We start from the raw sequence: 142,855 nt of genomic DNA, 5'->3' as shown, positions 1-142,855 counted from the left end.
AAACTTGCTGTTCCCGCTCTAGTCTAGATCTAGATCTACTGCTAGAGCATGTGCTGTCACACTAAGCACGGGCTGCAGTCTGAACATCCACATGGCATGTAAGAGTGGGAGAGGATCTTGACACACCTCAGCTGATTTCCAAGAGCAGCCTGAAGTCATAGAACTGTGACAGAGCAGAACCACATGCAGAAGGACTATAAACTTCTACCCCATCCCTGGTGGTGTTTAAGGCCAGTTTGGATAGGGCTTTGCATGACCTGGTCTAGTAAGGGTGTCCTTGCCCATGACAGTGGTTTGGAACTAGATGATCTTTAAGGTCTTTTCCAACCCAAACTAGTCTGTGATTCTCTTCCTGGGAAAACCAAACTACATAAACTCTCATAAAATAACAGCTTCACAGCTGGAACAGATGTGAAAGGAGAACTTCCAGTGATTACTTCTGGATCCCCCTACAATTGCAAGAAATAGGTAGGCATTAGGAAGCTTTTTTGTTCCCTTAATGGGTAATCTGTCAGAGGGTGTGTTTCTTTCCCAAGTTAAACCCGTGTGAGACCTGAGGATGAAGCCCGTGCCTTGCCTGGGTATCATCTTCTCAAGGGACAGCAATCCCCCATCTCCGCACGCTTTACTGCATACCATTCAAACACAGGGGGTCATGCCAGCTTTGAAAGATGCTGACTTTGTGTATCTTATGTTCATGGCACTGAAGTTTTATGGTGATCCTATTTTAGGACTGAAAGGTCCTACTCTGCACTTGTGATCTCGAGGTTTTGTATATGTGCAGATATCAAAATCAGCTGTGCACAGAAGATGCCTAACTGGAGTAAAAACATTATTTCAGTGTAATTTTACATTCTTGCCCCACAGAAAGGAATACAACCTAGTTGAAAGATCCTCCCCACCAGACCAAAGTAGATTTCCTGTCAGTAACTGTGGTGGTTTGACCCTGGCTGGAGGTCCCACGCCTGTCTGTCTCTCTCCACAGGATGCAGGTCCTGCCAGAAGCTTGCTCCAATGCAGGTCACAGTGTCTTCCATATGTCTTCACCTGCTCCACCATGGTCTTCACAGGCTGCAGGTGAACATCTCAGCACCTGGAGTGCCTCCTCCCCCCCTTCTTCACTGACTTCAGTGCCTGTAGAGTTTCTTACGTCTCACTCCCTTCTCTGGTGGCAAGAAACAGCTACTTGCATATTTTTCCTCTTAAATGTGATTCCCAGAGGCGCTATGACCATCGCTGATGGGCTCGGCCTTGGTCAGTGGTGGGTCCGGCCTTGAGCCCAGACAGTCTTTACTCTGTGGGGTTAGGGGAAACTTCTGGCTGCTTCTTGCACCAGAACCTTGCCATGCAAATCCACCACAGTAATACAGACAGAAAGCCAACGTAACTGCTGGCACAGCAGTCCACCAGCATTAGAAGTCCTCCAGTCTGAGCAGTGCTTACTTGGACACACCACCAGTTTAAAAAGGAGGGAAATGCCAGTGGGTGAGTGGGGTTCTGTTACAGGTGAAGAGCAAAGCTTATTAAGGCTGATGAGTACCCCCAAGAGCTTGGCTTTTCAATATGCTAAACTTCCAATAGCTGTTAATCAGCCTAAAAGTTTCAAATTCCATCAGACCCAATGTGAGTTTACATCTTTTATTCCCAGGGATACACTGCAATCAAGATGATACATCATAAGCATTTTGGCACATAACAACTGTAAAAAGAATGGTATTCACAGTATGTTTATTTTTAATGCTGCCTCTAACTCTGCTTAAAGGCAACCAAAAAAGTATTCACAGAGTACAGGTTTTCATATGTGCATTTCTGCAACTGAGACAGCTGAACAAATATCTCATCAGTTCTAGTTTATAGGACATTAAATTCCGGTCACTGCTGTGAAGTGTGAGCTTTGCTTGATGTTGCTTTTAGGCCCAACAGCTCCGTTCTCAGCTCTCCAGGCTTAGGAGGTATCTCAGGTATACTCTGTTAGAAACAGAGAGACGTCAGCCTTGTGGCAGAAGCAAAACTCAACTCACAAAACAGTCAACAGCATACCCTGTAAGGGGCGGCATTGTAGCTAAATCGTGACTATGCTGCCCTCTTTCTTCGAGCAAAGAGTAGCTCTTACATGCAAAACATCTGAAAAATCACCTATTGATTTGGCTTTTATTTCCAAGTAGCAAAATATGATTTGAAACAAAGGAGGAAAAGGAAGAATGGGCAGTTTGTTCAAAAGATAAAAGCTTCTCTTTGCCATTTAAGAAAGTTAAATTTCATCAAGATGTCCACTGTCGCTTTAAAGCTCCAGCTGAAGTTTCCATACCAGTTGAAATTCCTTTCTCTCAGGGACAGAATAAGTTTCACTGCTTCTACTCCTCCATTTTAGAAAGTAAGCACTGAAACTGGGGATGAAATTTAAAAAAGGAAAAGATACCAGATGGCATGATATTTTAGAAAGCACACCTCCTCAAAATTCATGCCAAAGACGTAGATCATATGATCATTCTGAATGAACATGCCCATTTGCCAGTAACAAAGGCTGCAGTACAGACTGAAAACATGTACACTCGTATGCATCTACCAATGATGAAAGCCTCCATCCTGGTTTTATCTAGAGTAGAGTTAATTTTATTACCAGCAGTTGGTGTAATGGTGTTTGGGAGTTAGGATGAGAGCAGTGGTTTTTAGTTGTTGCCAAGCAGTCAGGGACATTTTGGTTGTTCATATTGCCCTGCTAACAAGAAGGCAGGGGCACACAGGGAGTCAGGAGGGGACACAGCTGGGACAGGTGACCCAAACTGGCCAAAGAGGGTATTCCATACCAATTGCATCATGCTCAGCATAAAAGGGAGCTGGTGGGGGAAGGAGAGCATGGCTCCAGGACACACAGTTTTTGGGGATGGTCCAGCTTCAGGATGTCTCTGAGCTGTGTGGTCTGAGCTGTGCAGTTTGGTGAGAAACTGCATTGTGCATCACCAGTTTCATTTATTTCTGCTATAAGAGTCCTACTATCGTTATTTTTCTCTCTGCTGTCACAGTAAACTGACCCTATCCCAACCCATTTGGTTTCTTTTCCCTTCTCCCCCATGAGGAGCCAGCCGCTGCGTGGTGCTCAGCTCCCAGCTGGGACAGAACCACAACAGCCTCATCGCTTAAACACCGACATGACAGCTCGAGCACAGTGATTTCTTAACTTTTTCCCGAAGTAAATACAGCCGGGTGCCTCCGAAAAACCAGAAGCACACAAGAGCGGGATGAGGTAAGGCCCAGGGGTTGGGCGGCCCCCGAGAGACCCATCGGTATCCGCGGCAGGCGGCCTCGCTCGGAGCTGGGTTCTCTGCGGCTGTAGCTGGGGACAGTCTTGTCTCCCCGCCACCGTTCTCACGTGAACTTTCCGTCACCTTCCCTTCCGTTCCAGCGGAAGGGGGTATTTCGTGCCGCGCCCCCTCGCCGCTCCTTCCAAAAGCCCGCTTCCCGCTGCACAAATTCGCTCCCCCCGAACGAATCTCTTCCTCCTTGCGGCACCGCATCAGCGGCGCCCGCCCGGAGGCTGGCCTGGCTCCCTGACGCCGCCGCTCCTCCGGACGCCCGCCGCTTCCCTGCGGCCAGGCCGGCGGCCTTTCTACCGCGGCGCCGACAGGAGGCCGGCCGCTCCACCGACCCCCGCCGCGCAACCACCGCCCGGCACCCCGGAGCACTTACAAGGTCGGGCCTGTAGTACCTGTGCACCACCTCGGCGCCGGCGAACATGGCCAGCATGCTGGCCGCCAGCGCCTTCAGGTAGGTAGGCCAGGGCACGCCGGCGGGCATGGCTGGGCCCGGGACCGCCTCGCCTCCTCAGTGGAGCCCAGAGCCGGGTGAACCCAGCCAGGGCCGCTACTCCCGCGCCGTACAGTTTTTGGGGGTGAGGGACGAGCCGGCCACGCCCCCGGAACACGTCATGCGCCGGAGGTACGTCATCGCTTCCGGCATGGCTGCGGGGGAGACGGGGAGGGGAATCAGGGGGGAGGGTCGAGGCCCGCCCCTCACAGCGGCATCCCCCGCCGCAGATGACGAGGTGTAAATCGTGACGTAAGGCGCCGAAACCCTGCGACCGCGGGGGGCAAAGCGCGCGGCGGCAGCGGAGCCCCCGACCCCAACCCGCCCCGCCTGGTGCGGCCGCTCCCGGCGCCGGGCCGCCTCCAGCCGCCCGCCGCTGGCACCGCCCCCCCGCCAGCCCCGCCTTCTCCGGCCCGGCCGGCTGCGCGCTCCCATTGGCCGCCGCCGCTCACGTGACGGCGGGGCTGCCCGGCAGGTCGGTCGGGGCTCTGAGGAGCGGGGGGAGGGGGCGGCGGGGGGCTGCCGGTCCGGGCGGTGACAATAGCCCCGTCGGCGCCGGGACCCTTCGCGCCCGGGCATGGAGGCCGAGGAGTTGGGCAGGTACCGGTAGCGGCCCGGAGCCCCGCTCGGGCCTCGCGTTGGGGATCGCCGTTGTCCTCCTCCTCCTTCCTCCTCTGCTGGGGCCGGGGGAAGCCGGGGCCGGGCTGTGGCGCCCCCCTGCCCTTCCCTTCCCCGCCCCTCTTCCCCGAGGCCGCCCTAGGCACACAAAGGGGCGGGGGGGAGGCGCTCCCGGCTGGGGTGCGGGCGGCGGCCCAGCGAGATGGGCCCGGGGCTGCGGGGCGGCCCTGCGAGGCGCTGGGTGTGGGGCGCGATGCCGCGTTTGTGTGGCCCGGGTGGGCGGCGGGAGCCCTGCGTGGGCGGCCGTGCGTGGGGCTCCGCGGGCGCTGATGGTGGGTCAGAGGGGCTGAGGCGCGGTGGGTGTCTGCCGGCAGGGGTTGCGTGGGGGGCGGGTGCGCTTGGTAGGAGTGTGAGGGGGGTGGAAGTTGTTGTGTGCCGGTGGGCGGGGGGCTCGGCCTGCGGCGGGCGGGCGCTGCGTGGGAGCCGGGGCGGCGGGGTGCTGAGGCGGCCCTGTTGGGCACTGGGGGGTGCGGAGGTGGGGCGGGCAGCCCGGCTGAGAGGGGATCCGGGGTCCTGGGGCGGCAGCGGCCGCGCGTGCATACGGGGGGTACGAGGAGGGGGGTGCAGGGGTGGATTTGTAAACGAGTTACTGTTTGCTTTGGTCCGGTGAACGTATATTTTTCTCTTCTCCCGTGTTCTTTTATTTTTCAGTATGAACTGGGGGGGGGGGGGGAGGTTAAATCACTACTTTTTCCTTATGGAACTGAAAATATTTCCGTGTTCCATAATAACAAAATGCTGTTTTGTTATTATGCGTGTTCCATCGGTAACAAAATGCTGTTTCCAAACCCCAACAAGAAACATGAGCCACAAAAATGCGTGTGAAGGTTAGAGGCACAGGCAAAAGCTCTCTCTCATGTGATTAGAGGACTTTTCCACGATATGGTGCAAATGTTCTTCTGTCTAAAGGGAATTTTATTAAGGACTTTGGATATGCATAATATAAGAAGACATGTATTACAAAATGACTTCTTGTCAGGCACTGTGCTTGGGTTAGATGCTTTCTCATCTGTCTTGCTCTGTTCTGCTGTGTTTATGGCATGAACTGGATCCAACATGTCCCTAGTCCAAGGATCAGGTTTTATTCTGTTCAGTAGCTTCATGAGTATTTTCTATCAAATGGAACCCTTACAGCACAGGGACTGTGAGGTATTTACTGTGCTTTAAAAATCCTCCGTGACTTTGTTAGGCAACTTCCCCAGGAATCCAACTGACCTATGTGCAAGTTTATTGTGCTTGATTCAGAGCAGGTATTTGGTTCAAAGCCTAGAGGTCTGATCACAAGACTGTAGGCTGTTCTTGCATAAATCACATTTACAGTTGGATCCTTCAAATACCTCCTTGCATGATAGAAGACGGTATTTCTATAGATCTAGGGTTTTTGTGGGAGTTTTTATGAATAGCACTGACATGATAAAATCATTTCCAGAAAATTTTCTGTTTAGGAAATATTTTGTATGTATTTGTATGGCAGTGGAATCTATGGACAAAAAGGTGGCAGCGTAGGTAGATGGGAATGATGGTATGAAGCAGCAGTTTGTGTTGGGGTGTGAGGGCTGAATGTGACTAATAAATCTGTGGAGCAGGAGAGCTGTATATGGAAAAAAAAACCCCACATTTTAGGTCATGGAAGGAGACTGAATCTCCCTGTTTGAATGCTTTGTAAAGAATAAGTGCAATATTTGGACAACAAATAGGACAACATCTGCCAGGCTGGTTTAGAGCCGCCTAATAATCTGCGTAGTAGTTAATGCTGTGTGTATTTGCTATGTTTTGTAACCTAGAATGATTAATCCATTCTGTATCGTATCAGATGAAGTAACTGATGCAACATTAAGAAAATCTAAAAGTTGAGAAACTTAAAGTTCCAAGAGTTTTAACTCAGTTGTGTTGTAAATCGTTAGTATGTTTTGCAGACAGTTTGCCTGGGTAATGTGTGCTACAGTGGTTTGGCCATTTTTTCCAGAAAAAAAAAATAGGAAAAGCTCTATGTTTTACTTACAGATGTTGTGGTTCTGCCACATTGTAGTAATCACTAACTGTATTGTCAAGGTTTGGTCTAACATCCCCTGATACCAGCTAAGCACTTGGACTGCTTAGTGGCTTTGGATAATTTACTGCGTTGTTAATAGAGAATGAGTATGTGCCAGCCTTGGTAACGGTTGATCTTTACAGTCTATTTGCTACATCACTAGGTTTCTAAACCGCTGATGAGTTATGTCTCTCTGTTTCTCCCTAAGGTACTACGCGTATCTTCAGCAAGCTCAGGCTTTCTACACGTTTCCGTTCCATCAGATGATGACTGCAGCGCCTAACGTGGACATCATGAGCGAGCAGCCGACTCTAGAGGGCATTCCAGAGCCAAACATCGCTCAGGAGCCTCCGAAAGGTAGTTTGACCAGGCTGTTGGAAGTGATGTAAAACGTTAATAATCGATCAGGGGAAAAAAAGTTACTTCTCTTAAACTGCTTCTTTGGACCTATTGGATTTCTTCGTGTTCTTTGAGGAAATATTAATAATAGTGTTTGTTACCAGACAATTACAAAGATAAGGAGTGAAACCGTGGGATAGTATTCAGTCTCACCTCTCTTACCTTGTTCAGGTTTTTGTTGCAATAGATAAAAGTAATTTTTAGCTCATTTAATAGGTCTTAATATTATTTAGAAAGGTTTTCTTTCTTCAGTCTGAGTTAAATATTTTCTACATTTTTGCAAGAGAAGTTCAGTAGAATACTGTTTATTTGAAATATTTTTGTTTAAGTGGTGTTTTTGTGTGTTGTAGTAATTGCAAATAGTGAATTGCTTATATACGGCAAGGTTTGTTTGGTTTCAGCAAGGATTATTTAAGCAAATATTTCACTTATTTAAGCACAAACAGTGCTTAAAAGTTTCTTGTATGTGACACAGGTTTCAAAGTTTATGCACTTGTACATTGCCTTTCTTTTCCCCCACTTGTATTTTGTACATTTAGGCTTTATCCTGACCATGCCAAGGAAAGATACCTTGTTCTGTTACTCTTACACTTGCTCTTTACCACACAGAAAAGGCGGATATCTCTGCCACGCTTAAATTCTGACTCTACAGCAAATATTCACACTCTTGAGTTTTGTTTTGCTTTTAATTTAGAGATACAGGTCAGAGCTCTTGGTACCGAGGTTGTCTGTCAGCCAGTCCATGCAGTGGCACTGCTTGTTTAAATGCAGACTTTCATAAGCTTCAGTTTTTCTTTCACAGTAGTAATGCCTGGGAAAGTTAAACCATAGGAGGAAGACCTCAGTTTTGAAACAGTTGCAGCTGCGCTGTTCATTCACAGTGCTGTTCGCTGCAGTTATGGTGCATCTCAAGTGCTGTACAGTTAGACTTCTTTTGCAGCTGTAGTATTGTATGAGATGATGTCACCATGACCACAGTGTTTGACTGCACTTTCAAGTATTTTTAGACAACTGTAATCTTCTGTTTCAAGGCTGTTCCCTAGTAGTTTTGCAGGAACTCAGAGTAGAAAAAAGCTTTCAAAAGCAGGGCTTGATTCATGAAATGTGTGTGAAATCTGGAGGAAATTATATGAAGGGCAAAGATTTTGAGTCCAGCTCCTGCTGTGATGAAAAAAGTAACATTTTTAGGATTACTTCCTGAAAGGCTGCTGTGGCATCATTCATCTCTCATGATGGTGCCTCGTTGGTAGGTACCTGATCAGCATGAAAGTCAGGAGAACATTATCGTGCTTCATTTGAAACATCCAACTCTGACCACTCAGATTCCATCTGTGGCATTTTGCCACCACGTGAAAAGCCTCATAGTTTTTCAAGGAGTAGGACAGAAAAGACACGATGTGCCACACCAAGTCTGCACCCTTCTTGTCTCCCCATCATTGAAACTAGGCTACATATTTGAGTTCTGTTATGTACAGCTTTCCTAAGCGGTTGCTCTGTTGAGATGGTGGGAGTTTCATATGGCTTTTGTCCTTGTAAGAAAGCTGAATGAAAACAAAAGCAGCCCCCAAAAGTTTGCAGACTTAGGGCAGTGCCCTAGTAGCCACTATATTTGTTTCTTATGTGAGAGTTTAATCTAGGATTTTTGAAAATAACATGAAGTTTCAATTTTAAAGTAATAGATTACTTTGGCTCTTTGCTGATTGCTGCCAAATATGTTTTCATACTTTTCAAGTTGTGTTCTGCAACTCAACATTATTATTGAACAAGGACAGACAACAACCTCTGGGTGGTCATGTCACGACCAGTACCTGTGCTGATCGAATCTCTAAGCTTTAGGAGCCAGAAGATGTGGAAGTTTCAGATAAGGGAACAGTTATTACTCTGTGTTTGCATTTTAAAATAAAAATTAGTGTTTGGTGTCACTCATCCAAATTGAGATCCTAAAGCTCTCATACATTAACTTGCTGTATGATGGACCTGGAGAGTATGTGTTTTGAAAACAACAAATTATAAGTAGTTTATGTAGCCTTCAATCTATGGGTTTGTGTTCCTAACGAGCTTATACCTTGGGCTGTAGGTGATGCTGGAGACCTGTTGCTTTTGACAAGCTGTTCAGTTTCCTCAATATGTTAGGTAATCTATAACAATTAACTTTCATATACAGAAGTGAAGATACTAGACTAGAATTTACTGTCACATTCCTGAGAACCCAAACTTTGATATTCTGGCACAACCTCAAAAAGAAATTACACTGTTTTCAAAGGATTGTTGCATACGTCATCTAATCGACGTAACTTGGTGGAGTTATTCTTGGTTGTATGCTAAGTCAGCATAGAGTACTCAGTAGTCTATGTGTCTGTGGTGCAGACACCCAAGCTAGCTCTGTGTTAAGCCTGGAAAACTGAGACTCATCTGATATTTTTACCTTCAAAATTAATTAATTAACAATTTTCTGTTTGGGGTTTTTTATCCATACATTTAGCCCAGTCTTTTTGATTGTCCACACTGCAACACTAGAAATGTACACAAGGATTTTTGCTCTGTATTTCAGAAGTTAAAAAAGGAGGAAGGAAAAGAAAAGCCAAAGCAACTGAGCCAAAGCAACCCAAAAAGCCTGCTGCTAAGAAAGAAAAATCAGCCAAGTCAAAAGGCAAACAAGAAAAGATCACAGATACTTTTAAAGTCAAGCGAAAAGTGGACCGTTTTAATGGTGTATCTGAAGCGGAGCTTCTGACCAAGACTTTACCTGATATTTTGACCTTTGATCTGGACATTGTTATAGTAAGTACCTCACAGTTACAAGATCAGGTAGAGAAGTGGATACTCTGTACTCACTGGTTATGATACACCTTCTTTCTGGTTACTTATCTCTATTGCGTATGTGTCAAGATCTTGCAAGATAAAGCGTATAAACTGTTTCCTGTGTGCAGAGCTGCTTTGCATTTTGTGTTAAAAAATTATAGTTGTAACTTCTGAGAAGTCTAAGGCTTACATATAATAATACATAGTCAGGAGAGAGCGTTACCTCACACTATTTACTGCAAGTGCTACGCCAGTGGCTGTAGAACAGTGAGCTCTGCTTTTGACATTGCACTTCTAAATGGGACACTGATGTAACATTGTCTTTTTTAAAAAAAATAATGATGGAAGTTTTGTTTATTGACACTAACTTTAAGAGAATTGAGTAAGTATCCTTACTGTAACATGATTAAATTCCTGGCAGACCGTGTACTCATTGTTATAATGGTCTGGTATCTTTGTAGATTGGCATAAACCCTGGCTTGATGGCAGCTTACAAAGGACATCATTACCCTGGACCTGGAAACCATTTTTGTATGTTTTTGTTTTCCTTTCTTCATATAGAATTTGCAAAACTTTATTAGAACTTGCAGCATTTCAAACAAACTGCTGTGATTTGGGGTATTCATGTTGTGGGGTGGTTGGTTGGGTTTTTTTGGATGCAGGGAGAGATTTTGCTTCTAGCCATTTGACTTCTGTCAAATGCTGAACACAAAAGAGGAATAATCAGTGACTTTCTATGTGGGTGTAGAATTTGCATGTAAACACCGTTTATCAGATTGTATTACCAAATAACATCTTGGTGTGTTAATATGCAACCTAAGGAATAAAAAATTAATCTCTAGTACTTGAGCTACCAAGGGTAAGTCAGTACACATAAACTAAAACTACACTTTTTTTTTTTTTAGAAAAATGCATTTCAGCAAGCCATCTTCTGTTTGCAATTATTCATCTCTTCTAAACAAGATTTCTAACTGATGAAAAAGCAAACCATTGCCCTTTCCCAGCAGGCATACATGTGCAGCATACCTGATTCTCCAGGCAGCTATTTTTGTCCTAAGTTTTTTCCATTTTAAGTAACATTTTCTGCAGCATAGTCTCATAAAGAAAGATTGTACCCGAGCTCTGTTGAAATGCTCTGTTTTGTGTACTGGGAGCCACCCCAGCTGTGGCAGTAGGGAGCTCCACGTGGGCTCCTTCACAGCCCTGTGATACACTCCTGCCAAAATGCTTCTGGTGCCTGGAGACTCAGAAGTCAGGCTTGGGTATTTCTCCAGCTCCTCAGTCACCAAGAAACAGACCAGATAGGCATGCTCGGACAAATTTGGGTATTTGTAAGCTTCCCAGATCATTAGGAACTCGTTGCTTACTCTGTCCTTAAGAGATTGGCAGTGCAAATTACCCAAGCTATACTTCTCTGCCTAAATGTGAATGTAAGATACCAAGGGGTTCTGTCAGTGAGGCCCAGTGAGGCCGGCCCAGTGTGGAAGTGATGATAAGGTTGTAAAAGAAAACTAACACTTGTATTTGCTGTATTCATTCCTACAAAAATCCATGTTGATCAGTTTCCCTGCTGGAGTGAATCACAAAATCTAAAGTTCTTTCTGAATTTTTAGAGTACGTCTGGTTTCCATACACAGGGTCATGGTGAGGAGTTGCCGTTGTTTGCCAGGGATTTTCTCTCCTCTTGCAGTAGATAAAGTAATTTTGGCTATTTTAAACTTTCCTAGATAGGGCAGTAGCCTTCCCGAAGCAGACTATCGCCTCCAGTAGTCAAGGGGCTGGGGGGCCGGGGGGGGTCCAGTTTTGTTTTCTTTTCCTTAGAAGAAAGGCAAATGCATTTCTTCCTACTTCACAGGGAAGTGTCTGTTCATGTCTGGTCTAAGTAATGAACAGCTGAACCACATGGATGACCACACTTTGCCACATAAATATGGGATTGGATTTACCAACATGGTTGAAAGGACAACACCAGGAAGCAAAGACCTCTCCAGGTAGGGTAACAGGGGGGAGAGATATTGTGCTTGTTCATGAATTAATAGTTGTGATTATGGTTTTGACTATTTTCTTTTCTAGCAAAGAGTTTCGGGAAGGAGGGAGAATTCTGATGCAGAAGCTACAAAAGTACAAACCTCGTATAGCAGCTTTCAATGGAAAATGTGAGAACCTTGATTTTTAAATGATTTTTTTGTCAGTAGCTTTTTTTTTCCTTGGTCCACTAATCATCTTTACTTTTCATTTTAGGTATTTATGAAATTTTTAGTAAAGAAGTTTTTGGAATAAAAGTGAAGAACTTGGAATTTGGACTGCAGCCACACAAGGTGCCAGATACAGAAACAGTAAGTATTGATGCTGAGAAACAAAACCAGGGCGCTCTGTTCTGGTTATTTCAAAAGCAGCGAAGTCTCAGGACTTGCACACACTTACGGTAACGTTCAAGTCTGCTCAGCATACAAGGAATGTGAAAGGCTTTTAATTAAATAGAGAAAAGGGATAGTGCAGTTTTTAGACATGTCCTTAATGCAGCTGCTTCTTTTATTTGGGAAGTTGTGTATTATGGTTAGTAGGTTAATGCATTTTCTGAGGACTATGTAAAATATGAACAAAACATAAACCTTTTGCGATAGCCATCATCTGCTTTCACTGGATTCTCTGTGTCCAGTTCCCTGTATGCTTGTATTACCAGGTCTTGGTGTCAAACCACAACCATGGTGCTAGTGGTGCCGCAGTGCAGGAGAAAGAATAGCAAGTCCATTGTTGTGGTGTTCTACACTACAGCTGTGGCATCGCTGGGTCTGGGCATGCCCAAACCAGGCTAGGTCATCTTAGGCTGATTGGCAGCTTGAAATTAAATTGGACACTTCAGATAAAAGAAACTGTTTGATGAAGAGTGCGTTAGTCATAGACATCTAGTGCTGGAAGATACCTCAAGAGGTGGCTATGTATCATCACAAATGGCTTTAACCTGTTCCTGTAAACAGGTTAAGGCAAAGGCAATTACACTGCCTGCCAAGGTAGCTTGCTCCAAAGTGTTGTTACCTTGTTAGCTTAAAAGTTTGGGGTTTTATTTCTCTTCCAAATTACTAGTGCTGTGAGTTTCAACTGTCCTTGAAAGGTCAAGTGTTGCCATCAGAGCCTGAAGAGCCATTGGTGCTGAAGTGCTTGCTTCTTAAGTAGCTCTTAAACACTTCTGCAGTAGATCTATTTGTAAAAAAAAAAAGAAAAATAATCCTATTGACAAGTACTTGGTCATAAATACTGCACAGTAATGAGAGTGTTGGGTACAGTTCCTTTTGCTTCTTTTGGTTTTTTCTTTTTTTTTTTTTTTCCCCAAACTAACTTTATGTCTCTGGTTAGTGCTGTTGGGAGAGATAGAGACGCTTTAAGTTGGCTTCAACCACAGTAACCCCAGAGTTTCACACCCTGGGAAGCGTGATGCAGATGCACTTGGCCCAGAAGCCAGGCTGATTAGCCTGAGGTGGTTCCCTCCCTGATTTGGGAGTTCATGTGCTGTTGCGTACTCCTCTGGTGACTTTCTGGCTCAGAGCTCTGCTTGCTCAGGGAGCTGTGGAGTGTGTTCTGCTCTCTGGCACATGCTTACAGAGTGTACTTATTGCAACACATGCTGGTACTGCTCCTGCAGCATGTAAATAGCTGCCGAAAATGTCCTCGCTTCAGCAGCTGATAATCAGCCCCTCTTGTTAGGACAAGACACCTAGCTGGCTGAGGAGAAGGAAAGACTCATTTTTTCCACTCCCACAACCATTTATGGCATTAGTTGAAGTTTGTGCAAAGGGTTAAAAGAGTGAGTTTAACTGTTAACATCATTCTTGATGCACAAAGTGTTAACTCATAGTTCAGTAATGCTCTGTTTCTTGCTCTGTTTCAAGCTCTGCTATGTTATGCCATCATCCAGTGCAAGATGTGCCCAGTTTCCTCGTGCACAAGATAAAGTTCATTATTACATAAAGCTGAAAGACTTAAGGGATCAACTGAAAGGCATCGCACCCAACACAGACGTGCAGGAGGTGCAGTACACGTTTGACTTGCAGCTTGCACAAGGTATGGTGGTTATTTTGTTAGTCTTCTGTTAAAACATAGTGTGAGGCACAACACAACTAGCAGTTCCCCAAGCAAACAGAAATAAAGAATTTGAGAGATGAGCTCTCTCCTCTGTGTCATGTGGAACAGAATTACACATTCCACTCTCCTTTTAGTACAGCCTTAATTACCTAAGGAGCAGGCATTATCCTGTAACATGTGGCTGTGTTTTCAGGTGTTCTTTGATAAAAATGCTCTTTGATCCTTCTGAATATTAATACTTGAGGTCTTCTCTTTTGGCAGAGGATGCTAAGAAGATGGCTGTCAAAGAGGAAAAATATGATCCAGGTTATGAAGCGGCATATGGTGGAGCTTACTGTGATCGTGCACCCTATGAAAGTGACCACTGCAGCTTCTCTTCAAATGGAACTGGTAAAGAATGGTGCTTGGGGCACTTAGTCTGCAAACCAGTACTTATGAACACTTTATTTTCTACCCTTTCGGCAACTTGCACAATTCATACAGGTTTTTTGAGTTACAGCAGCAGTTAAACTCTTACATAACTGAGGGAACGTGTCATTTCTGTGAGAGGGAACTAAAGAGGAGACATTCACTTTATTTAAAATCAGCTGTCTGTAACTCAGATGGTTTTCCCAAATGCTGACTGGCTCAGGAGGTCTGACAGACACGCACAGAGCCACTGACTTCCACAGCAAACCTCCTGAACTACCCTGACCCCGTAAACGCATTGTGCTTTTCAGAGCTGGGGGAAGGCTTGTGCTTGTTTTCCTTTCAAAGGAAAGCACAGACAGTGGTGGGACAGATGAGAGAACAGCGCTGTTGGTGCTAGTGGGTGAGATGGAGGAGCAGTGTCCCATGTGACTCGTAATCAAGCTGTAATTATGAAGCTGGGAATTTTCTTTCACAAAATACCACCAACTGTAATTAAAAAAAAAAAAAACAGTGGCAAAAGCAGTAACTTTGGAGTAACTGCCTTTGGGCCTCATGACACTCATGTCATTGATTGACATTTGCATTCTGTACACCCTGCTTTCAGAAGAATTTGGCAATAAGGAACACTGAGGTGAGGTATTCTTTTAAACATTTGGACTCTTCATTTTCATATATATATATATGTATGTATGCAATCACCCCTCAAAGAAAATTTGAAGAAATTATAATTTGAGGAAATGATCTGGATCTACAGCAGTAAGTGCTCAGAAGAAACATGTCTGAACCCCAGCCTCGGTAGCTGGTTGAAAAATAGAGGCAAGGTGGAAGCCACAAATACCTTGACTTGTTTAGGGGTTATTTGGGGTTTTTGGGGTTTGTTTTGTGATTTTTAGGGTTGTTTGAGGTTTTGGTTTTTATTTTTTCCTAGTGGCACCATCTGTATTTTACTGGTTTAGTTTGAGTGGGTGGTATCAGCTACACTTTAAAACCTCTGTTTAATTTGTTTGTTTGTTTGTTTTAGCAGCAAGCAACCCGCAGTACTGTGAGGGGCCATCCTTCGGGGAAGTCCCTAATGGACAGTGGATGACACAGTCCTTTGCAGACCAGATCCCCGAGTTCGGTGCCGGTGGGGCACGGGAAGAAGAGGGAAGCAGTGCGTGAGGGCTGTGTCTTCTCAGCTATGCATACCTGCTGCAGTTTTAATGCAGTGAGCAAGATTCGTACCTCGGTTCTCCAACTGAAGCATTTTAATGGTATTTTATCCCCCCTAGTTATTTTATTTTAGTCAAAAGTAAGTGTGTGGTAGGCTCAAATCAATGAACTAGATAATTTTAAGGAACTGTCCAAACCTTTTAAAAAAAAAAAAGAAGTTAGCCCTTTTTTTGTATATGAGTTTTATATTTAATGTATACCATTTCCTGCAGGTTCTGACAAATCGCTTTCTCACTTGTGAAGATTTCTTTGGGGTGCTAATTTTATTCCATAAACAGTCATGGAGTAGTAGCAGCAGCAGGATACTTTTTACTGATGCCTCAGGATTTGGATATCTCATCATCCTTTTATATCCAGAGGGGAAAAGGGGAGGTATACTCTTACTGTGGTGTTTTTAATCCCGCACAGCAAAGCAAACTGTGCTTTTTAAGCCTGCCTTTTACCTTCTTAAAAAGTGCAGAAAGTTGTGTTCTGCAGCTGTGAGTGCCGAGTATTTCCTGGGTGGGAAGAGATCCCTCTGCCTGGTTAGTGCTTGGACTGTGTTCCAGCTCACGGGAGTGGAGACATCATCTTGGGTCACAGCACTGGGGAGCAAACTGCACGTCACACAGGACAGGGCCTAAGTATGCTGGCTGAGCTGTCCTATGTGTCCCTACTGCTCCATTTCCTCCTTAAATTCCAATGTCAGGAACTGGAATTCCTTTAAAGAAAACACAGCCAAACCCCCAATGTTGGTTACTGAATTCTGTGGCATTTAAACTCTGGATCATGTCTGTGTGATCTCTTCACCTGACCTCTAGCAGGAGACAGTCCCTTTGAGCAGCTGACATCGCAGGGAAACAAAAGACCTCATTCCCTTTAAAAATCACGTCCAGCTATGCTGTTGACAGCAGGTATAACTAGCACCAGGTGAAAGAGGTTTGTGGTTTAGCAGTCTGTAACCTTCAATTCCTTTCAGTCTTACAAGACCTTAGAGGGCATTCTCCTCCTGAAAGTAAAAAATACTAAGTTAAGGATGTAAGAAGTCAGCTGTAGAAACTACAGCTCTCTTCTGAGGAACTTGCCTAAATGATAGGCCAATATTAGTGACTGAGAAAGAAGTAAGTGAGAGTCTATGCTTGTGCCTAACCATCATCATCTTTCTCTCTTTTATCCTGTGAGGAAGAGATGAAGTAAAAACAGTAAGCTGATCAAAACATTAAAGTTTTGGTGATCTTATGACAGTAGGTGCTTCACATACTTGAAAAATAGATACACACGGTATCTCCGCAGCTCACACTGGTCAGAGGTTCCTGCACTGGTGTGTTTTTATCCTTTCCTCACAGCCAGGTACAGTTGTCATGCATCAAGTGTAAATAGTGTAGACTCTAATCCTGCTGCAACAGCTCTTGCTGAGATCACACACTGTCAACCTGTTGTGAGGCAGGCACAATGTTTACAGTTTCCTTCCCAAATTATGTGGCTTAATTCTGAGCGTCTTAAATCAAGAAAGTGTGCGTTACGATTCTGACTGTGGGTATTCGCTTCAGCATAAAGCTGTTCACTATGTTGTCAAAAAGGTATAGGGTTTGTCTTGTCTGTTATTTAAAGTGTACTGTATCATGTATTGCTGTTTACATGGACCTTTTCCTGCAGGTGCTCAAAGCATCTTGCATCAGGGATTTGTTACAATTCAGTTTTATTTTCCAGCAAAATTAGAAGCGTGTAGTTAGTATGGCTGAGTATGTAGCACAGTAGGACATAACTACTGTAAGGCTGTCCTGTTTGATGGGAAGGGAAAGGGCTCCTCTCAACGGAGCCACCTACTAGGCTACCTAGGTCTAAAATACAGCAAAGTGTACAATGACCTTGTCACTAAATATTGCAATTCTGTGTATACTCCTCAGAACTGGTGCTCTTTTCATTGCAGTAATGCAGAAGCTCTTAATCTGTCTGAAATCTATCAGTGTTCCTCAATAAAATCAGGAATTGTACCACAGTGTCTTTGAATGTGCTTGTGCAGCTTGCTAGCAGGGCCTGAGTCCTCGCCAGGACACGTACTCCATGGATGCAGAACGGAGTCACGGTGCAGCAGCACTGGGCTCATTAAAACACAGCCCAGTTTTCTTTTCAGGCCATTCACTGTGGGCTAGGCAGCTACAGCCACCTTGTATGTAATGCTGCAAGTATTTCCTGTGTGGATTTTTCTACCACCAGAGTTGGAGTCTTATTTGCAAAGACCTTCCATCAAGCCCCATGGTCTGGCACTGAACTTCACCTCTATGAACATTTAATTGAAGTCCTTCATGGTCAAGTAAACTTGTTTCCTCAGCTCCTGTGAAAGGTGAGATAGCCTGAGCTGTGTCCCTGTCACTCCAGCTTCCCCCCTCCAGGTATAAACACACAAAACTGACACTCATTTATTCATATATTTAACAAATACTTTGTTCTCTAAAATCTGTTAATTATACAACATTGCATCTCCAACTATGACATACTGCAAAGCAGAGTGTATCACTGCGTTTAACTGCTTTCAGTATCAGCTCTCAGGACGAGTTAATTTGAACTTCCCTGAAGGGTCAGGAATAAACCAGTTTTCCCAGAGATCAGTGTGAACACTGGGATAGTCCCAAGGTTTGTATCGCCCGTTCCAGTGAAGTAATTTAGCTTCTTGGAGAAAATGCTCCGAATAACGGGTATCGGGACTCCAGCCTGTAGGGATGGATTTCAGAAGAAAAAATTAATCCAGTTTTTAATAGTGGAACTATTTAGATATTTATAAGCGTTCATGAGATCCCCTCTCAGTCTTCTCCAGGCTGAACAGCCCCACATCTCTCTGCTTTTCCTCATAGAAGAGATCACAGAATCACAAGGTTGGAAGAGACCTTTGAAAATCATCAAGTCCAACCATTCCCATCCTATGCTAAACCATATCCCTAAGTACCTCATCAACCCTTTTTTTGAACACATCCAGGGAAGGTGACTCAACCACCTCCCTGGGCAGCCTGTTCCAGGCCCTGACAACTCTTTCAGTAAAAAGTTTTTTTCTAATACACAATCTGGCCCTGCCCTGGCACAGCTTCATGCCATTTCCCCTTGCTCTATCTCCTGTCACCTGGCTGAAGAGACCATCGCCCACCTCTCTACAACCTCCCTTCAGGTAGTTGTAGGTGGTGATAAGGTCTCCCCTCAGCCTCCTCCAAGCTAAACAGCCCCAGCTCCCTCAGCCATTCCTCATATGATTTACCCTCTGCAGACAGTAGGAAGTTAAACTTACCCAGATGCCTTATGTGCCACATTGGATTAATAGTGGAATACTTCCCGTGAAATACAATCAGCATTGGAGAGGTTGCCACGCCTCCACCAAGGGTGCTGCTGTAGAGGTTTTCCCTGAAAAAGGATAAAAATAAAAAAAAAAAAGGAAAAGGTTCAAAACCTTAATCAAAGAATCTTTAGTACAAAAGGCAGAAAATTAAAAAGTATTCTGGCAAAATTAAAATTTTCTTTAAACGGATGGATTTCCAACATGCTCCTTCCTAACGCTGTTAATTACTTGTATTTGCAACTCCAATTCCTGTTGAGTAAATTGTTACTGCCAAGGAAAATGGGAGTCAGACCCAACATGATGCCAATTACTTCTATACAACACTGATAGACTGCAAGGCTGACAAAGCTTCATGTAGGAAAAAACCTGTTAAAATAATCAAACCTATTTTAGCCTCTTAAGAATATGCACGTTTCCATGTGTTGCATTCCCTCCTTTTTCCCCTTTCCCCTCTCCTCCAGCTTCTAGATCCATGAACTAACTTCAAATCCCAGAAGGGCAGGAAGGGATTGGAAGGGATCTCTTGAGATCATCTCGTCCAACCCCCCTGCTAAAGCAGGATCACCTGCAGCAGGTTGCACAGAATCACGTCCAGGGGGGAGGGTTTGAATTTCTCTCAAGAAGGAAACTCCTCAGCCTCTCTGGGCAGCCTCTTCCAGTGCTCTGTCACCCTCACAGTGAAGACATTTTTCCCCACATTCAGATGGAACTTCCTGTGTTCCAGTCTGTGCTCATTGCCAGTTGTCATGTCACTGGGCTTCACTGACAAGTTTTGCCCCATCCTCCTGACATCCACCCCTTAGATATTTATAAACATTAATCAGATCCCCCCTTGGTGTTCTCCAGGCTGAACAGCCTCAGCTCTCTCAGTCATTCCTCATACAAGGAGCTCCATCTCCCTCATCATTCTCACAGCCCTCTGCTGGATTCTCTCCAGTGGCTCCTGTCTTCCTTGAACTGGGGAGCCCAGAACTGGACACAGAACTCCAGATGTGGCTGCACCAGGGCAGAGTAGAGGGGAAGGATGACCTCCTTCAACCTGCTGGCCACACTCCTCTTAATGTGCCCCAGGACACCACCGGCCTGGGCCACAGGGGCACATTGCTGGATCAGAGTCAGATTTTGTCAAAGTCCAGTCAGTATAAACTTAACATCTAACAGAGGCTTTGGGCAACCTGGGCTAGTGGAGGGTGTCCCTGCTCATGGCAGGGGTTTGAAACTAAATGATCTGTGAAGTCCCTTCCAACCCAGCAGTCTGTGATTCTATTGTATCAGTTTCCTAAGCATTGTAATTCCAGGACCAGGTAAACTTTACTGATAAAACTTTATCAATAGAACTTGCAGTAGTATTCATAGAGTCTTTTGCAAACTCAGAAAAAGCATAACAAGAGCCTGTCAAGACACATTACATAAGCGGCCTAAGAAAAGCGCCATTTGGCTTCTCATTTGTTCACATGCTTATTTGTGTCTCTCCTCCTCTGTTCCTTTCTAAAACTAACAAGTCATGGACACAGTCCAATAGCACAAGCTGCTGGGTTTCAGTTCAGCCTTACTACATTTAAATTTAACCCTTTGCAGGGAAAGAAAATAAACATGGAGTTTAGAAATAGATGTTAACAGTGAACCAATGGTAAAAAATGAACTGATTCTTTCACTGTGTCATGACCTACTTGTGATTGATGCCAAAAATGTATCTTTCAATTTTGTTCATCTATAGAAGTGTTTCCTACTAATATTTAAGAAATATGGTGTCCAGCTAAGAGTCTGACTGACATTGCAATAGGAGAGACCCCACACAAACAAGGGAAGATTCCTCCTCCTTGAAGCCAGCCTAAGGAAGGGAAGATCCTAAGTGGCTTGATCCCCAAAGCAAGGCTGTTCATCTAAAGCAAGACCCATGTGTTCTCAGTGTCCTTTGGGATGAAGTGTAGTTTGTGACTAAACACAAGACTAGAATTCCAGGTGACCATTTACAGTTGGACTCGATGATCCTGAAGGTCTTTTCCAACCAAAACCATTCTATGATTTCCTGGTATACAATTGGTCAGATTTAACCAGATGGAAATTCTGACCCACTTCATTTGGTGCAATCTCAAAGAAAGACTCTTTGAGTTAAACTTTTAGCAGCTCTTAAACAGAAAAATAAAACTCTGAACTGAGTATTAAAAGTATAAAGGGCAAAGCTCAATTTCCACACATACTCCACATTTCTTTGCATCCACTTTTCCAACTGCTTTGTAATCCGTTGATGTTTCCATTCCGTCATGTTAGCAACAATTACTCCAGGATTGAAGGAGCAGGTGCTGGGGCTGATGCCAAGATCTCTAATTCCTTGCTTTCTGTAGTCCAGGAATCCCATGTACGTGTTCTAAGAAATAAAAAGTATGTTTATCCCCTATGAGTCTCCACAACATAAAGCATTCTTTGCCACTCACACAGAGACTAGAGACACGCTCCCTAAGCCAAGTTCGTAGATGACATTACCTGTCTTCACTTCTATATGACAGGAGCCTGAAAGGCAGAATACTTCCAGCTACTAAATTGCCTTTTCCACAGTATTGTTCCCTAGGAGTTTAAGACTCTTCCCTCACCACATGTTTGTCTTTCTGCAGCTTACTCTCAATGATGTAACATCCTACCTGTGTGGCTGTAATGCTAGAGGGATTCACTGACATGTCTGGGGAACTCAGCTCAGGAATGAGCCTTTAAACTTGTTTCCCAATTTGACTAATACAACTATCATATTTTATATACATTAGATATTCTGTAAGTGCTCCTGATCTACTAATAGCAAAATACCAAACATAATTTAGTAGAATCCAAAGAGCAACAGAGATTTAAATTATTACAGGAAACAACTCTGCATAGCATTAAGTTACTACAAAAATTAGTCCTTGATTACCTGTAAAACTATTATAAAACTATATATAAAAAAAACCCAAAACTTTAATGTTTGGGGAAAATGTATAAATAATTTTACATCTGTGGGCAAATACATTCATTATTAGAAGTCCAAAACAGCCTCTTACCTGCATCCCTACACTTCTAACTATTTCATGTGTAGAAGGCAGATCACAATCATCTGAAAAAGCTGCAGCATGTCCAGGTGCTAACTTCGTGTCATAGAGTTCCTGGATGTCACCTGATTACAAAAAGGTCAAAAGCATAAAAGAAACCTACTCCATCACTACAGAGTCACTAGGGTCACTGGTCACTTCTGTTCTCATATATGCTGCTTAAGAACACACCGATTTCAGGGGCCGGCCCAGATACTGAAGGCATCTGACTTTCATAACACGGGATAGTTTACAAATTTGAGTGCGGTTCCTGGATGTCTAAGGTCTATCTTTAGACATCACCAGAATTCAATACATCCACATTCTGGGCTGAATTCCAAAATCAGCCACAGCACAGGCAGATGACACTGTTACAAAGCCAAGTTACAAAGTTCTGCATTCACAGAGTTTGCTTTTGGAGAGCGACAGCACAGGCAATTTTTCTGAGGCTCCTGAAGCCCCACAAACCACTACTTCAATCTCTTACACAGATGAGGTTTCTCCTGGTGTTAGTGTTTACACCTCCTAATAGGATACCAGTACTGACCAGTTGAAACATGCTTGTGACATCTGACTGTCCCTCATGGCTTCACAGACCACCCACCTCCTTCCTGTTGGAGGGAAATGACATAACACATGGCACCGTGCTCATCCACTGACTAGCAGGTACCCACGGTGTGCTAGAGTGGTGTCAGGGCAGGTGGGAAGCACAGTGGTGCGCAGCAGTTACGGGAGTCTGCATCCAACCCCCCCTGCAGCTACCAGCTTTGCTGGTGGGCACAGGTCAGTCACAGGGAAGATGAATTATCTTGGAAGGCCACATATGACCTGGCAGCCCGACATGAGCCCATCAAAAAACTAGTAACTGAAAACATTCCTCATACTGTACACAGTGGAACTACTAGTTCTGAAATAAGTATGGATGAAGGTTTTTTTTTTCTGAACTCATCAGCTAGTTGGAAAACTTGGTTTAAGATCCATGTCCCACCAAGAAATAGAATTTGAATTAATGGGACACTTGATTGTTCAAGATCAATGTGCCTTATTAAGTATTTTCTCCTGATTCTAAACAGCTTCAAGAGAAAAGTAGGAAAAGGGGAAAATAAAAATCTAACCAAACAATTCCAGGCTGACAGCCAAAGTTCAGTATGTTTCATTCTGACTGCTTTGCAGAAAGCAATAAGTGATCCCAAAACTGAACCCCAAAACCCCCATTCACTCCTTATACTGTCAGAAGACGCAATCACTCCCACTCCAGAAGCATCTAACAGCACAGTCTCACATTACAGCTAATGCATGGGGAGCAGCTGCCAGAATACGCTCCCTCCCTGCGCCTCACTCCCACATGTCCATCTTTATTCCCCTCTTCTGGGCCCTACGATTGCATGGCCCAAGGGTGAGGAAATGAGGCTGGCTGAAGCAGAGAAAGAAAAAAAAAAAGGGTGAGGGAGAAAACCAAGTTTGTGGTTTTTTTTGTACTGCTCATCTTCTGCCTGGCCAACCAGCTGCATCAGCTCGCTCAGCAGCTGCACAACTGTAGATATGACACAAGTAACCGGAGCTGCCTGGGGACAGGAGAGGCCACTTCCCTCAGCAGCAGCCTGCTATGAGCCATGACATGAAACTGCACCTTTATCCTGTGGCTCACATAAGCTGACACCCCTAATGAGACAGAAAGCCCTACCTCCCCTCATCTCCCAGCCGTGCTGCCTCAACTCCTACCAGGGAACTAATTCAGGCTGAAAGCAACACACTCCTGGTGAATGCCTGTGCAGGTGCAGTGAGGGATACAGGGGAGGTGCCCTGCTCAGCTTCAAGTGCTCATGGAACTGGAGCATAAATGAAGCCTTCACAAACCTTTCAAGAGTCAAATATTGACGCCCACCAACGACAGACAGAACAACAAAACCAAAAACCTGATGTAACTGCTGAAAACACACAGAGAACTGCCTACTGCAAATTAAAATGAGACAGGGCAGATTAATCCTATTTTATAAAGCAGCCAATAGCAGCCCCTTCAAGTGCAGACATTCTGAAATCTGATGCTGAAGAGACAAAACTACAGAAAGCTGCAGAGAAGCAGTGGAGAGTAAAATTATACTTCTGTCATGTGTAAGTTCACAGATCTTAATATTCTTATTGCAAAGGTTAATTTTGGCCAAAAGTTTATTATAGCTACACTCAGTCCTTTCCAAAGGAAAACTTCGAACAGCCCTTTAATGTTTAACAAGGATAGGTAAAATGGTTTTGCTGTTCCTGTGTACTGGGCCTGGCTAGGATGGAGTTAATTTTCTTCATAGCAGTTCATACAGGGCTATGGTTTAGGTCTGTGACCAAAGCAGTACTGATAGCACAGTAATGCTTTAGCTTTGCTGAAGGGTGTTTGCACAGCACCAAGGCCTCACCATTTCTCATTCTGCCTCACCCCACTGATCAGGGGGTGAGCAGACTGGGAAGGGACACGATTGGGCAGATGACCCAAACTGACCAAGAAATATTCCATGCTATATAACCTCATGCTCAGCTATAAAAGGGGAAAGGGGGGGTGGACCGTGAGGGAGCATTAGCCAGCTTCTGCTTTGAAACTGGCTGGGCATCAGTCTACCCACTGTTTATATCATATCACTTGTTTTGTTTTCCTCTCCTTCTACTTATCCTTCACTTATTAAACAATTGTGTGTTTGCTTTATCTTGACGCTGGGGAGGATGAGGAAGAAGTGAGTGAGTAGCTGTGGTGCTTAGCTGCCCACCAGGGTTAAACCACAACACTCTGATTAAAAAATGCTATTAAATAACAAGATAACAATATGATAAAACAAGGGAGGCAACTACTCTACAGAGGGGGAAAAATATACTGGGAAATGGAAGAGAAATAAAATGCAATCTTTAAATATACAGTTCTTGTTCCGATTCTTCTGATTAGATTTCTCTGAAAAAAAGACTTTTCAGAATTTGAATGTCTTCTAACAGCTCCCATTTGTCTAGGAACTTGTACATCTTTGATCATGATTCTGAAAATTGCTATGGATTCTGAGCAGAAGATGCTTAAAATGGTATTTTAAGTGTTTGGAATTTTAACTCTTGCTCTCAAAAACCTAAGTAGTGGATAAGAATCAGTAACATTCACAGGAATTCAAATATTCTAAAGAAATGCATGTCACATCCTTAACAGTGAGTATTGTAACATCTAAGTTAAATCCATGTATTTCACCAATCAACCAGATTCAATTAAAATGAAACCCTTATGTACAATTTTGATAAAAATCAACTATTAAAAAGATAGATGAAAGAAAGTTCATCTCCACTTTCCTTTAATTAAAGATTATTTGTAGTTTACACTCCTAGCAGCTGACTTAGTTTCCATTATCGCTCACATTTCTGAAAAACTGTAAAAGCTGCAATAATTTTAATTCTGCTAGAAATTGCTTTTTGGGTGACAACTTACCTTGAACAATGACATCATCATCCAAATATATTACTTTCTCATGTTTCTGGATAAGCAAAGGAAGATAAAATCGAACGAAGTTCAACTATTAAAGAGAAAAAAGGTAAAGACTAAATGGTAAAGCTGTTCAATGCCGTAGTCTCACACTTCCGTCTATTAACAAGTGTTTTAATTTCTCTCTTCACTGAGCACTAGCCAGTCATCACTTGCTTCCTCCCCCCAGCTTTACTAGCATCTTGAATCCATTATTATTATTCCCTATTTTATTTACTAAGCCCTAACCAAGCAGCCCAAAATTTGTTTCATCACAGAATCACTTAGGTTGGAAAGGGCCTTTTGAAATTATCTTGTCTAACTCCTCAAGTAGGGTCCACCCTAGCAGACTGCCAGGGACCGTGCCCAGTTGAGTTCCAAGTATCTCCACAGATGGAGCCTCTCCTTGTATAAAAGATACTCCAAATTCCTTAATCTTTTCTAATGTGTTTTTACAGCGTGCATCATACAAAGCACTAAAAGTTTAATAGTGCCATCATACTGCTCTATAGGAATGATTTGGCTGGTGGCAGAGACACAAGACAGCAGATGTCTACAACAGCAACAAAGAATGCAGCAGAGAGCAAGGGGACTGAGAATGTAAGAACCACCATACTGATTCAAACCATTTCCCCCAGCACCAGCCTTCAGAGCGGTCCTAAGCAGACGCTCAGTGAAAAATAAGAATAGAGCAAGCATACGGAAGAGTTGCTCCAAGTATTCTCCTAGCTTTCAGCTCAAGGGATTTCCTGAATCAGGTGTGGTCTGTCTAAACATAAACTTCAGTCCTCACTGAATCCTTGTAAATTTTTACCTCCATGAGACCGTTCAGGGAGGAATTTTAGAGATTTAGTACTAATTGCATGAAAAAACGTGCACATTTCTTGTTTGTTCTTACTGTGACTCCTACTAATTTAATCCAACAGTCATTAGGTCTTTCACTGGAAGAGACAGTGATCAAGCATCCCCCATCAAGTCCTCCATGCCACTTAGTTCTGTGGACCTCTACTATTTTCATGCTACAACTCATATTTCCAAGCTGAACAGTTCTAACCCCCTGAGCCCTTGCAGATCTTTTCCATACATTAGAAATGTCAAAGACTCAGAAGGGAGGCAAGGTGAAACATTCTTAATGGACCTGAACGTTTCCTGGTGGCGTTACACCTTTGTCAGCTAAGGGGACAAGGATGGCATATAGTATTTAGGGTAAGGGAGAGCTATGGATTTGTATTGTGGCATAACAGTGTTCTCCATTCTGATCTTTACTCTTCCCTAATAATTTCTAACATCTGATTTACCTTTTCTGACAGCTGATAATATTTAGACTAGTTGTTAGCCTCTAAATTAACGTGGACATGAGCAGAATGCAGCCAGCTCAGCATCATGGAGGCACAGAGAACACTATTAGATCTTCCCTCAACAAACTGTGAATATATAATTAAAAGATACCACACAAATTACCAAGTTTATGCCACCAAATAATGGGCTCCCAGGAAAACACACAAGTTGCAATGAGCTTGTTATAGTGCACTCTTCCTTCTTGAAGGAGAGAATAGTGGTTGGACCTGATGTGGCTTCTCTGGCTTATACCACCCTGTGCATTAGAACAGAGAGCTAGGACATTTTAAAGCCTGCAAGGAGTGTTAAAAGTGCTGGTAATCCGTGATTCATTTACTCACAGGCTGCAGTAGCTCAGGACGTGAAGCATCTTGTCTGATTTTTCCTTTCAGTACCATAGGGTTGAATTCCACAACCTTAAATTTTATTTCTTTCAGTTTAGAATTTTCAATCCATTTTCTGTGATAAAAATGAAGTGGTACAAGAAATAGAGTGTGTGACAAGTAATTCCACCAGTAACTGCACAGACTCATAGGAGAATAAGAGACCTGGAAAGCTCACTCACTCTGTTCTATCCCAAGACAGAATCACTTCTGTCTACAGCTATTGCACATGGACATTTGTTTAACCTGTTCTTAAAAAAAACCCAAACCCAACAAATAAAACAAAGAACCAACACACGAAAACCCCAACGAGACAAACACCACCTCCAAATACAGACTCCACAAGCTGGCCAAACAATTAATCTTTTGCCATCACTAGCATTAAATACTATTTTTCTAAGTTTTCTTGCTACAGTTAAAGACCCTTTTTTTCTTATCCTATCCAGTGCTTTTAAAGTAGAGTTTACTTTTCTCCCTTTTACAGTTTTATGTCCTTCAAGATGACTGCCACATCGTCTCCACATTAGATTTTCTTTAGACTAAACAAATTATTTCAATTATTTTGTCACATTTCTCGACACCATTGCTTATTTTCTCCTCTGACCTCTCTTCTAAATCCTTCATGAAGGCATCCAAAACTTCTTCTGATGCTTTAATAATTTCTGCAAGATCAGAAGTAATTTCCTCACATCTCCTGTAGTCATATGTGTCAACATGCTTATACAGTATGATGCATGCCTTCTTTCTTATCCTTTTTTTTTTAAATCAGTGTGGTCAGTTACATTCTGATTCTGTAGCTTCCCAAATGAGTGCTACGCAACTCCAGCTTTACCCTGAGCCAATACAATGAGCTGTTCCCACCTATATTTTCTTGTCATTCCCTCTACAGAATGCCATCATATTTTACAGTTCATTTTTCCAGTTCATCAGGATTACTTTTTTCAGCTCTTTTCCTCAATGCATCTGCTGTCTCCTTTCCAGCTTCATGCCAACTGCAGGTTCATAAGGAACATTCTCCACTATTACCTAGGTTATAGATTACTTTGGTGGGAAAAACTCCCTGTGGAACCCCACTCATCGTATTTCTCACTTTGACACCAATTGTGGGTACACAGGCTCCAGAATGGCAGCATCTAGAGGTGACAACTGCTAAGAAATCTTCTTTAATTCAGACCATCCTCTTCTTTTAGATGTTTGCAAATTTTTACACCCAAACATGCTTTCACTAGGAGCTTCTTCAGACCTCAGTTTATAACTTTAATACACCCTCTTAGCTGAAATTAGCTTTAAAGTTTTTCTACTCTGAAGCTTAAACTTTTGATTGGTGCTGTGTCTTAAGTGCAGTGTCACAAAGTGGGATTGCAACAAGTAAGCACGTATATACTTATTCATTACAGCCCCTTCTGCAGCCCATCTACAAAAGGCAGAGAGGCACAGGTATGGGCATGGTCTGGCTACTTCACAGCCCTCCAGGCCAGTTAGTGCCTCATGTAGGGCAAAGTGGTGCTTTTTCCTACACCTGGGGACTGCTACCAATAGCACTACTTAAATAAAAGTCTTCTAGAGTCTATGCCTGTGATAAGGAGAACAACAATAGGGGCCTAACTAGAGAATGAAACAAAATAAGGCTGGTGTATACCGAACATGCGGGATGGTATTCTTCAGTCCAACTATGTAGAACAAAACATTGGCCTCTGTGTTGCTGTAGATACTGCTGATTGCTGCTACAGTTGCACCTATTCTGCCCGCGGCAGCGCAGATTACAACTGGGATTTCTTCTTCCATTTCCTCAGGACTCTCCAAATCAACTACAAGAAACAAAACCACACATTAAAATAGAACATTAAGAATCTTTTTATATCAGATCTAGGTTATAGGAATGCCTATGGAGTTCCATAATCAGCTGAATTGTATCACAATCACCTCGTTTCTTTACCACATCCTATACACATCCGCACCTGGCAAGGCACACAGCACGAGCTGTCGCTAATCCAGAACTGCATGCAGGTTGACTGGACTGTTGGATGCCTCCAAACAGAATATATAAACACAGCTCTTGGCATCTTCTGCTCAGCAGGGGTACAATGCAGCCTGTCCTCCAAGTAGCTGCTTATTCACATGAAACCTGAAGAAGTTTGAATACCTTTGAGACTTCGACTTCTCAGTTACATTTAGTGCAAATTGGACAATAGGCTCCAAAATTATCTAGAGAAAGTGGTAAGCCAAAGAGTTGGTGTGATTCCATGAGCTTCGATTCTTTGGGAAGCAGGCTAGAAATGAGTAGTGCAACATTTCGTACCAGCAGGAAGTTACTAATGATAAAAAGGAAAAAAAATCTAAACAATACCAATTCAGTTTACATTGCTGCTAATGAAGATTTTTATCCCTAGCACTAACTTACTTATACCAGTTAAAACATAACCACTGAAGTCGTAAGAGCCCCCCAAACAACAGACTGAAAAAAATGGTTTATACCAGGACAGAGTTTGTTTATCTTGGGAACAGTGAATAAGCTATTAGCATAAACATTTAATACCAGTCCAAACACATCAATCCTAGCAGGTTTCCATCACTGAAAGAATTCCAGCAAAAACTTCTGCTGTAGGTTACATCAAAATTTGATGATCTATCTGAAATAAATAGGTAGGCCAAGGACATTTCCAAAGGGGCAAGCTGTGATCAAAGTTTATTATCACTTGACAACTCCAATGTTGTTCATCATAAATAAGGATACAGTCCAGCTTCCATCTACAACACTGACATCTAGATAAAAATCTCAATCAGAATGGCAACTCTTAGTCATTACTATTGATCTACTATTTTATTGAAGGAATTCAGAAACAAGAAATTCCACATCCATATGCAACAACGTGAGCAGCTCATCTACCGCAGGGCAAACAGGATTCAGTAAGATAAAAAGCACTTTTCAGATGAAGAGACAAGGCATATAAAACAAAACAGAAATGGAACAGAAGGGCAGGTCACTTACCTGTTTCGTTCTTTAACACTGATGGCGACTGGTGGACTTTGTTATACAGAATGGCACACACAGTTAAGACAAGAAGGAACAGTAAGATCTGATTAACTGAAACAAAAGGGAGAATTTGTTAACAAACAGTGGAATAGCTAATTCCCAATTGCATCTCTTAAAAAAAAAAATCTGATATGCAACCAGTACATATCATAACCTGTATTTGCTGTATTTACAAAATTGTCCTTTCTCCTGCTTTTTGATGAAGTTAAACACTTTATGTTAAAAACATAATAGTATCTCTCCCCCATTACAATAGTTTCCAACTATTTGATTTTCATGGATAATTTGCTCACTAAATCATTAAGCTCCCAATATATATGCGTTATCCATACCAGGAAATTCACGTTTCTGAATTTTACCAGGAGCCTGAAACTAGGCACAACCCACATGAAACCAGCAACTACCTGCTCTCAGTGGGAAATTCCAGACCCCCTCCCCATCTTGAACAAAAGCAGTGAGTAATTTTAAATTAAAAGGGATTTATTGTAATACTTATATGACTTAGTTAACATATAAAAGCTTATTTGTATACTTAAATGTAATTTAGCAACACTAGAACTATAAATTTGTACACAACAGTTGCATGAGAAACTTCATTTGATATCTCTATTCTCTTAAAAAATATACATTTCAAATGTTTTTAATCTTTCTTACTTTTCTTTAAAAGAGCCATCTGTCCTGTTGGATGAGAACTGTGATCTGTGGCAAAATTAAAAAAAAAAAATTAAAAAGACAGAAAAATTGTTAATACCAGTAGGGAATACTACTTAGCTATTTCAAGGACAAGGTATTGCATCATCAAACTTTACTGTTGACCTGGTTCAAATAAAACTGAAATCTATCTCTAACTTTTTTATAAGAAATAATTAATATTCTGGGCTAGAACTATTCCATACTTTAAGTTACTAAAAGGTTGAAAGGAACAGCATTTTAATAGATTCCACCCAATTACCTACATGAGTGATAACTAAAGTTTTTAAACACATTTGAATTAAAACACCCATTTCAATTTGTAAATACATTTACATTTGTCTCCAATTTAATCTAAAACAGAACAACAGCCAAATACTAATCTCTAGCTGGAGTATGTTCCCAAACACATGGGAATATTGTAATGGAGCAGCATCTTTTGGACTCTCAGAAAAATTCAGAGCAATAGTGGAAATATTTTCTAATAGCAGTATCCTTCCGTTAACAGGGAAGTTTGTGCAATGTGGCTTGTACTTAAGCATATTATTTGGGATGCTGAAGAAAATGAAGGAACCTTCTCTAACATTGTACTTCTAAACCAGGCCCAAGAGCAGCCATGACTTTACTCCAGAAAGGGCGGAATATACAGGATTATGGGAATTAAGACATTCACCTAAATTCTGGATCCCCAAGCTACTGTTTGTGACAAAAAAACCCACTCTAACAACAACAACAAAGCAACAGTAAAAACCATCACCAGAAGTTAGAGTAGGGGGGAGGGGAAAATTTAACTATGTGATCTAACCTTTATGCTATGGTAGCTGTATGTAGGACAGAAGTCAATTTTTCCTGTGTCCATCTGACCGCCTCCCATTGGTTAATACGCAAGTTTGGGCGGCATCCTGCATTAGCCTCTACTTTGACTAACAAGATAAACAATAATAAAAGCATTTTTTAACAGCTAAGATGTGGCTTTGTTTACAAACCACCTACATCCACATGTATTTAGATTCCAAATTTAGGACTAAACTGTAGTGAGAGAGGAGTATCTCTGAAGCCCTCTTGCATCCGCAGTACTTATCTACATTCCAGCAGCTCCCTCTCCTCATGTGGCATTAATTTACACAGAGAGGAAATCAAGCTTATCGGTAAAAAAACCCTGCTGCTGAGAAAGCCCTTCTCTCACGCACTGCGCACAAGCATTGTTTTATCACCCATTTTAAACGTTAACTCATTAAGGTAAGCAGAGAGGCAAGAGAACCCTCAGAGTCGCTTCCTAAACCCACTTTAGCTAATCACAATCTTCCACTGATTTCCACAGAGCTGACTACTATCTTTCAATTAACATTTGCAATGATAGTTGCAAACAATACTGATGATCGCTGCAAGATAAAAGCTGGAAAGCCACAGCTTCACAATATCTTCAGAAATTATTAAGTCAACATACATTGAACCACATTTTTAAATCCAAACTCAGACACTCACCCAAGCTTGAGTTCTAGAACTACAGCATTCCTAAGCCTCAGAAAGACAGATTGATTACCCACTGATTTTTAAGGAAAGAGAGAAATATTTGTTCTCCTGCAAATATTTATTCATTTTTTTTCTGACTGGAGACTTTAGTTCCTGGAACCTGGCAGTCCCTAACTCGGCTGCCAAATCCTGTAACAAAACGAGGGGCTGCAGAAGGGAAAACTCAGAAACAGTGACATTACTGCTCAGATATTTCCTGCTTAATTAGTCTTTTTACCTCTTCAAAGCAGCACAGTATTCAGGACTCCTCTCTTCTGAAGAGCTGTAGAGCTATTTACTTGGATCCTAGATAACTCACAGCTGTAAGCACTCTTGCCAAAGCTTCCTTGACCATCATCCTCCTTTGAAGTCCCCCGCACAAGGGCCTTACAGGGCACAGTAACAGTTTTAAGATTCAATTCCTTTTTCAAACTCTTCAAAGTTTACTTTGGAGTCGTGCTGGTTTTCTTTTCTTTCTCTGCTGCTGAGGAATAGCAGAGAGTCCAGACGCGGCACCGGAGGAATGAGAGCCCATAAACCACTTCCAGATGTTCAGAAAGACGATGCAGCCCCAGATCTGGCAAACTTGCCTCAGAGCTTCAGCAAGCAGATTGCAAATAAATCCCGTAGGACAAAAAGTCTTAAGGGGGTGGGGGAAAGAGAAGGAAACAAACCCTTCCAGAAGTTACTTCAACAGCCTAGTTGCAGGTTAGGTTTCTAGACTATTTATGGCAAATGTGAACAGGTAACTAATGTGCCCGAGCCAAACAACTACATGCCAAAGCCAAACTGAAAGCTGAAGTATTCCCAGTGCCTGTTTGCAGAGTTCTTGCAAGTCAAAAGCTAAGGGAAACTTGCAAAATTCAAGTCTGAACACATATTTCGACTTGAATCACCTTATTGCCACATCTTAGAGCAGTTAAAACAACGTGAATCCACGGGTATAGTTTGTATTCAGAGGGATTTTAGGTCAAGATAACCAGCCCGTGTTAACACTCTGCCTCCTAAGCACTCCTGGAATGCGTTTGCAGTTTCCTTTCTACATGACTTTTTTTTCAAATTCTCTCCCTCCCTTCTAAGACTCTGCTTTGTCACAAGACTTTCATGAGTACTAAAAGGAACAACATTCAATGCCAAATTATTCTTCATATTTTTAGCATGAGACAGTGCAAAACTGAGGAGATAAGGTTTCAGTAATTGTGTTTTAAATGAAGATTGTTGTTTCATTTGCAGGAACTGAAAACGTGGGTTTAAGTTGAATAAACATATGAGGCTGAAGGAAACAGAAGATGCTGCTGGGTTGCCAGTAATCTCAACCATGCCAGAACTGCGTTATATGTGTCTGATTTGGTACAGAAATCCCCATTTTGCAAAGCTGCTTGAAGGAAAAACAAATGAAGTTATACAGTTATGTGCTTTATGTAGATGGACAGAAAGATTACTATTTTTTAAGCTGCATTACACTCGTGTTCCTCAACATCCACCCATGTTTTGTTCATCTCCCTGCCACTGGTATGTGCATCCTTAACAGCCCAAAGATGCACTCAGATGTATGAGCTTGCAGCATTGGGACCATCTGCTTCACCTGGCAGTAACCCCGGAATTACTGGCAACCCAGTAGCACCTTCTCCGGATTTCCCTCTGCCTCACGTGTTTGTATTCTCACCAACACCCTTCTCACACAGGAAAGAGAGCAGCTTTTGTCCCGCAGAACGAGATCTTCGGGTTTACTCATATCATCCGCTCTTAACTGTAGAACTGAAACCTCGGTTTCTCATCTCAACCTTCTGGGTTTAAACCAGCGAGTCATTCTCTCAGATGTATCAGGCAGCACGGCTCGCTTAGCAGCAAGTTTTAAAAAAAAAAAAACCGAAAACACAACACAAAACCCCCCAAAAAGCCAACAAAGCCCGCCACGGACTTCTGAGGGTTTGCATGCGGAGCTGGGTGCCCGAGGCACACACCGCACCCGTGGTGACCCGAGCACCCCAGCTGCTCCCCGCAGGCAGGGCGGGAAGGCTTGGCCCTGACAGGACTCCTGCCGAAGCACGGCCGAGACCGGCGCCTCCCGAAGGGCGGAGGGAGCCGCGCCGAAAGGCCTGCGGCAAAGGCGGCAGCAGCAGCACGGCCGAAAAGGCGGCCTCCGAGACCCCGCCCTAGCCGAAGACAAGACGCGGCTCCCTCGCTGCGCCTCTCGGCCGGCCCCCTAAGCTGAGGAGCGGAGCAGGCCGGCACCCAGCGGGCGGGAGGTCGCCGCCTCCCCCCCACCGCCGACGCGAAGACAGCGGGGGCCGAGCTCCCCCTCAGGGACGAGGGTAACCGACGCCCGCCGCGCCGCCATCACGTGACCGACAGCGACTCCCGCCGCCACCTGCCGCTCCCCCCTTCCCCCCGTCCTGCCCCGGCCGCGCGGTGCATTGTGGGAGTGGCGGTAAGATGGCGGCTGCCGCCGCTGGACTGAGCTGGAGGCGGGTTTCTTCCTTCACGGGACCGGTGCCGCGTTCCCGCCACGGGCACCGCGCGGTCGCCATCCGCGAGCTGGTCATTATCTTCGGGGGCGGCAATGAGGGCATCGCGGATGAGCTGCACGTCTACAACACGGGTGCGCGGGGCGGGGCAGCGGGCGCGGCCCGCCGCGGGCGGGGGGCAGGGAGCGCGCGGGGCGGGGCCGGGCCGGGGCGCCCGGGGCTTCGGGGCGTTGCGGGGGGCGGTGGCGGGCTGTCATGTCTCTGAGCGCCGGTGGCACCGGCTAGCGCCGATCCCCTTACAGCGGGAGGGGTCGCTCCTCCCTCCCCAGTCCTCCTGCCCTCCCCGGGACTGCCCGCGGCGGGGCTCGGTGAGCCGCTGGCGCTGAGTGCGCGGCGGGCGGGCGCGAAATGCGCTCGGGCGAGGGAACCTCCGGGGGTTGGGCTGCGGCCCTGGCTGATGCTGTGCGGTTAACGCTCCTTTCTGAGGAAAAAGGAACATGGAAATCTCCTGGGCCTCGCGTCAGTCCTGCTTCCCCAGCCCCTCGTCCTGGGGGGCAGAGCGTCCCCTGGCAGGTCTCCGTTCCGTGAGTGCAGGCGGGGTTAGCCCCTCGCGTGTCCAGGTCCCCTTCTTCCCTCTGGTGGCAACTCCGGAGCGCTGAACGCGCTGAAATGGAAATCTTGGTTAGGAAAACGAACGTGTTGGCACTGGGAACCTTTCCCAACAGGCAGCTGCCCGAGATCGATTTTATGCGTGAAAAATTAGGTGCCTGAAGAGTTGCTGTGCAGGATGCTGTACGGAGCTGGAAAACTTTTGTGTCGTTTCGGAGCTTGGAGAGTTCAGTGGTTGATCTGAGGCTGCTCAGTCAGCTGGTGTGGGATGCTTCTGCAATATACCAAAGGCGTGAGAGCATGTTAACTCACATGTTAGCTTGCTGACTTTTAAGAATCATGAAAACATTATGCTTACCATACCCTGCTCCCCCTTCCCTTCTGCCCCCTCCCCCTCTGTATTTTTGCTGTGTGTTGTTGAGATAAAATCTGGGTGCACAAAAATGTTTCAGAAGCAGTCTGTTAAGAGGAAAATGCTTGTTTTAGAGTTCTTCCAAGCAGATTTTTTCCATGGTATCTTAAATATCTGCTGTACACAATCACATTTTTTATTGGAGAAAAACCAAACCATTTAACCTTTCCATTTTTCTGATAAGCAAGGTAAAGAAAGCTTTCAGATAGTTGTGCTGTCTCTCACACCAGAGGTTCTGAATGAGTTTTAATATCACTTTTTTTTTTAAATTATTTTTTTTCCCAGAGTTTTTTCTGAAGGTGTTTCCCCTTTGCAGCAGTGACAAAAAGGATCATGAGTCAGTTTTTCCAGTTCCAATGTTTGGCCCAAACTGACCTTTTTTTTTCTCTGGAGGCTAAGATACACTGGTCTGTCTGAGTTTGGGACATCATCCATTCCTCACTCTTGCTACAAGCTGGCACGAGGCAAAGTCACCTTAATCCCCTGCAGCAACATTCCCTGGAAACTTCTAATTTCATGCTTTTCCTCTTGGTGCTTAGGAGAAAGGAGACAGTATCTCCTGTAATTCTTTCATTCTGAAACAGTTTAAACACCAATACACTGCTGCTGGATCAGGCAGTCTCAGTTGCTCTGTGCTGTCCCTCTGCCTCTCCTCTCCCATGTATCAGTGCAATGCTCTGTAGATACCCAGGCTGGTCCCTGAACAGCGTAATTAGTTTTTCAATAGGGCTATTAAGTCCAGGCACACTGCCATGCTGCTGTCGCTCTACTAATTGTGTTTCTAGGGCTAGCTCCCTCCCAGTTAGTACAGCTATCTCTTTTGTGTGGATATGCACTTGTGTTTCTCATTAGCCTCTCCATTTTTTTAGCAAGTCTATTAATTGCGGGGTTACCCTTGGTAACTGACGTAGTTACAGTGACCCCGTGTGCTCATTCATATATCGAGTAACATTGGTTTGATAGAGGTGTTGGCTTTTCTTATTCAAAAAACATTTTAAATTCAGTTAAAACAGTGTTAAGCAAACAGTCCACTCACGGCTACCTACAGGTAAGAGGTAATTCTTTAGGAAGCAGAGCCATATAAAAATATGCTTATCAGTGTGTTTAATTTTATTTTATTCTTTTCTCTACTATAGTTACAAATCAGTGGTTCCTTCCTGCTGTAAGGGGAGATATTCCACCAGGCTGTGCAGCACATGGATTTGTTTGTGATGGTACCAGAATACTAGTTTTTGGAGGAATGGTTGAATATGGAAGATACAGTAATGATTTATATGAATTGCAGGTAGGAAGCGTATGAAGATGTTTCCGTTTCAAGGGCTCTTTTATTTATCTGTTTATGAACAAACACATTTTATTTTACCAACTGCAGAGGAAAGTTACATGACCTTTGCTCTCCTCCAAGAAGAACAAACTTTTAAAATAAATGCCAAAGATGGAAATCTCTTGTTTCAAAGTTATTTATATTTTCTCCATCTAGTCTAAAATACTCAATGTTTTATGCAAGTTAGCCCTTATGTGGCCCTTTTAATATATAGCCTAAGGAAATCCCAGGATTCCCTTAAAAATTATTTAGAAAATATGTGAGTGTTAATATTATCTGAATTCTTTTAACAATGAATGACTAAAAATGGAGATATTTCTGAATATATTTTTCTTGTCTTTAAGGCAAGTCGATGGCTCTGGAAAAAAGTAAAACCTCAAGCTCCTTCCACTGGATCACCACCTTGTCCTCGACTGGGCCACAGCTTTTCTTTATATGGTAACAAGTGCTATTTATTTGGTGGCCTAGCAAATGAAAGTGAGGATTCAAATAATAATGTTCCCAGGTATGCATCTTTGGTTTGAATTCAGTGTCTTTAAAAAGTACTTACTAGTTAAAACAAATTTGAAGAGAAGTGTTCTAGGGAAGCCGTCCCATGTATGAAGTACTCACAGTTGGGGTATTTGTGCAGTGGAGAGGTTATGTGCTAAGGTGCTTAAATATTCCTTCTGCTAATCCCACAGTATGTCTGACTGACTGGCAGCTCTGACACTTTTGGAGGGAACCTGGGTAGGCTTTGGTATTTTTTCCTAACATTTTGAGTGATATTTTAAAGAATGGCTTGTTTGCTAGAATTACTTAAATCAGAGAAGCCTCATGAGTCATTAGGGAGTTCACAATAGAAGTTTCCACTATAATGCTGTGGAAAACAGTTATGAATTCATCTGGAAAATTTTTAAAGAAACAGCTCATTGGCAAATAGGGCTGTAATGCTGAAGTGTTATACCCACGTGCACCTGCAGTTCAGCACACTCACATCCACTGGGCTACAGGCTAGCAATTAGTGTCGGTAAACAAGGTATCTGGTGTGAATGCCAAGATTCAAAGACTGTTACCTAAAAATAACTTGCTGATAGATTCAGCAACAAATGGGTAATTGTCTGTTGGCCAGGCTGAAGACAGAAGCAGTTTCTTTTCACCTTTGCCGCTTTAGAGGCGGCAGAAATCATCCCCGGTGTCCCACATCATCCTGTATTTCTCACCACTTTGCCGTTTGTTCCAGGCTTGCCCATATGTAGCAATTTCTGATAAGAATGTTGTGGACCAACATTGAATGTTTCTCTTGTGTAGTATGGTGTATCAGGTATGATATGAAAGCATGTTTCCTTAGAGGCAACAAGTTATAATAGTTCATTTTCAGTTTTAAATTGATTTAGTTTTGGCATAATGCCATGAATTGTTCTGAGAGTTTAAAATTCTATGCTGTCCCAAGAAAGAAGTCTGTAATATTTGCAAGTGGTCAAGGTTAAAAGCTGACTTTTAATCTTGCTTCGAAGTGAATGTTTCATACTTTGACAATAATGCCCTAGATATTTAAATGATTTCTATGAACTGGAGCTGCAGCACGGTTCTGGCGTTGTCGGCTGGAGTATTCCTGTGACCAAAGGGACCCTTCCGTCTCCCCGAGAATCCCACACAGCCATCATATACTGCAGAAAAGATTTGGGAAGTCCAAAGATGTATATTTTTGGCGGGATGTGTGGCTGTCGGCTTAATGATCTCTGGGAACTTGACATAGGTGAGTTGATCTGCCAGTAGAAGTCAGTGCAGGGGCCTTGCTAGCTAAGAGGAGAACTTCTAGTATGTAATGATTAATGGCACAATGTGGTGCAAACATCACTGGGACTTACACCGCAGTGTTAACCATCTGTAGTTTCTGGAATTACATGGGCGCAGCATTATTTGTGTTTATTACCCTCACTGATTCTAGTTACAGTGTGAGCTTGTTTCCCTAGAGTGCTTTAAGGACTGTCAGCATGATTGCCAAGTGGAATAACTGTAATGAAACCATAGTGTATAATTTTTGATAAACTGATAAACAATTAGTTTGTCAGTATTTCCTGTACATTTTAAAAGACTCTTTAAGTGCTTGTTATTGCACCACCTTTCTTAAAGTGGCCATCTGAAAAAGCTGAACTTCTGTTGAATGTTAGAGGTTTGATCCCTGGGAAAATCCAGGTAGTGAGATATACAGTAACAGTTTTTGTGAGAGTTTTTATTATTTTTCTTTTAGAAACCATGACCTGGTCAAGACCAGAAACTAAAGGGACAGTACCACTTCCTCGCAGTCTCCATACGGCCAATGTAATAGGAAACAAGTATGTCTGTTGTTAAAAGCTCAACTCTAGAAAGGTACACCTAGTAGGAGAATGATGATGCTTATCCACTACTGCTCAGTATAAACCATCAGACCTGTAGAGTGTTTTTCTGCTTCTATCTATTATCCTACCTCAGTGGAAATGAAAAAGTACTGTTGTTAATTTAAGGGCATCAGACTGCCAATGTTGCCAGAGACAAAATCTGCCCAACCCACAAGCAGCTTTCCAGGCTTCTTAATGCATCTTTGTGCATTCCAGGGCCGTCAGGGCTGAACCTGAGCTGGCTCTGTCAGGAGCCAACTTGAGTGCCTCTGTGTCTGTGGTACAACAAACTAGCCATGCAAAGAAACTGCCCAAAGAGTTGAACTGGCTCTAGGCAAAAACATTATACATTTCTGTGGGCCTGTTCCTCATAAGTCTGCTTCTTGTCAGTATGGTTTGTTTTGGCAGATAGCATTCATAAAATGGACTTTTAAACATGCCTTTCAGTCTATTTTATATGAGCTTACAAGCTGGCATGAGGAGGAAGAGGTAAGGGGGGAAAGAAGTGTGAAAGTTTTCTATCTTATGATCCAACAGCTTAGCTTTTTAGTATTTACTTAGAATGTTACTAGTTTGTAGCCTGCACTATGTTCTTAAATTTTGTTTTCTGACTTAGATACCGGTCTGGTAATTTTAGAATAGTTTATTGAGAGGTCTGTAGTAAGGGGTTGTAGAAATTCTGTGCAAATGTTATGGGGTTTTTTTTTTTGGAGAGCATTAGCAGTTTGGTGGTTTGTAAAAAGATACAGTGTTAACTTCTGTTTCTGGGAAGTTGTTTGAGCAGTTTTATGGGGGGTTTGTTTGGTTGCATTTTTTAATCAGTTAACTTAGTCAAAATTTTCAGAAGGCAGATGTCTGCAACAGTGCTCTCTAAAGAGTAGACACAATTAACATCTGCTGTAAACCAGAACTGTAAAGCACTGGAAATTTTCTGTTTTGTCCTAGTTTGAGAGAGCACATGCAGCAGATCTGAATGTTAATTGGCTTTTCTTTTCTTTTTCCCATTTCCCTCTCTTCCTATATTTCAGAATGTATGTTTTTGGTGGATGGGTTCCGCAGTCAGCAGGAGGTGAAATTTCTTCTCATGATGGTGAATGGAAATGTACCGGTTCATTTTCTTATCTTAATTTGGGTTAGTGTTTCTGTCTTCTTGGGAGCGGGCATTTTGAATTAATACTTTCTTAACAGAGTAGAATAAATACTTTAAAGACCCTGAGGAAAGTTGGAGGATACAGTAATAATCCTAGCTGACTAAAGAAGGTGCCAGTTTTTACATCTTTCTTAAGAGGTGATTTTTGTAATTATTTTTATTTGAACATTCAGCAGGTTTGCTGATGCAAATCTTTGTTAATGCAACTTCAATACTAAGTAATCCAAGTACTCTTTAATTCATAGAATTAAACACTACACAAGAGACAAATCACAACAGAACACAAGAGACAGATCCTGAAATGAGTTTTTTCTAGACATGATAGTAGTATCCCTGAATCCTCAACTTCTGATTTTGTATTTGCCTGAGAGCGACAACCAGAGGTCAGAAAATTCATCCTGTATTAATTGATTGTGTCTTGCAAACTAACTGGAAAGCAGCCTTCTCTTTGTAATGTGGCGAATTTAAATGCAATCGTCTATAAAAACAGGGCTGATGTATTTTAATTTTTTCTGACTGGTTAAGTGTATTAACATCTGTATTGTTTGTTTTGGAAAACATCTAGAAACTAAATTTTCTGAGTTTCATTTTACTAGATACCACAGAATGGATAGGTCTGATCTCAGATTGCCAGGAGGACAAAAGTAACTTGTCACCAGGGCCAAGAGCAGGACACTGTGCTGTAGCAGTCGGCACTCGTCTGTATATCTGGAGTGGTAGAGATGGTTACAGAAAAGCTTGGAACAATCAAGTTTGCTGCAAAGATCTTTGGTACCTTGATACTGGTGAGTCAGAAATAAATAAGAGACTTGTACTGTGTTCCATATTTTATTAACATATGGGAAGCTGGCATGGCTGATGATTAGAACGTCTAAAGCTGTAGCAAACTCACAGATTATTTGAATTTTAAAACTTACATAAATAAACCATGCTTCACTGTTGATTGTTTGAAGGCTACAGCTGTAACTTAAACTGAAAAGTTTAGAAAGGCTTGTTTAATGCCCCTGAAAGAACTCTGTGTCTAGATTCTGCATTGCATGCCACATTCAGTAGATAGAAGGCGCTCAAGGATGTTTTACATAATCTCAGGGTTCCCAGCCTCTCTGCTTAATGATCTTTGCTGCTGCTGCTTACTTTTTTTTTTTTTTTTTTTTCACCAAACCCCTCCTTCTCTTGGGATCATTGCTGCTGCTGCTGCTTCCTCATCTCTTGGACTGCAAAAAGATGCTGTCAAATCTGCAAAAGGACCAAATTGTTCTTGGGGCTGAAGGGAATTCTGGAGCACTTGCCACTCATTGGTAGCTGGCAGGACACTGGGATGACATTGGGAGAGAGCAAATTAGAATGGAACTTTTCAGAGAGTGTTGTTGCCTACTCATGCAGAAGCATGAGAATGGTTACTGGAGATTTTGAAACATTTTAGGAGATCGTGAGGGGTTTTATTCTTTTTTTCTTTTTTCGTTTCCTTTTGAAATTAATTTTCCTCCAGGAGGTGAGAAGATGAAAAACAGTAGGGGAGGTATGTGCTTTAGAGTGTAGCCTAGTCAGGTCACTGGCATTGAATTGTGCGTAGGGTTCATTCAACCTCTGCGGAAGTTTGAGGGAAAGCTAAGGAGAGCAAGCAAAGAGGAAGCACCATCTTCTGAGTCCTTTCCAGGAATATGTAAAGCTTTAAGAGTCAGGGAGCTGTGTAAAGCTTCTTAGGAAAGGATGAGGATCTCTTATCTGTAATCCCTACAGTGATGTATGTACACCCCTAAGATTTACTTGCAGCAGGAGAGCCATTATAAAACAAAGCATCACTATTTCAACATTTTTGAACACTCTACAATGGCACTTTATAAACCTCTGACTTGATTTGCAACCTTTGACAACTGTTTCTTGTTGAGTCTGGTATATATTGTATGTCAGTGAAAAAGGAGCTGTTGATTCTGCTTGCATTATATAGATACTTCTTAAACTGATAGAGGGCAACTTCACACACGCCATCTGTGTTTTACTGGTTTCTTGTAGAGAAACCTCCAGCACCATCACAGGTACAGCTGATTAGAGCTACAACCAACTCTTTTCAAGTGAAATGGGATGAAGTACCTACCGTGGAGGGATATCTTCTTCAGTTACATGCTGACTCATCAGTGACATCAGCGGCTGGAATACCTGGTACTGGTGTTCCTGAGACATCAGTGCTGAGTTCACAAGGTAGCAGTCAAATCACATTTTGTTAATGTTTGTGCAGAGAGAGTAGAGGATTGCATAAGTAATTAATATAAGCTTGTTTTTTTTAAAAAATAATTGGAGAGAGACACTATTTCATTGGTTATTCCCAAAATGCATGCATGGTAATTATGGAAAAATCAGCTTTAACTTGTCTCTGTCAGTTTTAACCAGCTCTCTGAATATGAAGATATTTATACAGTGCTGGGCACAATTTGAGAAAGGAAACAGTGAGAAAGGGATTTTATCTGACTCTTTCTTCATGCTGTTTCATTTCAGTCTTACAGCCAAGTCTTCCTTCAGGCAACTTCAGGTCTCCCTCTTGATTACTAGAACAGATTCCAACCAGAATAACATTAAGTTTCATGTAACTGATTAGAATTTGCTTTTGTTTACCTGAAAGGTGGCTCTGCTCTACATCAAAGTCCACAATCATTGCCTACTGTCCCTTATCCAGAAATGAAGGCGGATCATCCCAGCCAAACAAATAATGTCATTCCTAATAACGTAAGTGTAACTGAAAAATGCCTAAGTGGCCAAGTAACGTGGGAAGCAAAAGAACTGCCAAAACACTTTCTCAGTTTTAAAAGTCCCTGCATATGTTTTAGGCCTTAGGGGTAAAAAAAAAATCAAGCACACAAAAAAAGACACCTGCTGAAGTAGTTGTGTCTGTTTGCTTACATACTTTTTACTTTTATGATTGACAGGCAGTCTTTAAAGTCCTCTTTATGGTAATGCAGAAAAGAAACTGTAACTGTGTTGACTTCTAGAGTGCTAACTGGGAGCCTGATACTGGTGGAAATACTGTTCATCCTCAAAATATTGCTGCAATTAATGTGTGAGGCAAAAGGGATAAGGCATATTCCTTCTTTGTTAGAGTTTTTATGCTACTCAGCTTAGTTGTAGGTTCATGCTACAGTATGAATCTAATTATTATCTATTCTTGTTGTGCAGTTGAAGAGATAAAGGATTACATTTTTAGAATTTTAGACCTTTTCTTGTTGTGTAATGCCTCAGGTCTGTATGGGATCCATAATGTATTCCCGTAGCAAAAAACCCATGTGAAGTACTGTCGATTTTACTACAGTGGAAGTATCTAGGGTATGTGCCAGGAAAGCAAAGGTTGAAAGCCCTAGGAATTATGATTTGTAAATATTTTTCCTCCCATCCCCTCAAGTTCCCCAGTAGTGTAAATGTATGCATCACTGAACTTCCACTAATGACAGAAGAATGTGAGTTCACTCTCAGATAAAATTTGATATGTGTCAGGGACACTCACAAGTCAACGTAGAGTTTGAGTCTTTGCTTTATCATGGCTAAGATAAGGTGGATTGTGAGGGTGGTTTCTTGTTTAAATTTAAAGTGCTAGGGGGATTTGGTGGTGGATTTTTGTTGTTTTCAAGCAAGCATTTTCATGCCATGTTTGCAACTGACATTTCTGAACTTTGTGGTTAAACATTAATAAATGTGTTGTTTTGGTTAGGTCCAAGTTTCCTTTTCATCCAACTCATTACAAAAAGTAGAAGGAAGAGAAAAGGTTGCAGCACCTGAAAACAATACACAGGAGACTATGAGAAACCATGCAGATGCTACAGGATTCAAAGAAACAAATGCCCCTTCTCTTTTGCCTGGTTGTACTTCAAGTAAGATGACTTTAGAATAAAAAATAATGAAAAAGTGAGAGTTAAAATTCATCTCATAAACATAAGATTGTATTTCTTCCAATGGAAAATTATTTCAGAGGCCTTTGTAGTTAAAAGAAACCACTTGTGCTAGTTATTTCTGAACATATTTTCAGAAGATATGAGGAAAAATGAAATCTTGTTTGAAGTGTTGCAAGGGACATGAAATTCCAAATATATTAATTATCATAGTGGCAAATGTGTCTCTTTAAACATAAATAGCCGTTTTTAACATCAAAGAATTGACTGACAGGGCCAGATTCATTTACAACATTAAGGTGATAGTAACTCCAGGCTCTTTGATACTCCTCCTGTCTGTTAATAGTGAAAAGCTATTAGCCAATGTAAAATACTAGGCAGCGTAGAGAGGACCATGTTCCTGCCTGACTGCAGAGGAATTAGAAGACGACTAGGCACTGGTTTAGCCATTAGACTGAAGAGTCTTAAGTTCAGTGTGGTGATTCCAGGCTCCATCAGCTGATCTGTTTATATTTGATTTTCATGTAATGTATAGGTTGTTGGATTTTAATTTTCTTCACTGTGTAATTTAAGTATTGTGTGGGAATTTTGGATCTTAGCACCAAGTGAGAAAAACTTCCACAGTGGTAAACCCTGAGTTGATTATTACAAATCTGTCATACTGATTTGCATAGATTTTTTGTATTAGGATTTGTTCCCCAAAAAATCCTTTTGTAACAAAATAGATATACAATAACAAGCTTCAAACAAGTGAAATAACTTTACAGATATCTGTTGTGACTCTGCAGGCAGTCTGTTGTTAAATTACTGCCATGATTTAACTGGGTAGGCAGCTATGAGAAGTGCACAGCTGTTTGGCCCCAAGCCCCCCACCCCCTGCCTCAGTGGGATGGGGGAGAGAATTAGGGGAAAAAAAAGTAAAACTTGTGACTTGAGATAAAGACAGTTTAATAGGACAGGAAGGGAAGAGAATAATAATGATAAAAGAATACACAAAAGAAGTGATACACAGAACAGTTGCTCACCACCTGCAGACCACCAATGCCCGGTGTGTTCCCGAGTCACAGTCTAAACCTCCATACAGCTTCCCCCCCACATTATATACTGAATGTGATGTCATGTGGTATTGAATATCCCTTTGGCCAGTTGGGGCCAGCTGTCCTGGCCACCCCCTCCCAGCTTTTTGTGCATCCCCAGCCCCCTCACAGGTGAGGCAGTATGAGAAGCTGAAAAGTTCTTGACTTGGTGCAAACCATGCCTTGCAACAACCAGATCATCGGTGTGCTATTGAAGGTTTTCTATTCCCATCTTAAATCCAAACCACAGCACTACACTGGCTCATAGGAAGAAAATTAACTCTGTCCAAAACCAGGACAGTCAAATACCTGAAGGAAGCATTAGAAATTAATATAATCCGATCCATTCCAACCTAAATCTGAGCTAAACTCCAGTTTTATATGAAACTAAAGCCATTAGATCGAGCTGAGATTTTTTAGGTGTTACCAATATAGAATTCTGATTAATATTTTCTTTCTTTCTAAGGTCCTCAGCCTTCAGCAAATGTAGGTGAATTACATGACTTGGACAAACGAACTGTAAATCCTGATGCTTCTGTATCCAGTACTGTCTCCAGCACACAAACTATGGTAACCCAGCAGGCTGTTAAAACTGAATCATCAAGTACAAATGGGGCAGTTGTTAAAGATGAAACTTCACTAACAACATTCAATTCAAAATCTGAAGGTTTGAAATGTGTTTCACATACTGTATTTTGAGCCATATATATCTAAGGCCATCAGAGTTCCTCTAGTGTAGTGGGATTCCCATCTTGTGTAGTACTGGGGATTGCAATAGGGCTTTGGGCATTGAGGGTCTTAGGCAGCCCGGATAATCTCTGCTATGAGTTAAACATCTTTTAAAATCAGGATATTCCTTTTATGTGTCTGTAAACCACTTTGTTTCCTGTAAGTGAAGAGTCCTTCAAATCTACTTTTATGCAGATGCCCATTTTCTAAATAGGAGTAGCAGCTGGTTTTGGTGCCCATAGCACATTTGCTTTCACTCAGTGTTTGTCTGTTTATTTAGTCCTCAAAAGACTATAGTAGGAAGAGAGAGTTTCAATTTTGGACAGTTGACCTCTAACAGATACTGCTGGTGTATGTGGCTAGCTCACCACTGTTCAGATGTGGTGACCTCTTCACAATCTGCTTGAAATATCAGAAATAAGGAGCAGTGCAGAAGCTAAACATACCGGTCATTTTGCAAGAGGGTTTTTTGGGGGAATGTCACTAGTCTGTGCTTGCTGATATTTTGAGTGCTAACTATAGAGATGTATTTTCTTACTGATGCTGTGTGAGTAGTGAATTTTTACCACACTACTGTATTTTAAAAGTAAAGACCAGAAACACAAGTATAGAATACTAATATTCCATTGTGTTGCTTATGTGCTTTGATTTTTTTTTTTATTTTTAAGATTCCATTTTAAACTTAGTAAATGTTCTTTTTCCCATTTGTTAGGATTGTTTAAAGATTAACAGCTCATGTTCATAATTCAGACTGTACTGATGTCAGAAACAGTGCATTCAAATTCAGATTTCATGCTTAGATTGTTCATACAGTGTCATCAGTATGTACCTCAGTCTGGTATTTAGATTGATTGTTCGCAAATATTTCATACTGATTTCATAATTCTGTCACTTTTTAGTCCTGCTTCTGTTTGTAATATGTGTAGCAGCCTGCAGTGCCAGGCTCTTACAATGGCTCTGTGAATGTCACACAAGCCAATACTAGTTGTTTGTGTTATAAACAGAACTGCATGCAAAAGAAGTCCAGGATGTAGTTTTGCAACAAATTCTTGTGAATAGCTATTGAGGTCAACTTTCTTACTCTGTGGATTTTGTGTTCTGCTTTTCTTGTCACTTAAGCTTTTTAAATTTAATTTTTCATTCTAGCTGCTGAAACCACTTATATCATGCCTTCAACAAGGGTCAGTACTGGACAGACAAATGATTCACACTCCTCTGTAAGTCTGAAAATGTATAATCAAATCGTATTTATTGTTCTGTTGATTAGTTGTAAGGGCTCTTCTGTTTTCCTTTAATTATATCTGAAAGAGGAGAAATGTATATTTAGGGCTTGAAGTGAATAATACAGGGGTAAACATTTCTGTTACAAAACTAATTGCATTGTGTGGATTTGATTTGAGTCTTAAGTAGCAGTTGTGTAGTTGGGAGAAGATCCAAGTATGTGTTTCAGCTGTTGAATCATTTTTACTGACTGGCACAGAGGAATGGTCTCTGCTGCGTGATGTGCAAGTGTAACATGTTTTTCTGTATGCACAACTGAATTTAAAATGAAGTATGTATTAGATCAGACTAGTGTTAGCTGCTGATCAATAGGTTTGAAACATAACTAAACTGACATCTTGATGTTTTTCCCTAGAGGAGATGGGGACTGGCTATGCAAGCTGTAAATACTGCCTGAAAAAGTAAATGCTTCCTATTTCACCTGCTTACAACTTAATGCACAAACCCAGGGTGCCACTGTTGCCACCAAAAGGGAGGAGCTAAGGATGGGAAGAAGCAGCTGCTCCTAAAGGGTTGGGGTGATTTTGCCAAGAGCAGCTGCCACTGCTGCCCCGTTTCCATGCTAGCAGGATCGTGGCCTGCCCATGCTGGGCACGCTGACCATGCAAGCACCCTCCCTGGTGCCCAGAGACAAGCAGGAAAGACAGTTTGTCTTTCTGGGTCAGTCAGTAACAGTTCCCGTGCCCTCCATCACCATCTCCCCGTGCCACAGCAGAGGCCCTGATCTCAGCTGCAAGCGAGTTCAGCAGCAACTTGAAAGAGAGAGAGTATGTTTGGGGCCGAGGTATAGCTCAATCCCAGGTAGAGCTACTGATGTTGGAGCACGTTGTGGAAGTTCTTGACCTCTGTGTGAAGTTAACTCACAACTACATGCTGCTACAGACACCTAGTTCTACAGCTTTAAATTTCTTCCCCTCCTCCCTGTTTAAACTAGAATGTCAGAGGTGACATCCCAACTGTTTTTTGGGTTTTTTAAAGTGATGGACTGTGTCTAAATCAATGTATAAGAACCAGTTGGTCTTGAAGAGCATTTTAACAATACATGCATATTCATTTGAAGCATAAGAAAATAACACTGGTATAAAAAGGGGGTTGTCTCTTACATATACTAGAGTTTTAACATGATTTTACATTGTGTTGAAGTATGGGTATTCTTCATAACATGTTCTTCAAATACTAGAAAACTCCACAAAGACAGATGGCACCAGTGAAAGCAAGGGACAGGCAGTGGTATGATGTTGGAATTTTTAAGAACAACAGCGCTGTGGTGAGCCAATTCTACTTGCTGCCAGAGGAAACACTGAATATCTCAAACAAGGTAGCTGCTCTGACATAACTTGCACAGAAGTACTCTGGAATCTGTTGCTCATATGGTTGAAAACAAAATGTGGGATTTTCTGATACTGGAGCAGGACTTGGTGCTTCTAGGAGGTTTGCATTCTGTGACCAGTGCTTACCTATGTATTTTGCTTGCCTCTATTTTTTTTTTTCTTATTTCCTAAGATAGATGAGTTTTCGTGTGTTGTTTTTTTATGATAATGTGTAACATCTTATTTTACTATTGATAATTCTTTCCGTATTTCTATTTACAGCCTTAGGAAAGAATTTTAAACTTAGAGAACTTTCAAACCAGTAAAAATTCTTTAAAACTAAAGCACCCCACATTTTAAAATACGTTATTTCAGTACAACATTGAAATGTTTTGATCAAAGGGGTTTTTTTCACTGTTTCCAGAACCTCTGCTTACAAATTGTTGAAGAGTGTAGTAAGACATAGGCTAGGTTGTTCAAAAAGACTAGACATGAAACTATATACTGGGTTTTGCATCAGATTTCTCTAAGCTAATGTTGTTGGACATCTAAGTTTATATATGAAAATGCTGTACCTGTGAAACTTGCAAAAATGTTGCTGTTTTGATGCTGAAAATGTAAATTAATGATGTCCTACTGAACCAGAAACAAAGACAATGGGTGTATGTTCTCTTGAGACAGAAACAAAAGAATGGAACGCTTTTTTAGAGAGCACTTCACTATAAATGTTGCACATAGACTACAGTACATTTTACAGTGTTTACATTGATTGTGATTTCCTATACATTATTCGGGAGGAAAATAGTTCCATTGGAAGTTTCAAGGCTGCGTCAGTTCATGTTTTAAACATGGAAGCACAGTAGCACATAAATTTTCAGAAGCCTATTTGTTGCTAACTTACAGTGCTTTCCTTTAAAAACACTTTTATAACTTACACATCAGCCTGTTAACTCCTAGCTATAGGAATAACTGGTTTTGAAAGAAATATACTTTTTTGGACAGAAGAGTGTGCTAATTAAATTGTAAGCTATACAGTTGGAAACGCTGCTTTGCTTTGTAGTGACTAATAGCGGGGAGTTTTGGTTATAAATGTAGTCTCATATTACATCTTAGGTAAGCTGTTTTGAGGGGCACTAGTGCCTCAGTCAAAATCTTCTTGTAAATTCTGATTTAAGTACAAAGGCATTAGAGAAATTTTCTGATTGAATTAAACTTACAAATCTCAATTTTGTCACTATACACTTTATCAGGTTTTTTTAGACTATTTTAACAATTAACACAAATGCCGCTTTATTTTCAGATGGAAAGTGCAGATGTACCAGACTACAGATTACTTAAGAAGCAGGATCTTTTTCCAGGCACAGTGTACAGGTTCAGAGTTGCTGCAATTAATGGCTGTGGTGTTGGGCCTTTCAGTAAAATCAGTGAATTCAAGACTTGCATTCCAGGTTTTCCAGGAGCTCCCTCAACAGTCAAAATCTCCAAGGTGAAAAATATAGATAATTCTAGTTCTGATATATAACATTCTGGTCACAAGTTTAATTTCAGAATTCTTGGTTTTATTTGGCTTGTCTGTTGGGTTTTTTGGGGGATCCAAGTTAAAATTGCCACAGTGTCAAATGCCTACTTGGTTTATTCTGCTCAGTGTGGTTTTCTCAAAGGAATTAGCTCTAAAGAATTATTTTAAGACTTAATGATCATGTTACCAGGTACATACACATCTTAATCATCTGATAGTTTCCCTGTGATTTTCTGCATGCTTAAATCCATAGGGACTTTCCATGCTTTCCAAAGAAAACAGTCAAAAGACCCATCCTTACCTCTGAAGAGTCATGATGTTAGGTCAGAATTTTTAGATTACGTTTAGAGGTTTTATGTATTTAAAAAAAAAACCCAAACCAAATGCATATATGTTTGATTGGAATAGCAATTGGTTACCAACATCCTATCACATTTTGTCCCTTTTTTTTCCAGAGTGTAGACTGTATTCATCTTTCCTGGGAGCCTCCTGCTTCGCCCTCTGGAAATATTTTAGAATACTCTGCCTACTTAGCCATCCGTTCCACGCAAGTGCAGGAGAATCCGAGTCAGCTGGTGTTCATGCGGATATACTGTGGCCTTAAAACGTCCTGCATGGTGACTGCTGCCCAGCTTGCCAACGCCCACGTGGATTACACCTCCCGCCCCGCCATCGTGTTCAGGATCTCTGCGAAGAACGAGAGGGGATATGGCCCGGCCACCCAAGTTCGATGGCTTCAAGGTAAAGTCAGCGTCCGGTGCAGCACGTAGATGGGCTGTGGCTGCGGCGGAGAAAGCAGCACGACTGAGGCTTTTCTCAGCAGCGCATGTGGAGTTCTTGAAGTGGTGTTTTGTTCCTTACAGAAGCTTGAAGAAAATGCAGCTCTTGAATTTGGCGTAACTATTTTTTAAAATAAAGATATATTTTTGTTCACAAGCGAAGACAACTAAGTACTGAAATGTTGGTTGTTGAGTCTCAATACAAACAATAAAAGCCTAGGAAGCTGCTGGTTTCCCTGGGCTTCACTTCAGCTCAATACCTTTTTGTGCTAATAAGAAGCAATCCATGGCTTTAAAGCATGGGTTTAATTGGGTGTTTTTTTTCTAACTTTCCCCATTCCTTCATAGAAAACATTTTTCATAGGGTGACGTAAGGTGCATTTTTGTGACATAGATATGCTTTAAAGCCTGTGCTACAGCCACAGGAGGTTTTGTCATCTTGTCCCTGCATTTGAATTTGTACAGGTTCATGATGAGTTGGGGATGGGAGTGGCTCCACTGAAAATAAAGATTGGTCTTTTTAGCCTGCTTGGTTCTGGCTCACCTTTCAAGCGAGCCAATCCAGGGGCTCAAAACAAGTTTTGCTGGCTTCTCCTCTCATCCAACTCCTTCCCCTTTACAGCTTCACTTTCCACTAGTTGGGAGCTGCCTCTGCTCAGCAAGAGGCTGTGCGAGCATGGAGGAAGGTTAGGAAGGGTGGAGCGAGGGGAGTGTGTGCCCACATTCCCTCTGGAGCAGTGAATTGTTGTATGGATTTAGTGACCCCTCAGTTTGAGGGCTATGATCCCCAGGGTGTGGTTGAAAGCCAAACTGCGGAACACACCACTACTTGTTTTTTGTAACAGGTGTTTTCCTAAGGTGGAGAGGAACAATGCTGAAGTTGTTTTCCCTAAGGTGCAGTGTATCCCAGAACTCTGAAACAGTTGTTGTCTGAAAGCCTGTGTCCTCTTGCACGGTGTGAAATTACGAAACGTTTAACAATGTCTCCTTCTTTTTGCAGATATGAAAACGTCAAGCTCAAAATAGAGGCAATGTACTGAATCTCCAGTTTGGAATGTAGTGTTTAATGTAACTCTTGTACTATTTGTAAATGCTACAAATATTTTATTTTTGCATTGTTTGTATCTTAAAAAATATATAACCTTTTTTACGTTTGAAACATGAGCGTTACACAGCCTTGCTCAGGTATGAGTACCGTACAATAGCTATAGTGAAGGTGGTGGGGTGGAGGACCATACTCTATCCACTAGCTCTTTTTGGTAACAAGAGTTGAAATGTAAAAATACCCACACCATTTCAAATTATAAAGAGAAAAAGAAAGTGATTGGCACATGCAGTAGTATTTGAGGTAGAGTCCCCATGAGTGGTCCAGGTCTTGCCTAATTAATTCCTAAGATTTGGTATATGAGCAAATTCTGTTTGGTTTCAGTTCCTTATACCACATTCTTCGTTGTGGTGCCTGAGTACAAGGCAAAAATGTCCAGTTATTATATAGTAACTTAAAACGTATAAATATTTTAATATATACTTTTTTTGTAAAGAAATGATTTTTCTACTATTTGTAACAAATATCTTAATCTTGAAAGATATCCCCTGAAGATTTAAAAGGAAAAAAAGATAATCCTAGTCATTTCTCTTATTACAAAAAAAATTCGTAAATTCATTGTAAATGCACTACTAATATTTAGAATTATCCTTTTGTAGGTGTAAAAATCTTTAAACTTGTAAATACCAATGTTTACAAGAGACCTTTCTGGTCTTGTATTAAAACTTCCATGAGATTCATTCTCTTTATTTTAAATTCATATGCTTTGCTTTTAGCATATGCTTGCTTTTTGCACTAATAATAACTTACCTCATTCCTGTGTTTGTAATCACTTGTGTTGCTTCCATAATGTTTCTGTAAAACTTCAATCTGAAAATTTTAACCAAAGTTTAGAATACATGGTAAGCAATTTTGCACATACTATATGGCAACCTTCAACATATTTATTCCAGTTATTCTTCTTCAGTGCTTGTTTGCTTTACCAGTATATTCTACCAATCGAGTTCAGTATCTCCCTTTTACTATGCATCATTTTACATTAACTAGCTAGCTGATAAATTCAACAAGCATTACTTCTAGGAATAGGTTGATCCATTCCTGTGCTAAAAGGAAAAAAAATTGTTCACAGTAGTAAAATAAAGGTAAACATTTTAAATGCTATTTATGTATCTATATATAAACCTTGTTTACCAAAGTGTAGAGGAAGATGGCTGAGTCAGACAAGGTCACTAGGTGAGTAGATTGAGGCACCTAAATAAGATTTATTTTAAAATAAAATCTAAATTATTTACTGTGCAATGAAGTTTATACTTTGCACTTTAATTTTGCCCCGAATGCCAAAAGACTGTATGTACATCAAGGTAGAATTTCTTGCCTCTGCCAGTTAAATTTGTCTTAAGAGCGTTTGTAAATATATAAACTAAAATAAATGACGTGCCTGGTTTGGTGGGAGAAGCATCACTGAAGCGCTAGAGATTGAACAGCTCGAGTATCCCAGAGCAGATTTAATAGCCAAGTTTTAGCTACCCTGAAAATCAGGGTTGTAGTGAAAGTGCTGATACAGCCTTAATTATCGCAACGCATCATGTGCTATAATAGCATATAGAAAGTGCTGGGGACCATAACTTCCTGTACTGGTGTGAGTTGTGGTGCAGGAGGAGTACGGGTGGTCTTACTCCAGAGGAAGAGCTCGTGGTTCTGACGATGACAGATGTCCCAGATTCACTTTAAGCAGTGTTTATAGTATGAATGTATAGGACTTTTCCTGAAGTTACCTGGCTTTAAAATATTTGTGTTTAATGGTCCATTTCATCAGGTATGATCTCACTACCAATACGGTCTGATAACTAAAACACCGTACGCATCAACTGTTAACTAGGAGAATAGGACTTGGATTTTCTTATTAGTACTGTGAAAGAAGCCTTTAGAGAAAACACTTGTGGCTTTGATTTTGTTGGTTGATAGCTGTGATTGTAGAGTTGTTATTTAAGAATAAAATCTGTTGGGTATGTCTGGGTGGAGTTTTTTTTTGCACTTGGTTTCACATGCTTTGCACAATTTCTTTTTCAGTGGGTATGTCACAACTACCAAAGGGTAAAACTGTGGCGTTTTCAATGAAAGTATAATTTCCTTGTAAGTGTGCTTTCTTCAGCTGACTTGACATAGGATGTCACTTTCTCCTCTTTGTCCGAGTCGGGTGACGTTGAATAGTGATCATACGCAGATCTTCAGTTCCTCACGGTTTTACTTTGAAATGAAATTGTGGTACACGCTGTAAAATACACTTTGTGGTCTGTTTTTAGAGCTGTATTTATAACGTCTGGATCCCACCTGTTTGCCTATCGACTAGCTATCAGACAAATACTGACTGTTTGATTACTCTGAATTTGTTTGGAAGACTGTCGGCATCGGCTCTTTGCGCATCTGTGTTACCTGTTTATTTCACATGTGGCGAAGGGACACGGAGCAGAAGCTGGAATCTATCAGATGACAGTGTCCTTCTTGTAGAAATGTCTAGGTTTACTCAACTCCTTAGGGCAGTTGTCACTGTAAGTATAGGACAGCCGAGCCAGCTACGGCAGACGCTGCTACAGCTTCACCTTCAGAATGTTCTCGTGAAAGTGGAAATGAACAATAACCTACACTTTGTGTTTTCAAAGTAATTATAGCAATATCTTTTTTGAATGTAGTTTGGAGTAGAGCACACAGTCATGCCATAGACTCTTGAAGATATAATAAGTATTACTGTTATCTGACATTTCAGGATAGCGAATTTGACGTGAACTTAGTCTTACAGCCTGTTACTTAATGACCTCTACAAGGAAACTGACATTTTGTACAATTCAAGTTGATCGGTCTTATTTCAAAGCATTGTTTGTTCTTTGTAATAAAGTGATTGTCCTATCAAACGCGTTGTAGCCACTGAGATGCCTGTGTCTCTTTTTTTCCAAACTTCACTTTTCTGCCCTTCTTTAGAAAAGGGGCTAATGCAGAGAAGGGAGTGAGTATATTGGCAGGGTGGGGGAGCTAACAAGCATTGCAATACTCAGTCTTACTTGTTAATAAAAAATGATTTCCTGAGTTACCTCTTGGTTATGCCCAATGGGATTTATTTTTTTCCTTCACTGAGGTTTCCTAGTTCCCGTGCCCCCCCAGCCTTCTGTAGTTGCTGTGCTTTCACCATTGCTCTGCCCCCTTCTGTGCCTTCACAGCACACAGCTTGCTGGCTGTGGCTGCAGGTCAGACTCTGAAACCACTTCTGTTCAAAACGAATGACAAAGAGCTGCTTTGTCAGGGGTGGTTAAAAGGACGGGCTGGGGGTGAGCACTCGGTGTGATCAGAAAGGCTTTGGGCAAGGGTAGGAAGTGTGTGTGTGCCCAACTTGGGACAAGTTGCTGAACTTTTATGGCAGTTGGCTATAGGGACCTTATCTAAAGTGACATGTTTTTCTAGATGTGGGAGCAGAGAGGAGTGCATGAACCAAAAGCTCTCTACAGAAGTGTTTCTGTACCTCTTCAGAAGGCTTCTTCACATCAGAAACTGGTGAAAGCTGTCTGCTCCAAATGGATTCCTTCCCTGTGTTCCCATCTATTATAATACAGTAACTCTTATTTTCAAGTATTTGTGATCCCTGGATTAGTGGAAAACAGATGGGAAAACTTCATCAGGGGAGAATTCCCTCACTGTGCTTTTTTCTTTCTGTCAGTGAGATTCTCAGAGTAGGAGCTCTTTGTGCTCTAAGGCAGATTTCAGTTTACTGTGTGAATTTATCTTAAAAACAACTCTTTTTTTTCTTTATAGCATCAGCTGGCTCCTGGTGTAATTTTTATAACTTTTCCAGCAAGCTTTTATTCTGTGCCTTCGAGTTCTGACTCTGGAGCATTTCCAGATTCCCAAGGCAGGGTGGAGCATAAAGTGCTGGCATTGTCTTAGCAGTTAATGTGTTGATTCTCCTCTTAGTAGATGTGAAAAACTTCATTTTCATGTGTTTTCCATTGAACTGGAGCTAAGTGGAGATCCCTTTTATTAGAATTTCCAGAAGTTAGTTGAAAGTAGCAGGAAAATGAGCTTAAACTGGATCCTCATGCTCCCTGAATGAGTTTTGAGGATCCTGCACCTCAGGTGCTTCCTCTAGAGAGAGGAAATCCCCTGGGCGTGCTGTGGAGCCCGCGGGTGCAGCTCCATCCCAGCATCAATGAGCCCTGTCAGGTCTCAGAGAAGTTTTCTCCTGTGCCCAGAGCAGCCCCCACTGTACCCGTGTGCAGGTCTGGTTTGGGGGACGCCGCTGCTGCAACAGCCATAGCTCAGGCCCAGGGCTGTTGCCTGGCCCAAGGCCAAGCCATAGGCCAGGCTGATTTCTCCTGCCTTCCCCAAACTAAGTGGCATTGGTTGAATTCACAAAGAAACAGCCCCTTGCAAACGCCGGCCCCTAGTCTGGGCCTGGGGGTGGCCCCAGCTGCAGAGAGTGTGGGTGTCCGTGGGTTTGGGCCTTGGTGCTGGAGACACGGCCCCTCTGCCACCTTCTGCCCTTCCTTGCCCACACCTCCCCCCAGTCAAGTGCAAAAGCCGTCCTTCGGCCCAGCCACTGCTAACGCTGGTGGGAGTTGCTGTGTGGAGAAAAGGAACAGCTAAGGGGAGACTCATGCCTAGAAGGCGTGAGGCAGCGGGATGCAGATGTGTTTTAGGCAGTTGGTTTAATTTCAGACTGTGTGAGTTTGCTCTGCTGGGCTGATGAGCCCTGTAAAGGCAGAAGCAGGGGAGCAAAAGAAGGGAGGGCTGGGCTGCACGGGTGGGAGAGCGGGATGGAAGAGGCGGGCTGGGATGGTAGGGAGGCCCAGGGGATCTCTGTGAGCTAGTGGGCCCGTTTGTCTAACTCCATCCATATGTGCCTAACGTTAGGTCTTGAAAATCTGGCGTCTGAAAAGGTGGTAAGTGACTGTCTTGGTCTGTTCCCAAAATCCTTCAAAGCCCGAAGTACTTCATGTTACTTGTTGAACGTACAGCCCTGCCATGAACAACAACAAAAATCTACACAGTTGGGGCTGGGCTTAGTTTGCTGTCATCATTTTATTGAGGGGGTTCTTGCCTCTCACAAGCATCTGCTTTTAATATATGACATCATTGCTAAGTTGGTACAGCAGCTCCTTAAAATGAAAATTAAGGCGTGGATATGGTATCTTCAAAGAGAAAAAGAGACAAAGTGTTTCAGTGTGTCCCCACTGGTATGCAGAGTCCAGAGCACTATTTCTGTATCTGGTGGAATTACAAAATCCTGTTGGAGACACATGGAAGTTATCAATATGTAATTATTTCCAAGTGATTCTTGAAAGAGGCACACTGGGTACATGCTATCTTCTGAGGTTTGAAGTCAGCAGCTCTTCGGTTTTTTGTTTGCATCCTCTTTTTTTTGTTTGCATTCTCTTGTTTAAATGGAGGGGGAGAGGGGGCGGGGATTGACAGGGACTCTAAACTGCCTTTTAGGTTAAGCGCCTCTCTCTTCCATGCAGTGCCTGTAATTCTCCTTTAACAGAAAATTATTTGCTACAAGTAGTAGCTTAAAACTTTGAGCAGCATTAAGAAGTACCCCCAACTTTTTCTTTTTAGCAGCTGCATTGTAATTATTTATTTATTGCATTTTGCCCGAATAGGGAGGAGACTTTTACATGTTGATTTTCTATGCTGTCCGCTCCGGAAGGAGAAAGTTGAGAGCCTGGGAGAAACTCTCTGAAATGACTGTCTTGGAAAAGACTTGAAACTTCAATCTAACAGTCTGAGGTTTCACCTACTCATGTTACAAATGGTTACCATTTGTAAACAAACAGTTTAGTATAAATACAGAGTATGTACATAGTTACTATTCAAAGATTAGTTACTGAAATCCATTTCAAAGAATCACAGAATCATTAAAATTGGAAAAGACCTCCAAGATCATCTTGTCCAACCATCTCACTACCACCTATATTACTAACTAAACCATGTTGCTAAGTACCTCATCCAATCTTTCCTTGAGCACCTTGAGGGATGGTGACTCCACCACCTCCCTGGGCAATCCGTTCCAATGCCTGACCACTTTTTCTGAGAAGAAATCTCTCCCCATTTCTAACCTGAACCTCCCCGGCACAACTTGCAGCCATTCCCTCTTGTCCTGTTGCTACTTATCTGCAAGAAGAGGCTGACTCCCAGCTCACCACAACCTCCTGTCAGGCAGTTGTAGAGAGCAGTAAGGACTTGCCTCAGCCTCCTCTTCTCCAGGCTAAACAGTCTCAGTTCCCTCAGCCGCCCCTCCTAAGCCTTGTGTTCTAGTCCCTTCACCAGCTTCCTTGCCCTTTCTCTGGACATGCTCCAAGAACTCAATGTTTTTCTTGTAGTTTGTCATATTTGTGCCACTGTTGGAAGGTTAGGAAGATGAAGCTGCAGTAGAAAGGTGCTGCTGAGCCACCTGAAGCAATGCGGAGCTGTCAAGCCAGACAACACAGAATTGCTGCTTATTGTCAGTTTTTCTGTTTCTGGAAGGTGCAGACCTTGATCCCACTGCACCCACTCAAGAGCCCCTTTGAATGAGTTTCAGCTGCCCAGCTTGCTAAATTTGGCTATTATTCTCAGGTTTGAATGCAGTAAGAGCAGACTCGTCCTCCAACACAGCACTCCCCAGGCCCTGCAGTCTCCTCATTCCCATCCCAAAATGACAGGGCCTCTTTCCCTGTACCAGAAATGCTTTCCAGCTGGGTAGAGGTGAGATTTCAGAGCCTTTCACTTCTTCCCTGGTGCTTTGCTTCTCCTACCGCCTGCCTCCAGGCAGCTTCCTGCTCACCAGGTCACTCTTCCCAGTGTGTTACGTTACACGGGGAACTTGGGCATCTGGGTGGGTTTGGATTTCATGGCCAGGGCATCAGATGCTGCGGAAACAAACCTGTGCGACCCAGAGTCCTTTCTGAGGGAAGAGCGTGCGACCCACGCTCTTCTCTCCAGAGATGGGAGATAAGCTCTGATGGGCTCTACTGCTTGTCTTCTGTCTGGGAGCAGACAGAACTGGTATGTACTCCTCTTAATTTGCTGTTGCGTAAAGCAGTGACCACATTTGAGCTGCATTTTTGAGCAACACAGCATTTATAGCTGGACTGTCAGTCTCATGGGTCCTGCTGGAAGTTGCTTTTATTTATTTGCTGTTACTGTGTCCTTTTGGGTCAGAGATGCTCTCATCATCGCAGCCACGTCATTTCAGACAGAGACCCTGCCCTTATTTACTCAATTATTTTGCTGATTTAAAAATGGGGCTTCTGTAGTTTCACCTCTTGTTTCTGCCATGCTAAAGACACAGCTAAAGCAAATACATCTAAGAAATCAGGTTTCTGCTGTAGTTGTCACTGGACAAGCTACAGCCTGTGGCTACGCCCGTGCCCTGCCCTCAGTCTGGGGAGAGCTGGGTACCAAGGCAGGGCAGGGAACTGCTCGGAGTTACAAACAACCCGGACTTGTCCTTGTCTTGTGCACAGTGAAGATGCACAGTGACACAGTTCAGGAGCAGCAGGAAAGTGCTTTAGTCACCATTACCCCAAGAGCAGGGGAGGACTCACACTGTGCCCAGTAATTTCTGGACAAAAGCAATCTGACCCTGAACAGAACCAAAAGCCTGGGCTGATTCTCCCAGGAGTGAAGTGCTGCTAAAACTTTGCAACACACTGTTGCTTGTTAGCCAAAACCTGTGGTTTGTTAGCCAGAAGCCAAACCCTTTCAGGCAGCTCCATCCTAAACATCAGCAGTTGTCCCTGGCACTGTATGGGCTGGGCCACATTAAATATTAGCTGCAGGCAGATCAGGTCAGCAGCCTGGGGGATGCTTCTCTGCCCAGCAGATTTAAACCTTGCTGGTTTTCTTTCATGCGAAACTAAGTCAGGTGCCATTTCCCCTGAAAAATGGATGCTCTGGCCCATTATGCTCCCAGAGGATATTCCAGGAAATGACGCTGGCACTTTGCCTGGAAGATTTCCTCAACCAGGGCAGCTGACTCCCTGCCCATCCCTCTCTCTCCCCCTGCCTCCCCAGCCCCCATCAGAGACTCCAGTTTCATAAACACAGCACAGCTGGCACCAGTTTGCAAACTACAGCACATAGGAGCACACTGCTCTCCCTCCCAAGAGCATTTGGCTTTGCATGTCAGCACAAGCTGAACTGACACTGAGCTTCTGGAGAGCTTGCCATTACGTTTTTACATACTGAGGGTCAGAGGTGACGCCCCAGTCCATTATCATGACGATTTCACAGATCAATAGGTAAACAGATCAATATTCAGTTAAGTGTAATTTCTTTCAGCCTTTTACAGGGCAGAAATGTGAATGACTATACCAACAACATCTCTTACTGGTTCATGTTTTCAACTAGGTACCGGTCTTAAACTGTACCACAGCCAAAAGTCATCTTTCTGCCACTGCTCTTTCCACCAAGATAATTTGAAAGGGGAATGTAAGCATAACCCATTGTCCGTATTATCAATATTTACCTTCTTCCTACAGGACTGCTCGGGCCCTATATAAAATATAGTTTCGCTATAGCATTATTCATCTTAGAATCTACATGCAAAAACTTATTTTTTCAATCTATAAACATAAGAAAAATTCACTTCAAATTTAAGTGAAAAACTTCCTTCTGTGTTCCTTGGCACATACCAAAACCAAAGCAAGCTGGCCCTGCACCATTTGGGAACATAGTACTGTAAGAGCAAGTTGTCTTACCACTGTAAATACAACTTAAGCATCAAGTCTATGTGGCTTAACTAGAATGTTAATCACATGCAAAGCTCTGCAAAATGAATAATTTTATAGCTAGAAGCAAGGCTGCTGCCAGCTCTTATCATGACAGCAAAGTGCTGGGGAGAACACTGGTCCTTGGCTCTCCACTTGGCTCTGGTGTTGCTTTGTATTGAGGACCCTCCTGCGCCTGTGCAGCTGCCCATACACTTCCACTCCTGCCAAAGGGAAGAGAAATCACCTAAATGTGTTCACAGCATGTTAATGAGCATCATCTTGAAGCTCTGCAATGGGGCCCAGCTCTGATCTGACCTACCCACAGCGTATCCAGGGTGTGGTTCAAAGGAAAGGGCTGTTTAAAGTGCAGCCTATGTAATTCCATGGGATTTCTGGCTGCAGGCAGAGCAGCACAGGTCAGTGGGTACTGAGGATATACAGCCCCACGCCAAAGCTCCCTCTGGGTTCTAGTTACACCATCCAACCACATACTTTAGCGTTCAGCAGAGATCACAATGGATGACTAAATAAACCAGTAAAAATACAAACACCAGTGAGGCTGGTAAAGGCAGAGCCTCGGCTCCCATCAGGCCTGTAATGAAAAGCAGGATGCAGAAGGCAGGCACCTAAATTAGCTCTTCTAGCAGTGTTCCTGTGCTATTAAAGACACAACAAGCACCCTAGTAAGAAAGGGCAGAAAGATCAAGTCATACAAATTCACTGTAAAAAAATTAATCAGTAAAATTTGCTTGTGTCAGGGAAAGATACCTAAAAAAAAAGTATCACACTGCTTGGAAAAGTACCTTCAAGCATCGCTGCTGTCTGAACCAGCCTTTCTCCAAGGTTTAGCACAGGCTCCCACAGCTGACTGGAGCTCAGTTTAGGGTATGTTAGCCTAAAAAAAAAAATTCAGAGAAGCAAAGGCAGCAGGCTTGTAGAAGCAGGATGTGAGACAAGAGAAATGGTCACTCTTGGTTGAAGCTTCTTAAAAACTTGTGGGTACTTACAGAGAGAAAGGTGAGAACACATTGTCAGTGGTTTAAAAATAAAGACTCGGTGGTGGTTGTGCTACTACTAATATAAATTAACAACTATTTCCTCAGGTCACTTTTGTTTTACCAGTACAACAAAGTTTGCAGGGTGTTGTAAGGTAAGCCATGTCAGAGAGAGATGGAACAAAATGTGGTACAATTACTGCTGCGTGTTTATTTTCAGGATGTGAATGAACAAGCTTTGCTGGCCCTCAGGGGAAAACAGAAGATAAAACCAAAGCAGTATCAAGCTCCTTTGCTCCTATGACAGCGTATAAACCACAGACTCCAAACACTTCAACCTAAATTCACAGAAGAGGGGGCAGAATGAAAAATGTAGCCAGAATCAAGTGAGACACAACTTCAGCCCCCTTTCTGTACATCCAACTCCCAGACCTCTCCTAGCTCCTCCTTAGGTGCCATCACAGCTTTTCCCATTGCAAATCAGGGCTCATCAAGAACAGGGTATGACAGCCTGAAAGAAACAGAATACAAACAGAAGGGGCTGGTGGAGTGGTTGTGTTATCCATTGGTACATTTAATGAAAAACTCCATTTGTTCAGTCATAGCTGCTGAAGATTGACAGACCTCCACAAAACCCAGAACATCCGCCCAGATCGACACAAAATACACTGGATGCCCTCCAGAGGCTCTGCCAGCATCGTGCTGAGTTGTAGGAAACACTGTTCAAATCTGCACATACATAAATTTTTGTTTAGCAAAGAACTGGCTATTTCAGCCTTTCAGGATGTCTCAAAACTATTTGCCCAGTATTAAACTGTAACTTTAAAAAAAAAGAAAAAAATCATGACATTATATGGCAACAGATTCAAGGTGTGGTTTGCTTAAATTAATGACAGCATGAGGAAAGATAATTACTATATTACATTTTAGTCCACTGCAAACAGTAAAAATATCAAAGGTCCCAAAATTCAGTCTGAAGAAGATATTACTAAAACCACCCCCCACCCTCCTAACAGGCTAAGACATTGCATCTAACAAAATTACCCACCTGTTTTTTAAAGGAACAGCAATGTTACTAAGAACAGCTCACTAAACATACAGAACTACATTATCTAGGAAGAGTTTATTGCAAAACCAGGAAAGAGACACCAAAACTAGGAGTCTGTCTTGCATTTCAGATTTGTACCACTTGTTCCAGTTTCGGCCACTCGCACACACACTCACAGGGTCGCTAACACAGGAGTGCCCACAGTCTCACAAGAAACCTTAAAACATCTCAGTAAAAAGTTAAAATGAGATCTTTTACCACAAGGACTATAAAATCCACCCCTCCCACCCCCACTACCCTTGAATTGCTAAGTTTTGGATTCTAAAAACCATACATAAAAAGGAAGAGTTATTTCAGTAGCACAAAGACTACTGCAAATATATCAATGTCAATCTAAGGAGAGTTACTGCAACAGAAAAAAATAATTAAAAACTGAAATGAAGACCTGTATCACACACAGTCAGTGTTTTCATCAACACTGTTGATAAGCTCTAAGTCTCTAAATGTAGTAGAGCACTGGTTGGTTTTGATTTAACTTTTAATTCTGGAGTTACATCAAAAAAAACCCCCAAAACAAAACAGTTGTAGCGATTCTTTTGAGCTGCTAGTTTCATGAGCAAAAGTCCCTTTCAAAATTTCAATAAATATGCTGACACGTAATGTTAGTTGAGGTTGTCATGCAAGACAAGTTACATAACCAAGACCAACTCAATCTTTATAATAAAGGCAACTTGCATTCAAAAATGAACTTTACCCTTACAATTTTATTCAAAGGGTAAACATGAAATAACCCAGCTGTTTACCTGAATTACAAAAGTAACATGATTTAATATGAAAATAAGAAACTGTCTACAAATCTCTGACAGTAATAAATTGCAATATACAATGCATACAGGAGTTATACAGAGCAACAAACTCTTGTACAAAACAAAAATACTTTAATACCTTTAAAATCCAATTTTTTCCTTTTAAAATCATCATGAAAAAAGATTTGAGTCAGAATTCACACCTCAATTAGTCAAGCTTCTGGTAGCTACATTACAGCTATTTAATATACAAAGAGATAAGTCTCTTCACCAGTCATTAAAACTGCCTCTTTGTTAGAGTCGCACAGCTTTTCCGTCTCGCGTTCCCAGATCCAAAGTCTTCTTCAAGTCATGAGAACTGGATTTGTTGAACACCGGAGATCTGGAGAGAGACAAAGCAAGATCGCATTCAAACGCGCCTTTTCCGAACCTGCACCACGGCTGCCAGCCTGGAATCATCACAGGGCTGGAACGTCCTGACAGCCACCACCAAAGGACTAAGTCAAATCCATTCTCAGCTTTCACAACAGGGCAGTGGAATTAGTGTTTAAATTTTAGCAGCTGAAGGGAGAGTAGGGGACGGGATACAGTACCTGTTGGTACGATGTTGTGTAGACCATGACATTCTGCTGTTGGCCGTCTGTAGTTATTAAGCCTGCTGGCAACTGGTTAGCTGAAAGAAAGAGCGTTTTAATAGTCAGAGAGGGACTGCAGGATGCACAGAGCCTTGGTGGAGATGTCTGTCACCACTAAATAACATTTAGTTGTGGCCCACTCAGAGACTACGGAGCAGTTCCCCTCCAGAGAGCTACCGTCCCACACTGCCTAGGGTCACACTCATTATTGTTACAAGTAAACAACTTTATTCCCATTAGTACTTAAAAAAAAAGTGAAATTAACTTTATATCAGATAATCTAAAAGGCAGGCTGCACCTTGGTCTTCCCCTGTACGTATCTGAAGCAGGACCATACACAGCCCTGCGCAGGTGCCTGGCGGGGTGTTTGCCACCCTGACCACTGAGAAAGCAGTCTCCAGCATTCAACATCCCCAGAAACCCAGGGAAGTCAGAGCTTGCTTTGCTTCAACATCAGGTAGCACTTGAGCACACATGTACATGAGGAGTCAATGGAAACACTGTGCTGCTTTATTAACAGGACCCTTCGGGGACTCAGTAACACAGAAGCCCCAAGGAAGGTGGCAGAGGTGAACAGAGCCAGGCAATGGGGAAAAAAAATCCCCAAACCCCAACCCGCAGACCTGACATTACGCTGGATGACTTCAGCATGCCCTTCAGGGTACACACAAGAGCTCTGAGTTCCACAAAGGAGAGAGGTGGCCAAGGAATGCAGTAAAAAAGTACTTTGGAGATTTGGAGAGAACTCACAAGGCGTAATGCCTTTACAGAAACATGTATGTTGAGCACTGTGACAGTCAGAGTCCATGTGTGACAACTGCTACTCGGAAGCAAAGCAGGAAAGCTCCTGGGCTGTAAGTTAAGTCATCATAGCACAACGCTCTCTGCTAGAAGACTCATTCCTTTTGGAAATATGGCTGTTACTATGTACATATAAACCATTAAAATATTCTGAAAACACAGTATAATCCTAACAACTTTAATCTGAAAACTGATGCTTGGGAGTTTTCTAACTGGGGTTTTAGTTGGTTTTTTTCTTGTCTGTGGTTTTTTTTTTGGTTGGTTGGTTTGGGTTTTTTTCCTTCCTTCCTTGCAATAACTTCCAAATCCTTAAGTTGCAAGTGATGCAGTAAGATCATAGTGACAAGTGACCCTGGCAGGTCCAAAGTTTTACTGCCCTTCAATGTGCATGTTCCACATCCAACAGTTTCATGCCAAGCTTCCAACCAGCCTTGGCATTAGGGTAAGACAAAGCTGAGCAACTGTCACAGTGAGACCATCGTTCTGAAGTAATCCATAGCTGCCCTGATGGAGAGAAACACCGGCAGCACTCAACTGCAACATCTCCTTTGCATCCTGCCAAGACTTAATACTTGCCTCCAAAATTGCTCCTTTCAAATCACAGCAAATTAAGGCTTATTTCATGGAGCACACAGACTCCCAGGCTTGAGATACTTAAACAAGTGCTTAGGAACAGATCTTCAGCCTTCTGCCATTTAACAGGGACCATATCAAATTTGCTGAGGGGGCAAAGAACCCACAGGGGTGAGAGGATTCCATTGGCATTGTACTTCGGCTGAGTGGAGCATGAGCATCCAGAGGAGAAACTTTGTGATTTCTCCTCTTTGCTCATACAAAACAAGATACCAGATGCAGACAGGATCAGAAGCCTCCACCTCTGTATTCTTCAACTCTTCAGTGGCAGATTATGACATGCTTCAAGTGCAAATCACAACATATATACAAAATAAAGCTTTTAGAAGCATTTCAATATATAGATCTGGCAGGCTGCCAAGCTGGACAGACTCCCACCAGCTGCAATCCAGAAACCATCAGCATTATACTCAAGGTAAGTAACTGAGATCAATAGCTATGCTAGTGTCTTACTCTTTCTGAACAAAAGCTATTACATATAAGTAACTGCAGACAGGAGTTTACTATTTGCATGCCCTAATCTTTAATTAGAAAATTAAAAGAGTCACATAAAAAACCCAAACCCACCAACTTTCTATAAGTCTTCTGCAATGTTCAGGCTTAGATTCTTACTTTCCAGCCAGTTTCATGAGCCTATCTTCCAGGCTAGGGGAGCCCCAGAGTCTGTATTGATTTATATAGCCAAAGTTATCATACTGGGAACAAAGTGTGCTTCAGACCCTGAGTATGTCATTTCAGTCCTCCAGCTTTGAATTTTTGCTCATTAAGTAGATGACCAGTGATTTTAAACAGAAGATTTATCAGGCATTTGAAAAACTAGATCTTGTCAGTAGGAATGGCTAGAGCTGTGCCTCCTAATTCTTCTTGTATCACCTTCAAGACTACCAGCCTGGAACATTCAAAAGCTGAGGTGAAGGCTCTATGCAAAAATCCCGCAGCAACAAAACCAACAAAGCCCCAACAACTTTAATTCACAGTATAAGGAAGAAAAACAACGATGAATGCTGCCAATAATACTCCTTGCCCTACAAATTTTATTTGCCAATCTGTAAACTGAGTGTTTTAGAATTATACAAAGATGGTGACATTGTCTGGCTCGTTTCTCAGAGACAAGCTCCTCAAGCCATCAAGTGGAGTTTGTTTTACTTTTTCCTCCATGAGTCTTCCCAGTAGAACAAATGAGGCCTAAATACGTAGCTACTGGGGAGGGAAGGAAGAAAAATACAAAATGAAAAAAAAAGTTTGCATCTTTCCTTACAGAGGAAAAAAAAATCAGCATTAATGTATGCATTTAAATAACTTCCACAGTTGACATTACCTATTACCACAGTGTCATAATTTACTGCTGAATCACTTCATTCTGGCCATAAATTCTACTGACAGGGGGTTTATCTGAGCACAGGTTACCCTCCAGGTATCTGAAATGAAAGTCTCAGTGATCACAGGTGTAACATGTGACCAGTCCAGGACGTATTATTCCTCAAGTAAGAATTCTGATGTCTAATAAGTGATGCTTTTAGAAGAGCCTTAGTTTTAATACAGTATATTAAAAAGTATTACTTACTAAATGCTTCCTCTGTGAGCTCCTCACTTAGACCGTCTGCAGTTGTAACTGTTCCCGCGATTCCCTTTTCTCCTTTCATTGCCTGGAGGAATGGGGCAGGGGGGAAGGTGGGGAAGGAAAGAATACATACATACATTAGAGCACAGTTGGCTGGAGATAGTTCCAAGACCCCAGGAGCTCTAGCTAAGGTTTGGAACTTGCAGAAAAGTCACTGTACAGCAGATGGAGTTTGAAATCCAAGACCTCTAAAACTATTGGATTTAAAACACACATAGTACAAGAATACGTGAAAGGTGTTTTTCCATCTTAGCCATATACTCCTCTGAAACAAAACCTGCAAACTAGGACTGTGTAGTTCTAAGCAAAACTTTCACCTTCTGCCTGAAGTCAAAGATCTGCAGCAATCCAGAAGGAGCAGTTAAGAGCATTTACATGAAGCCACAGACTCAGAACGTGCAACATTTGCTTACCAACCACACACAAGTGCCATCACCATACAACTAAGAGCCAACATTTCAAACCAAGGTAGTTGATTTATTTTCCCACATCAAGGACTGCAGCCAGAAAGGATACCAGCACAGAAAGCCAAGGCTCCCAGTCATTTGCATGCAGCTTTACAAGTGTGAAGTTTGGTGCTCTATGCTATGACATAATAAGATCTGAGATGTTAATATGGGTATAGAAAGTACTCTCTGCAACTGTTTGATGTAGACTAAATACTAAGATACAAAACATAAATATTTCACTATATAGAGCACCCTAAAGACAGAATTAGCTGGAATGGAAGTTTTCAAACTGATGAGTAAAACCATCCAATCCCCCTACTCAGCTACCACAGCATACAGAGCTGCAAAAAATGGCCACTTCAGAAGGAAAGTAACATAGAATCACTTCAGGCTTCGAGAAGTACTGAAACTAGTTAAGCACTACTTACACTTTAAACTGAAGCACAGATGCACTTCAACAGCACGTGCAACTGCTATACAGAAGCCAAAGACAGCACACAGCAGTACCTCAACTTTCAGAATACACCTCCTGTTACTCAGTTATCACAGCAAACGACCTCCTGGGAAGGGGAAGCTTCAAGTACTACCAGCAAATTAATCACTAGCCAGTCTGACCCCATTAATTAAAAACACCTTTGGTTTACTGAACAAAATGTCTGAAGAGCGTCTCTAGCTATAGGACTGTCAATTTAGACATACCTGCTTCCCTCATACCAGTAAAACCATGCCAACACAGGGATCCACATTTGAAAAAGAATACATAAAAAATTAAGTTGCTTTCAGTTTTTATTTTCATGGGATTATTTTAACCCTCACTCAGGACTATGAGGAAGAGAGGTCACTAGATAAAAATACCTTTGATTTTTTTAGTTAACTCTGGAATTCTAAGGTAAAAGAATCCCAAAGTAAAGAAGCAAACAAGTCACTCCCTGCTAGAGAAGGAATTAATCAAAACTGCTTAGATCACATACATAGTATGTACTATGTATCAAAAGCAAGTTGAGGGACAGGCTAAAAACAGATTTTAAAAGCCTGACATTGAAGCAGAGAGCTTTCCATGTGAATCATTATTCCAACATGAGAAAAACAACTTTTTCCTGTGCAGATCTGAAGCCCAGATGAACAGCAGGCATTAGCCTAGTTCCTTAGAGGATGCAGTCTAGTACAGTTTTATTGACTGAATCCAAAGATTGAATTAAGTATTCTTAATAGGCACCGTTAAAGAACAAGAGTGATTTACTACCAGCAATATATTAGAGAATTTATTCAATTGAAAGCTTTAACTACTTTGAATCAGCAAGTCTAATCAAAATGCTTACTTACTCCTTTTTCTCTTGATAGCCTCTGGAAAGCTTTTAAAGATTACATTAGTCCCTGACAATAGCTGTGAGATACTGTGCAAGTTATCAGTATACAATTACAATGACAGGGAGCTAAGGATAAACACAACCACGTTAAATAAATGAGGAAATATATACCAACCTCTCTGAATTTTTGGAGGTATAACTTCAAAGGTTCAACATAGCTATCAAACCCCAAGGTAGACATGGCAAAGAGAATATCCTCTCCATTGATGGTCTTTCTTTTCTCTTGGTGACACCTTTCACTTGCTTCTGACGTTATAAAGCTGATGAATTCACTTACACACTCTTGTACGCATTCCTTTGCGTCCTTAGCAATCTAGTAAGGAAAAAGTATCATAAAATGATTAATCAAGATGCAAGAATATTAAAAAAATTATAATACACTAGACAAAGCCCCCCCCCCAACCTGATGAGAACACCCATTGAGGCAATACCTGTACGTGAGGGAACCACCCGATGTCATCACTGCTCTATGTAGACACAGCTGCAATACAATTGTAACCTAAGTTTTACTATTTCAAGCAGCACAGCCAACTGCCAGCATCTCCTGATGTCATGGCTATGTTCTGTACAAGCTTTTACAAATAATTGCATCTCAGATGCTTACATCTCATACAGATGCTTACTTACACCTCCTCTTTAAACCTCCTCATTAGAGTGTCCTAGCCCACTTCCATTCTCTATTTAACAGACCAGCAGTTCCAACCCTGCTCCAGTACATTCCCCCAGATTCCACAACAACAGGTATTTTTATCCTGACCAGATTCAAGGACTAGAGTATATGCCTAGTAGCAAGGAATTCTAATGCTTTAATACTCTGGTATAAGTTTACAAAACGAGAATTCAATTTACCTGACTTAAAATAACAGCAAGCAGTACTCATGATTATCTGGGAAGCTGTCAGGAGCCAGCTCAAAGATTGCAATTATAAAGATTCTTATTCTTCACATGAGAATAACCTGCTTGATTTTTTTCTTAAAAATGAAGCCATAACCATATGTACAATCTTCAGTAGTTCCTCTGGTATTTTCAGACACATAAGGCAAGATTTTCAATACTCATCAGCCAGCAGCTTCCCTTGCAGATTTTCACAAAAACCTCACTGATTTTTCAAGATAGCTCGACATCCCATATGCTAAAGTCTTTAAAAAAAAAATCTCATCTTGATCACTAGAAATTTATGCCAATATGGACTAGTGAAGAGATTTTCACAGCAAAGATATAAATGTAACACCCAGATCTTCAGGAAGCCCTGAACACTATGAAAGTACAAGCAGATGCAAGTAAATTATGTCTTGCTTCTATTTAGAGTGATCTCAAAAAAATCATCTTTAGCTAGAGGAAATGTTAACTGGGGCATGAATTGTACTGGAATACAATGAAGAAACAGCAAATAACAGGAACCCTGCAAAGGTTTAAGATAAACAGGTGAAACAGTCAAATGTTTATGCAATCACAAGCTCAGAAAACAGATTAAAAAGTCTATTCTTAGAAGAAATAAAATGAGTCTTTCAATATCTGGCCTTATCTACAAGAAGATAGAAGGAAGACTTCTTTGGTCATTTTGATAGGTAAAGATTTGGGTGATGGAAGACTAACCATTCTCTTTCCTTCAAGATGAGGACTGGACTTTATTTCATCCAAAATGGTTCACTTATTCCAAATTTTATGCACCTCAATAAAAGCAGATTAAGTTTTCTAAGAGAGAATTGCACAGAAAATATTCTTACTGCCACAGGACTGTCACCAAGTCTGACCTGTTATAATGATTTCAGAGAACACATTTTAGAAAAAGCAAGCTCTTGAAAGCCTGATGAAGAGAACTGTTTTCTGGATGCTGTAATTACAGCAGTTACTAAAATCTTTCAGAAACCTAAGCAAAATGGGTTTAGTCTCAATCACCGCCTGATGAGATTTTTTTTCCCCCCATAAAACTTTTCACCAACAAACCAAGAGCATTTGTAAAAAAATTACATTGTTCTACCAGCTCAAGTTCACTCAGAGGAAGGAAAAAAACCTTATTAACACTTTTTTACTAGACAAGGGTATTACCTTTCCTGTTTGGGGTATGGCATTTTTCATTATCCTTGCCACATTTGCAATTGGAAGATATATATCTTGTTCTCTAAAACTCTCTTTTGAGCCATTTGTATCTTCGTGATCATTCATGCTGTCCTCCGTGTCTAATGAAATAAAGAAAAGTTAACAGAAATTGTACTTGATAGACAGTAGGCAATAATTAAGTCAGTTTAAAATCTTACACTGAAGGATGAAGACCTTTAAAGGCACAGCATATTAACCTTACAGGAAGAATTTTAAGAACAGATCTATCACCAGGCTACCTTTATGGGTGTTCGATATCATCATTCTCAAACTGCGCACAGAAACGTAGGTGGCTGCTGAATACCAGCCACTCTTAATGTCACATCAAAATAAAAATTGTCTCCTAGAACATAATTTCATCACCCCAAAGGACTCAAGTGTCAGCACTGAAAAAACCAACCTCCACTTTCAGTCTGCAGGAAAAAATGCTTTATACAGGGAGACATGAATACAAACAACTGCAAATTCTTAGCTTGACATATGATAGCAGAAGACTATACATAAATATGCTTCTTTCCAGTTCTTATATATACATACAGAGATACAGCAGTATTTACATTTCTTACCATCGTGAGGCTGTATCACATAGTGACTGCCACCAATGTAGTCTCCTGCAATTCCTAACTGAGAAGCATCCGTTGTGGAGCTATCGCCGTCCATCTACAACAAGAGGAATGGAACTTTTCAGGTACGTGTCTGACATTCTAAGTGCAGCTATTGCTGAAAAACAGCACTTCAATCAACTCATAATCTGGTCTCATACAAAGTAGAAATACTCTGCCACTTGAGAAGAGTATCGACTCTCTTGTTACTGAGCTTTACTGACAGTGAAAACTATTTTGTGAAGCTTCCCCAGAACTTCAACCAGAGGTACAGAAGCATTTGGTTCACACAGCATATGTAACAGCCTTGTGTCACCCCCAGGAGAGCATGGCTTGAGAAGGTCAAGGCATCTGTTTATCTTGAACAACCCACAGAACACCTAACGCCAGCCTACTGTTCACTGAATGCTTTACCTACAACTATCACACTCACTATTACCCTCTACCCAAACAGCTTTTATCAAGCCCACTAACAAACTTTTCCTACCCAGAACTCAGGACCACCTCTGTATCTTCATTCTCCTTGAGGCATCAGTTACTCCTACATGTCTTCCAAGTCATGTTTTCCTTTGCTTTCTCTGCTTCTATCTCACCTCACTTCTCTGGGCATCACTTCTTCAGTGTTCCTCAGAACATTCTTATGTGTCGGTCAACAAAAAGCCTTCTCCTCAAGGCTTTAGAGACTGGGCCACAGTTCAACAGGTAATTTGACTGCCAGGAAGAAGAGAGAAGCCAAAAGACACAGCACTTTTCTCATTCCTTCTAGGGACCTATGTCCAAGGAGGGACTAACCAGCTGCAGAAGCCTGGGAGAAACCTACCCTTACTGCCTTCCCACTTACAATGGGGCAAAACCACTGACAGCATCAACAGCAAGTCTCAACATTTGCTATAAAAATCTATCTTGTGAGCAAGTAAAGAGGTCTCACAGCACTGCTCTGAACTAAGAGGCTCCTCACAGCACTTTACTGCCTCAGCACTCAGGGATTCTGACATATCGTGCTTCCCAGTTCTGCGGAGGCAAAGCAGGTGAGGGTGTCTCCCAACCTCCCTTGAAGGTTCCCACTTCTTCAGCAGAGACGTGCCACGGGCAAAGAGCAATCCAACGGGTCACTGCTGCTGCATCCAGGTTTTGCCACACTGCACAACTCAGATACAGGTGCGTTCTTATAATAGCAAACCAGGCCGTGCAACTGCTTATCGTATTACATTTCACCTTTTTACAGGAGTAATAAATTCCCTTAAACATTTTCATCAGGTGCTCAGTGGAAAGTTTAGACTTATATAGAAACATGGCAGACAACAGTTTCACTTTCAAAGGGGCTATTTTAGCAGTGCCAAATCTAAGTCTGAATTCAAGTTTCACCATCTTGACTATTTTTGCATTTCCAAGTGTCTTGAAAATTAGTATAGTAAGAATAAACTTCTGCAGAACATTTAGCTCTTGTGCTTCCAAAAACATTGGGGCTTTTTTCCCCCAAGCAATGTTGTATTTTTGCAGTCACATGCTTTAATAATACTTCTTTTGGAGAGATGCAATAAAGCAAAGCTTGGAGCGAAAGGGACTCCCAGCACATGCAAACTCTTTCAACACTGCTGCACAAATCCAAAGGTATTTTTTAACACATTTAGATGCACACTGCCAGATTCACCTTTGCCCCAAATTTTCTTGGCTATGTTCAACATCAAACAGCTCTGTTAGCATTTGCATATTGACCTGTCTGCTAAAACATTAGCTCTTCCATTTCCAAAGAATGCTTCACACAGTTCCTTCTCTGGACCACCACTTCTCATCCTTCCCCCTTTCCCACCCCAACTGTTTCCACCTTGAGCAGCCCACCTTACTGGCGAGATAAGACACACAACCCAAGGAGGAACAACCCAGCTCAACTCACTCACTGACCTACACCAGCTGTACAGATACCCAGGTGACTCTGGAAAACAACTTCTACCCCAAAGTATCGCATGGTCATTGCTGGCGAGACCATGCAGCTCCCTTCATTCCACAACCATGAGCCAGGAGAGGGAGGCAGAAGCAGTCGTGTGCTATTTTTATATCTACCCAGAAATATGAGCAATTTAACCTCTCACTAATCTGCACTTTGCCTGCGGCCACAGGGTTGGGTTTTGTTTTCAAACTTCCACACAGCACCTGGTGCTACACTGGGCTACAGACGCACACGTAACGAATCGCATTCAAGGCGATGCTGCAACAGCTGGATGTAGCCTGAGGAACTGTTCAAAAAAGAGACACCACTTCTAACTCTTCTTCACTGTACAGAATATTACGCACATTCCTTCTTTTAAAGCACTGCAGGTCCCTTTTCACGGGCTTTGGTAAAGCAGTTTCAGTTTCTACACAGCAGCCCTGCTCAAAGGAAGGGTAGTGTTTTAAGCATTAGCTTTCCACGTGCCAACTTTCGCATAAATTTGCTTTGTCTGCACTTTGCAGACTCTTTGTTGGGAGATTCAACTTTGCTTTTCAATTTTCCAAAGGGTCTGCAGTTTGCTTACTCAGCTCGCTGTAATGACAATGCAAGGATATCATAATCCTGCACGTCAAGATCACCAGACTTGACATTGCTCATCATTAAGAGAGCTGTGCCTCTCTTCCTTCTGCAATTTGAAGCAATTAACGTTCTCCAGGCTGGCCCATCTGCATCTTTATTGCCAAGACCCAGCAGTATTATTTAAGAAAACATCTTGCTTTCATTAGCCCAGCTCACCTTCAAAATACAATTCCTGCTTCAATCTCTTAAATCTTTGCTGCATCTGTAGACAGTTTTGGACATATTAGACTAATAGATCCTTGAGGGACTCTGTGCTTTTGTTCTTTTCTGTGTATACATTTCCATATCTACTTACAGTATGTATTATTCCACAATTAGTAAGAATTCAAGTAGGAGCTTATCAACATTATGAATCTAAAACAGCGATTAGCAAAACTGACAGGAAAAGGCTTGCAAGAGAAAAAAGCAGATCTGCCACAGATAAAGAAAAGTGGCACTGACAGCTTAGCATCAACTGAAATTACTTCTGTGGGTATTTCTTTAAGAAAGATGTTTAGCTGTCACTACAACCTTGGGACAGGGGATTACAGACAGCAGAACACCCTTTTGCATACCGCTTAGCATAATGAGGTCTTAATCCAGGCTCATCAGATAATTCAGGTTAGATGGCCTCAAGAGGTCTCTATTCCAACCCCTGCTCAAAGGCGGGTCAGCTGCAAACTCAGCACAGGTTGCCTGGGGCTTTATACTGCCAGGTCTTGGAAGACGTCCGCAGACGGAGCCTGTCCAGCGGCCCCGGAGCCGCTTCCACTGCTTGGCTGGCCTCACGGTGAACAAAGGAGCAGCATCTCTCTACACGCTGCTTCACTCCAAGTAAGCACGATGGAAGAATTTCAGTCAGGTTTAATTTTGTCATTGAAATTTAGTTCTAGGCATCTGACTATAGCAACTGTTATACCATTTAGTCACTCTACCAGTATTTCTTTGAACCTGGTAGATGACACAAACATAACCCTGCTGAAAAACATGGCCACTGCTGCCCGAGCCATCTCAAAGAACAGTTACACATCACAGTTTTTATTTCAGATGTTCAAAACTCAAGTCAATCACCACATACCTGACTGCCATCTCAGCACCAGGTCTGTAACACACACAACACAGCACCCCAAAAACGAGAAAACACCACTTTCACCTCACTCTTGTTAATCCCTCCTTTAAACAAAAAATCCCCAACCAAAACCATGAAACAAACTAAACTTTCAGCATCCCTGAAGTTATTCTCATAAGGCAGCAGTCCAAGGTAGCACGGGACACCCTGCCAGAAGCAGTTAGCTGCATGTTTTACACTACCCTTACACTTTAGTGCCACACTAAAGCCCCTCCACACACACACACACACAAACTGACAAAACCAAGACTAATTTAAGCATATCAGAAGCAACATGGCAGTCTCCAAAGTGACAACACCATCACCTGATTTTTATCAATGCAGGAGAGAAAACAAGTACCAGACCCTCAAACCAAATACTCAGCGATACAAAGCAAAAAGCATCTGAATACAGAGGAGCAGCAGCACTAAGTTTCCTGGTGGTGGCTCTCTGTTTGGATTTATCCTCTCTAATAAAGAACAACATTACAAGGACTACACAAATTAATGGATCTAGGGAAACTAACCTAAGAAATACGTTAAAAGAGAAACACTCCTCATCAAGGGCATCAAAGAAAATTCAGTGATAAGATGCAAGCAGATGAACAGGTTTACAGTGACATGTGGTAGAAAATGTTCTGGAGGATGCTTTAAAATAAAAATTCTTCTATCAGCTGCCCAAAACTCAGACTATTCCTAGAATACATTGATACTGAATTAATAAAAACTCACTATCTCAAAGTAGATCTTATGTGCTATTTACTCTTAAGCAAGCAGTATCAGTGGCTCAGCTAAACCACAGTTAAAGAAAGTAGGATGCAAGCCCAGACCTGCTAGCACTGAGGAGAGGAAGGGTCCAAGACAAAAATAGAATCAAAGAAAATAATTTTGTCTTCAAATGAGGAAGTTATCTGGCAATGATTTGCAAAACTGCTCTCTTGAGGGAACCCAAAGGCCTCTTATGATTTAAGCACTTTACCAGGTATTTATCTACGCTCTCTCCCAAAACTACTGCCTCTACAAGAGGGAGAGCAGAAAATGAGGTCACAAACTGAAGCTCTTGGTACACTTTCCACACAGCTGTCCCTGCCACAGAAGCAGGATGTAAGCTAAAGCTGTAGGTAGCAGTCACTTCAGCCATTGTAGATTCATTCTGCGCCACACCTTAGTACAAGAGATGTAAAGCTGTAGAGCAGTACATAACAGCAACAGTTTCATTTGAGCTCTCTGCACCCTCACTTGCTGGTCCTACACAGAAATATTTTTTAAACTGAAAATACAATTTCCTTTTATTTTTCAATGACTTCTGGAGAAAATAATCTCCCACTGAATTCTCACCTGGCAGTAAACCAGTGTTTCCTGCAGCAAGAAACACCGACTGCTAAATACATCCACAGGACATAGTTACAGCAGATCCACAAAACGTTAAAGCTAAAACCCCTTAGTATGTGCCTAGAACATAAACAGATGCTGCACTGTCTCTCTTCATCTCAGGCTCCTCTCATCTCCCACACTCAGTGTTTTCCCCCACAGTGGAATAACATTAGGAGAAGCAGAGTGATGCTGAGAGGACCCGACAGCGTCACTAAGGCTTGTTAGCATCTAGGCTGTACCAGGCTCCATCCCCCTGGACCCCAGGGACAAAACCTTTCCCTAACAAAATCCACACAGGGCCTTTTCACCTCTCCATCTTCCCCCTGCATGTACCAGCATTATCAACTTTATGGCTCATCCCACAAGCCCTGATGTCACCAGCCACAGGTCCTCTCTGCATGGATCCAGCTGCATCCTCACTAGGATGGGTAACTGGTTAACTGCCATGTGTATGGGCAGACTATCAATGGATACATTTTTACACCAAGTAGGAGCACATCAGTGACACAGAACAAGCAGGAGAAACTGTTTCCATGCCCTCTCTTTTTGGCAGTAAAAGAGAGAGAAGTCAGAGGGCAAAAATCAGATGAACAGAGGCAGTTTTGGTGCTTTTGTAGCAGCTGGAAGAGGGGAGCAGTGGTGAACAGACTACACCAGCACCTCCTTCCTGCTCCAACACTTACTAAAAACCCCACATTACCTTTCCATATTAACCTTTTGATGCTTTTCTAGCATTTTTTTGTTAACAAAAAGCCCTAAGCTTACCTGTTTATTAAATCCTACCTTTTCCTTCTGTAAGTTTGATAATGTTTGTAGGTTGATTATGTTTTTCCTTCACTGTGGTAGTATAGCAAGTGTGCCAAGAAGCTTACTTGCCCTGTGGCTTGTGAAGAATAAGAGATTTCCAAAGCTAGGTCAGGATAGGCTAGTTATTTTCAGTCAAAATAATAAAGTTTGCTGCTGCTTCCTTTTCTTCTACCAATGTTTTCTTACACATGGTGCTTAGCATGCATATACATAGTCATATTTCACACTTTTTTACAAGCAACCTGCCACTAAACCATAAATTTCCAAATACCATGAATCTCTAAAATACTGTTACAAACCAGAGTACTGAAAAGTCAAGTTTCTTTCTAATCTAAATTTTAATGGTGAGTGATGTTAGATTTGCACTCCAAAGCACTAAAGAGCCTTGAAAGCTTTTTTAGTGTGGACAAAATGAGACAATCCACCTTTAAAAGTTTTGTAGTATTTCACATCTTTGCAGTATCTTGAACACTCTTTTCCACTCAATTTCTGTACACTGCCTCTCTTCAAGTAAGAGGTTACCTATTAAATTAAGAGCTGCTGTATTTGCCAGTTATTAAAGTCTTTAGAGTAGCATCCAGCATTCTTTCAAATATAATTTCATAGCTGTAAGCACCAGCAGCCAAGACCATATATAATCACCCGCTCAATGTGGAGCACAAGGGACTCACGCAGACCTCATAAATAATGATTCAGATTAAACCATCTCGGGTCTTCCAGACAATTACAGATGGATCCTCCCTTAATGTTGTAGCTGTCATGCCATAGGCCACATAAGCAAAGGGGGGTGGGAAAAAAAAAAGTAATCACTACGCTTATTGTTCAGGAATGCTATGCTAATGATTATGCATAAACACCATTTCTCCATTCCTGCAAGCCAATTAAAACCAGACTAAGTAATGCCTAAAGCAGCTCTTTCCATTTTGCTTTTTGCTAATATTTTGCCTGATCTTGAGAAAGCTCAGACAAAAAAAAAGGTGTTTTTTTTTTTAAATTGACTGTAACTTCCATCTATCAGCATGACACGCAAAGGTTACAATTTACAAGAGAGCCCATTCAAGGGTCGAAATCCAGATTTCTATGTTCCTCACCACCTAGAAATGCAGTAATGTTGTTATCAATCATTTTGCCCTCCCAAACACAATCCAAGGACACTAGGCAGCTTTTACTAGACAGTTAATTACAGAACATCTTTTTGGCTAAGCCTCAAAGAAACTGGTAAACCTGGAAGTTGACTCATTTTCTATTGCTGCCATGGTACAGCAGGTTTCTTTAACCGGTGTATCTGAAGAGCCACAAAAACATTACTAGAACATGATTAGCACTTTTTTTTTAATCAAAGATGATAGTGAATAACCTACACAATGCTCCTCACCAACTATGGAGTCTCTGGATGGAGCAGTGGCTGGCACACACAAGTACGCCCAAGAACAGCTGCTGAACACACAAGAGTTGTGCAGACACAGGGAAGGGCCGAGTCCCATCTCTCTCCTACCTGCCATGTGTGTTACGGGATAAGGCGTCGATGCTGCTTGGCTGTGCCAGCTGATCGATCTCACTTCCTGATTTCATGTCCTTCAATGATGCAAGAGCAGGCAGCGCAGGGCAGGAGGGGGAAACCTTCCTATTTACACAAATAGGCTCTAAGTCTTCCTTGCACCTAGCTCGCATCTGCTCGATAGACACCTCACCTACAGCCATCCCTCGCTTTCAAACCGAGCAACACAACGCATCCCCAGTCATTGAGCAACTTTATTGACAATAACCTTGGCTGCGATTTCCACGCTGAAGGCAGCAGGCTCCCACACCTGTGGGGAGGAGAGGCCGCACACCTGGACCTGCCCGCTGGCTGGGAGCTTTTAGCTAACCCCCCGCCTCCCATCCCCCCCACAGACCCCTGCCTTATTCTCTCCCCGAAGCGCCGAGCTCGTATCGGGCTGCCCGCAAAATCACCCGGGGTACTCTCACCACAACCCGGGGCCTCAGCCCTACACGCCTTATCCATGACAAAACACCGGCAGACCTTCAAGGAAATTTCGGTCTCGACAGCAACAGCGGCGGAGGGGCCGCTCGCACCCCACCACCCAGCTCCCGGCCCGGAGAGGGGCCGTGGGCGTGGTGGGGGCCGCGCCAGATGCGCGGCGGGGCCCCGGCCCCTCGGCTCCCGCGGCGAGGGGAGGGGGCTCAGCGGACCGCGGCGCTGGCCGGGCAAAAACAAAAGGGAGCGGAGCCCCCTCCACCGGTGCACGGCGAGGCGCGGCCGGCACAAAGCCGCCCTCCCCCCGCCCCGACTCCGCACGCCATGCCGCCGCCGGGAAGGGGGCCTGAGACAGCCCGGCTGGCCGGGAGAGAAATCGCGGCCGAGGGGTCGCGGCGGCCGGCAGACCCGTCCGGCGGGAGGCCGTGCGCCCCGCCGCCAACTCAGCGGCCGGGGGGAGGCGGTTACCGGGAGCCCCGACCGCTCGCGCACCGGCGGCCGCGGGACAACCGTTCCCTCGTCTCCGCCTCGTACCTCCCCCTCCCCGCTACGCCACAAAATGGAGCCGGAGCGGGGGGACGGACAGACGGACACACACCGCACCACCTCGCGCCCAGCCCCGCAAAAAGAAGGGGACACCGGCAGGGGCAGCTACCCCGCCGCCCCTGCCAAGAACCCCCCGTCACCGCCGCCGCCACCATCACCACCGCCGCCCGCCCCACTCGCGCGGCCCCCGCGCCTCCCGTCGCACAAAGAGGCGAGCGGCCGGTAGCGGGGCCCGGGGGCTGCCGCCCCCCACTTCCTGGTCCCCGCGGCGGCGGCGCGGCGGCAGCGCCGGGGCCCGGGGAGGGAGACGGACATTTCATTCGAGCCTGCAGTGGAACCGGTTACCAATCATTGGCCGGAGCCAGGCACAAACCTCCAGTGCGGCCCTGGTTGGCTCCCTCCGCAAATCGGCTGTTTGGTTGGACAGAAAATGGCTGCGAAGGAACCAGTCCCAGCGCGGAGCCCCGCTTCCCGCAGCCGGGCTGCCCTCCCTCCGCGCCGCCTCCCCGCCACGCGCGCCGGCTCTTCCCCTCAGTACACTCCCTCCCGCCGCTGCGCCGGCCCTGCCCGCCTCCTTTATGCGGCCGGAGGCGCCCGGCCTGGGAGCGCGGCGGGGCCCGCCTCCCCCGCGCCCAGGGGCGAAGGGGTCCGCCGCGGCTGGGCTGAGGTAAAACTGGCTGTCGGGATGTCGTCTGATGGCTCCTTTGCCTGCCCCGGCAAACGGGGCTTCTCCCGCGGGGTGCGGGGCTGCCGTTTGCGCGGTGGGGTCGCTGACCAAGGGCAGCTCCTCTTTCCCCGGGGCCGTGGTTAAGGAAACCCTGGGAAGTGGGAACGGGCGGAAGAGCGGCGTCCCCGGCTGCGTCCCGCTGGCCTCGTCCCTGTCTTCTCCCCCCGTTATTTCAGCGGCAGGGGTCTGCTGTCAGCAGGGTGGGCGCCATTTTTCGGAAGGTGCTTAAGCTGTATTCAGGGCTGTCCTACGCCTGCCCCGTGGTACATCTGTGAAGAGAAAAAGTGACTTCCTAAGGTCTCTCACAGGGTGAGAAAGAAGGGGCTGCTGGAGAAGCGAGGGTCGATGAAGGTGGAGGCATGCATGGCCCATGAGGCCTGGGTCCCAACCAGCCATTTTGTGGAACAAAACACATCTGCCGTTGGTGTGAAATGTGGTAATTCACACAACAGCCAGGGCCCAGTGTAACCATTAAGCAGGTATCCTTTATTGCAGCGCTGGGTGCTTAGGGATTGCTCCTCCAGAGGCACACCGAGCTATAGGTGTAGCGTGTTTATATGTGAACATTGCATACACACTCAACAAACTTCTGGGAAATCTAATACATTTTCATAGCTATTCTGGGAATTGGGGATTCCACCTTCTTTCTTCTTTTTGTGGTATTTCTGCCTCTCAACTAATTTGAGTTGAGGGGTGCTCTCCCTCATCCTCTAGGGTCGCAGCTTCATCCCATCACACGCTTTGGTTCATTAAAGTTCATGGTCTGATCTCTGCATCCTTTCACAGCAGCAATTCCTCTTCTGCTTATCTACAAAGTTTCCTCCTCAAAGTGCTGCTTATTATCTACAAAGTTTTCCTCCTTAGGGCCCTTCCTTGGCTAAACTAAATCTCCTTATCCATAGTTTTCTTGTTAGTAAGTTAACCTAATGACATAATGCAATCAATTTAAGCCACCTCATTCTCAAGGATGTGCTGCTTACTCAGGGCTATTGTTATGTTCTAGGTACAGTTGGTTTCACAAAGGTCTTTTTATCAACCCTTTGCATCCCTTCATATGTTGCCCCTTCCTTCTACAGAAATAAAATCTCACCACAAATCTGAAAGGACCGTTTCCCCCTGGTGATACGGGGCTCAAAGAGCACGTTTTCCTTCCACTTTAGAAATACGGGCTGCTGGGTGAAGATGAAAGTTGTACTGACTTCTCCACTGAGATTTATAAACCTCTCTTATGAAGCATTTATATGAAACACTTCATAACCCACCAATCCTGCCATTCACTAGAACTGGAAAGAGGGATTTTTGTTCTAGGTGAAGGCAGCCAAAGACATTCTACCCATCTGCCATCAACATTTGCATGTGCAATCTCCTCAGAGGAAGTAATAAGGATAATTTTAATTTGTGCAGTTCTTAATAACTTATAGTCATTCTTCATTACTTTAGGGTATTAAGTATTTTACCTAAACTGGAATGAAACTCATGTTTCACAATGGTCTTTGCTGGCTTTCTTCTCCTAGTTAATACCTGATAAATGCAGTACATTCCTCTCCTAGCTTTCTTCTGGCATTTGGATTTAAACAAAGCCAAACTCAATAAACCTTATGCATTTCCACTTGATTCCACGTGACAATATTAGTTTCATATGTTTCAATATAAAGATTCAGATTCACTCAAAATGTCCCTGTATTTGGATTGTTTTCAGTTTAAACTGAAACATCAAATGAGATAAATTTTACATGGCCTTGGGTTTTTATTGCAAATGTTGTATGCAGCTTGATTCTGCCTCCTGGGTACTTGGAGCAGTAATTAGTTATTTTTTTGAAAATGCCCGGAAGATGTAAGTGATGCAAGAACATTCACTAGCTTTGGGACCTCAGAGAATGCATTTTCCCCTTTATTTTGTAGCTTGTGTTCACTAAATGTAATACCATAACAATACACTATTCATCTTGCTGTGCAGTTTTAAGATCTTTGGATGGATCCTCTCATCTCTGCCCAGAATTTCACAAGCAGTGAAAGCAGAAAGACGAAGGCTGAGGGATGTGCAGGTTCTTCACAGCACAGAGCAGACAATGCTGTTCTTTGAGCTACTTTGAATCTTTCCTTGAAAGCACAGCCTTCAAGTCTTTCTGCTGCATATTTTTAAGACTCTAAAATACTGTTTTTCATTTGGCATTCTTGCTGGCATTTGTCAATGTTGTATTGATGGAAAAACTAGTTCTTCACTTGTTTTACTCAACTGTTTTCTTTAGGATATTGGAACAAGCGTTCACCGTTAATGGTGACAGAACAGTGCTTGCTGGTAAAACTTGTCAGCCAACTCCCCTGTACATACCTTTTAATCTTGTGTTTCGCCATTAGTACCAATTTCTGTTGCACATTTATCATGCAGACTTTAATCAGTTTATTATTTTGTCCCTATACTAAATAAATTCTCAACCTCCCTGTATTTGCTGCACAATGTGTTCTATTCATGCCGTGGATCCTGGAAAGGTGTATTTCAACATGTCTGAGCTGCATCTCTCCTCTGTACCATATCAGCAGTATCCTGTGTGTACCTTGATAAGACATCTAGTATAACCCTTGTTGCTTTGTTATCTAGCTGCTTATCAGTTACAGTCTCAAATTCCCATTCACATCATTTAGATGTTATATTTTCTAGGTTTGCATGCAGTTTCTCCAGTCTGCAGTGTGTTACTCATACTCTGTACCAAATCCACCCCTCTTTTTAGATCAGCCCAAATTCTGTCTATACAAAAAGAAGGGAAGAATTTTCATGAGCAGGTGGAGTTAATGGCTGTAAGATGTAAGAGAGTTTCGTGAGGTCATGATCTGTTTGGTGAGGTTGTCATTTTGTGTCTGGAATTTTCAGTAAGGAAATCAAAATCTTCAGATACCTTCTGTTCCACTTAGTAGGTGTTAGCTAAGAAAGCTGTGAAAGGTGAACAAGTGTGCTGCTTTAAACTAGAACAAATATCTCAGCAAGCTCCAGAATGTGCCTTACTTGTGGTCTGGACTCTGTCATTTGGAAAAATACGTGTTTGAAATAAGAAATTAAAATCTTTATAGAAATACTGGATGGTAGCAGGGGGTTCATCTAACATTCTCCAGGGTTCTCAGTACTGGGAAATTATGAGTGTAACAGACTGTAAATAGGTCTGTTGTCAAACTACAAACTCCATGGGATTTATTTACATTCTTCACAGTGGTATTTCTAATGCTCATTATCTTTTCTTTTTTTTTTTTTTTTTTTTTTTAGATTACAGCATTCTTACTTGTATTGGACAATCCTAATTAAAGGATACTTGGAAGGTACTACAGAGCCAGCTATGTGAAAAGACTGAATACAGAAATCCAGAAGTTATCTACAGGTAATTAACCAACTCACAGTAGGATGAGATCAGCTGAAATTAATTGAAGTTCAGGACATTTTTCATCATTCTAAGGATCTCTATCTCTCATTTGTGTTGAGAAAGTCTTTAGCAACCTACCTTGCTTTTAGATAGTACTGCCCCTTTAACAGTAAAAGTTTTGCTTGGAAGGAACTAGGTGCTCAGGTGGCCTTTGTGTTGTGGCCCCACAGCTCTGAAGGGGAGTCATATATCTGGTCTGTGTTGTGACAGTGACACAGCCTGAGGCAGAGCTAGAACAGCCAGCTTTGACATCCACACCATGAGGACCAAAGGATGTGTTTATGCGCAGCAGACTGGTATCCAGCCAAGGAGGGGGTTGGGCAGAGTGCAATTCTGAAATTACTACAGCTCATTTGGGATGTGTAGTCCAAAGAGCAAGGTGCAAGCTTGGATTCAATTCACAGGTCTGCTGCACGCTTCTTGTGTGACCTTGGGCAAATGACTGTAAATCCAGGATACCAGATTACAACTGAGAGGTGCACAAATACCTTTGAAAGTCTGAATTGTAATTGTATTGTGTCTCAATTCCCCATCTGCTGGATCTGTAGCAATATTACTTTCCTACTTTGAGCTGAACTGCAAATGGTTTACATACTAGGAGAACAGGAGAAGTAAGAGTACTACAGGTAGCAAATGACAAACAAAGCCATTTCCTGAGGGCTTCTTGAGACTGAGCTCGTGTGTGTTATCTCTAGTAAAAGCTGAACTCATTTTTGAGTCACTGCTCAACTGCCTTTCTTTCACAAGACGTACGGAAGTGTAGTATGTCGAGACACATTCCACTAAGTAAATTTGATGAAAATTGGCTGACGTTTTGCAAGTTATTGGGGGACCTAAGACAGATAGGCAGTACACAAATGCCTAAGTCTTGTTCCTTTAGATAAAAGAAAAATGAACTTACTGTTTTCACTAGTGGAACATGTAGTCAAGCAAGTAGATCCAAAGATACTGCTTGAAGGTTGGATGTGCTAGTTAATCTCAGCCAGGTGGGGTTAAACGTGGCTAGCAGCAATCTCTTTGAAATGTACCTGGAGCAGAACTGACTTGTAATCAGGTGATTTAGATGTTAAAACATGTCTAAAATATCAAGTATAAACATTCCTCAAGAGCAACAAAGAGCTTCAAAGTACACATGCAAGAATAATGGTCCAGACAGAACCATTTGAAGGATTAGAAGAGATCTTGGCAAAAGCCTCTAATGTGTCTGTGAATAGCCTGGTAACAGTTGGAGGTGAGACTATAACAATATCTTCTCTGCTTTGTTTTCAACAAAGCAATGCTATGGTTTCGAGATACAGGCTGACAGGAGCCTTGCTTTGCAAATGTGCCACTATAGCCTCCTGCATAAAGCCATTTGCATTGGTTTTGGGCCTTCCATACAAACTCCCTTCACATGGGTTATGAACACTAGACTTCTGGATCTGTGTGTAACTGCACATCATCTGGGTCACAGTAGACCAGCTTCCACACAGCTGATACTCTCGAGCACTGGATACCTCCCTCCATGGTGGTCCACTTGCCTGAACAACATGCAACATCTTCACTTCCCTCACACTGGAAAGAAATCACCTCTAGAGGAGGAAGGCTTGTGTCTTTTTCCCAATTGCCTTGTCAGTGCTCCTTTCTCTAGACAGGGGTCCCAGCTGCTTGGCCTCCCTGCTCTCTAATCCCAGGCTACTGGCCCTGTTACCCTGGTGTCTGAGCAGCCAGGTGATAATGTGCTCGCCTGGATGATGACTGAAATCCTTTTGTATATCTCACATTTTACTCAGGGAGAGGGATTGGATTAGCTCTTGATCTGCCTCTTCCTCCTGTTCTTCTGAGGGCCCTGTTTTGTCATCATACTTTACTAAACAAGATGATTTTAATGTCCATTTTTTTTAATGTGTAGGGGCAATTGATACTAGTATTGGTTGTTTCTCTGGTTCAGCTGCAGTGCTTACCACCAGGGTTTGAGTAACCACAGTGCATGTAGTGGGGTGAGTAACTGCAGCGCCTGTTGCAGGGGCTGCAGTGGCTGCAGTGCCTGTCACAGGGGTTGGAAGGGCTGCAGTGCCTGCCAGTGGGGTTTGAGTGGCTGTGGTGCCTGTCACTGGGGTTGGAGTGGCTGCGGTGCTTATGGCACAAGTTGATCTCCGGATGGTATTCTTAAGTAGCTGCTTATTCTTAAAAAAACCCTGAACCACATTCAGAAGACCTAGTAATAGAAACATGCTGGTCTGAGTGTCCCAAAGATACTCAAAATTCTTGAGAACTGTTGTAGAAGCTGCTGTAACTAGCCCAAAGGAGAAAGGGACGGTGAAGGTATTCCCTTCTGTGTCCCCCATAGGTTGCTTCTCTGCAGAAAAAAGGTAGGGAATGTAATTCCCAGTACATTCCCAGAGATAGCACCTGAGGTATGGAGGAGGCAGCAGTGCTGAATACACTAACCAAAATACTCTCACGCCAATAATGCCGTCTTACGGTAAGTGAGTAGAACACCATGCAGCAAAAGGAACATTCTCATCCAGCTCCCAGAAAAGACAAACAGCACTGTAGTAAATACATAATACCAGTAAGAACCTGCATAACACAACCATGTGAACAAAGAACACCACATTGTGTCCTGCAACTATTAATATAATGTAATGAATGCTTGCAACTAATTTAACATGCTCTGGTCAGATTTGTCATTATCTCAACCCTTTGAGCTCCACGTTAGGCACCTAAAAAGGAATGCTCCTTTAAAGTGCTCATTTTAAATTGAAAAGGATGAAATCATTTACCTTTCCTAAACTTTATGACAATACAAAGTATAAAAAGAAAAACCTAATTAGCTCTAGTAAAATGGTCACTTATTTTTTTGTAGCTAAATTTATGAGACGTTTGCAGGTATCATTCATGGGGGGTTGTTGTCATCTGCATTCAGCTGCAATCTCTGGTTGTTTTGGATTTTCTCCTGTCATCGGCTACACAGGGGATTGAAATTTCTCGGCAGCCTAAGTGCAGCAAGAGATGTCCTATTTAATTGTATTGTGCAAGAGGACAAGCAGCTGCTTAATGGCTATGCAGTGAAACCCTACATCTCCCACGGGTGGGGAACTAGGGTTCCATTACAGCTCAGTGTTGGGTACTGCAGAGGGAACACAGAAGGAAGACAGATGAAGATGGGAAGTGAGAAAATGTGGATGATTGTCCACTTTGGTTGTAATTACAGGGTTATGAAAACCCTGAGACTCTCAGTGCTGATATACTGGATTTATGGACTAGGGGCTCTAGAGGACTACAGAACTAGGCTTTGCTCTGTATCACGACAATTCCTTTTCATAAAGTGTATGTTCTCACATCTTGTCCATGTGGTTGAATTGCACAGTGGAAACAGATTTGATCACTTAGCTTTGCTTGCGTGACTGGAGGAATTCAGGACTTTCCTGGGAGCATCAGAGGTTTCCAGAGGCTGTGGCACTTGTCAGTCTTTGTGGTTTCCTTCCTGTAGAGGCGATGATATGGGATTCCAAACTGCAGTGATTGAAAGTTCTATGTTCATTATCACTGTGTCAGTGTCATCACTAAACCAAAATTGTTCTCTTAGAATCTGTTGAACTGGGTAAATCTTAACAGTGTCCTTTAACTGTCACTAAGAGACTGATTGACACTGTCACATTTGCAGTGTAGGCAGACAGAGATTTCTTTCTGTCAATTTAAACATGAAAGCTGGAATTCTTCTCCCTTGAATTTGTCCAAACTAAGGGCTAGGGATAGGCTCACTCTTCAGAAGTGCCTGTCCGTGGAAGGATAAGTTACCATCTGGACATGCCTGTCTTTTGCTGTTGGCTGTTTAGATCAAGAGCTTGTATGAGAGGCCAAACTTTTGAGTGGCTGATGTAAGATAAGATGAATCTAAGCTTGCAAAAATGACTGGTGGTATTTCTGTGACAATAATATTCTGAAAATGCAAGGACTGTGTCAGCTTTAATAATGCTAATATTCAGGTGATTTTGTGTTCAGCACCAAGAATTCTGTGCTTCATAAGAAGTTGGCATTCTAGGCTGTTCCTTTACAAAGACAGCCTTCCCCTCAGTATGTATATAAAGGGATATATAAAAATCTTTGTAGCAACAGACATTCTAATATTATTTTAATGATCACACTTATTATAGCCACAGGGAGCTGGGAATCAGTTTTCTCAGAAACAGCTGAGGGACTAGTCCCACTGACGTAGCATTCAGATTATCACAGCTCTGGTACAGGATCCTGCAGCAGCAGTCATGCACCGGATGGGTTTGCTATAAAATACCCTTATCAGGATGTCAAGACAGAATAAAACACCTTACATTTAATCTTCATAAAGAACATTACCAGTTAATATCTTAATGTAATTACTATTTTTACTAGTCATTCAAGTATTTTATAGACCATTTTATACATTAATTGAACTTATCACAGCTGATCTCTTAATCCCAACACTGGTAGCTTATGCAGTCTGTGCCTTCCAATAGCCTAGTATTGAAAACAGGACACAGTGTGATGGATTTTAAAGACATGCCTTTTTTTTTTCCTGCATATATTTCTAATGAGACAGTCTTTGCTGTCTCCTGCTTAAGAGAGCAGTTCTGAAGATTTGCACTAGATTTTCATGTAGATAGAACTAACAGACAAACCCAAAGCATACTTATCCTGCCCAAAGACCTGGGCAAGCAAGAGTTGGATGGAAAGGAGCCTAATGAAATTCAGTAAAGGCAAGTGCAGGGTCCTGCACCTCTGGAGGAATAACTTCAGGCAGCAGTACAGGTTAGGAGTTGACCTGCTGTGAAGCAGCTCTGCAGGGAAGGACCTGGGAGTTCTGGTGGATGATACAAGCTCTCCGTGAGCCAGCAATGTGCCCCTGTGGCTCAGAAGGCCGATATGGTGTCCCGCGGTGCATTAAGAAGAGTGTAGCCCCTCTACTCTGCCCTGATGAAGCCACATCTGGAGTTCTGTGTCCAGTTCTGGGCTCCCCAGTTCAAGAAAACTGGGCTGACTCTGGTATGAGGAAAAGCTGAGAGAGCTGAGGCTGTACAGCCTGGAGAAGACTGAGAGGGGATCTCATCAACACTTATAAATATCTAAAGGGAGGATGTCAGGAGGATGGGGCCAGACTCTTGTCAGTGAAGTCCAGTGACAGGAGACAAGAGGGAATGGGCACAAACTGGAACACAGGAAGTTCTATCTGAATGTGAGGAAAAATGTCTTCACTGTGGGGGTGACAGAGCACTGGAAGAGGGTGCCCAGAGAGGTTATGGAATGTCCTCTGGAGAGATTCAAAACCCATCTGAACATGACCCTGTGCAACCTGCTGTAGGTGATCCTGCTTTAGGGGGGGGTTGGACTAGATGATCTCCAGAGGTCTCTTCCAAACCCTACCCTTCTGGGATTCTGTGATATTTAAATCAGTGCATTGGAATGAAACTGAAATATGCTTTCAGTCTTGCAGTGACTTCATTATGCAGACTTAGACTTCAACATGGGTTTAAGTTGGTGTCTGCATCAAGGAGATAATGCAGGATCCAGGTTGTCCTTCAACTTTATGATCCTGAAGACTGCTCTCCTATGTGTGACCTTATTACTGGAAAAGGACAGTGTGAACATTATTTATGAGGAGGACAACAGTAGAAATTGAAATGTCAAGTGTTTCCTAAACCCAGAGGAAAAGTCTCTCCCAAAGTGTCTAAACAGGGAGAGAAAGACAAAGACCGACAAAAATAAGGTAAGATCAGGAGATCACATTGGTAATAACTGGAATGTACTGCATTTTTCTTCCATCCTTTTTCCACTTTCCATTCTTCTTGTCATCATACTCTGCTTACACTTCAGCAGTCCAACACTAGACCTTAGTTATATGTGCAGTTCAGTCACCTAGGAATAATTTGTAGGATAAATTGATGTACCTGGCTTTTCATAAGCCTCATAAAAAGTGTAATTTCTAGGCAAAATTTGAGTAAAGAAAGGGTAGATAGATACTTTTTGGATCAGCCCAGAACAGAGATTTAAGCTAGGGGACACTGGAAGAGCAAACAAAAGAGCTCTGTGGAGAAGCACACAGGCACAGTAAACAAGTATGTAAAACTGGAGAGAGAGTGATCTGGCAAGGTAATAGATCATATGGAAGGAGAGTTTTTGTAGGACCTTGAAGTTGATGACAGCCTGTGAGTCAGGAGAAAGCATGGAGCCTGTGGAAAAACAGGGAAAGAGTTAGCTTTTAAATGGCCAAGATCAGGAGTGACCCGATTAAATTGGAAATGAAGGAGCACAAGTTCTGCTCTACTTTGAACGGCCTGAAAGTAGCATTCGTGAGGAGTCGTAGTAACAAACGTCAGCGGTGATGTGGGCTGCTAAAACTGTAGGGAGAAGAGTGGGGTGAAGAAAGAGAAAATGAATGCCAGCCTTGGGGTGCTGCATCAAGATTCCATTCTGCAGTGACAGACCCCTTGGTTACCATTAAAGGTGTTTTTAGGATAAATCTGTTTTTTGGATGTGCTGGCTTTCAAACTCAGGAATGTAGAACTTAATTTTTCCTTAGCTTGAATGGATCTTCACTACAGCAAAGCAAGACTTTTTTTTTAATGAAAGGAAATGTGCTTAGAACATAATTGCAGAATAAGCAAAATGAAACATTATGAATGATTTCAAGGACAGTAACTGCACTCCAAGGTGGTTTTTTTAAACCTCATTTTTCTCAAATTGACTGAGTTGCCAGCTGGTAGTCCACATTTAATGAAAATACTGAGATGAGGTTTGGTGGAATAGCGTTCCTTCCCTACCCTTGTTCAGCAAATTATTTTAATAACTTTATTTCTGAAGCTATAATAATCCCTGAATGCCTGTAACAATTATTATCCTCATTATTGAAATAATTTTTGCTATTATATATCTGTATTGAAGACATCATTTCTAAAATCTCAGTCATCATTCCCACAGGGAGTTCAGGGGCCTTTTTTTCCCTTACAGCCTTACGTTTAGTTGGGTTTGGTTTTTTTTGTATTAGAAACTCCAGCTGACCTTGGAGATACCGCTGCAGAGTGGAAGAGTAATGCAGGACCAGAAACAGGAGCTACTGAAGTCTGCCGTGCAAAATTCCTGAGGACGGGGAGGTAATGCCCCTTAAACCTCAAGACTCAAAGTTTTCTTGAGACTCAAAGTCTTGAGACTCACGTTCTCTTTCTTCCCTTTCTTTTGGTCCTTTGCTGTCACTCCTTATTATGGTTGCAGCAAGGGAGCTGACATGGTTGGGGTCCTGTACCAAAAGTGTTGGTAAGGTGATCATGACTCTGAAGGCGTTGTAGGATAAACAGACATGACATTTACATTTTACACTGGGGTCACTTAGCACAAGTGGCTTAACGCTAGGAATTGGACTGAGAGCTCCTGAGTCTACGGCATGCATTTCGTTGCAGGGCTTTAGCATCGCAGCAGCCTTTGCACTGGCTCAGCGTACAGCCCAGCTGTAAAACTACAATCTGTGCAACCGAAACGAAGATCCATCCACCAAAGACATTAACGGTTGGTTCAGTGTCTTCTTAAAGCCTTTCAAACAAATGTCAGTATTTACCCTAAGCGAGAACACCGATCAGATAAATTGGTTTATCAGGCCACACACTCCCACATGAAGAGTGAAGGAGACGATGGGAAGAGCAGACGTTTGTTTGTGGGTGGTTATAGGGTCACGCCTTTCACCTCACCCTGTCTTCTCACTTTTATGTCAGAAGTCAGTCTTGGCAGGCACTCCTCTTGCCATGTATTCATGTGAAAGCCACCACAGTGGGGTCATGACCTGGGCAGCACTGCCAGATAACGGTGAGAACATCCAGAGCTCGGAAGGAGCAGTGTGATAAGCCTCATCGGACTTTCTTCCTCACACAGTTACCTATCAGCTAACGCATCTCCCCTGTACAGAGAGATTTCTGAGAATGATCCATTAATCGTGAGGAAATACATTTCGGAAACACCTCTGGACGCTCTCCTGACGCCCACGTCCCTCAGACCGTAGCAGGCCAGGCCGCTGGGCGGTGGGAGTCGGCAGTGGCCTTTGCCCGGCCATCCCGCGGCTCGGCCGGGACAGTCAGCCCCTCGCCTCGGCCACGCTGCCGAAAGCGCTCCCTTCACGCAGCATTTAAGTGCCAGGAGCCTCCGGGGCTCGGCCGGCATCGCCCCGCCGGCTGCCCGCCTCACGGCAGAGACGACAAAAACAGGGAGAAGCACCTCGCCCTGCGGTTGCGGCTCAGCATCGCCTCAGGCCTCCCAGCCCGCTGCCGACGGCCGCTCCCGCCCGGACCCAGCGCGGCGCCGGGAGCCGCAAGGGGTCGCGCCAGCCCCGGCGCTGGGTTTGCGTCCGCGTCTGTCGCCGTCGCGACGGAGCCTGCGCACGGGGCCCCGCGGGGCTGCGCGGGGAGCGGAGGAAGGAGCGGCCTTGGCCGACAGGGGGCGCCTCCGGGGGTGGGGTGGCTGCGCGGCCGCGGAGCTGCGCGCTGAGCCGTGGGATGGGCAGCGCCCTGCGGAGGAGTAAAGCCGTGCGGCAGGCGCCCGGCGGCGGCCCGGAGCGGCGCCCGGCAGGTAGGCAGCGGGCGGCTGCCGGCGGGCACCTGCGCGGCAGCACTTCGCGCCGGGGCGGTGGGCTCCGGGCGCGGGAGGGCAGTGGAGGAAGGTCACTTAGGTTTCCCTGCCGCTGGCCGGGCAGCCACAGGTGCGTCGTCTGGGTTACAGGAGTACAGAGCAACTTCAACGTGACTCCAGCCGGTGGGAGCGTAGGTCCCGCCGCTTGCGCTCACTGCGTGTTAGCAGACACAACCTCTGACGCTCGTTTGCTCTCCTGACTTAACTTTATTTGAGGCCAGTGTAGGTGGCGGTGGAGGGGAGGCGTACGGAGGGAGGGGAGATGCTTCACGGCCTGAGACCGGGACGGGGCCCTGGCCGCGGGCATGTGCAGGGAGCGGGTTCCCAGGGCTCCTGGAAGGGAGACCACGGCTTGCGGTAGCGGAGCGGGGAGAAGGGTTTGGAGTTAGATGGAAGCTGTATGGCACTCTGCTCTGTGGAGGTGACTTCTGCCAGCGTGAGGCATGTTGCCACAACAGCAACGGGGAGGTTTGTGTTCCGGCTGCCTGCGTTGTAGTTCCGAGGAGTCAGGGCGTCAGTCTCTGGTGCTCGCTGAATAGCCTATTAACTGTGCTCTCACTGGCTCTATAAAACCTGGCAGAAAAAGAAATTAGGAGCTTGGAGTAAAGAATGTCTAAAAATTAGCCTATGCTCACATCTGGCACTGTACAGCAGTTCTGCAGAAATGAAAAAGCACTCTTAGGATGTCGCATTTCATTGAGCACCTGCTGCTGGAGGAGTGGTTTTAGCGCTACTAAACCCTTGGGAATGGGATCTGGTTTTAAAGGTATTTCTAGACATGCACTGATTGGAGAGCACCGAGTCTAAAATGCCTTGGTAGCTTTAAGATAATACGTACTTGCAAAGAGAGAATAAACATATCCTTGCAGTAAGAATTTGTGTAAGGCAGGAGCTGGCAAACATAATGATGATGTTTATAACCATTAAAACTCACGAAATAGGCTTCTTGTTATACTCGGTATTTTTCAGTTATACCAACATAAACCTCTCTGCTCTGAGTTAAAGGCCTGCCTTTTCCTTGAACCTAAGAGGAAGCACTAGAAAACAAGAAAACCCTCAAACTGCGGTGAAGGGAGACCAGTTGTCTTTGTACTTTCAGGGCAGTGTCGTGCCCCCAAACCAGTTCGGGTTAACCAACAACAGGCCCCTTGCCTGATGCCGTCACTACCACGCTGTGGGTCTAGGAATACCTGATTCAGCTTTAAATCAGATAAGGAAAGCAAGGTGAGTATTTGGGGCCGAGTAAACTGCTATGAAGTGTTACACTCAGACCCAGTTCCTCTGCATGATGATGTGTCTGCTGACACAAACTCAGAAATGAAACCTGCACCTTAACGAGCATTTTTTTTCAGCCTTGTGAAGCTGACTCATTTAGGCTAAATGACTTAAAAGAGCATACAGTTTGGGCTTTGGTTTATATGCTCTGCTGTATCTTTGGTTTTTCAATTGAAGACGCTGCTACTCCCTGCTGCCTGTTCTGCAGCTCTGGCAGCACCTTAAAGTAAGTCTCCAGAAAAGTTGGTCTGATCTGTGGCGTTAAGGTTTATATTGTAGCATCTTGGTGGCTTTGTCTCTGGGATAGTCACATACCAGTGGATTATTATTGCCAACCTAACGTCTGTTTCCTGAAGGAACATACAGAATATTTTAATATCCATCAAGGACAAGAGATGAGGAGAATTGTGGGTGCTGTTGAAGAGGTTAAACAGGAAGATTAAAACCCAATAATTACAGAATTACTAATAAATTCACATAATTTACTTTAAAACTTCAACATAATTCAAGTAAGCTAATTACTTGTTATGTAACTGACTCTAAAACATGAATTATTTAAAATTAACTTCTTCCTGTAGTTAGTCATGGCAGACGGTAGGGTTTTTTTCTTTATATTTACATCTATCTCTTGGACAAAGCATATTTAAACTGCTGTGTGTAGTAGAAGGAAGAAATTGAGCCATTCCTAGCTATAATAATTTCTTAATTACTCTCTTGATCTATTCCCACCCTTCCATCATATTGTCAATGGGAATAATAAATTCAGAGTTACTAATTCACTGTAAGATCAGAAAGGATGTTTAAAAAAGCAAAGAGTAGCAAGCTGGTAACAAGCAAAACTGGCAAGGAAAATGATGACTAGCACAGGAAAAAGTAAAAATGTTAAGATAAAGTGCTTATATCTATTTTGCATAACATAACTACTAATAACATGCTCTTGTCCTTCGTGCGTGCTTTCAAAAAGGTTATCCTACAGTCTCCAAATAGCATTCAGTTTACTTCACCAATTGCATTTTGCATATGCAATACTTACGACGTTTTGTGGTTATAAAGGTATGAAAATTGGAAATAACTCAGAAAATAATGCTTTTCTTGACTTTTTGTTAGTTTATTTGTGTACTACTTCAGTTTTCTGTATTTAAGCATGAATTTTACTGCCAAAAAAAATTGATGAGAAAAATCAAAGCTATACAATAAAGGATGAAATCTTAAATCTCAGAATTAAGATAATGCAGGTTCCATCTTTTTCTTTATAAAACATATTGCTTGTTTCTGTGGAACTCTGCCTTGGTATCACCTCAGGTGCTTAGCCCTGGTCCTCAAGCCAGATGAATTTTATCAGCAGCTATGTTCTCAGTTCAGTTTCTCTTTTATGCAAGTGGAAGTTGCTCAGCTGCTTGCAGGACAGGGCTCTTGGGATATGGCACATGCTCACTGATGGACCTGCAGAGTTACAACAGGCAGGGGAGGAAATCTGGGTTGGATTCAACAAAGTAGAGTTAAAATCCTTGCTCCTCATTTTTAGTGCCAATGTGAGAGCCTCTGAATGCAGAGTAACTGAGAGAGTTAACAGGGGATCCACTTTGGTCCTAGTTCTGTGCTGGAGTACAAACCCTGACGGTGATTAAACCCTGTTGAGCTTGGTGAGTAATGAGGCCCCAAATATTTTTATTTTTGCAGTATTTCCTGCAGATGTTTTAACCATATAATTTACATGTGAACTGTTCAGGTATAACAACAACAGATGCATCATAGGACTCTTTGTGGAGAAGAGCAAAGTGGACTTAATTCCTCAAGGTGTGTCATGGTTGCCCATGGTTTTCCTCTACCCTTGTTTACAGTTATGCCACCCCCTTGGTTTCTGCTATGAACAGGAAGAGTCCTTACCCTTATGATGTATAGTATTGGTCCTCTTTTTTTCCAGCCCAGTATGATTCATTTTCAGGACTTCCTTGGAGATAAACCCTCAGTGTTTGTTTCTGTTTGAAGGTTGTTCCTCCATTAAGCCCATCTTGGATATCCTTTGGTAGAGTGTCTTGCTATCTTTTTGGCTGTGCTTGCAGAGAACAAAACAAATGCTGGATGAAACAATGCCCTTTGGTTTACTTGGTGTGTTAAATTGGTAACTTACTCTCCTTTTTCTGATAGTTTCAAGTGATTGTACTTCACCACTGTTATCTCCTGAGAAAGTTTTGTCTTTGATATTTCCTCTGTTTTTGATATCTGTTTTTTGGTATCTGCCTGTTGTAATGCAGGTGCCTTACAGCCTGTAGCATCTCCTGTGAAATTATTTTTCAGTGCTTGTTCAGGTTTTTCCTCGTTCATACTTTTCAATAACTTCCTTTTTTTGAATGTGGCATCACGTTGTAGGTCTTCCTCACAGAGCCATCCTCTAACTTGCCAAACTAGATCTGATGTAGTCTCTCTTTTTTTCTTCCTCTTCAGCTTGGTTTTGCCTTCCGTTGTTCTTCCAGAAAGGTCACAGCTGTTGCTTTCCTTAACTCTCTGTGGCTTGCACTTTTGATGATGCAGGTGGACTCCTCTGTGGCAAATGCTGTGGAACTGTGTGACCCCCCCCTGTAAGTTTTGGCTGTTCTAACACCACCTGACCTAGTACTTCTATTTGCATAAAAAAGATACAAATGCAGAGGGAGGAAAGAAGACAAGTATGCAAGCACTCCTGTTTCCTTGAACAGTAAGAGTAGCCTGGTCTAGTCTAGTCCTAAACTTTTCTTAGGAATCTGCTAATGAAGTCGTTTTACATGGTGAACTATGATTATCATCTCATTTCATCTTCTAGCAAACTTGCCTGTTGTACTTGTTGAGTCACCTGCTCAGAGAAGAAAGTGTTGTTTCACATGGTCACCTGGCCCATGTCCTGATGTTTCATCCCCAGTGCTGCAGGAAGGAAACTCTTACCTTCCTGAACTCCTCCACTGTTTGCACAGCCTGACACAAAGAAAGCACGCCTCTGTAATTCTAGCTCACAGAAGTGTAATGTATTTACTGTTTTCCATCCATCTTTCACAACTGTTTCCAGCCAGACCTTTGCCAGAACCTGTATGCATCAGGTTGGTTTGTCATATCACTTGGATGGAAAGATGGTTTGGGGGGCAATGCCCTGTAAGGTTACTTGGCTACTCTCACCCCGTAGAAATGCTAAGGTCATTGTTTGCTGGGCTTCTACAAGTGGGATTAATTTGTTCCACCCAAATCCCTTTGTTTTTCAAAGACAAGAAGCTTTGTTCTGAACTAAAATAAGTGGTTCTCCTGCTTCTCCTTAAAAAAGACCTGCTTGGGGTAAAAAAAGTAATCACAGGCTTCTGAGCCAAGTGCCTTCTGCAGTGCAGAACCTGCCTTAGACTTCATGCCCATTCTGGGAAATCGCCTGCAAAAAGCCTGTTTTCCTTTAACCATGTTCATATTTAATACGTCTTGTTTGACCAAAAAAACCCCAACCAACAAATCCTGATTGCATGTGAGCTGTTTCCCACCTGGTTTTTATGTTCTCTGTGACTCAAATGCAACCTTGATTACAGAGAGACATGTGGGAATGAATAAATGGCTTTAGTTGTGGTAGAGACAATAAAGGCATGGCTGATGTTGGTGGGGACTAATGAGTGGCACCAGCACCAGGAGATCCTGTTCCAGTCCTGCTGAGTTCTGTTTCACCTCTTTCTGCTTTAGGTACTGCACTTGTTTGAGTGTGGCTGGTGATACCTCCTCTTCTTGTCAGAGAGTTGTTTGTTTAGTGATCAGAAAATTAAAAGTAGCATAAGAGTATTAATCACAGTTCATGGGAGCCACAGGTTTGTGTTGGCCACAGGAATTTCTAGAAAAAAAATCGGGAAGCTCAGCTTTTTCAGGTCACCCCAAATGAAGGGTGAGCCAGTATGGATGGTACTGTGAGCATGATATACCTAAGGTAGTCATGCCAGAAATCAGCTTCCCTGGTTTTGAGTTGGATTAAACAAAGCATTATATGGGTAGTAGTATGGGTGCTATACTGGTATAGTACTGCTATGGGTGGTGATTTTTGAAGGGAATAAACAAATATCCATGTTAAAATTGTATTGTAAGATGATGTTTTCCATAAAGATTGCACATAAATCTTTATAGGAGATGTTTCAGCTTTTACTGCAATTCCAGAGGCAGAGAAGGTTTCTATTAAGTTTCTCATAACCTACAAGAACAGGCTGGTTTACTCCCAGGACAGTTGGCACCGTTCACTGTGGCTCAGTTAAGACTGTCATAACCCAGTTAATTTAGTTCACAATGAAATAAAATGTAAGGTAGAGGTTGTCAATTTATTGAGCATTGCCTGCCTTTTTGCTGTGGAAGAGAGAATCTGAAGTTCGCCTCTGTTTAACGTATGCAGCTTGTTCCATTTAAGCCAATAGTTGTTTTTGGAGATGATCTAGAAATATTTGAGGTCAGCATGTGATGTTATGCTCACAGAAAACATCCCTGTTAGCACTAATTGGAGCAACCTGGCTAATTCCTGTATGATTTACTGTAAACGATTACGTAAGAAAACAGTAAAGGCTGAAGACTTTGTAGGGCAACTATCAATAGTCTGAGAGCGCTGCGGCCTTTGGTGGTGCCAGCACTGCTAGGGAAGTCTGTGGGAAAGCCGGGATCTTTTTGGAGTGTGGTTTCAAGCTCCATAATTACTATGGCAGAAACATATCTTGTAGGACTTCTCATAACAAGCAACAACTTCTCTGTTGAAATCGGTGAACTCGGTCCTATCATGGTTGGACTTCTGTGGTAGCTGTGTGGATCTTCAGACAAGCAAGAGGAAACGAAATGACTGGCATTATTTGTTGTGCTGGGAATTAGGATCTGGGGCCAATTTCAGAACCCCTTTTGGAGGCTGCCAGGCTGTGACAGTTTATGAGCTTGAGTGTCTGGTTGTGTAGAGGCTGAGAAGGAGGTATTTTAACACTGAGTTTCTTGCCTTACATTAGCAAATTTTCTTATCCTTCTTGGATGCGAAGGTGGTGGATTTCATCCCTCAAAACACAGTGCTTGAGTGAAAAGCAGATTGGAAGATGTTGTTGAGTCAGTCCCCAGGCATTCATTTGAAAATTGGAACTGAAAGAGGTGAATTTTGTCACTTACAGCCTTTGTTTGGGTGGGAACTTTTCCATGTGGGTATAGAGACCTTTGAATCATGCCCTCAGATGTCACTTGAAAGTTTGTCTTTCATTTGATCTGGCATTCTTCCATCAGTGTTTCTTGTTTTGTAATTTCTGCCTGGCTATGAAGAGGTTAGATTAAAAATTCTCAATAGATTTTTATTATCCTTTGAGAAAACAGTACTGTGAAGCCTTCTGGCATTTTCTGCCTCTTTCCTATGTTAACTGCATTTCATCTGCTGAGAATGATCAGGTTTTCCTCCTCTGGCTTAAAGAATCATAGAATCACGGGGGTTGGAAGGAACCTCGAGAGATCATTGGGTCCAACCTCCCTGCCAAAGAAAGTTCCCTAGGACAGATCACACAGGTAGGTGTCCAGAGGGGTCTTGAATATCTCCAGAGATGGAGACTCCACCACCTCCCTGGGCAGCCTGTCCCAGGGCTCTGTCACCCTCACTGTGAAAAGTTCTTCCACATGTTGGTGCGGAACTTCCTGTGCTGCAACTTGCAGCCATTGCCCCTTGTCCTGTCCCCACAGACCACTGACAAGGGGCCGGCCATTTCCCCCTGCAGCTCATACTTAAGATACTTCTAAACATTAATAAGGTCCCCCCTTAGTCTTCTCTAGGCTGAACAGTCCCAACTTACTCAGCCTTTGCTCATAGGGGAGATGCTCCAGGCCCTTAATCATCTTCGTAGCCCTTCTCTGGACTCTCTCCAGGAGATCCCTGTCTTTTTTATACCAGGGAGCCCAGAACTGGACACAATACTCCAGGTGGGGCCTGACCAGGGCAGAGTAGAGGGGGAGGATCACCTCCTTCGACTTGCTGGCCACACTCCTCTTGATGCACCCCAGGATCCCATTGACTCTCTTAGCCACCAGGGCACACTGCTGGCTCAAACTTAATACCTAGGTTGAAAAGTTCCCAGAAAAAAAATTGTATCTACATATATTGCCACTTGTGAAAATGCCTTGAAACGTCTTTTATACTCAGATAGTTGTTGTAAAAAAGAATTTGTGTTTTTATGAAGAAGAGAGGTGTTTTGGAGTAACTGCAGTCCAGGATTCTACTAACAGAAGTCTGTGCCAAAGTCTAGCCACCCAGTTCTGTTTTTGTGTACCCTGTTTCAGTGAACTGCAAAGTGAAGTTATTTTACCTTGTATCTTGATGTTTATCCTAACAACGCTATGCTTTATTTCAATGGAAGAAGTCTTAAGCTCTTAGTATGTAAAGGGGATTAATGAGAATACAATGAAAACTAAAGCACTCTGCAGAGATACTGAATAAATGTGATAAAATGGTTTGTAAAACTTCAGATTTCTTATGAAAAATGCACTTCGCTCTTTTCAGTCTTGAAACTTGATGGTTTTTGAATTTGAGAATGAGTCAGAATCAAACTTTGTATGAAATAACTCAGGGAAGGATCTCGTGAGCATCACAGCCAGTGAATCGTGTTTGTTCATGGGTTTGGTAGGCTTGGGGCCATAAGTGTAAAGAAGGACATCAGGTTAGACAACCAGTCTCTTAGTGAAGTTAGGGCTGGTTTGGGTCTGCTCTCATTTCTATCAGCAGTCAGGGATTGCTGTGAAAAATGTGATAACTTAATGAAGTAACTCCTACCAATGGTTTTAAGGACTTCTTGGTCAGACATAGAGCATAAAGCCAAGAAAACCTGTGCATCTACTTTCTGATGGCGTGCTTCCAGTCACAGTGATTTCAAACCCTTGATACACCTTGTGGACACTGCAGCAATACGTCAGGCAAGTTCCTGGCAGAATGAGAGGAGCTTCAAGGCTATTTTTTGGGAATATGCATATGGTGCTTTCATTGGGCTACATGGAGACGGCATGTATGGGTAGGCAATTCAACAGACCTGTCATCTGGGGAGAAAAAGGTGAAAGTCATTTCACTGTTCAGTCTCTTCTGTTAATGTTTGTGCACTCTGCAGGTGAAGGAGCAATTCTAAAGCTCTTAAGTTCTTTTTCAACTGAACTGCACCAAACAGATAAGCAATCATTCTTAAGGACAGAGTGCATATAGCTCAGTCTTTCGTAACTTCTCCTTGCTCGGTGCTTCCATATGCAGATAGCGAGATTCTGTAGGAAAAAACAGCCTTTAACCTTGGGAAAGATGCATATTTTGGTGGTATAGGTGAGGTGGTTTTGTTTGTTGCATTTGCCATGGAACTTTTCCTTGCAGGCTAGAATTGTGGACCATATGGAGTGTATACAACTATTGCAAGCTTTTGCTTACATATGTAGGTGCAAAGATGCTCTGAGGTAGGGTTTTCCACCTTCTGGGTTTTGTTTTATTAATAATTGACACGTCGGAGGGTAGATAAAAAGTTTTACTCCGGCTGTATAATTTCTGTGCAGTGATCATATGTGGTGCTTTACACATAGGTGAAGATGAGTAGGTAATTTCAGAGAGAAGGCTAGAGGAACTGCTAACTGGGTATAACATATATCTTGATCCTGTGTGTAGACAGCGGGATTGAAGGCTCACACATACCAGCCTTCAGAAGCAGCATTCATGCAACATCAATGGTTCGCTCTCAATTAACAGTAGTCATCAGTGAGCACTGAATTCTGCATGTGTAAGTAATGTTGAGTTGGCCTATCTTAACGTTACTGACTTGTTAGAGGTTCAGACTTTGGCTGAGGCCAGGTGAGGAGGCAAATATACCTCTAAGCTGTCTTTATACTTCCTCTGACAGGGCAGCCAAGCAGTTGAATAAGCCCTTGGAAAGAAAGAGGATAGCCACAGGGCTGTGCTGGTTTATCCTGTCTGAGGTACCACTGGTTCTTTGCCAGGATCACTAGAGCACAGCACAGACAGCCCTTATCTAAGCAAGCCCTGACACATCTTCTACGGTAGCCAACTCCGTTGCTTCTCTTGATTAGCCATAAGGCTACAGTGTGTGTCACAGTAAAAAAAGTGTGAAGTAGGTTGACAGTTTAACTTAGACTGAAGTAGAGCTTCTAAGTGTTATTTTTGAATTTTCACTCACTGATCCTGGCCCACAGGGAAGTGCAAGTATGTTGTGATTCCCAGAGAGGCAAAGGCAGTTGAAGAGGTTTTCATCATTCCCTGTATTCTGCTCCAGGTTTCCATTTTGTCACAGTTTTCCCAGCACAGGTGATTGTAAAGCAGCCTCTCAGTGTGGATCTGTGATTTGATTCAGGCTGGAGGTGTGTAGTTTAAAGGCTTGAGTTTTTCCCTTGTAAGCCAATGGCTCTGTTACCATCACTTCCAACTGTTTGAGTTTATGCATGGAGCAGGTAGTGACCTGTGGTGAAAGGGCAGAAATGAGCAAGTCTAGGAGAAGGAAAAGCTGAAAGTTTCTCCACCTAAAATGCTCACTTTGAGCATAAGGTAAATGTTCATCATTGTATGAAATAACCTGTGCTTCTCATATGCCTGGCTGGAAAGCAAGTTACATGCTTGTTCATAAGAATTACAAAATTAGAGGCATCTTCTGAATTACTAGAGCAGGTGCAACTATTTTTTAATTACATTGTTTGCCAGAAACATGAAGTTCATTCTTACTGATAACGTCCTCCTGTGTGTTAAAGAAAACCTGAGGTAAATCAGTGAAGACCTTTGCCTTGAAGCACCACTTGCAGACTTCATGGCGAGTGGTTGAAGAGCAGGTGCTTTCCGTGGGGCCCTATGTCCTACTTAGGTGTCTCGTGGGTGGACGCTTTTGCAGAGTAAGGTGATTCTTATCCTGGAGCAGAACACTGTTGGGCTTTGGGCTGATTGTGTTCCTGCCTGGTCAAGGTCTTTTCAAACAAATTGTTCGGTTTTTTTTTTTGTTTTTTTTTTTTACTTCAGTCAGAAGTTACGCAACCACGAGTCAAAAGTTCAGAGGCCTTCATACCAGGGAGAACTTTGGCTTGTGAGGAAGCTCACTTTCAATAAGGAAGGATATGGATTAAAAATACAATAGTTGTTTCACTGTGATGTTTTTTTTTTTCTCTCTCCTCTCAAGAAGTAGATTCAGGCAAATGCTAGAAAGGTGGATGTTTCTCTTTGCTGGTTTAACAAACTGCTGAGCAAAACTGCCAGTATTGCTACTACCAGCAAGAGAAATGTTGCTGCCTCCTCTCTGTCCCTGCTTGTCTGTATGGGTATGCTGTCCACCTGGTACTGGCTGTGTTGCTCACAGGATCCTTCCTTTGGCTGGCTGAGCTTGTTAGGCTGGTAGGAAACTACCTACATCTGTTTTTCTCCTGAGTTAGTTTTGTCCTAGGTTAGTGAGTTGATTTAGCTCACCTAAGGGTCTGTTGGCTCCCAGAGCTGATGCCAACTAAGCAGACAGCAAAAAGAAGAAAAAAAAAACCCAAAACCCCACTGTGGTGGAAGAGAGTAGACTTGTCCCCTTTTGATAGTAGTGATTTGTTAGATTGGTTCACCCTATGTCAAGGTGCACTTTACAGGTTGTAGGGGAGGTAGCACTCAATAGGCATCATCTTCTATATTGGGACTAATTAAAAACAGAGAAGGTGGTAGCCCAGGAGGAGAGCCTTACTGGATCTGCTTGTGCTGTGAGTTGCTACAAGTTTGCTGAAGTAATGCTGATGCTTACCAGCACAGAGAGTTGTCCTCACCATTACACCTCTAAAGGATTATCCAGAGAGTCTCTGTGGTCCGGTTTCTTCATAGCAGTCTCTCTCAGCAAGAAGGTATTGATTTCTGGAAGGTATCAGTTCACCAGAACTGTGGGTTATTGTAATTGCCGTTAATGGATGGATTTTTATAGAGAGCAAGCACACCACGTGCAGGGCACTTTCTGCTTTGTCATCCTGCATGTGGCAGGTTGCCCAAACCAACAAGGGAGAGGCCCCTAGCAGCAGGCCTAGTATACAGACTCTTTCAAGTCTCTGCCAGAGGTTACAGTTGCCTTTGTGTTTTGGGGCTATTGCTAAACCTAGGCACCTCTAGCACAGACCTACCTGAAAATAATTAGAGATGTTTATATAAATGCCTGTGTAACGACTAGATTTCTATCTCATTGAAGATACAGTTTTAGGTGAGCATTCCTGAGGTTGTTCAAACTTGTTATAAGGAGTAAAATGTAAGGCTTCAGTTGCTTCAGGTAGACGTAGGATTGTAGCTTTAGTAATGTATAGAAGAGAAAAAATCTCCTTTGTGAGGATCAAGACATGTATTCAAAACTGTTCTTGCTTTTCTTTTCTCACGTGTGAGAAAATTCCTGCCTTTCTTCCCCAAGCTAAATAGGCCAAGTATTAGTAATGAGTTTCATCTTTAAACCTTTTTACCAACATCATCAGAGTACCCTTCCCAATACCTTTGTGAGGTTACCACCAAGTTTCAGAGAAGAAATCGGAGATGACAGGATTACAGACCAGTTTCCCATGAGTGCATTTTTGCATCTGTGTGCATATGCTCTTCAGGTTTAGGGCTGAGTGCCTAAGGAATGTATATGCATTCAGTGTGGCTGTTTGTCTAAGTATGTGCACGTGTCAGAGTTTGCAAATTAGTGCTGGCTGTGTAGTGCAAAATATGTAGGTGATTAAGTACAACCAAGCGTGTACTGACCCATTTATTGGAAATTAACTCAGAGTTATGTGAAGGAAGGCAGAGCCGATAATGGGTTCCAATCAAGCATTAGACTGCCTCCTTTTTTCTTTCTCCATGCCATGTGAAAGTATTGCCATGTGCAGAGATGTTAGGTTTTTATGCCACTAATAATGCTTAATGTTTTTTATTGAATATATACACATATCTCAGACATATATATATATATACATATATATATATATATATAAAATCAGTTATGACCAGGTATTTTCCAGGGTATTGAAGATGTTTATTTAGAAGATTTCACAGTGTAAGTAATACCGTAGGACATAAATTATTTGAGGCAGGGTGGAAGACAGAAACATGGCAAAACCAGGTATAACAGTAAACTGAAGTGAGAGAAGCTTCCAGGGACCTATCTGCAGGAGAAAAAGAAAAACTTTTAATTTGGCTTATGAAGTACAAGACTGGACAAAATGACAGTATACCAGCATAAGAGAATCACTTTCTGGGCCTTTCTTATGTAAAAATCATCATTTTCCTTTAAGACTGAAGTTTCAGGCTTAGCCACAACAAATCTAATTTCCTTGCTTTGTTCCAAGCTTACTGTCAGATCGGCAAAATTTACTGAAATCCCAGCCAAATCTCATGTGGGATTTTACTAAAGAGAAAAAATATAGCAAGTCATCCTAACGTTGCAAATGACTCATCGAGTCGCCTTAGGCAACGCTCCCCTGAGACAGGCATGCCGCTGATGAGGAAGCGATGAAGCTGCCAGGCCACTCCTCCAGACCATTTCCCTTGAAGAGCTCAGCCTTCATAAAGGACGTCTCCCCAGACACTATGTTGTTTTATTCTTTATTTCACAGAGGGAGTGGAGAAGCCACAGGACGGGCAGTGCGAGGTGGCGGCAGGAACTTCACAGCCGGTTGCTTTCGTAGAGGACAAGCAAATAGATCATGAGAAAACTTTAAAGGTAGGGGGAGATAACTGAATTGTAGACTTTAACATGTTCGACATGGAAAAATCAAAAGGATGTGGGCTTTCTTTTAAGAGTTGTAGTTCGTGGGAGAAGAATGGAGGAGATCTGTTCTCAGGATGGGATCGTGGTCATGAACAAGTTGCCCCAGTAAATACGATGTGGAGCTTGCTGAGATCCTGGCTGCTTTGAAGCGGGGTTCTAGGATGTGTTTTCAGGGGGGAAGGTTGTAATCTTCTTGGATCTGAACTTTTAATACGTTTCCATGAAGAATGATTATGGAGAACTAATGAAAAATGAACCAAACAGTAGGGAATAATAAAAGCTGAAGTGTGAAAACAAAACATTTTTCTTAAAGGAAAAACAAAAGCAGTGTGATGTAAGTGGGGATCTAAGCAATTTTCATAAGTAGGTACTGTGGTTTCTTTATACACATCATAAACATACGGTTCTTGGTAGTTGGGTCTGATGTCTGTATGGGAGTTAGTCGCCCTGAGCTTCACGCCATCCCGTTGCCACTGCACAAACAAGATGTGTCTTGGGAAAGAACGGCACCTTTTCTCTACTTTTATGTCCCTAATGTATCACAACACAGTACACACTCCTTTTTCACTCTTTCTCTGATTGCAGTAGGAAGTTTGAGCCCGGCCAATGGCCGTGCTAGAAAAAACAGAACCGAGTGCCAAGTAGCTTGAGTGGTAGGGACACATACTGGGGTGATGGAGCAGGAGGACAAGAGGAAGGAAGATGAGGTAATTTGGAATGTCTTCACCGCAGCCACAGGTGTTTTCTAGGTTTTGTTTCTGCTGGTAATGTGCTACCCAGGGCCATGAAATACTATTAGAATGTAACTTTGTGCAGGCAGATGCACATTTGGAATTTCTGCTGACATCACTGTGTAAGCTGCTGGAAGGATAGGTGATTTTTGTCAGTGATAGGGCTGCACTGGCAGCAGTCTCTGGGGTAGACACAGTTAGACTTGGAGAGAAGGAATAAGCTAACCTCAGAGGAAGGCAACAGTAGAATGGGTTGAGCACGCAGGGTTGATTAATGCAAAACAAAACTAAGATGAAAAGAGAAGGGAAACTTCTTTGAGGTTTTTTTCTCTTATATTTGCTGTGACTATTCCAATAGCACCGAATCAAGTCCCACCTAGTTAGGCAGATAGAAACACTTGAATAAAAGCGAGCAGATTTGTAAAGGGACTAAGTATGGTTTTGTCTGTTTATTCAATTTTTGGTCTTAAAAGTATTGTCGTTAATTTAGTTGATGCTCACTGATTCACACTAGCCAGTGAATGTGATTTTTACTCTCTCCGGATCCTGAGGAATGGAGAATTTTGCCAGCAACTCCAGAAGCTTGAAGGTCTAAAAGCTTGATAAATTGGAACTTTGAAAACTAGTACAAAGGCTCACTTTAAAAAGAACATATGAAATCAGTGTAGTATTATTTGTGGCATATAGCTGTCAAAATGCATTTTAGAGCTTAGGGGTTCTTGTTCTGTGGTAGTAGTTACCTGATTTAAAAAAAAAAAATCTCTTGTGAAACACTTGATGCATTTGATACCAGAGTTAGTTATAATGCTAAAGCAAAGTAATAGCAAATGCAGGCAAAACATGTAGTTTTCAGAAGTTGTTTTCTTCATTCAGTTCTGTTCATTCAGTCGGTAAAGCTGGTAATTGCAGATTATTACAATGTTAGATATGGTTGTTGTATTTTCCTAGTAATATATGCAGGAGGAGGGGAAAAACACTAATTAGGAAAGTCCAGGGCAGATGAAAAGAATAAAATAAATTAATGGCACGCCTGTGTCAGCAGGGATGTATCTTATCCTGGAGTACGCAGTATGAGGAAGCACTGGAGTTGTGTTGATGTGGAAAACTAAGCTCTGCAAGGAAATCCAGGGCTCCAGCAAACAAGAAAATTCACAGTTCAGCATCTAATAAGTATTGAGCTATTCACGGGTGGATTAAGAAGATGAAATTAAAAAAAGCTAATTAACAGCAGAGCTCAGAAAATTCAGATGTACTTATGTTCCCTTATCCCAGTGTTTGCTGCTGAAAAATAATTTTGAGCACTGTGGGTAATGTTCCAATGTTCCCTCACCCTTCTTGTTTTCTCTGTTTAGGCACATAAGGAAGGCAAGCCTCAGAAACTGATGGAAATGAACGGGCATACATCAGCACCACATTCCTACGACTATGATCTCATTGTCATTGGTGGAGGCTCGGGTGGTCTGGCAGCTGCCAAGGTATGGGGGAGAAAATACAGATTTATATGTGCCTTGTAAGTAGGTGGGTGACATCTTCAACAATTGGGATCTTTAACACTGATGGGGCATCACACTTCTGCCTGATCAGTGGAATTTCTTTTGAGGTTAGCCCCAGTCATACAGTGTTCTTCTCCTAATTCCTGAAGAAGAAAAGCAGAAACTCGTCGTGGTATACTTCTTAATAGAATTAAAGCTTGGTCCCCACTAATGAGAGGTGATGCTGTTGGAAAACCATATGTAGATATCTGTAGGTATCTGGCCAGTGTTTATTAGTAGTTGAATTAAAATTCAACTCATAGTTGAAAAAGTTTTTAAAACTACTTAAAAGTGACATCAGGAGCCCTCTAGCTTTATCAGAAACTAGTATCTGTTCATAAATAGTTAGGTGTGCTGTTTTAATTCTTGATGGTTGCACTAGATGATCTTGGTGGTCTTTTCCAACCATAATGATTCTGGGATTCTGTGAAATGGGGGCCATATTGTGATTTGTGGGCTTATATAGTTGCATAAATGGAGATTTTGCCTGGACTTAAGTGTGAGTTAAAATCCTTCATCTCTATGGTTTCTGCCTGTAGCAAGTAATTTATATTTTTTAATTAGAATTTTGCTTTTAGTGGCGTATCTAGTATTAATTAAAGGAATTCACAGTGGAGCAGAATATACCAGCTCTCAGAGTAGTCATTTTCCCAAATATTTCCAAATTTAATGTAAGTCAGTAACTTGCCTTCACATGGGTAATTAGGCACACATTACCTCTTCTCACTGTGGTGGAATTAACTATTCAGACGTGAACTGAGCATTCTTAGGGATAAAACTGTTTTGTTGCTCAAGACCTGGAGCTGGATTATTACTCCAGACTGGAGCCATTTTTTTGCTTCTTGAACAATGAAGGAGGTCATTAAGAAAGAAAATGAGGAGAAGACTTTCAGTGTAGCATTGGGTTCACACTAAAGCTTGGTCCCTTAGAGCAACTCCTGTTAGAGTGGATGTGTACAGTTCTGAGGGGTGGACTGCAGTGTGCTGTGTGTCTATAACCTGTTTCAGTAGTGTACTGCTGCTGTGTCAGTGGGGCACTATTGTCATGGCACAGGATGGAAGATAGGAACTATAAAAATCTGAGAACTTGCAAAAAGAAACAGATGCTTCAGAGGATGGGGATGTTTTAGGAGAGGAGAGAGTAGCAAAAGGGAGCTTGCAGTAATGCAAAAACAGTTTTCAGTAATAAAAAGCCATCTGCTGAAATTTTCCTTAAGGAGACTGCTCTGCTTTGTACACCTATGCTAGGTTGTGAAGCTACAGCAGGGATGTTTATTGCATCATTTTTCAGCTCTGGGACTGAAAAGGTGTGTAGCTAGGAAGGTAAATTCGTTTACTCAATCAACTCAGTGCAGAAAGTATATTACTTCTTAGTATTCTCAAGCATTGGAGACTAGAGCAGAAGATGGTAGCTCAATAAAGTCAACATCGCTATCAGTAATGTTTGTATTTCAAATCAGTGTCATGAAGTTGAAGTGAAACTGGTTTACACTTAGATTATTCACAATTTTTAAGTCAATTAACAAAGTGCTCTAAAAAGCTAAATAAAAGGAAAAAAAAAAAACCCCAAACAACTACACAGCTCTCACACCAAGTTCCAGGTACCTGCGCTCAGGTTCACAGCACTAACTAGATGGATTAGGTGTGCTCTTTTCACTGTGACACATGCAGCTTTGTGAGCACATCTTTCTTTTCCTCTCTACATTGTGCTCAGAGGTGGTTTTTTTGGATGCACATCTCCACAGTGAGTGCCAATGCTGCTAAGCTGACTCTGTGCAACCCAGCCAAAGTGCCAGTTCACACAGAGCAGCTCCAGCCTGAAGTGCCTTTGTTGTCTTCATGGAGCAGTGCACTGAACCCAGCAAGTTTTGAAGGCCTACGGGGCAGGTTTTGTTACTGTGGGCATATCACTCTGCAGGAGTGGTTATATCTGTTTGTGATCTCTACTGAGGTAATGATGCAATGCTGCACAGTATTATGGGAGCGTATAGCTGAGTGTAACTTGGGATTCCATGCATTAGCTTCTTGGCCAGCCTTGTTCTCCATCAGAAGCAGAAATCCAGTACATATTTTCCAAAGGCGTCTACAGCCTGTGCTGTGTGAAAGATGATTTATATTTCACATGAATACACATTTAAAATTGAAATTCTGATTGACAACTATTTGGATTAACAAGTATTACTGGTAACATAATGCTGAAGGCTATCCAGCACCTCCCAAACCAAACCCAAGGCCTTAGGGTAATATCCTACCTACAGTTGTTATTGCTTACGTAGCTAAGAACTCATCATGTGGTGTAGCACAGTTGTGGCTACTCCAAGTATAAAAGTTATTTTGCTACATCTCGTGTATTTGTCATTGTTTGTTCTCAGCTATGTAGTGCTTATGTAAGTGGTTTTCTCTGGTACCAGGTGTCACTGTTGATTTTTGTATTTTTCTTAAAAAGCACAAAGAAGTCAACAGAATCGGTACAGAAATTCCAATTCTCTGTCAGTTACACATGCTAATTCTAGGTTTGCTAATGGAACTTTTCAGGGAAAATGCCATGAAATAAACCATCAATTTTCTAGTCCAAATGACATCTGCACATCCTGACAGTAAAGTCAAGTTGCTGCAGGTTGACTAGCTTGACCTGATCCTTACAATTACAGATTGTACTCAAAATTGAGTCTTCCCTTCTACTACAAGGAAAAAGATTGACTAAGCGTTGTTGGAATACTTGGTCATGTGATTGCTTATATCATTATATGGTGTAGTTTCAAACAAATGTTTGAGAAATCTTTGAAGGGAAAACTGGATTAATGAAGCGTTGGTTGAATATGTTAAAAGCAAATGGCGTGTTGTGAAATAGTATGAACAAGGTGACAGGATGGATTGGAGAAGAAGAGCTTTGACTCCCACAGTCTTCTGTGTATCAACTGGTGCCATGCTGTTGTGTAGCAGAATGAATGCTTTTTTTTTTTTCCTTTCATCTTTTTTTTTCTGACTGAGTGCACAGATTAATACAGAAGATTAATGACTGTCTGGCTGCTCCCTTGCATATCATTCATTATTACTTAATTAAAAGTCACAAAGCTTTTCAGCAAGGCATGATGTTATCAACTACACCAAATTTAACCTCTAATATTTAGATACATGTCTGTCTTAATTTGTTTTGCAGGAAGCTGCCAAATATGAAAAGAAAGTGATGGTGCTGGACTTTGTCACACCTACGCCTCTGGGAAACTCATGGGGTAAGTTTCTCCTCATTACAACCCTTTTATGAAGGAGCTGTACTCAAAGCCTCTGATTCTCCTTTTGAGATCAGCCACGTTGATGTGAAAAGCACATTCTGTTCCTTTCTCTCAGGTCTTGGAGGAACATGTGTAAATGTGGGCTGTATACCTAAAAAATTGATGCACCAGGCAGCTTTACTGGGACAAGCCTTGCAAGATTCACGCAAATTTGGATGGCAGTTCACAGAAGAAGGTAAAGGAGGAGAAGATGTTTTTTTGTGGTTTTGTCATTTGTGCTGAAAATCCAGAGGTTCTTCTCACAATTAAGTGCTTGTTGCAGCTAAGCATGTGCTCACTTTAACAGTGTGAGGCAGCTTCAGAGAGATTACACATAAACTTAAGTGCTTTCAAGTCTAAAGGTATGGGGCTTATTGCCTTGCAGCATTTGATCTGTTTATTAATAACCTCTGATCATGTTAGTATTAGATAAGATTGCTGGGTGAGTAAGAACAATAAGGTACTACTCCATTTCTGAATGTAACACACCATCTAAGGGGGTACCTGAGAATGTCCCCTGGAAAAAGCTTCCTCATAATTGCAGGCAAGGGTTTCTTTCCCTCAGTCACTGTCACTGCTACATAATATGAGTTTCACTTTAACCATGTGCATCAGAGCTAATACAGGTTTGGGTTTTATTCAGGGTGTAATCCTGTAATGGGGAATATGCAAAGGGACCTCTCAGATTCGTAGTCCTTGTTTGTTGAGCAGTGTCACCTGCTCACAGTATGTGTCAGTAGAATATTAATAATAATGCAGTAAGCCTAAATTTTCCATGTTGTTGTGGTTTAACCAGGTAGGCAGCTAAAACAACCACACAACCATTTGCTCATTCCCCAATTGAAAATGAAAAAAGAAAAATAACCAAAACCAAGCAATCATGGGTTGAGATAAAAACAGTTTGATAGGACAGAAAAGGAAGGTCATAATTATAATAATAAAAAGAATATACAAAACAAGTGGCGACCAGCAGTGTTTATCACTGCCCAAAGTCAATGTTCAGTAAATTCCCAAGCTGCCCCACCTCCCAGTTCACCCTCTAGTTATAGATGGACTATGATATGGTATGGTATGGAATATCCCTTGGGCCAGTTTGGGTCAGCTGTCCTGGCCATGTGCCCTCCCCACTTCTTGGGCATCCCCTTGTTGGCAGACCAGTATGACAAGCTGAAAAGTCCTTGACTGCCTGGCAACAACTGAAATACAAGTGTGTTATCAACATTATTCCAATCCTAAATTTGAAACACAACACTGTACCAGTTGCTAGTAAGAAAATGAACTCTGTCCCTGCTGAAACCAGGACGTGTTTTAAGCTGTACCTGTTCCACTGTGACTTCTCATGTTCTCTACACTGAGGTAATTCTTTGGATTTCAGTAGAGTTGCACTGGAATAAAAAGGAATGACAGAGGTGGCTGGGTCATGAATAAAATCTGTCCGAGTATAGAAGGTTGGCTATGAAAAAAGAACAACTTACAGACTGAAAGATGAGCCTTTCTCTTTTGTTTCTAACAGTCAAACACAACTGGATGACTATGACAGAATCTGTTCAGAATTACATTGGTTCACTGAACTGGGGCTATCGGGTTGCACTGAGAGAGAAGAAAGTCACGTATGAGAATGCATACGGAGAATTTGTGGGGCCTCACACGGTTAAGGTACTCTCCCTAGCCATGTTTACTGGGCTTTCCTGTGCTACTTTCTGAATAGAGGTGCTTTTCAGACAGAATCATTGACAGCAGGACTGTGAAATACTCACTTTGGACTAACACTTTGTCCACAGGCAACAAATAAAAGAGGAGTTGAGAAGCAGTACACAGCTGAGAAATTTCTCATTGCCACTGGTGAACGCCCACGCTACCTGGGTATACCTGGAGACAAGGAGTACTGCATTAGCAGGTAAAAGCAGGGAGGAATATGAAGTCATTTGCCATGTGTGAATGCTTCACTGTAAGAGAAAGTGGTGAAGCATGAGCAGGGCTGCTTGGTTCCTGGTTTTCTTTACTCTGTAACTTTTTATTAGTGGAAAGTAAGTGGAAGAGAATAGCTACAGCCAGGTTTTTAAGGTGTCGAAAACATTGGTGTCTACTAGACACCACAGGACTGTGGGTTGCTGGCTAGGCTGGTTCTGTCTGACTGATTGCAGCAGTAACAGAGAATACCATAAATCCTGTGCGTGTCCATATCAGTTCTGCCCCAGTTACCAGTACACCCACTTCTCCTCTACTCCTTAGGATCTTTCAGTTCAAGTACTGAAGTTTTTTCAGTACTGAAGAGCAGTCTGGTTTGAAGAAACCTCATGTAAAAGTGGCAAACCTCAGGCAAAGTGGGAGTTGCAAAATGGCTGATGTTGTGAAGCTGGTAGAAGTTATATTTGTGTGTTGGGGCAGTCTTGAGACTCCAACCAATTTTTTTCCAGCTACTAGTGAAGTCTATGCAACTTTTGGGAAAACTGATTTCAAATGTCTGGTGTATTGATAAGACCAAACAACTCTAGCACAATTTTGAACAACAATATGCAGGTGAATGATGTTTTCCTATCAGAATAGCTTTGAAGTTAGGGAATGCAGAAACCCAGGTTAGAAATGCAGGCTTTCAAACCTGCAGCAATGAAATGAATAGCTGGCATAATCCCTGTGAAACCAAACACCGTGGTGTATGTTTCCCTTTTAATAAGCAGTAATGAAATTAAAGGTAACAGATAATACAGCCTGTAAAATGACACTTTAAAATAGTGCTAAGGTGGAAGAATGAGGAATGCTGGTGTTAAAGACTATCAGATTGAGGCTGGCTGTGTCATCCTCCGTGGATTCCCTGGGGGAGAGGAACTATGATGTAGCCTTTAATCACAAAATCCCATTTTATGCCACCACAGTGTTTGCAGAGAGCATGTCTCTAGCTTTTGTAGTTGTTGGCTGGGAAAGAGACACTCCACTGAGCAAGTGTGATGTCTCCATGAGTCCTGGCTTCCTTAAGAAGCCTTGGTGTTATAGTTGAGGTCCAAAGTGTGGCAGAACTGATGTGGCTTGATGAAGCACTTGAAGGAAATAAAACCCAAGCATGTTAAATAAACATGTTTTCCACAATTACGTACTTCTCTCTCTTCCTGCTACTGTGATTTGCATTCATTTGTTTTATCATCTGTGTATAGTTGGCACAGTGTATAATGCTTTAGCAATAGGACTTCAAGGAAGTGAAGATGGTATTTTTATCTTAAAGCTCAACTGCTTCCTCTTCCTTTTAGATCTCAGGAGCTAAAATTTGCAGCAAAATATTGCAAGCGAGATTCAGGAAAAAAAACCCACAACCTACATTATTTTAACAAATTGTCAGAAGTTTATGTAAACAACAACTCAGGTTTTTTATGGTGATTTAGAATTTTGATCCTCCTTTTTTCTACGTACTTGTAATTAGAACTTTGTAATCTATCATGTATTGATCTTTTATTCCAGCTGCACTTCCAGAAAAATTAGTTGTTTGGGATTTTTAGTGAGCAGGATGAATCAAGTCCTATTCTTAGAGAAGAAATTAGATAAATATAAAAGACAATACATTCTTCTGACTGTTTCTAACTTTCTTTTGTTTTTATCCCCCTTTTCTTTTTTACCAGTGATGATCTTTTCTCTCTGCCTTACTGTCCAGGGAAAACCCTGGTGGTTGGAGCTTCCTATGTTGCCTTGGAATGTGCAGGATTTCTTGCAGGTCTCGGATTAGACGTCACTGTAATGGTGAGATCCATTCTCTTAAGAGGATTTGACCAGGATATGGCAAACAAAATTGGCAAACATATGGAAGAACATGGAATCAACTTTATTAGGGAGTTTGTGCCCATCAAGGTAGGCTCAAAGTGATATATGAGTACAGCTGGTTGCAGTCTACCTGTCACTGTGTTTTAGGATGTAAATTATTTTAACAAATATAAAAACTGAATTTGCAATACAAGATTTGCTGCGGTGTAGCATGAGTTAATTTTTGTTTTAAACTGAGTAAGTCCATGAATCTGATGCAACTGAAAGGTACAATTTAGTCTCAGTATTAAAATTTTGTGAGATTCCAGGATTTTTTATCAGCATAAGATAGGTTAGTGCTGCAAATGTTGAATATATTCAATTTCAGCAATTTGCCTGAAAACTGTGATACTTCTTGCAAGCTCATAATTAAGCAAATGCGTAATTTCCTGTAAAATCATGGTCAGTGGATCATGAATAGTTACAGTAGTTACATTTTTCGTTGCCAGTTCTCAAATTCTCAGCCAGCAAATTCTGCTTATGTAGTCAGAACTAGTAGACAATCCAGAAAAGTGAATGGGCTGTAAAAGCGTTTGTTTGTCCTTTACTTGGCAGCAGCCTTAAATACTTGCTCTATTTTCTTTTAATTCAGTAAGAGTACTTGCACAGCTAGTTATGTAGGTGTGTAGGCAAATTCAGGTTGAAAAGTAGATTAGATAAGCTCTGGAGCTTTTCTAAAGTAAAATTGCCTTACTAGCAGTATTTTTTTCAAAGTTTTTTCACAATAATTAGTGCTTGATTAGTATGGAATGGGAAATAATGTATTAAGCAGTTTTCACTCGGGCACTAAGCCAGCATGTTGCCTGGTTTAACACTTTGGGGATTAAAGCACTAAAACAAGTGAAGAGTCTTCATTTTCACCCTTAGCAATATCAAGAGTAGCTTAAAAAGTGCTCTTGCCTGATACCACACCGTGGGTCTGACCCTTGCTCACAGATTTGCTGTCAGAAGTCAAAGTGGATGTTTCAGGGAACATCTGCATTGCAGAAATCCCACATTGTATGGAAATCAGGGATGCTCATGTAGTTTTTCTTTCAGACATAGCTTTTTGTAGGGTCTAATGGGGAATGAGAAGGAAGGAAGCTGTTTTTACAAACAAATTAATTCAACTACAGGGCAGATGGGCTTCTCCAGATGCACCCTGCGAAGAGCAGTCCATCACCCTAGTCACAGAATAACTTGTTTTTACCCTGTCCCTTCACTACATGTCTTTGATTTCAGTGTGAATAAAATATTTAGTCCTGTTTCTAGTTGAGAATATCCTTAAACTTAAATTGCTGGATACATTTTTAGCAGGTCTTCTCATCTGTTTCAAACATTGTTTTTGAAGTTATGCATGTGCTTATTAAGACCCTTCATTGGGGAGTTTGAAGGCAGAAGATGAGTTATTATAAATAATGCTGCCTTTGAACAGGAGCAGTTTAACACAGCAATCCTTTAAAGTTGGTAGGATGGCACAGAAGGTTTGGGGTGTTTTTAAATTAAAACAAAAGTAAAGGACAGGAAAACAGAACTTTGTCAGAAACTTTGCTTTCTCTCTAAATACTGAAGTAGGAACTAGGACAGTTGTTAAAAAATACTTTTTCATCTGTAGAGTGAACACTGAAATTTCCCAGAATGAAGTTCAGCATTGCACACTGCCATGTCTCTTGTGTGTACAGCCAGCCATAGGAAGCAGCCAGGCACCTTGCTGCTTCCTGGCAGGGAAAGAGAAGGGCAGTAGCTGAGGGCCTCCAGTCCATTCCTCACAGTCCAGTGAACACTAATGAGGACAAATACTAACCCACCTATGTAGCTTCAAATTCCATTCACTTGTTTAGTTGATTTATTTATCAGAGGAAAAATGAGTGTTTGGAAAAAGAAGCAGGTGGTGTTTCTCTTTCTGCCTTGCTGTTTTCTGGTATATGGGGAGGTTGGGTATGGAAGGGGTGTATTTTGGGTTTTGCTGTAAATAAACCTTCCTTTTTTATTACTTTGAACAAAGCACAATTGCTGAAAGATTCACTTTTGCTGCTCCCCACCCCCCCCCCCCCCCCATTTGCTAGTATAGATGGTAAGCTACTGCATTACTTGTGCAGCTGGATCTGTAGCTAAAACTAGGAATATTTATTTCAGCTGACTCTGGGGAACTCTGAATATGCTTTTTCTTAAGCTGATGGTATTTTCAGCCATTTAGAGACAGCTGCTGCCCTCTCCTGCAAGACCATGGCAGCTTTATTTGTCAGACTGTCATTGAAACAGGGCAGAGGCCTGTGCTGCTAAGGGCTGGGCAGTGACAGTGGCTTTCCATGGCTGGAAGCATGATGGTCCTTTTCTAGAGAAAATGTCTGATGGTGTTTCCAGGCCTTGCAAGAGTTCCCTTCCTCCTCATTCCCTCTGTCCCCAGTTGATGACAGCAGTTCATGTGGTGGGCTTAGACACAAGAATTTAGCTGTCAATCAACTTTCATAAATAGAAATGAGGTCTTACTGTGTTGGTCACAAGAATAAATGCATAAATGTTTAAATGTGCAAGTAGTAATCACAAATCTAGAGAAAGGTGAAAATATCTTAAGAATAAATAGTTTGGTGTAGGTCATGGTTAAACACACTAAATGATATGTGGTGGAACAAAGATACATTTATATAACTTTATTTTAAATTAAACCTTTTTCTTTTTTTTTTTTCTCCCCCAAATTGTTGTAGGTTGAGCAGATTGAGGAAGGAACTCCTGGAAGATTGAAAGTTATAGCCAAGTCCACAAATGGGAACCAAATAATTGAAGGAGAATACAATACTGTGAGTCCTGCCGATATGCACAGAGACTGTGAAATAGCCTCCTGTTCAACGTTTGGATTTGGTGGGGTGCTTTTACCCATAGTTTAGATTTTTAAACATTTTTTTTTAATAATTACAAAATGCTAATTGCATGCAATCTACAGGTAATTAATGTGACAGAAGTCGCAGAATCCATGGGTGTGTGTCCCACATGCCTGGTCAAATCACTTTCATGCTTTTGAAACCTGTTCCTTAGCTTAGGAATGTAGATGGGCTTGGTCACATGGAATCAGTTGTAGGATTTTTCCTTAGTAAGGTATTTGTCATAAACAGTAAGTAATGATTTACAATTGTTTTCATGGAAACCATGGCATGTTCTGGAGTTAGCACAAAACAACATCCTATGCAAGAGCGAAACAAAGTCATGCCTTCTCAAGACCTGCTGTTGATGCAGCACCTCCAGAAAAACAAATAACACCCTGTGGCAAGTCAGTCAAGGAACTTCTTAACTCCTTAAACCAGTAAAATTGCAGTGTGCAAGCATGCCATTATGTGTTTGACTGCTGCAATCACCCCTCACCCCGCTCATTTTCTTAGGCCTTGACGCTGAAAGGAAAAAAGAAGTCACTCAAGTATTTGAAACTACACAGAATGTGGGCAGACAAGCACTGGCCAGCCTGGGATTTTAGACCACAAATATTGTGTGCCCATGACCTCATTTACCTGTATAGCACATCAGTCACCCCATAACGAGGCCATGCCTTGGTGCATCCAAGTGCTAATATGAGAAAGTTTAACAATAACAGTGCTGTGCATAGTGGTGTAATATTCTTTTTCCTGGCCTATAGTAGTGAAAGCTTTTTAGCTGGCAAATCAGTGCCATCTTTTCATTAAGGAATCTTCTGATTTCTTACTGCTACTATGTCTCACTGAAATGCTGTCCCTCCTCAGAAGCTATGAGCTGTGTGTGATGCATTTTAAGACCTTCAGCTCTGAAGGTCTGGCATGCTTGGATGTGTAAAAGACTTGAAGCAGATCTCCGATTCCTTCAGCTGAGTTCTTGGCTGTTCTGTGAGAGGCATTGTGTAGTTACCTGGGCAGTTATCCAAGACCTCAAAGCATATAGCACTTTTCCTTGTGGTAGTATAGACTGGAACTTGTTCTGCTTGTTAAGATAGCCAGGTTGATAGGATGGGTAGGGATTTGCATCGTCTGCCCATCATTCTGAACAAATGTTCAAAAAAATAATACTCAACAAATTATATTCTTTGGTAGTGACTTTTCTGAGAGCCTATATAAGTAAACGATGTTTTCTGTTCAAAATGAAAATTAATTTGTGGGGGTTTTTATTTGCCCAAGCATCTGAGTTTCCTTTGTAAAGAGCATTTTACTTATGGAGCATTTTGGAATCATCTGCTCTGGTAGGGATATGGCATAAAATGCAAAAAAAAAAAAAAAAAAGGAATCTGACCCTTACCTATTTGTTTAGAATACTCTTGGGGTATTTGTGCAGGGAAAGCTACTTACCTATATTTAATCTTACCATTAAAACTTGTTTTGTTAGGTCATGATGATGGTGTGGCTGGTCTTGAACTCTGTGCATGTAAAATGGGTACCAGACACATTCATCTTCATGCGACCAAGCCTTAGCTACTAATCCTTAGTACATAATGAAAAGAATAGACAGCCACATGCAAATGCACTTTTGAGGCTTTAAAACATCAGTAATGCATTGCTGTTTTGCAGGTGTTGCTAGCAATTGGAAGAGATTCATGCACAAGAAAAATTGGTTTGGACAAAGTTGGAGTGAAGATCAATGAAAAGTAAGGACAGCTGTCTGTGCACCAGGAACTGCTGAGCTTGTGTCATTTACTGTTGGCAGTGGTAGCGGTGCAGAGACATTCAAATGCTTTGAGGAAAAACTTGTTTCCTGTTTGCATGCATTTGGATAGGAGACTGTGTAGCAGATATATGTGTTTTCTCCCTTAGTACTGCCACATTTGCTTTTTTGATACTGAAATGTCAGTTCCTAAATGCTGGGAGTCAAAAGTGTCTGTTCCATTCTGTGTAGGTTCACAGGTCAGTCTCATCTTCTTCCAGTGACTGGGCTCTCCAGCATCTGTCAGTTGTTCCTGTGCTTTTTCTCCCCCCCTTTTTTATTGTTTTTCTTTTTTGTCCTCTTTACCACCTCTTGGGGCAGAGATCTGTTTGTTGCTACAGGCTTTTAGTGTACTGGGTTTTGTTTACATTTTTAATGTAGAGGTAGCGGAGCTATGGGTAACATTTTCAATATTAGTAACTAAAACATCTTCTAGGCATGTGGGGCCCGATGTTTTCTTTGAAGGCAGGATGCAGGACCATGAGCTTGCCTTGGTGTTCTGGGGAGAACAGTGCAGAGGGCCGGTCGTGCTGGGAACAGAGTGACTGAGGCTGCTGAAGGGAACTGTTGCAATCAACTAAAGTGGAGATTTTGGTCCACTCAAAATTGGCAGATGTGTGATGTTTTGTAGAACAATCACTATGTCTTTCTGCCCTCAGTGCACCTATGAACAGCTTAATAAAACGAACTATATATTAGCATAACTTGTATTCATTAACAAGAACAACATTGAGAAAGTTGGACTTTAATATGGGAATTGCCACTGGTCCCTCAAGTAACTGTATGACTCTTTCTGCACCCATCTGATAAAGTTTCTCTGATACGTGTGTTTTCTGCAGTGATTGCTGCACTATTGTATTTATTAAATAGGAAATATTAATAATTGAAAACTTGCATTAGGTCAGTACGATTAATGCCAAAAAGCTTGCTGGCTGCCTCTTAAGTAGGGTGTCTAACAGCTTGACCTGTCCCTGCATAGAAGCAGGAAGGGTAAGCTTATAGACACTGTTTCAGCCACTGGGTTGGAATTTCAGTAGTGGAAAAATTCTTTTGTCTACAGCTTGGGTGGGAGAATGTCTCCTCCTGTCACTCCTCAAGGTTGCCAGTACACAGCTTGGCTGGTGGTAGAGGGTGTTTGAGGAAAGGATTTATTCTTCGCCGAAGAATTGATTCAGGGGATGAATCACAACTTCACGGGCTACCTCCTTATCCAGTGTGGAAATTCCTCTAGTTTTGGTCAAATTTGCACTATGTTCTATTCTTGCCCAAGACTGTAAGATACTGATATCTTCCCCTCATACTTGAAATACATGTCTTTTAAAGCTAAAGGGTCTAACTCCTGCAAGGTTATTTACACCTCCAGCCTTCGCAGCAGAACACTTACATCTCTTTCTTTTTTTAATTCACACTGCAGAACAGGAAAAATTCCTGTCAACGATGAGGAGCAAACTAACGTGCCCTATATCTACGCTGTGGGGGATATACTGCAGGACAAGCTGGAGCTCACACCCGTGGCAATCCAGGCAGGAAGATTGTTAGTTCGAAGGCTCTATGCTGGGTCAACCACCAAGGTAAGGAGCCAGTTGCCACAACGTTGCTCCACTTCTGAGTGCAGAGTGCAAGCCTGCTTGTTCATGGCAAACTTAGTAGGCTTTTAAGGATTAACTTTGATCACTTTAATTTTCTGCTTGCAAAGATATTACTGCAGATATTGCTCTGCTAATTGTGTAGGATAAAATTAGTATGTTATGGATTAAGCAGTAGTCTATTTTTTCCTGTTAAGAGGGTTTATTTTTCTCTAAGAGTATAATGATAATAAAAGCAACGGAGATCATTTAACTCTACCGCCTTTTCTATGAGTCAGCAATCATTCAATTAAATGCTTTAACTCTAATTCACAGGCAGTTTACTAAACCTGTCCACAATCCCTAAGTAGGCTGTAAAAGGTGTTTGTGACTCTCTTCATCTCCAACCTTGTTTCTACTAACTTTTTCACTTCTCATGGTTGTGCTTATAACTGAATATAGACAAAAGGAAGATTGAATAGTACCAGTAAGTCAGCAGCTACTTACACCTTCGATGCTGAATTCATCAGTTCAGTGTTTATGCTCCACAGTAGTGCAGTCACAGGTTCCAGCCAAGTTAAACTAATCCAAATAGGAGTTATATGGGTACCCATTTACACCTCATCTTTAAACCAGAAGGGACAAAGAGAGCTTTTAAGGCACTGTTATCCAAACCATAGACGTGGGTGCTTGTCTTCACCTTCATAGGGCATAAGCATGAAGGTTTTTCTCTTTCATATCAAGTTCAGCTGTTGATCAGATTTAGGTCTTGAGTTGTTTAATTTAGGATGACAGGTACTGTGCTAACAGTATCCTGACTTAGTGTGTGTAATGTCGGTACATCAGCCAGGCAGGAGAACTGGAGCTGGAGCCAAAAATATTTTTCTTGCTGCAATGCTAAGAGTATGTCTTAATTCACATTTTATGCCAGGTAACTGTCTCTCAAGGTATGAAAATTCCTATACTGCCAAAGAAAGCATCATCTCTTTTAGCGAATCCAAGAAATTAGTAACTACTTAGATGGGAAGCTGGTTTACATTGGTGGTGTAACAAGTCCAGGTGATTGCATGAAACAAAATGAATTGTTATGAATAGGTGGGGAAAGAACAGTAAGCAGCATCTTAGTTGATCCTCAGTCACAAATGAAATTAATTAGAGTTGAAATCCACAGAAATTAAAATTAGTGGAAATTTAGTATGTTGGCCAGCCTGCTGGCCTTCTGTGACAGCAGTGGATGTTGATTACTTTGTCTCCAGTAAGGCTTTTGACGCTGTCTCCTATAACAATTTCATAGAGAACCCAGTGAAGTACTGGATAGTGAAGGTTCATCAAGTAGCATTGCCAAGTCCTGCACCTGGGGAGGTGTAAGCCCATGCACCAGCACAGGCTGGGGACCCGCCAGCTGGAAAGCAGCTGTGCAGAGGTTCCAGAGGGTGTGGAGGGCAAGTTGGCAGACAGCAATACACCTTCTTGGCAAAGGTGGCCAGTGTCATCCTAGACTACATCCTACAGTTGCATCCTGGCAGAGCAGTGCCAGTAGGTAAAAGGAAGCGACCTTTTGTCACTGATGAGACAGGTGTGGATTTTATTGTCCAGTCTGGGACTCCTTGGTACATGAAGGACATACCCTGGGACAAGTACAGAAAAGGTCGTGGCTATGTTGATAAAAAAGGTGATAGGTTTGGGATGATCCTTTTGTCTTTGTAGCATTCCCAGTTAAAAATAGCATGTTCAAGAGGCACTTGAACAGTCTACTTGTTATTTCCAGTGCGACCTGTGATCTGCAACCGTAGCTTAGCTTAAAACATTTTTTTTAATTAAAACAAAAAAGTAGATTGAAGAATTAGGAATAATCCAACTTTTCTTCATGCCTGAATTTAGGACTGCTGAATTTGTAACTGTTTTTCTGATTTTATTACTGCTGTTGTCTGATGGGATTTTTTTATTTTGAATGCCACGCAGTGTGACTATGTGAATGTTCCAACCACTGTATTCACTCCTCTGGAGTATGGAGCCTGTGGGTATTCTGAAGAGACAGCCATAGAGAAGTTTGGGGAGGACAACATTGAGGTAAATGTCTTAATTTCATCTGGATTTTAAGTTCCCAATTTGTAATTTAAAATAATGTTAAGTGTCATTCGAAGCAGCATTCGTAAGGGCAGGAGGTGACTAGGTACGTTTTTATCTTCCTTGGCAGTTCTTAGACATAAAAATTTGTCCCCAATTCTGATAGCAAATACATTCTATTTTTGGCTAAAAGGGCTTGAAGGTAGGATATTTGGTTTTAAAAACAAAAGTGGTTTTGTGTCTGTAAATATTCAAGATAAATGAGAGCTGGGTATGTGTTGGAAGCAATACATTGGTTTAAATGTCAAAGTGGAGCTTTACAAAACTGCAGCGTGGCAAATTGCTTGCCATGGTGATTTTTACTTTATAATGGCAAATGTTTTTACGTGCATTTTTCCTGTTTATTTTGACTGTGCAAGGAGCTGTGTGCTTGACTGTGCTCATTTCTTTGTTCGCTGGGATTGCTGGTCAGGAGTGAAATTAGACATATGTAAGCACTTAGTGCCTGAGGCTGTTCTTCAAAATACTGTACAAACCACATTACAGAAAACATGAGGGAATTTGACAATGAACTGCGCTTCTATGTCCCGTGAAGATCACCTGAGGAGCATCATTTGGGGGAATAAGCAGACAAGTGGTGGCTCATAAAGTCGAGAACTTGTCATCTCCTATTAGCTTTGTCAGTTATATATTTTTGACTTGGACTGCGGAGAAAAGAAGTAAATATGACTTAAAATGGCAGCGTGTCAAGTACTGTTAACCTGACTACAGGGCAGGCGTTTAATTTCTGTTCTCCCCTCGAGGTCTGTATGTACACAGGCAGATTATTGTTACTGAGCAAATTCTTGCCATTACCTGGGAAACACTGGACCCTTCTTTGTGGAGAAATGCACTATCCATTTTCAAAACCATTTTTGAAAATGTGCATCTAGAAGCATCTGTTCTGGCTAAGTCCTAATTTAGTTTGTTCAGACCACTTTTATCATGTTGCTACACTGGCTTTTGCATTTGTAAGCTTCAGGAGGGTTATTGAGTTGCCCCTATCATTCAGACCTGTTAACTTCTAGTTTCATATAGTGATGCTTATAAATGCTTTGTAACCACACTAATAGGGAAAATTGAGTTGTCTCTCCTAGTTTGTGAAAGGACAAATTTTTATTTGAGTTGTGATCTGTTTAAAACCTTTTCAAACAGTACTCAATCTGAGGTTAGCTTATAAAGCAGCTGTTCCTTCCAACTCAGTATGTTCTATGATTATGTGATGCTGTTGAGAGTTCTGGGTAGAACTGTGACTCAAAACACCTGTGCTTTTCTAGATACATGCTCTTACAGGTGGATGAGTAGTCTTACCTGCAGTTAGGAATCTCTCCAGTGACGTTGGCTGGAGTAGACAGGAAAATGTGTTGTGGTTTGTTGGGATTTTTTTTTTTAATGTGCTTTCCATTTTGCAGTGATACACAATCTAAGAGATGTATAAAGCCATGCCCTTGTATCTCCTGAAGCCGGACTGAGGCCATTTCTTTCCTTTTCTGCTATGAGAAATACTTTTGCCTTTATCCTGGGTGGACCTAGGGACAGTATAGATGAGATTTGATGAGAGCATGGTGAACTGCATCCCAGAAGTCTGATATGCTGTTTTGGTTTTTGGGGTTTTTTTTTTAATTACTGGATGACACTAGTCTTGTTGTGTAGAGGTTCCTTCCTTGGTGTTCATCAAGGCAGAGGAGTCTCACCTGGATTTCAAGTGTTCCAAATTCGACCTGTGTGGCTGATTTGCTGATGAAGAGTTACTAGATAACAGTTCATCCTCGTGCTGCATCACAGTTGTTGAAAGTTTTTTAACATGTGTGATTCCCAAAAGCCATTGCAGTTAGTAGCAAAGCTCTGCCTTTGGAGGTAGATGAGGCAAATTTAAGATAAACTGTTGATTTTTTTGAAGGTCATGGTCTCTGCTGTGAAAGTGTACAACTTTTTTTTTAACTTGTCATGTATTTCCAGGTGTACCATAGTTATTTCTGGCCATTGGAATGGACTGTGCCATCCAGAGACAACAACAAATGCTACGCAAAGATAATCTGCAATATTCCGGATAACGTAAGTGCATTTTGCCTTCCATGATGATCACAGCACCTGTGTGTTCATCAGTTGATACCACAACTGTAAATATTTTAGGCCATTTTTAACAAATTTTTTTCTACCTTTTAAAATATAATAAATGTTACAGTGATGCAATACAAAATTGCCCTTAAGTACAATAGAAACTTTTGCAGTTGCCTTTGGTATATGGTACTTTTTTCATATATGTAAAGTAAGTAGTAGAGATCTCTAACTAAGACTGTTAATTAGATTTGAAAATTGAGTAAATCAGTGCACATCGAAGCTGTTAGGAGTCTTACCTGTTAATCTTGTTCTTCCCTCCCCAAACTGGGACGTTCTTTTCTGGGATATTTTTCTCTCTGAAATTCAAGTCACTCAGAAACCATCACAACTCTGCAAATCCACACGTGCCTATAACACTCTTGAGATCATTCTAACTGGATTAATGTATCTTGCCTGCACAGATCTCATTTAGGGTGATAATGCCAGGATTATCCTTGGAGCAGGGTAAAACTCTCTGGCTGTGGAAATGTACAGTACCTGCTGAAGCAGAAGCAATATTACTGATTAGTCAGAAGAATTGGTGTGCCCACCTCTGATCATCATCTCTTCAATGACAGCTTAGCTGATTTTAACAATAAGAATTAATTAATACAGATTTATCTTACTGCAGTCTCTCCACCACTCTCTAAAATTTGCCAGCCTGTCTGGTTTTGCCTGTCTCCTCTTTCCAGAGGAGTTTGCAGTACTGTGGGAGCTATTTTAGAACCCATGTTTATGTTCCTAATCCAGGTTACTTAAGAAAAGGCTGAATGGTGATTTAAGGTGTTTCATTAATTTGTTTCCATTTCTTGTCCTGAAAATCGGGAACGTGTTTAAACATTTAGAGGCAGAGTTGAAAGTTAGCCTGGGTGAAAAGTATGTTCAGAGACTATTTAAAACTGTAGTTTGCCCCAGTTTTATTGCTATGGTTTTATTTTTACATATGAACATATTTTTAAAGGAAAATAAGGATAATTTCAGCTATTACCTAATTATAGCTTTTCTTATTTAAATAACCCTGTGGTTAGAGTCTCAGTCCTCAGGCTAACTGAAAGAAAAATAAACCTTCAGTGTACTGAGTATCTATGCTCCCTTGTATGCGATACTCAAGAGGGAGGAGCAGATAACTTTTGATACCCAACTAGGCTACATCAGTGCTCAGCAAAACCTGATTAATGCCCTGATTAATGCACTGAAGCCTGCACTTGCTACAGGAGACTTGTATTTCATAGAGAAGCAAGCTTTCCTTTAAGAAAAGCAAGTCAAATCAGTACAGCCTGTTCTGTTGAGTGTTTGCTGAAGATATATGTGCAGTTTGAGGTATTTTGCAGTGGAACATCCGTACAGATGTGAGAAGTGTGAAGTAATAGTATCTTCCTTGTAACTGGATGTTTTTCAGTGTCTTTCACAAGTTTCTAGATATATTCCCTCCCAGTGATGGCAAACACTGCAACAAGAGCTATGGTCAGTTTAGTTACAGGGCACCTCCTGCCACATCTGTGAGCCAAACCTTTACCTTGTGGCCCTTTCCTGCAAGCAACTTACCAAACTGAAAGTTCTTTGGTAGAAACACACCGTGTGCCCACCCAGCAGGGGCCTTGGTGTGGCAAACTTTTTGTGCAAGGTGCATCCAATTCATCTTGACTTGGGCAGGCTGCCTTTGGCATGAGTGGAGTAGCTTGCCTGGATAAAATTGGAGTGTGTGTTTGCAATTTGGACATAAGGTATAATCAAGCATAGATCATGTGTGTGTTAACTTTTTGTGCTGTGGATGTAAACAGGGGATTCCTGCATAAAAATCTGTAAGAAGGCTGATTCTTGAGTTTTTCCCTTAATCTTTTCAGGGGGAGAACCAAATTTGTACCCACTATCTCCCTTCCATTGGTGCTACTGATAGTTCACGTTTCTGTGGTTACGCTAATTTGCCTATGGTTTGTGAACCGGTGCAACTTGCACTCTGAGTAAGAAAACCTTACGTGCTGTCTCAAGAGGACTGAATGTTTTTCTGCTTGTATTTGACTATCTTTGGTATTCAGGAGAGAGTTATTGGTTTCCATGTCCTTGGTCCAAATGCTGGAGAAATCACCCAAGGGTTTGCAGCCGCTATGAAATGCGGGATGACCAAAGAGCAGCTGGACAGCACCATAGGGATTCATCCTGTCTGTGCAGAGGTTTGTATATGAAGTCACCTCATAGCCCAGCTTTTGTAGCACTCTGGGGTAAGGTGTTGGGACTCTGAGATGCAGAGATCCAAACTGGGAGGAAAGTAGAGGGGAGGGAAAGATGGGAAGCTACCTGGTTTGACTATTTAGAATTCTAACATCTAGGCTTAATCTGGGATTTTAAATTTTTTTTTTCTTTTAATGTGCTCACTTGTGAAATATTTATGGTCTCCCCTAATCCGCTGCTCCCTCTGCTGGGAAGTACAGAATTCTCCTCCCACCCAAAGATCTGTTTGTGAAGGCTTCAAATAATGTTTCTGTTAAAATGATTGTCAATGTTTTGTTTTTGTTTTTTTTTTAAGATACACAGATACACATACTCCAAATAACCTTATCAGCTGGTGCCGTGGAAGGGAACCAGCTACACAACAATTATCTATGATAATTTCTGCCCTTTAAAGATATCTCCTTTACTCTGTAGAATCACAGAATCTAAGAATTGTAGGGGTTGAAAGGGCCCTCCAGAGATCAAGTCCAACCCCCCTGCCAAATCAGGTTCCCTAGGACCCAGATGGGTCTTGAATATCTCCAGAGAAGGAGACTCCACAACCCCCTGGGCAGCATGAGGCCATGGAACCATCCTTTTGTCTTTTGTTACAGCTCCTCTCTAATGAAGAGCCTAGTTTTCTCTAGTGGGTGGGTGACAGCTCCTCCCAAGTATAAACCAGAGATGCCCTCCTGATTTTAGTAGTGGTATGACCAGTTGTATGAGCTGAGGAACCCTGCAAAAACTGTGTATCACCTTTGTAGGTCTTTGTACAGAATCTGTTTTTACCTGCATGCCTTGGAGAATTTAAGGTCACCAGGATGGTGGTCTGCAGGAGTGAAGTCTGCTTCTCTTTTGTGTTTCCAAAGTGATGCAGGATAAGCAATATAACATGAGCTGCATTAATGCAATGAACTGCTAGCAATATGAATCGACTTCAAAGCATCCACAATAGAGATTGTGGGTTTGGTTTTCTGTGTTCTTTTTGGTTCTGTTCTGTAGTATCATCTAATGGCGTTCTTGGAAGCCCTTGAAGAGGGGTTGCAGGTCCTTATCTTACCAGGGGCCCCGTGGAGGGAGAACTCAGTGAGGCATTCAAACCTGTGAACTCAAGCAGGGTATTAGCATATGTGGTGTGAAGGGAGGATGATAGTCATAATTTATTCTGGACATCTGAGCTGCTAAAATTGAAACTGAATAGAATGATGGTTAGACATAATTTAGGGAGGTAATTTCAGATAATCATATTTGTTCGAGTGGGGGAGGAAGAAATTGGCTCAGGAGAAATACACTATTTAAAACCTCCAGGGAGCAGCGATCAGTTTTAGTGCCAGTCTTCAAAAGGCTTTTTTTATGCCTGTTACTTAATTTAATCTCTTAAGCAGTAAACAAAAATCAAAGCACAAGATGGTACTCTATGATAAAAAAATGCTTTAAAAATGTTTGGAATTTGTGAGGACTATGCATTATCTGGAGGAACAGAATGAGGGATAACATTGGCATTATTTTTATCTCGCATCCATGTAAAAACTAAGGACAAGGAAGTCTGATCTGAGCAGGAAAGGGGCAGTGTTGCAGGATCAAATGCTGACATCTTCACTGGCTTTACTACTAAATAATTGCTCAGAGAGGATCCTGTGGGACTGCGGGTCCTGTTGCTCACTGCTTACAAGTCAGAGGCACGTTTCACTTCTCTTAAACGAGCGGTGTCTTCTGAAGGCAGGGCTGATTCTTCATGTTAACTAATGATGGCTTTGGGGCTGTTGGATCTAAGATTTTGCCTTCACTTGAATAACTAACAAAATCTGTCAAAAAAAAAAAAAAATCCATGTTCCCAATAATTATCAAATGACTCCCAGCTAATTTACTGGAGTTGGGGAGTTGTGTGGTCCTTGCAGCGTCTGGAACTGCCTGTCTTATCCAGAACTTGCAGTTGGGCCAAGAAGAAAGCAAAATAAATCTTGGGCCTTTTAATCTTTGTCTTTCCAAGGGAAATAATAAATTAAGGTTCCCATATTGTGTCAGGCTGTGGATCAGAACTGAAGAGTTAGAAACCCAGTCTGGAGCCAGGCACTAGAAGTGTGTTGCTATTGTTCTGCCATCCACATTAGACGCGCATTGGTGTTCCTAAGCTGTGCGTAATGCTTTGCAAGCTGATAGGAAGGGGAAGGGGTGTATAATTTATTCATGTGTCTTTCTGAAGAGCTGCTAGCAGCCTTAGCACAGCAAAGCTTCTGCTTAGAGAACTCTAGGGCTTTCAGATCCCCATTATCTTTAGATACTTCAGTGTTATTTGCATAACTGAAATGTGTATATACTTTATTCTGTGCTAAGTTTATTCTTCCTGAGAGATGGCTTTGATGATAGCTAATTATTGCAACTTTGAACCATTTAGATAGCAGTGGGTTTGATTTCCTTTTATGCTTTCTATATTGTATCTATGCAAATCTATGCAATTATTTGCACAGTAAAGTTCTAATATTAAAGAAGGGTTTGTAGAATGTTTCTTTTTGAATTTTGATAGTTTTAATTTTACAATCATTATTCTTGAAAATGTTGTTTACTTTAATGTGGCTTGAAAGCAGTAAAGATTGGACCTTTTCAAACTAGATTTACTATGTGCTGCTTAGCTGTTGCCCAGAGGATACAGCTCCCAGGCATAACACAATCCCACACATTGAGCAATCGGTTCCCCATTTCTGTTATATCTAGAAGGGTACAGAGGCAAAATTTTATGTTCCCTCCAGTGCTGTAGCCTTGAGGTAACTTCACTTCCCCTTCCACACAAGTTGTACAGAGCAGGGTTTATTATTGCTGAGCTCGTTCCCACTGTAAAAACTGAGGACCTTTAAGACAAAAGGTGGTAGAAGGCTATGTGATTTCCTTAATTCATTCTTTTCCACTCTAAAAGGAAAAACATAAGGTGAATGAAGAGAACAAAGGGTATTTGTATGCATGGGTGCTATTTACTGGCAAGGATTTTAAATGTATGTTCTTCACTATTATTATTTTAAGCAATGGCAGCAGTTTTGAGTGCTATGCCCGAGTTGCTAAAAGAGAAATCTTTTTTTAGTCCTACTAAAAGTCTTCTTCCTTTGTCTCCCTGAAGGTATTCACCACCCTGTCTGTGAGTAAGCGTTCTGGCGAAGAGACCTTTCTGTCGGGATGCTGAGGTTAAAGACCCCCATGCTTGTTATTGCCAGAGACTGACTTTCATCGCAGTGCCTGACTGGTGGTTTTGAGAGGAGTCATCCTTGGGTGCCTGCAGAAAGGTGTAGGTCTTGGCCAGAGCGTTCCCTCCTCCTAAGGAGAACGCTGTTGGAGTCGGTCACTTGCGGCGATTGGCTGGCAATTAGCAACGCAATGGGAATATTGACTGTTGAGCTGTTGGTTAGCAGGGCATTTGACAAATGCCTCCATGAAGTCATAGCCTGAAGCCTGCATAGTCTGGTGGGCAGTGATGGAAGAACTGCTAGCACAGCTGCACAACAACTGTTTTGGTTCGGGTTCGTTTCTCTCCAGTCTCTTACCTGAACAAAGAACTTCCAAACTGAGGAATATTGCCAGAAGTTCCAGTGCTTACATGGTGCCTCAGTATCCTGGGCTACAATGCAGGAATTGAAGGTCTCCTCATGAGCATGTGTTTTACCAGCTCACATGTCTGTGGAGGGAAAAATGCAGCTACATGCTTGGTCTTGAGGAAGAAGGTATTCTTGGAAAAGAGTTTAGTACCATATTTCTTGACTTCCAGACTGACTGCATTGTGAGTTTTTGTTTTACAGAGACTTATTTGTGAAAAAGTTCTCATTGGTAAGAAAGAAAAGTCCTTTTTATTAAGGCCCTTGTTACACAGAAAGTGTTCGTTATGGTTTTACTCCCCTGACAGTAACAACTGTGCATATAAAGCTACGGTCACGTCTGTGTTAACTTGCAGCTTATGTGATTATAATTAATCCAATTTGGAACCCACAGAATTTCACTTTGGAATGAATTATACTTCCAAGAGCTTAGTGCAGCTTTATTCAATTTGAATAAATTCATCTTTTCCAGGTGAGCTGTGGTACGCTGCACCATTTCAGGTCTAAATTGCCCACTTTGAACACAGCCGCAGTACAGTTTTCCTTCAGATCAGTGGGCCTGGAGAATGAAAAAAGTAAAAACATCTCCCTCAAACAAACAAGCAAACAAACCTCCCACCCAACCTCCAAAAACCAACATAGAAAAATTTGTGTGAGGATGGCCTAAAAGCTGTATTTAGTTCCATGTGTGTTTTGGTTTATATTTCATTTAAAAACCAATATGTTTAAAACAGAGATGTCCATTAAAAAAAATTAGAAATTCTTGAATCTTCCTCCATATCTATTGTGTATGTATTCCTACAGTATATATGTATCAAGAAATGGGGAAAATGTCTCTTTGTAATGGAAATGAATGTGCTTTTTTGATCTGCTTTTTCAGTTCCCTCTGTTTTGGCAGAAGGGTTCAGATTACTTTTATTAAATGGTTCTTGGGAGTTGAGTAGTGTGGTGTGAATAGGGGAGAGACTCTCCAGCCCTCTGGGCAAACACCTTATGCCCGAATTTCTACCTGGTAACAAATGCATTTATTTCTACTGAGGTTCCTAGAATAGTGTTGTAAGTTATTTTCATAAACTCAGGCATAACTGAAGGATTTTAAAACGTTTTGTATGGTATCAAGAACGGTCTGTGGAGATATTTTTCTGACCAATTCATTAAATAAATGGAATATTTGCACAAGCAGATGCTCGTTTTGATGCCTCTTCCAAGCAAAGAATCCAGGTGACCGTGGGAGAAGTTTGGGTTTTTTACAAGGCCAGAAGGGGGCATCTTGAGAAACCTGGCTGTGATTTCTTCAAGGTTTTTTCATTTCAAAGGTAGGTATTGCCCTGAGAAACAGGGTTGGGGGCAATACATTTCCATATTGCTTTTGCATGTTAAAATATGAGAAGGACATACTTAAAAATGAGGACTGAATTAAGACACCAACCTTCCACTGTTGTCACTAGCTGTCATATGTATGACTTCTGAAACCCCAGATTGCTGAGCTGCTCAGCAGTTCATATTTAAGCACACAGATAGCAATGTTATTGTTAAGCAGGTATGTAAGGAAACTGGATCCTGGAGCGCAGGGAATAAAGACCTGTACAAGCTTTGATTTGAGAGATGGGACTTGCAGGGGTTGTGCCATCATCAGTAATGCACATTTTTACCCTACTGACGTCACAGTTCAGTGTTTGTTGGCTTTAATTACTTCTATTTTTACTTCAGATGTAAAACTGGGAAGCTTTTGATTGTAGGTTTTTTTCTTTTCTTTCTCCAGAAGGAAAACATTTTCGGATATGTATCTGTGTCATCTGTGTGTGGTGATAGAGATACCTAATACATGATAACATCCCATAAGAATGCATCAAATGCCAACATATTTGTTGATTATATTAAACATACATTTGTAATGCCTGCTTTGGAAGTATTTTCTAGAAAATTTAGTAAGTTAAACGGTATTTATATTCAGCTCATATTAATGTTATTTTTTGGCATTCTTAACAGAGTGTAAGTAAGAATCATCTTAAGGTATCACAGATAAAAATGTAGACAGCAAATTCACAGGCTTCAGCAGGGAATGACTTGTGAGTGTTTCACTGAGCTGTCAGAAGCAATCCTGACTTTCCTCTAAGCAGAATTCAAGTTTCCTTCCTGCCTTCCCTCCTTGAAGACTTAATGCCTGCCCGGAGTCCCAGTGTGGGAGACTTTTTAGTTGTAGAGCCATCTGTTGAGGCAGAACCAATTCCAGATGAAGTGGATCACCTGAAGATGTGATGGGTGCTGGAGGTTTCACAGTAGGGTAGGTATTTTGCTGTGCCTTGAGGAAGGATTCTTAAAGCTTGCTAACGATCGTGTCTCTCTCTGTGCCACCATGGCATGTCGCTCGATGATGCTGTGTGGAGGCTTGGTGGATGACTGTAGGAGAAAAGCCATTGCTGCTGGTGCAAGCTGTGCCAGCGTAAGAGCATGAAGAGCAGACCAGATGGCAGAATCTGTTACAGAAATCTATTGAGACTTGGTAGACTCAGGTCAAAAAATGGTGTAAATGGTTGTGGTAAAATGTCAGCGCTGCTGAGAGTGAAGTTTGAGAAGGCCTGTTTTCTTTGACAACTGGCTTTTCTGGTTGCTCAGCCATCCTCTGTGTGGGACAGTGAGACTGCTTCCTTGCCAAGGCCTTTTTGGCCTTCAAAGATAAGCTAAACCTAAAAACTCCCTCCAAAACCACCACAGCAGAAAAGTGGGCGCCAAGGGACCTGCCACACCACAAGCCTCCCTTCCACACCACAAGCCTCCCTTCCACATGCAGGAAATGGCAAAAGGGTCCTGAAACAGTCACGGTGGCACTGCCTGTGTTGGCATAGGGTTGTGGTTGGGGGCTGCCAGCAGGGAGGGGGCAGCGGAGCAGGGGCTTGAGCAGTTATCAGTGGGGCCTGGAAGGTGTGTAAGGCCGTGGTGTGAGGTGGGGAAAGGTGAAGACAAAGCTCAGGGCAGGAGCTGCAATGTCCATGAAGGGAGCAACAGAGGGCGTGGAGGAGAAGCGGGGACCGTGGCTGAGAGCCCTCTCCAGAGACCACTGCACCGGGGAAACGCAGGAGGGTCTGTATGGTGACAGGCTGCCTTTTGGCTGGGCCCAGCCTGCTGGGCTTGCGGGGCGGATCTGAACTGCGCGCTTTTTCCAGGCTGGGGTATTGCTACCGCACCCAAAGGTGTCTCTCAAAGTCCTTGCTGCCGAAGGGCAGAGGTGGTGCTGCTGGCTGCCCTCCTCACCCACCCATGTGGGGTGAAAGCCGCCCTTTGGGAGGTGAGGGATGGCTCTGTTCTGAAGCACCAGGAGTTCTTGGGCCATCTCTGGCAGCCCGGGCAGAGCGCTGTGCCTGGGGACTGGCTGCTGGCTCCCAGAGGGATGGCTGCATCTGTTGAGGTGAGATGTCCATGACCATCATTCACCATCTAATCCCAGTGAAAGGCATAGCCTGTGGACTCCCAGGCCTTGCTCAGCCCCATATGGCAAGGGTCTGGCTGGCCCATAAGGACTTTCCCCACTGCATGTGCTGCTGTCTGGGGATGAAGGATGCTGCCGATGGGTGAGTTACACCTTGGTGGGGGAGCAGCTGCACTGCCTGCAGGGACCTGGGAAGTCACTGGGTTTTGTGGGCTTGTGGTCCTGCATCCCTGTTTCCACTGCTCCCACTCCACTCCCATGTTGGGTCTATTCTTTGTATGTTGGGTAAAAATTGCATGCTTGTCTTCCTTTTATTTGCCCGATGCTCCTGACCAGTGTTCTGTTGGGCAGAACTGGATTTCACACAAATTGCTTTTTCATTTCATTGAGCTTTGTACCCCTCTCTTCCTGTGAAGTCTTTCTTGTTACAGACTTGCCTGACAGAGTTCTCCCACAGCATTTTTACCTCTTTACACTCAGAGGGATATGTACCAGGACAGATGGAAGGCTTTCCTTCCCTTAGAAAAGCTCTGTGGCATTGCTCAGGACCACTGGTGCCTCCTGACCTGCCCCACCATGTTGGCTGACCATCAGGTACCTGCAAGGGATTGCTTTCCGACAGAGAGGCTCCGTGCTGAGCTCATCCCCTGTTGCAGCCAGCCACCATGGACCCAGACAATGTCCATCCCACATCTTTGGATTTTAAGTGGGCTACAAAGATGGTGAGGGGACTGGAGCATCTCATGTATGAGGAAAGGTTGAGGGAGCTGGGGCTGTCCAGTCTGGAGAAGACTGAGAGGGGAATCTCATCAACGCTTATAAATATCTAAAAGGAGGATGTCAAGAGGATGGGTCCAAACTCTTTGTCAGTGGTGCCCAGTGACAAGACAAGAGGCAACAGGCACAGACTGGAACACAGGAAGTTCCATCTGAATGTGAGGAAAAATGTCTTCACTGTGAGGGTAACAGAGCACTGGAAGAGGCTGCCCAGAGAGGCTGAGGAGTCTCCTCTGGAGAGATTCAAAACTCTCCTGGACACAATCCTGTGCAACCTGCTGTAGATGATCCTGCTTCAGCAGGGGGGTTGGACTAGATGATCTCCAGAGGTCCCTTCTGAACCCTGCCCTTCTGGGATTCTGGGACCTGTCCTGGGCACATAGTGACAAATCTGCTGCTAAGATCCAGCAGCTTCTTTCTTCTGTATATACTTGTCTCAGCAAGCACCTCTTTTCTTGAAAATAGGTTTTTCCTCTAGGTTAGTCGCGAAGTAAATCAAGCTCAGCCTGTTGCTTGCTGTCAAAAATGAATGGTAACATATTTACACTAAAGATCTGATTTACCTTTTAATGTCAGTGCAAATTGACAGGCAATATATATATTTACATGTATGTGTGTGGACTGTGGGCTGGGGCAACTCAAGGTCTCTTCAGGCAGCTCTTCCCTTGGGGGACACTTTGGGGTTGCTACATCAAGGAAGGAAGACCCCTGAGAGAAAAACTGCATGACATCGGTGAGGGCTGTTCAGTGTTGCAGTGTAACCCCCTTTTGGGAGGAGCCTGGTTTCCCACAGCCAGCCACATATCTGAAAATAAGATCTCACAACTTCTCCGAGGTTGCAGGGGGGCAGTGACGGAGCCATGAGCAGCAGAGGGCACAGCAGGTCAGTGCCACGGTGGCAAAGGGGATGCAGTGAGACTTGCACCATCCTTGCTTGTGTTTTTCTTGGCTCAGCCAGCACGGTTTCTCCCTGAAACTGCTAAAAACAACTGCCTTAAATGAATGGCTTATATTTGTATCCAACTGTTAAACGTGCATTGGTCATTTCAGCACCACACACCCCAAAACTGCTGCTCATCGTGTGTTTATAGCTCAAAGGAGTTTCCTCGAGGTTTCTTTTTGGTAGCCAGTCCAATGGGTAACAGTGGTTGTACAAGCACTGGCTTTTTCTTAGGGCAGTGTCTTCTCTAATTAAAAAGAATCTCAACTTAGCTGAGCTGGGTTTTATAGCTTGCACATCGTGAGCATTGTGTGCCTCCCAGAGCTCTGGCAGGACTCATGGATCTGGATGCCCTAAAGTCAGGCTGGTGCCTGACCCTTAATGCACTCCCAGCCCCAGGTACCTGCCTGGCAGAGGCTCAATCTCCTCCAGGCCTGGTCCCCTGAGGCTGCCGGGGAGCGTGGGGAACTCAGTGCTTCACGAGGGGCAAGAGACGGTTGTTGATCACATAGGATGAAAGTCCCTATTTCTAGACCTTGTTCCTGTGCTCCCAAGTGATGCTCTGTTGAGTGTGTGTGGAACTGAGGGGGAAAATGTGTTCCCTTCCTTCCAGCTGTCACTCCTCCTGCTTTGTCATTAGCTTCTCATTCAGGCAGGCTGCGTAACAGCGACTGTAGTTCTATCCCAAGTACGTGCCATGTCCCGTCTGCTTGACCCAATGTGATGGAGCATTTGTGGAGGCTGGGCCAGGAATCTGTGGAGTCCTTGGCTGATGTGCCAACCGCTCTTGGTTCCATCTCTCCGTCCTGTGCTCCGCAGGCTGTGTCATGTCTCCTGTGCACAGTGGGAAGCACCCTTTGAAAGGATGTGTTGGAGCAGGGTCAGCTCAGGAAGAACAGAAAGGTGTGTGAGGTGAGCAGTGCTTCCTGAGGACTTCAACACTGGACTTGTGGGTTATTTCTGGAGGATGTTTAGTGGGCAGAACCTGTCCCAGGGCTGGCACGGGTGAAGGCAGCCTCTTGGGTCTATCTCTGCAGGTTGTCTCACCTCATGACCCCTCTGAGCAGCTCTTACTGCAGGGTCAGGGCAGGAAACAAAGCAGAGATGCTGCTTACCCCAATACATGTGTTATTTTACTGAGTCTGACAGATAAGTATTTACCTATGTATCTCCACTACCTGAGATACATTTTCCATTGTTTTCTTTTAATGTTGTGTGTGAGCTGCAGCTCTGCACTCTCACAGCTGCTGGGCTTGGTTTAATGCCTTGGGCCAATTAAAGCACAGTTGTTAGGCTGGGACATGAGATGGGGAATATGCCAGGGCGTGTGCATGTGTGCCTTTCAATTTAGGGAGATAAAAATGAAAAATGTGTGTCAAAGCAAGAGCCAGGCTCTTGACTAGGCTGGGGACGTGTACACGAAGCATCAGCCGGGTATGCTCTGAAGTACCTTTGAAGGTAGAGTCGTGGTGGAAATCAAAGCGACCCGAAAAGGAAACCGGTGGGGAGGTTGCCATAAAGCACCTTAAAGTGGTGTCTCTGTTCTAGACATGCTGCCTCCTACAAATGAGACAGAAGAAAGGAGATGCACTCAGGAAAAGCGAAGTGCTGCTGATTTCCTTAGAACAAGGGGAATGGTACCGACTCGCGTTCAAACCTCGCAGAGCTTGAAAACTCTGTGTTGATACATACTAACTTTTGCTTTAATCTGCTTCTCTCTCTTCTCCTTTGTTTCTTTATCAAGTTTTTGCTTTTTGGGGTGCTCCTTGGGGACTTCTCCTGGCACATGTTTTCAGCAGTCCTAAGGTCATAAAGCTTGTGGGAAACAAGGAGCAATGATTCACTATTTCTCACCATACAAGTGTTATGGCTAAAGCAATCAGTGCAGAAGCAAATCCCAGTCTTCTTTATCCATAACTAAATTGAAGTAGATGCCACAGGATGTTATAGGCTTAAAAAATACCCCTATGCTGAAAAAGATTAATTGTATGCATACGAGGCAGGACATTAGTTAAATAATGATCTGGCTGTAACTTACAATGCAGGATGCCCTTAAACCACTGAGTGCTGAAGCCTGGGTGAGAGGAGAATCTACAGGAACCATCACTCCATACATTCAATGTGGTGGTGGGGTGGGTTTAATGTATAATGTTTAACTAATCATCTTGTCTTGGGTAACAGGATATCAGGTTAAAGGGACCTATGGCATGGTCTCTTCATGCTTAGTATTCCCCTCCCTGCAGTCTGGTTTGTTCAAGCATTCCAAAATGAATGTGTAATTCCTTGGTCTTTTTGAGGCTCAAACTTTTCATGCATCAAAACTTTCCACCCACAAGTTCTGCAGTGCTCTCTGCCCTGGGGATGAGTTGGAGGGAGAGTGGTGTGACCACAAAGGTTTCTACTTGTGCCTGTTCTCCAGAGACACCTTCAGTCTGCTTAGACCTTTCTGTCCATCAGATGGCATCTTCACTTTTGACTTCCCAGGGGCTCCAGTGAACTTCCTGAGTTGTGGCACTGCCACAGGAGAGTTCACCTTTCAGGTCAACTGAGACAAGAACTTTTAGGCTCTCAACAAGCAGCCTGAAGTAATAAAGGATGAACTTAAACTAAACCTGTGCAAATCATATTGAAATTTAACTAAATATCCTCCCAGGATTTTTTTAATAGTTGAGCTAAGTTGGTTTAAATGTCATCTTTCATCAAAGCTCTGCAACATGTATTACTGACAAGGCTTTTTCTTTTAAGTGAAAATGCTTCATTTTATAAGTGAAGTGTTCAAGTGTACAAAAGGTTTGCTTCCTGTGAGAGTTACTGTCAGCCTGGCAGCTTACGGGCAAGGTGGTTTGCTGGCATTCTGGAGTTGTTCTGGAATGGTGCAGATAGGATTGCAGAATTTTTATAGGTTGGAAAAGACTATTAAGATCACCAAGTCCAACTGTTAATGCAGCACTGCCACATCCACCCCCAAACCATGTCCCTAAGCACCATGTCTACTGGTCTTTTAAACACCTCCAGGGACAACAAGTCAACCACTTCCATGGGCAGCCTGTTCCAATGGTTGATTTTTTTTCCCTAATATCCAATCTAAACCTCTCCTGGCACAACTTGAGGACATTTCCTCTCACCCTATGACTTGTTACTTGGGAGAAGAGACCAACACCCACCTGGCCACAACCTCCTTTCGGGTAGTTGTAAAGAACAATAAGGTTTCCCCTCAACCTCCTCTTCTCCAGGCTAAATAACACCAGTCATAAGACTTGTGTTCCAGGCCCTTCACCAGCTTTGCTGCCCTTATCTGGACACCCTCCAGCACCTCAAAGTCTTTCTTGCTGTGAGAAGCCCAAAATCGAACACAGTACTGGAGGTGTGGCCTCACTAGCACTGAGTACAGGGGGATGGTCACTTCCCTACTCCTGCTGGCCACACTGATCCTGTGCTCTCCACACAATTTGGAAATTGCAGATGCAAATGTCTAAGAGAGGTGAGATGTGTTACTCTCTGTAGGTACTGGTATCTTCCCACAGGTCATAGCAGAAGTTACTACTTGACATAAGCAAGATATACCTTTTAAATGGCTTAAGACAAGACAAGACAGATCCCACCCCAGGGGATGCAAAGCCTTGGTGGAGCTGACTGCTCTGGACTGGGATATAATGATACATATTTCAGTGGAGGTGAGTTTCTGTTCTCTGAGTGAGGATGAGCTGTCTCCATGGATCAGTTACTTAATCCTGTTAATATAAATAGAGATTTTTTGTTGTGATGCCACCAACCTCATTCCAGCTGGCATGAAAAGCTGTCACTCTGGTGGGCAGACAAGCCAAGTTAGGAACAGCTACAGGAACTGACTTACCTCCCATGTAAGGCATGTCACAACAGAGCATCATGCAGAAATACCCAGCTGCCTCTAAACCACCCCTGCTCCTCAGGCTGGGCAGTGTGCTCAGCCAGGGTGGCTATAGCACTGCTGCTACCCAAGCCTGAGGCTCTCAAAGCTACCAGCAACATCTCCACTTCATGCTTCACTCTGCTGTGTTGAGCTTTCCCGAGCAGGGGCAGAGCTGGAAGAATGGATGGCTGTGAATAGGAAAGCGGCATCCTCAATCAGGGAAATCAACGTATTGATTCTGCTAGCCCAAGGCTGACCCGGCATAAAACTGTACCGAGCCACACAAAGAGGGTGAGACCATGCTCACCAGTCTGTGGGATTCAGCATGCATTTTAAATCATATCTATTTATAACAAGTTTATTTACAGAAAATAGATGATCAGGGAAGTTTATAACTTCAATAAAACTTCAGTGATTTTGGTTTTTTCTTTTCCTTACCTTTCCCTTAACTCCAGGAGCATGGCAGAACTCGAGTTATTAATTTGCCTGAAAATTGCTGCAAATCACCCAGGGTACCTGACTCTCTGGTATGTTTTTACATTGTTGTGTTCCCTGCAAGAAATCACTGATTTAGTACAAGTCCTGAGTGTTCCTGGTTATGCAGCTCAACGTACAGACAAAGCATTCTGGGAATCCATAGGCATCAGTTAACAAAGGCAGCATCCCACAAGCAGCCTCCTCCTCTCCCTCCAGCAGCTCCGTGAAATTAGAGCTTCGTTTGCTGTTCCATGTGGAATTAGAGCCTTGGTTACAAAAATCTATGACATAATTCTGCTTGAGTGTTAACTTAGCAGAATGGAATCTTGTTTTACGGAGGGTATATTTGTACCTGCATTAAACAATGCTGCTTTCTCAAAAGACAAAAAAGAGCGTCGCTATTCAGAAGTGGAAAATGACATTATTATTATTATTCACGGTGGAGGATGTCACTGCTGCGCTGATAGCTGTTGACAGGTACTTGTCGTGGCTGTGTGCTGTGATGTGCTAATTATTCTGAAGTTCAATCAGATGGCATTTTGTGTTTTCATTTCAACTGTAAAAACACAGTATTTGTGACACGTTGACAAGCCCGTGTTTAATTGCTCCATGGATATCTTCCAAGCTCGCGTGGTTTCCACTTACTTTGTGAAGAAAGATGTGCAATTAGCTCCAAGGCTACAGGGTACGTTGCTCATTATTGTATTTCCATTTCCTCTGCAGTGATAAATACAGAATGGTGGCAAATATGAAAACCCATCTTTGGCACTGAACGCTACCTCAACTGGATTGTAAAGGTTGGCTGATTTTTGCAAATCAAGGTCACAATCCACCCATGGTGAGACCCTATCTTCCTTCTCAACTTCTCCCTGCCTCGCTTCCCTTCACAGGTCTGGAGTCAAAAGGGCAAGATCCAAACTATTTTGACATTTAAAAAGTCAACTAATGTGTCTGGGAACAGACTTTATTATCACTACTGGATTGGATTATATCTGGTGTCTTCCTTGCTTATTCCTCTGTTCCGGTGCGTGTTCTTCTCACTAGTGCCAGGGTTATGGTCTTCAGTGGTGAAACAAGCCAGGTGTTAAATTGTTCCAGCCTGGCTGAGAGAAAATGAACTGGGGAGGGTAAGTACAAATAGAGTTGAGCTGTTTCTAAGTTGAACATTGTTTTTCTCTGAACTCTGCTCTGGATCTAAGCACCACAGCTGCTGACTCTGCAGGTACAAGCCCTCCAGACCCACTGAAGTATTCAGACTCACAGGCACATGAGACCAGCCCAAAAGCTACCACTCTGCAGCCCGGCTTGGTTTTGTCCTTTCAGAGACTGTCTAGATCAGAAGCATCGGTACCTCTTGTGAAGTGATTCATCCTTGTTGAAAACCTACCTGACAGGGAGAAATGATGGCCTGGTGCTTAGAATCATTGTTGTGCTCTTTCCTACTTGATCTGAAAGAACAAGGTACATGGTTATGACCCAAAAACTTCCTTCTGTTCTCCTTCCTGGTACTGTCATCCCCTCTCAACTTGGCTACGTGGTCTTTGGGTTCAACCTGACTGTCCCTCATGGTGGTACATCAAGTACATTTAAACATGCTTGTTGGAAGGAGAGACTGGTTAGGTGTGGCTACGTGGAGGTGGTGCAGGAACTTGCCTTGTGTTTCTTCTGCGGTGTTCAGCAATACAGCGTGCACAATTTTAGGGCAATTTTAATGTTGAATGACAGTTCTGCCTCATTAATTCTTGCTATATTTAGAATTCAGAACAGCC

General features: G+C 42.6%; 6 protein-coding genes across 9 annotated transcripts; 3 read left to right on the top strand and 3 right to left on the bottom strand.

The window, feature by feature from the left end:
• Positions 1-1,622: 1,622 nt before the first annotated feature.
• UQCC6 (ubiquinol-cytochrome c reductase complex assembly factor 6) lies at positions 1,623-3,908 on the bottom strand. Its single transcript, XM_084262040.1, has 2 exons — positions 3,688-3,908; positions 1,623-1,968 (listed from the first exon to the last, which is right to left on the bottom strand). Exons 1-2 carry the CDS (start codon positions 3,793-3,795, stop codon positions 1,873-1,875), a joined length of 204 nt encoding a protein of 67 aa, XP_084118166.1. The 5' UTR covers positions 3,796-3,908; the 3' UTR covers positions 1,623-1,872.
• A 2,837-nt stretch (positions 3,909-6,745) lies between these two features.
• TDG (thymine DNA glycosylase) lies at positions 6,746-15,367 on the top strand (the record flags this gene model as incomplete). Its single annotated transcript, XM_084269460.1, has 9 exons — positions 6,746-6,871; positions 9,465-9,694; positions 10,177-10,246; positions 11,571-11,706; positions 11,789-11,871; positions 11,957-12,051; positions 13,603-13,774; positions 14,057-14,185; positions 15,228-15,367. The coding sequence occupies exons 1-9, from the start codon at positions 6,778-6,780 to the stop codon at positions 15,365-15,367; spliced, it is 1,149 nt and encodes a 382-aa protein (XP_084125586.1). The 5' UTR covers positions 6,746-6,777.
• A 2,479-nt stretch (positions 15,368-17,846) lies between these two features.
• On the bottom strand, positions 17,847-34,554 carry GLT8D2 (glycosyltransferase 8 domain containing 2; the record flags this gene model as incomplete). Its single annotated transcript, XM_084268577.1, has 9 exons — positions 17,847-18,109; positions 18,675-18,787; positions 20,924-21,090; positions 21,752-21,864; positions 25,224-25,308; positions 26,936-27,053; positions 28,617-28,785; positions 29,967-30,062; positions 34,449-34,554. The coding sequence occupies 9 exons, from the start codon at positions 34,552-34,554 to the stop codon at positions 17,937-17,939; spliced, it is 1,140 nt and encodes a 379-aa protein (XP_084124703.1). The 3' UTR covers positions 17,847-17,936.
• A 95-nt stretch (positions 34,555-34,649) lies between these two features.
• On the top strand, positions 34,650-52,391 carry HCFC2 (host cell factor C2; the record flags this gene model as incomplete). The annotated part of the gene is made up of 16 exons (XM_084279338.1): positions 34,650-34,815; positions 36,839-36,987; positions 37,371-37,531; positions 38,556-38,764; positions 39,260-39,344; positions 40,415-40,518; positions 41,133-41,321; positions 42,550-42,735; positions 43,154-43,257; positions 44,234-44,393; positions 45,954-46,154; positions 47,363-47,433; positions 48,678-48,815; positions 50,108-50,293; positions 50,782-51,067; positions 52,106-52,391. 16 exons carry the CDS (start codon positions 34,650-34,652, stop codon positions 52,129-52,131), a joined length of 2,421 nt encoding a protein of 806 aa, XP_084135464.1. The 3' UTR covers positions 52,132-52,391.
• Positions 52,392-63,325: 10,934 nt separating this feature from the next.
• NFYB (nuclear transcription factor Y subunit beta) lies at positions 63,326-79,703 on the bottom strand. Of its 4 annotated transcripts, none has more exons than XM_084265000.1 (7): positions 79,281-79,703; positions 71,913-72,006; positions 71,296-71,426; positions 69,362-69,559; positions 67,374-67,455; positions 64,334-64,413; positions 63,326-64,122 (listed from the first exon to the last, which is right to left on the bottom strand). In XM_084265000.1, exons 2-7 carry the CDS (start codon positions 72,004-72,006, stop codon positions 64,090-64,092), a joined length of 618 nt encoding a protein of 205 aa, XP_084121126.1. In that variant the 5' UTR covers positions 79,281-79,703; the 3' UTR covers positions 63,326-64,089. The 4 variants fall into 4 exon arrangements, with proteins under 4 accessions (XP_084121126.1, XP_084121128.1, XP_084121127.1 ...); XM_084265002.1 differs by lacking the exon at positions 79,281-79,703 and adding an exon at positions 75,072-75,114; XM_084265001.1 differs by lacking the exon at positions 79,281-79,703 and adding an exon at positions 72,542-72,917.
• Positions 79,704-84,290: 4,587 nt separating this feature from the next.
• Positions 84,291-132,702, top strand: TXNRD1 (thioredoxin reductase 1). Its single transcript, XM_084262707.1, has 15 exons — positions 84,291-84,404; positions 105,909-106,015; positions 108,147-108,269; positions 111,487-111,559; positions 111,675-111,794; positions 113,112-113,254; positions 113,380-113,495; positions 115,207-115,432; positions 118,069-118,161; positions 119,887-119,963; positions 121,434-121,590; positions 123,547-123,654; positions 125,650-125,745; positions 127,827-127,961; positions 131,108-132,702. Exons 3-15 carry the CDS (start codon positions 108,177-108,179, stop codon positions 131,168-131,170), a joined length of 1,500 nt encoding a protein of 499 aa, XP_084118833.1. The 5' UTR covers positions 84,291-84,404; positions 105,909-106,015; positions 108,147-108,176; the 3' UTR covers positions 131,171-132,702.
• Positions 132,703-142,855: the final 10,153 nt, after the last annotated feature.

This window comes from Gallinula chloropus (genome assembly GCF_964237585.1).
Source record: "Gallinula chloropus genome assembly, chromosome: 1".
Lineage (NCBI taxonomy): Eukaryota > Metazoa > Chordata > Aves > Gruiformes > Rallidae > Gallinula > Gallinula chloropus.
The sequence above is the reverse complement of the archived record's forward strand: the minus strand, read 5'-3'. Positions and strand labels throughout refer to the sequence as shown.

Coding starts and splice junctions, on each gene's coding strand:
- NFYB (XM_084265000.1), bottom strand. CDS start 72,006: ATGGACGGCGATAGCTCCACAACGGATGCTTCTCAGTTAGGAATTGCA. Junction 69,560..71,295: donor CCATACCCCAAACAGGAAAG/GTAATACCCTTG, acceptor TTTCCTTACTAG/ATTGCTAAGGACGCAAAGGA. Junction 64,123..64,333: donor ACACAACATCGTACCAACAG/GTACTGTATCCC, acceptor GTCTCTCTCCAG/ATCTCCGGTGTTCAACAAAT.
- TXNRD1 (XM_084262707.1), top strand. CDS start 108,177: ATGGAAATGAACGGGCATACATCAGCACCACATTCCTACGACTATGAT. Junction 113,255..113,379: donor TGGGGCCTCACACGGTTAAG/GTACTCTCCCTA, acceptor CTTTGTCCACAG/GCAACAAATAAAAGAGGAGT. Junction 115,433..118,068: donor GGGAGTTTGTGCCCATCAAG/GTAGGCTCAAAG, acceptor AAATTGTTGTAG/GTTGAGCAGATTGAGGAAGG.
- UQCC6 (XM_084262040.1), bottom strand. CDS start 3,795: ATGCCCGCCGGCGTGCCCTGGCCTACCTACCTGAAGGCGCTGGCGGCC. Junction 1,969..3,687: donor GGTACTACAGGCCCGACCTT/GTAAGTGCTCCG, acceptor TGTTTCTAACAG/AGTATACCTGAGATACCTCC.